This window comes from Marmota flaviventris, chromosome 2 (genome assembly GCF_047511675.1).
Source record: "Marmota flaviventris isolate mMarFla1 chromosome 2, mMarFla1.hap1, whole genome shotgun sequence".
NCBI lineage: Eukaryota > Metazoa > Chordata > Mammalia > Rodentia > Sciuridae > Marmota > Marmota flaviventris.
Window position 1 is genome coordinate 195,042,441 of NC_092499.1, and position 144,179 is coordinate 195,186,619.

Below are 144,179 nucleotides of genomic sequence, written 5' to 3' on the forward strand. Positions count from 1 at the left end.
CTGGAAAATGAACAATATGTGGAAATTAAACAGTGTACCCTTTAATGGATGGGTTAAAGAAGAAATACAAGGGGAAATTTTTAAAATCTTTATGCAAATGAATCAGAACAACAAACCCAAACTTATCAACTGCAGCAAAAGCCATACCAACGGGGAAGCTGGGGGTGGGGGGTGGGGGGGACACCTACATCTAAAATCAGGAAGATTTCAAATCGACAGACTAATTTCACACCTGGGGAAGGAGGAGGAAAAACAAACTGTACCCAAAGTTAGCAGTAGGAAGGAAATAAGGAGGATTCGAGTAGAAATAAACAAAATAAAGGATAAGAACAAGATCAATGAAAATAGGAGTTGATTTTTCTTAAAAAAGACTAACAAAATCAACAAACCATTAGTCTATGAAAAAAGGGAGGAGATTTAAATAACCAAAATCAGAAAGAGGAGACATTACAACTGAGGCCACAGGAATGAAAAAGGATCCTAAGACATTACTGGGAACAATGACATACCAAGAAGTTGGATGACCTAGATAAAACTGAGAAATTACTGGAAACGTACAACTTATTCATTCTGTCTTCCATTTCCTGAGTGTGACACAAATGTAGGGTGCACTGGAGTCAACAAAGGAGTTCATTGAAAATGCACAATCTGGGGGTCTCCCTCTCACACTTTCCACACAACATTTACGGTTCTTTAGAGGAAGGGAACAAATAGAATATGTAAGTGTATATAGTTGTGAAATGTAGACATATGCTTATGTATATCCACCTAGTGTAACGTGGATGTGTTTAAATATAAAGGAGAATTTATTAGGTTGGCTTACGTGATCAGAGGTGGCATCGTCCCACAATGGCAGTCTACCAACTATAGAGCCTGGGAAACCAGTGGCTGCTCAATCCAAGACGTTGGAGCCTCAGAACAAAAGAGACCAACGATGTAGCCCCAGCCACGACGGAAAACCTGGGAGCTCCTGGTGTGAGCCCGCACTGAAGGTGTCTCAAGTCCATGGGCAAAGGCCTTAGCGAGACACACCCACTCAAGGAGCATCCAGTTTGCTCTGGAGCTGGCTAGCTTCCACCGTTTTCTGCTTTGTTCCACAGGGGTCCCCAGACTATGGGACAGTGACACCCGCACTCAGGGCAAGTTACCCCCTCAGTTTGGAGTCCCATGTGGTGCTCGTCTCTGGAGATACCCTCACCAGAAGTGTGCTTTTCGAATTGCCTAGACATCTCTCAGTCCAATCAGGTGGACAATCAAGATTAACCATCACAAATACTCCGTGACCCCAACTCTGCATTTTCACCAAGTGGCACCAACTGAGCTGATGACGGGCAGGCAGTGTGCCGCCACACAGAGGTGGCCTATGTGTTCAAGCACAGTCCCCTGAAGTCCTTCTGTGGGGGTCAAGGGGACCAACACAGAACCTAAGTCCGGCCATTCTACAGGGGAGAAACTTGCCAGGGAAACACAGAACTTGAACACGTCCTAGGGAATGAAGAGTTCACAAAGAGCGGTCAGCAGCTAGAGGTGTTTTATTTGTCCAAAGACTCCATTATTTCACCTCAGTTATTTCAATGGACGAGAGATTTTTAATCTATAAATCACTGGTTCTCAACCAGGGGTGATTTTGCCCCACGGGAGACATTTGACAATGTCCAAAGATATTTTTGGTTGACCCCAGTGTGGGGCCAGGCGTTCCTCCTGGTATCCGTTGGTAGAGACCAGAGATGTAACCAAACATCCCACAATGTGCTGAATAGCCTCCAGGACAAAAAGCTACCCAGCCCCAAGTGTCATGGTGCCCAGATGGAGAAACCAAGAGTTTCCTAAGGCTGCTGTGACCAAGTCCCCTCTCTGGGAAGCTCTAAACAACAGAAGTGAGTCCACGGTCACAGTGCCTGCAGAGCTGTGCTCCCTCTGAAGGCTGGACAGGTTAGTCTGTGCCCTTTTTCTTTGCTCCTGCTGTATTTGACGCCTTTGACTGGCTCACAGTGACATCACCCCGATTTTTGCTTCTCCTTACAACTTTCTCCTTGTGTGTCTGTCTCTTTTCTCCTTCTTGCAAGGACACAAATCATACTGGATTAAGGGTCCACCCTCCCCCAGTATGACCTCAAGGTAACTTACATCTCTATTACATGTTGAAAAGCCCTATTTTCAAATAAGATCACATTCATAGCTATGAAATTTTGGAAATGCAACATATCATTTTTGCAGGTGGGGCAGAGGGTGGTAAGTGCACAATTCAACCCACAGCAGAAACTATACCCTAAACTAAGTTATTTGTGTGTCTTGCATTTCCTAGGTAGTGGACAAGAAGAAGGGGGGGGGGGGGGTGGTGAAGAATAAATACATGGAACTTAGACCAGCCATGACATGTCGTGAGACCTAACTGGGATCTTCTACTCCTCAACTGCTTTCTTTTTTCCCTTTCCACTCCAGACCTGATCAAGCACCCCATAGACTAAATCCATCTTTTTTTAAAAGAAATACTTGAACCAAATATACTAGGACACAAGACTAAAGAATAATGGCACCTTGGAGTGGTGCTAGATTTGTTTTCTGGGGGGAGAAAAGTTGCATATCTTTGAACCAAAACGAAAGTGAACAGCGAAATTGCTGGAAAAATCAAAAGGAGACTCGGTCGTGAGGTTTCAACCAGGGAATTCATCTTTGCAGCCCAGGGAGGGAGACTGGAGTCAGTTGCTGTCCTGCAGGACTTTGTTCCACCTTTGACACCGGCTGGACGTGGCTCATTAACATGGACTTTCTCTGTGGCTGCAGGAGCCTGCACAGCCGTTGATGTCTTATCGTCAGACATAAATGCTGACCCAACAAGATTGTTGTTTCTCACACTCTGAGTGGATTTCTGTTACATTAACAGGAGTTTGGGGACTTGAATACATTTCAAAAACCATATAAGTGATCCCGATACAATAAAAGCTTACTTTAATTCAGGCCATGGGCTTCACCCTGAGTTATTTATTAAGTTAGTGAGTTACTCAAGCCCTTCTCCACACGAGCCATTTTATTTCTCTTTGTGTCCCAAAGCAGAGGGAGGGATATTACTTTCCTCTGGCTGTTGCAACAAATTACCACAAACTTAGTGACTTGAAGCAACACAAATTTATTATCATACAGTCCTGGAGTCAAAAGTCCTAAATCAGTCTCAAAGTGTGAGCAGGGCTGGTTCCCCGTGGAGATGTTAGGACCAGCCCAGAGGAGAATCTAAAGAACAGAAACATTCATCCATCAGGAATATTGAAGCAAATGCACAAATAGGTGTGCATGTCTACCTTGCAGCTGCTGTAAAAAATTATTACAAACCCAGTGGTTTAAGTCTCTGAGCGGTTAATTATCTTCCAATGATGGAGATCATGAGTTCTAAAACCAAGCCTGGGCAGGGCAGCATCTTTCTTTCCTGGGGATCCAGAGGAAATCTGTCTTTGCCTTTGCAACTTCTAGAGACTGCCTGGCTTCCTTGGTTCTCGGTCCCTTTCTCTACCTTTACATGCAGAAAGCAGCCTCTCCGAATCTCTGTCTGCCTTCCCCCTCCCTCCTTGTCCTCGGCTTCAGGCTTGTCATCACTCTGTGACTCTGACTCTCCTGTCTCCCTCTTTTACTTACAAGGACACTCTTGATGACGTTGGGTCCTCCTGGATAATCCAAGATGACCTCCCCATCCCAAGGTCCTTAGCTTAACCACATCTGCTTGGGCCCTTTGCATAGAAGATAACATATTCCTTGGATCCGGGAATTAGGGCCTGGACATCTTTGAGAGGCAGGGCATTTTTCCAACAATCACAAGAGAGAAGATGGGAAAGGGGAAACCAACATGCCTCTAACAAGCGTCAGATGGGAGGTGAGTGTAGATCTCCACGGACACGCTTCCTCCCTGTCGGACCCCACCGCTCACCTTCACAGAGACAGCTCTGGGGGTTCCATTGATATGCCTTCCCCCGGGGGAACTCTTTTTAATTATTTCAACTATTTTCTTAGTTTCTTTTAACTTTATTTTTCAATTTAAAATACAAATAACTTGCCCCCTTTGTCTCTGGGCACACAGTGCTATGAGTTTCCATGCACCCAGAGATGTGGGCCACCACCGTGATCACGATCAGGACACAAAACAGTTCATCATCCCAGGAAGCTCTCACAGGCCACCCTCCCTCACCCTGCATCGGAGCCACCTTCCATCTGTTCTCGGTCGCTGTGGTCTAGTCATTTTGAGAATGTCAATATAAAACCTCTGGAAGTCAGACATGGAAGACACGTGTCATAGGCTAGGTTTCCTACAAGTAGGGCCTGAAGTGGGAGTGACTTGCTGAGGGAGAGCTGCCAATGGGGGCGGGGCTGGGGGGGAGGGGGACCAGATGGCACAGCAGTGAAAGGCTGGGTGATGCTGTGGCCTTGGCCAGACTCTGGCTGCAGCTGATGCCCAGGAGCTGCAGAACGCAAATTGGCCAGTCATTCCTGAACCCAGGGAGTCCTGCACCTGTGTAGCACAGGCTTTGACTGCTGCTAGGTGGCTGGAAAGGACTGTGGCAGGGTCCCTTCCATATGACAGGATGCAGCGGGGGGGAAGAAGCTTTAGTCTGTCTGGGGTTTGGGGAGGCACCAACAGGCACGCAGCAGTGCAGCTCGAACTCCAGCCAGCGTGAGTCCCTGGAAGCTCTCAAACTCACCCTGCTGTGTGCTTCAGTGGATGGGAAGTGAAGGTGTCTATTCTTTGGATTCTCTTTTGCTCTGGTCCTAACACCCGACTAGTTCTTATTACTGAGTTCAATAGAGTCTTTAATGTATGGTCGCTTTTTTATCTGAAGGTAATGATTTTACCTTTTCTTTTTTTCTTTTTAATTATCTTTGACACTGGAAAGCAGAGTAACAAGTGATAAATGAAGCAGCAGACCCAACCGAGATGAATCCTAAGCTGCCAAAAAGGAGTCCATGCTTCCTGCAGAACCTTGAAAATATCTGGAATGACTGTCCCCAGAGAACTCTCAAATAAAGGTAAAGGTGAGGCAAGAAATGGAGGGTTTAAAAATCTGAAGAGTTAGATGCCAGATTCCCTCCCTCCTCTGCCTTTTAGACACCCAACTCTGACCTGCCCAATGACCGCACTTTATTCTTTGGTTTCTAGACAGTGTGTCAGGTTGAGGGTCTCAGCAGAGAGATGGGGAAAGTTACATTCCAAGCCTAAAACCCCTACACTTTCTCCCCTACTGTTATGTTTTGGATGTGAGGTGTCCTCCAAAAGCTCGTGTGTGAGATAATACAAGAAGTTCAGAGGAGAAATGATTGGGTCGTGAGAGTTCTACCCAATCAGTGACAGTGAATCAGTCCCCTGATAAGGATTAATGGGTGGTCACTGAAGGCTGGAGGAGGGGGGGTTCCTGGAGAAGTGGCTTTGGGGCATGGACTTTCTCTCTCTCTTTCTCTCTCTCTCTCTCTCTCTTTCTCCTTCCTGATCATTATGTGAGCTGCTTCCCTCCACTAAACCCTTCCACCATGATAGTCTGCCTCTGCTCAAGCCCCAAGGAATGGAGTCTGTGGATCCAGACCTCTGAAACCATGAGCCCCCAAATAAACTTTTCCTCCTCTGATTGTTCTGGTCAGATCTTTTAGTCACAGCAGTGAAATAGCTGACTGAAACACCTTCTCTGTTCCAAGGGAACCTGCAGGAAAGACAGTACCCTCCACGCAGGTGAGTGGACAAGTGTTCTCTGGGAAGTTTGCCCAGTGTAGGAAAAGGAAATATACCCATGTCTGGGGGTGGTCAGGACACAGCCAGGTAGGTCAGTCTCCACTGAGGCCCAGGTTTGCTCTATGTTCTCAGAGCTGTCCATCAGCCCTTTAATACCTCTTCCTAAAGACTGGGCAGCCAACAGGCACAAGACCATTAAGAAAATCTAAAAGGCAAAGGCCAAAACAACCCAACAGACACAAGGCAGGTCACAGGGTGGGAACTAAAACCCGGCAGGAGGAAGAAACTCCTTCCTCCAAAACATTAACAACCTCAGACAGATAAAATGCTGTCCCCCCTCCCCACAAAACAGGAACAAGACACTGATTTCTAAAACTGCAAATAGTAGAAGAGTTCTGGGGAATTAAACATATGAGAGCTGAAATGTAAAACTGCAACTCTTGAAAGATCCAGTTGAGGAAGCTTTCCATAAATAGCAAGAAAGAAAGAAAAAAAAACATGAAAATTAAAGAGAAATAAACGATCCATTGAAAAAATGAGGAGACCACCGGGGGAGATTCTAAACACCAGGAGATTCAGAAAGAGCACAGATAAGCCAGAGGTGGAGAAAAAATCCAGCAAATTCCTCAAAATCTGAGAACCCGAGGTGGCAGGGCTCCTCTGAGCACCCCACGCAACAAGGGAGTAAGTAGATCCAACAAAAATCATCATTAAACTTCAGATTCCTAAGGGACAAGGAAACGCAGCTAAAAGCTGGCAAAGGACAAAGTGACCAGAAGGACACTGCGCTAACACCAGCAACACAAGGGACTCAGTGGTAGCAGAGCAACATCTAAGGGAAAGTCTCAGTCGGTTCTCATTATTCACTGGATTCGGTATTTGTGAATTTGCCTATCCACTAAAATTTATTGGCAACGCCAAAAATAATACTCTTGACCTTTTTGTGGACAAGTGTGAGCAGCAAACGTTTTGAATTTCCCAAAGCGCATATAACCAGGTCAGGCCGATCCTCCGGCCTCTTGTTCAGGCTCACTCTGGAAGCAAGGGTCCTCTTTGGGGTCTGTTTAGTGCCTTTTTTTTTTTTTTTTTTTTGCATTTCTGTGTTTTTCTATGCTTTGGTGAGCTCACTGTTTAAAAGGACTCCCAAGCTTAACCTGAAGTGGCATCTGGTGTTCCTAAGTGCAAGGATCCTGCCATGTGCTGAGGAAGAAACTGGTCTTGGGGTTAGCCTGGTTCAGGTGTGAGTTAGTGTGGCTAAGCATGAGTCTCATGTTAAAGGATAATCAATACACATTACACACGACGTCTTTAAACAGAAGCACACATAAAGCAAGGTTCTATAATGATTGTTTGTTGAAAATGTTTTGGCCAGGATGCATAGGACCCTAATTCTATATTTTCCTAAGGGAACTCTGGTCCAATATTTGTTAATTCAGTGTTATGGTGACTTTTGGAACTTGAGAATCAACTGTGAGTCTACCCTAGATGTTTTTGGTTATGTTAATAGTCTGTAATATAAGAAGCTTTTTCTTTCAAGGTGCAGTCCTGTGAATTTTAACACAGGCACAGATTGCATAACCACCCCTGCAATCAGCAGAGAGAACATTCATCACTCCCAAAAGCCCCTCCAGCCGTCCCTTTACAGTCAAGCCCCCCCTTCACCTTGAACCCTGGCAACCACTGACCTGTTCTCCGTCACTGTCATTCCGGTCTTTAGAGAATGTCATATAAATGCATAGAGTATGCAACCTTTGGAAACTGGCTCTTTTTATCAACATAATGTCTTTGAGATTCATCCAAGTTTGGACATGTGTCAATAGTCTATGGCTCTCAACAGCCTAGAATTTTAAATGCAGATTATCAACAAAGTATGAGGCTATACATGTGAAATCTTAAAACGTGCTTCACTTGTACTTTATCACAAGAATCAACTACATCAGGAAAGGAATAGCCCAAGAAAGTGAAAACACAGGGACTATAAAACCAGGAATCCGACATAAGGGAGAAACTAAGAAGTCCCAGAATGACATTCCAGAACAATCGCTGCTCAGCTGCCCCAGTCCAGACTGAAGGATCTTCTTTGGTTGATAGAAAATCAGCCGAGATGGCTGTCTCTGAATACATTGAGAGAGGATTTACACAACCAGTGGTGAATAATTCAGATTTGTTCATATATAGAAAAGTAAGCAAGCAAACAAAAGGAAATGTTTTTAACGCTAATGAAAACAAAAAGTTGTGCAGAAAAGCAAAAGTAATCGGAATACACTATGGCTCAGCTGTGGATAGTGTTTACATAATGTAAACACGGAGTATTTGCTCAAACATCATTACCCTGTGATTCGTTTTGTAGTGGGAGAAAGAGGGAAGGAGACCTCTGCTTTTCATAACAAACCTTGTAGATTAATTCTCTGAACTGTGTGCCTTTAATATGTAGGTAAAAATCGAAACTAAATTTGAAATTTTAACAGGATGAACTATTTTTCTTTTCCTAAATCAGAGCTAAGAAAGACATAAAAAGCCATTTCTGATGGTATTCTGCTTAAAGTCATCTCTGAGACGAGAACCATATATTCCCTTCTTGATAAGAAGCCAGTTCGAATTTGGGATCCTCTCCTTAGCAACCAAAAGAATCGTGACAAATACAGTAACTATGGACCCTCCATAACAAAAACTAGTATCAGTCCTCACTCAGGTCCTCCACTGAACAACGCTGATCTCCATTGCTGCATCCACTGCTCTGTTGAACAGTATCGAACTTCACGTGTTGAGTGTCAAAGTGCTCCTCTGGCTGCCTGTGCATCTCAGCAGGGCTCGCTGCTAGGTGCAGGGGCCAAGGGGCAGTAGGGCCGCCGGAGGGTTTATGCTCCAGTTGCCCAGGGAACATGGCCCCATACCAACGTGGCCTGGATTGGGGGTCTGGACAGAATTCCTGATAATTGTCCCAGTTTGCAGACATTTCTGTGCTTTCTCATGGAAGCCCTTTTAGTGGCTTTAAGCTTCAGGGAATTGACCTAACCATGCCTGTGTGTCCTACCAGTGAGAGTTTCATCATTATGGTGAAATATGTGATATTCCATCAGTAAGTCAGATTGGTCTTGCGAGCCATCCACATTATCATAAGAGATTTCAATATTTGTCAATGAAAGACAAGAAGATGCTTGCTCAGAGAGCTCTAATATAAAATGATAGTGTTGAAATTTTCTGAAAAGTTGTCTTCATAATTAGTTTAATATTTTTATAGAGCCTCCTTGTACTGATATGCCTTTCATGAATAGTGCTTATCAAATATGTGACAAGAACATCAGTTTTAAAAAGCCTAAACAGGAAGTACGTGTAGCTACTTTAATCATATAATCTGACACAAGAAATTTGCATCCATGGAAGCCAGTTCAAGTTTCTCATGTAAAAGTCTTTGGCAATTTGTAACTGTATTGTCAATTGCCATATGTGCTGTATGATCATTATCATTTTATTATTTGCCCAATTGTGAAAACTGTTGGGGAGAACCAGCTTAAATCATAAGGACATTTTTTAATACTATTTAATGAAATCCAGGAGTCAGACAGGACCAATTTGGCTCAATGGCTCAGCAAGAACCAGGTTCTCTGCATCCTTGCTCTCTACCCCAAGCTTGCCACAGGAGGTCCCTAAGATGGCAGCAGCAGCCCTGAAACTAGGTCCACTCCTGGAAAAGGCCAGAGCAGAGAGAATGGAAGTAGGAAAGAAAGTAGAACAGGGCTTTCTTCTCACCACGTGCCTCTTTCTTCTCAGGAAGGAATTTTTTTTTTTTTTTCCCTCAGAAGCCTCCAAGAGATTTCCTCTATGTCTCATTAAACAGAACTTGGTCACGTGACTGTCCACTGGTAGAACAATCCCTGACAACAGAAAATGAGATTTTCCTATAAAGACCAAGACTGGGCACAGCCTCAGACAAAAAAATTAATCTTGACCAATGTAACCAGTCGAGGGTCCCCAGTAACCAGGCCTGTCCAGCTACCAGAAGGACAGATGGCATTGGTGCCTGCAAGCATCCCTGAGAAAAGCTCTCGTGTATCCAAAGGTGTCTTCGCTGAGTCAGGCTGACAAGTCAACTGTGAAGATACACTGTGGCAAGCCCTAGAATATGGCCATACCTGGGCATTGGAGCGGGGATCCTAGAGCAACCTAGGAGTGCCTGAAAGAGGTCTTCATCAGGGAGTTCTGGAGCACAAAAGGAAAAAAGTAGACATGGTTCTGGGTCATCAGGTAGGAAACTGAATTTTAGTTGGGAAACAAGGACAGAATACACATGGTACAGAAGCTGAGAGGAGGAGTTCCGTACGGTAGGAGATGTCTGCTATGACTGGATCACATCACCACCTTTGAGACCACTGGGATGGAGACTTTGATTAACATGATGTGGAATATGGGGGAACCATATTCCCCACAGGAAGTCCTGGGGAAGAAAGTTGCCCTGTCCACTAAGGTTAGCTGAGGAAAAGCTTAGATTCACAGATCTCCTTATGATATATCATCTGCGTTAGAGAGCCCTTTCCATGACAGAGACAACCATCAGAACCACCTGTCCATCAAAATGTCCCCCACCCCACTATAGAGTTGTTTCCCAGCCTCACCCCCTTGCATTCAGCAGGATCTCCTGACTGGACTCTGCCAGGGGCTGGAAGTCAATGCAGAAGCCCAGCCTGGGGGAAAGGCAGAGGCACACGCAAAGGGGGTCCAGGCCCTTGAGGGAGACCCACCTGCTGACAGAAACACAGACCTCAGACTACTGAGAATAAGATAAAAGATTCTAGACTTTCAGCCCCCCTATTTGGATACTTTTGATTTTAGTAGCCAGCTTGGCCCTGACTAAAATACTTCCCAGGACATTTTAATGAAAATCAGGATTATCAAAACAATTGCAGTAGGGATACTTTTGGAATGGACTGGGAATTTGGATGAATAAAGAGCCTCTAAGAATAAATCACCAAGATTTGACCAGCCATCCTTCTTTAGGAAATTAGTATGCAGATATACTCTCATGTACAGATTTGATTCAGATATAAATCTAGATATTAATTGCACCTGGATTTGTAGTAATAAAAAACTAGAAACTGAGTGTTCCCTCGTGAGGGTTGCCTAAGTAAACATTGATGTATGTTTTATATATAGCAGAAAGCTAGACCCTTCCTAAATCCAGGAGGCAAATCTAGAGGTCTTGTAAGGAGTATTTTCCTAAATACATTCGTATGCAAGAAAGCAAGGTGTGGACGGCTGATTGCATCCTAGGGAAGTGTTTAAGAAGAAGGGAAGAATATGCATCTGCCATTTTTATATGGGTAAGAATTTTTTTTAGAGAACACCCAGTAAACTGGTTGTAGTGGTTGTTTTCTGAAAGGGAAAGGTTGGGGAGGCACCCACTCTTCACTGAACACCCTTTATATCACTTGGGTGTTTCCATGCTTATTCATTAATTATATAAAAGAAAAAAATCAGGCCTGTGCATGCTGGTTCATATGAAGTTAAATGAGCGAGTATAATATTAAATCACAGGTGTGCCACCTCAGTGAGGAGCCAGGCCAGATTCCAAGTCAACTCTCATTCAAATAATTAGTTGTGTACCCTCCATTTATTGCCCAACAGGTTCAGTCTTGATCATATCCCATTACAGAGGGTTTGGTGTTTATTTTTAGTGTTTCTTTATGGACATTTATTAAAGGATACGGGCAGTTGCTAAACATTGTTAGTGAATCCATTTTGCAAAAGAAATTCCCCCTGGTCCCCTTCCAAGACTTCAGATCAGGATTCAATAAAGTCAGGAGCCCGTAGAGTCACCTGAGGTGTGTCTCCACCCTGCAGGCCTGGACCACAGTATATCTGGGTGTTCCAGCACATCTGGGTGGTGCCCAAGCACGTGGGCTTTAACAAATTCCCTCAGAGCTTGTCTGAAGCGCTCTCTAGGTTAGAGCACCTACAGAGAGGTCAAGAAAGCAAGAACAAAATTACATACTCCATACAGCTTAATCCAACTGTGTCAGTCAGGGTCTGAACAGAGCAAAAGAAGCAACTTTGGGGATTTCAGCAAATGTAACACAGGGAACTTGATACCAGGTGGTAAAAGCTGAGAAGCCAAGTGGGATGATTAGAACATCTGGAAGCCACTGTCTTCCCTCACCCTGGGGTAGGATAGGGAGAACAAAGGGAAGGGTGATGTTCTCAGACATAGATATCAGGAGCCAGTCACTGGCAGAAGTTGAGGCCATTAGGTCCCTTCTATGGGATCTGGAGCTAGGGAAGAGATAGAGCCACTGCCACTAAAATACGGAGGGGACAGTGGGAAATATTTGGCTTCTTACTTCTATCCATTAACCAGAACTAAAAGGAAGCTAGACATCCCAGAAGCCTGGAAAAGAAACAAGGTTAGTCTTCCTCAGTATGTCGAGCTGGAAAAGAAACAAGGTTAGTCTTCCCCAGTATGTCGAGCTGAGCAGAGGGCCAACAAACCTGGGACCTGTCAACCTTGATTATCATTTCCCATAATATGTTTTGAGTAGAGAGGCTGTTGACACCAGTACTTTTGCAAATGTAAAGCCCTGAGTTAGTCATCATTGCTAATCTTTGTCTAGAAAAATAAGGGAAGTTTAAAAATAACAGTTTCATCAAAGTTAAATGGAATCTATAATTTTTCTATATTCTGACATCATATCACATTTTCGTCTGTGTTTTTACTGAAAAGGGAAACACTTTCCTGAACAAAGATTTGCATTTTTAGTATCTTCCAAAGCAACCTCAGTATTCCATCTTCCATTCACCCATCCCTGCCTTCCTACACACCAGGCAAGGTTGTAGATGCTGTACCCAAGCAAGAAAATAAGCAAGATTTCTTGCCGTGAGAACTTTTTTATGAACAATGAATGATTGCTGCGGGAAAGTGCATTTGTTAACATGTTTACCATGGAAAAAAACATTGGTCCCTTGATAGACTATTTTATTAAGGATATCTTTGCTCATAAAACTTATGATAGTTAACTCAGTCAATATGTCCTCATTATTTTTGTTACTATAGACATTGCTAGGGGAAAAAATGCTGTATTCTCTTCATAATTTAAGAAAACATCTGGAAGTCTCCTGCCAGACATTATTTAAGCAAGGAAATAATTTAATAGATTGGCCATCTTAGTTAGATACTGTAAGAAAGGCTCCACAGAGCCTTCAGAGAGTCCCTCTCCACAGAGAGTCCCAGGAAAGAACATCTTCAGATAAGGGAAAGAACTCTTCAAGATGGCGGGCCAGATAAGGGAAAGCGACACTGCCTTTGACTCTGCCCCTTGCCGTGGCCTAGTTTAGGAAGACCTGGGCTTACCCAAGCAATAGCAAGGAGGCCGAACTGCCTGAGCAATGCAGGGCGGGGCAGAGGTAAGTTTCACCCCATAGGCACCGAGTTACATCCAGTTCTTGCCAGCCTCGGGGACTCACCCCCACAGTTCCTGGGGCTAGAATTGCCTCACCCATCCTCACTTGCTGCCTCCTTCCCAGCTCTTTATGCAAACAGGTCCTGCTCTGGGAGGCCGTCCTCACCAGCCCGCAGCTCTGGCAGGTGGGCTTCAGTTATATGATCTTTGGAGATCTTATCACAATCAAGAAATGGCACTGCTGACTGGATAACAATCACGTGTTACTTAAGAACAGGGATGTGTCCTGAAAAGGATTTGATTAGACAATTTTGTCATCTCGTGACTGTCATAGAGTATTCTCACACATACTTAGGTGGTAGAAGTCAACCACGGGATGCAGCCTACCAGGACAGTGAGGCTGCACACACACACACACACACACACACACAGGGCGGACTGTTTTGCAGTAAACTTTATTTAAGAAGTAGAAAGAGTACACTCTAAAATGACAGTAAAAAGAATAATACCCAAACCGTTAACATAACTTTTCTTATTTTTATCAAGTATTAGATACTGTATATAATTGTATGTGTGAGGCTGGAGTGTAGCTCAGTGATAGACTGTTTGCCTGGCATGTGCAAGACTCTGGTTTGATCCCGGCACTGAAAAAAAAAAAAAAAAAACCTGTTTAATTTCCATAATTGTATGTGTAATATTTTGATACAACTGTCAGCCAGTAGGTTTATTTACACAGGACACATGAGGATGAGCAGTTTCGAAGTCCCTGGGCAGTAGGAATTTTTCTGTCAATGACCAAAATGCTACAGGAGTGGACTTCAGTAGACTGCCACCCTGACCTTCAGACAGGCAGTACATCTGTCTGGAGGGCTGATGTACCTCCAGGCCTAGCACAGGGCCTGGCACACTGTGAGCACAAGAATAAGTCATTGCTGGAGGGATAAGCACACTCTTAGAGGAGCAGCAGGGGAAGTTCCAGTGGTGACACAAGACATATCTATTGAAGGCCGACTATGTATCAAGCACTAGGCCAAGTCAGTCATTGGGGGGTACCTCAAACAAAGAGATTTTTTTAAATCCTTAGTTCCATGGGGACTTATTAAAAGTAAGGGGGTGGAGGAAAGATATCTATTTGAATGTCTTTCTGAACACATAGGAAGACAGAGATACTAAGACACACAATACGTGACAAGTGGCAAGTTCTAAGAGGAAAGATAAAGTACACAGGGGCGAGGGGGGTGAGACGGGGAGCACCGGCGCGAGGAGGAGGGGGCTTGCTGTACTAGCAAGGGCCAGACAAGGCAGAGTCCCTAAGGCTGCGGATTGGAATCAAGACCCGCAGGGGTCAGGGCGGTGGCAGGTGGGTGCAGAACGAAGAGAAAGCATCAGCGCTCCGGGCTGGAGGGAATGGGCTGCAGGAGGAGAAAGTAGGAAAAGAGGAGGCCGGGCGGGTGAGGACACATCAGGGAGCGCAGTGTCCTCAGAGTGTGGACACCACCCACATCGGGGACCTCACCTGGGAACTTAGAAATGCTCGTTCTCGGGCCTAACCTCAGACCTACTGAATCAGAAACGCTTTGGAAGGACAAGCCTCCTAGCGACTGTGGAGCGCGATAAAGTTGGAGGGCCCTGGACTAGGATCTTCCGCGTTACGACCCGAGTTACCATTCCTCTCATCATCCACCTGGCCACGGTCCTCTTGATTCTACCAGCCGGGCAGGGGCCCCCACCCAGCGCTCTGAGGATTTGCCCAGCGCCACGTCCCGCCAGGTCCTCCAAGGCCCGCCACCCCGCGCCCCCACCCCATCTGCAGCCTGCAGCGGTCTCCCGCAAGCCACCCGGGCGTCCCAGGACAGTGCCACCGCACCGCAGCCTAGGGGCCAGACGCCCGGGGCGGCAGGTGCAAAGGCGGAGGGTGGCGGCGTCCGGCGAGAACCGCAGGGGTGCGACCTGTCCTCCTGGGGCCGCCTGCCCACACCGGACGCGCTCGGCCACCCAGAACCCGGGGGGTTTCCGCGGCCTGGGATCGGGATGGGCGGCCGCTTCCCCGGGGAGCGCTGATGCAGAGCCAGGTTGGGGCGGCCGGCCCGGCCAGCGCCCTCTAGGCAGCGGAAGTGGAGCTTGCTTTACATCCGTCCTCCCCGCCTCGCAGAGTTGGGAGAAGGAAGGTTGGGGGGTGTGGAAAAAATAAAAGGAAAAGTCCTTGCACCATGTAGAGCAGCGCCCCCCGCCCTGGCACCGCAGCCGGCCGGGGACCTCCCAGTCTGCGGCCATGAACGCGAGCGGCGAGGGCGAGAGCTTCCCCGGCTCCGTGCAAAGTAAGTGCTTTTCCGGGCGCAGTGCGCGCTCCAGGGCCCAGTGCGCGCTCCGGGGCCCGGGCCCAAGCACGTCTGCGACGCAGCCACCAGGCCCGGGGCCCCGAAATCGGGGTGACGGCGGCGAGTCGCGTCTCGGGGAGCCGGCGGGCGCGGTGCAGGGGGCGCCCGAGTGGGCTTGGGGTGGGGGCGCGCCCGAGCTGGAGCCAGACTGGGGGAGCCCTCCAGCGCTGCGAGACCCCCAGGAAGGGAGCGTGGGGGAGGGCGTGCGGCTCAGACAATCGCACCTCTCGGTGCATTCCCGCCCCGCCAGGCGGAGTTTGGGACTCGGGGAAGGAAGAGGGGAACCCGGGTAACCAGGGCAACCCTGATGGGGAAACTTCTGCCTCGGTGGCTCAAATTTGGATTCTGGGAATTGGAGAGTCTCACGAGGTCTTGACGGCGCATTGCAAAGCCTTTTCCACATTAAAGGTGGGGATTTGAATGGGAAACGGGCTGGGGTCGCTGTTTTTGAGTTTGGGGTTCCTTTTTATTATCCTGTTGAGGACGTCAACCTTTTTAAGTCCCCTGTATCGCCCGATGCTTTGTTTCCCAAAGTGTGGTTCGGGGGCTGAACTCAAACCAACCACCTGGGAGCGAGAGTGCGTATTTAAAAGGAGCTTTCTGCGCCCCACCCAGCTGATCTCGGGGTGGGGCCAGTGATCTGTACCAGCTGTCTGGGTGATTCTGAAGCACAGGAAGTTTTGAGAACCCTGGCCTGGCGCAAGGGTTTGCAGACACCTGGCACATAGTAAGTGCTCAACTTGTTAGCCGTTACAGTTTGGGAGACATTGACTCTCAAACTTGGCTGGGTATTTTCTGAATAATTTATGAAAAGAACAGATTTTCCTAAACCCCAGCCCCTCACTCCCAGACCATTATAACTCAGTATCTCCTAAGTGGGGTTCAGTTATGTCCTTGTTTGAAGAGTAATGACCGCACCAGGTCACAGGCTTGGGGAGAAGGGGTGCTGGCCTTTTACCAGCACCATCTCATTTAATCTTCCCAACAACCCTAGTCAGTGGAAAGATCTCCTCTCTCCATTTTGTAGAAAAGCCAAGTCCAAAGTCACTTTGGTAAGTGAGAGTGTCAAGATTCTAATGCGGTCTAGTTCGTTCCTTGTGCGCTTCCACATGCCAGCAACATTGTTTGGTATTCAAACTCCTTTATCTTGGGGATCAGCCCTGCTCCATCATTAAGGAATCCTCAGCAGTGCAGGTCACTGTATTTCCCAGTCCTTGTTCACCTGTTAGTCCCATGCAGGTGATTCAGTAGCTGCAGGGAGACTGTTTCCTTCCTTCCAGCCACTGATTTCAAAGGACTTCAGTGCATAGGGCCCTCTGCAAGATGACTGATGTCACCGTGCTCAGCAGTCTCTCTCCTGAGCAAGTCAGCCAAATTGTGTTTCTGCACAGAGACTTGTTGTCTTAGACATGGAGAAAATTAGACATCATGTAAATATCTTATTTTCAGAAAATTATAGTGCATGGATACCAATCATCTATGCACAAAGGTAGTCTTGTACTCTTTAACTTGGGGAAAGTGAAAATAATGTAAATACCTTATTTTTGCAGAGATTATATACTGCACAGGCACCGTGGAATAATGTGTTGCCATTAAGTAATTATACCTATAAAGAGATTATTATGGTATAGCACCATGTTAATGTAATATCATGTAGGAAGTTCTGTAATACATTAGTTCTATAATATATCATGATCATGTGCAATTTTTAATTGTAAAGAAAATATAATTGTAATGTTCATGGGAGATACAAATGGAAAAAATATACTTCTTTATGTTTCTTCCAAATCTTCTGTTATAAACATGAGTTTTCTCATAATAATGCAAAGAAAATTTTTAAACAAAAATTGAGATTCTCATATTAGGGACATTAATTATATACCTTGTTTAACAAATATTTAGATAGTACTTTCTAATATAGGGCCATATAATACTGTATTAATATTTGCTAAATGCTTTGCAAATATTAACACAGTATTAACTCTTGGTTTTTACTATGGTAAAGAAGCAATGCCCCTGTCATTTAGGAATGAATTTTGGCTACAAGTAACAGAAACTTGAAGTACCCTGGCCTAACAAGAAGTCTGGGATTAGTTGATTCTAGAACCAAATTAGGGGATCAGTGAAGTAAGAGCCAAAATCAATAAGAATCTTAGCATTGTCCTCATATTTACAAGATGGCTGCAGAAGCCCCAACTGCACATCTTCTTTGAAAGCCAAAAGAAGAGGGAACAGTGCCAATTTTTTCTGCACCCTTTTTATCATGAATGCTAACTGTTTCCCAGAAACTCTTCCAGCTGTGTGCTGGAAGGGCTCAACAAATATGTAGGGGACCAAGATTATTTTGGCTAATGGTTCTTATGGTGGTGGTTGTTTGGGAATGTGGGGGGACTGATTTTCATAATAACCATTTAGTTGGGATAGGAGGTGGCTGCTACTTCCTGCAAAGTGACAGGCAGCCCTGCACATCAAAGAACTTCCTTGTAGAAAGGCACCCGGGGCAACAGGTCATCCTGAGCCATCCCTTGGATCTGGGTAACTGTGGCTAGGACAGCTGGGATTCTATCTGCAAGAAAGAAGAAGGGTTTGAGGGTTTTGGCCTGGCAAGTGGCCAGGTCTGCCTTGCTGCCCTTTTTCCTACCAGGAATCAGGTTTGCAATGTAATTTAAAGCTGTTTGGAATTAATCGGTGACTCTCCCTTTGTCCCATGGAGTTCCAGGCAGCACAACCGTGCTGGTTGAACTGACCCCGGACATCCACATCTGCGGCATCTGCAAGCAGCAGTTTAACAACCTAGATGCCTTTGTAGCTCACAAGCAGAGCGGCTGCCAGCTGACCAGCGCTGCGGGAACGGCCCCCGGCACAGTCCAGTTTGTATCGGAGGAAACGGTGCCTGCCACCCAGACTCAGACCACCACCAGAACCATCACTTCAGAGACCCAGACGATCACAGGTACAGCTGGGGGGTCTCTGGGCTAGGGGTGGCCTGGCTACCTCCCAAACACCTTCCTGGAACTTGTTAAAAATACCTTGCTGGGGCCCAACCCCTGGGGTTGTAGATTCATTATTTTTAACAAGCTCCACTGGGAAGCCAGCTGCCCAGCCAGGTTTGGGAGCTGCTAGGTTAAAGCAGTAAGTGTTAGCAGTTAGAAATGTTGTCACATGTTAAGCAAGACAGACAAAAAACAGGTTTCAAAACCAAAACTAAATATACTAAGAAAAAGGTACTTGCAGAAAATATGTCACAGCGAAATAAGTGGTTTTCTTTGACCGTGGGTGTACATGTATGAGCCCTGATCTTGCATTACTTGAGTGAAGGAAGGAAAAACATATTGTTTTTGTTTTTTGCATTTTAATATACAAACAGGCATCAGTGTCTCCCTTTCTTGTGCTACAGACTAAGAAAACAGAAAAGCCCATCCCTGCCCTCCATTGCGTCCACTCTGCCAAAACAAACTACAGATAGGTCAAAAATTTAAATGTACAAAGTGAAGCCGGGCGCAGTGGCACGGGCCTGTAATCCCAGTGGCCCAGGAGGCTGAGGCAGGAAGATCCCAAGTTCAAAGCCAGCCTCAGCAACTTAGCAAGGCCCTAAGCAACTCAGCAAGACCCTATCTCAAAATAAAATATAAAAAGGGCTGGGATATGACTCTGTGGTTACATGTCCCTGGGTTCAATACCTGGTACCAAAATAAACAAACAAACAACCAACATGAAACTACTAAAGTAAATATAATACACACAGAGATACACATACACACCCGTACATGGACCTATAATCCCGTACTTAGATTTATTATCTATCTAATCTGTCTTAAGGAACCAGACAGAAAGAGTTTAAAGCAAGCCATTAATGAGAAACTTACAAACAACTCTAGGTCCTATAGGGAAATGGAGAAGGCATGAGTTAAAGGCATTCAAATACAAATTGGAAAAATATATTAATGGGCTTAACCAAGAAGGCAGGTTGTGTACCACCCCCCCCCATGAAGAAAGAGTCATAAATGTGATTAGAAATGAGGTCACAGCGTTCCCAAAGTAAAAAACAAGTCTAAAGATGAACAAACAACCTGGAAAAAAAAATTTATAGCATGTGTGACTAAGACCCAGCATCCTTTCTAGACAAAGAGCCCCTGAGACCCGGTCACCTCAGAGTCAAAGGACAAATAGATGAGGGAGGGAGGGGCAGCAGTGTGTGCTCTGGGGAGGTAAATTCATAAAACCTGGGCAGTTTTGATATCCTTGGGATTTTCAACCTTAAATCTCTCAGTTTGATGATCTACCTAAACGCATTGACTCGTGAGCCTAGGACAGGTATTGGTCCTGTAAGAGGGTGCCCGGGTACAATAGGTTCCACTGAGAAAGGGTGGAGCTTTGGCGCAGATGTGAGAGTCAGAGTAGAGGTCGCAGTGCAGTGTGACTTAGCCTGGGAAAGGGGAGCCAGGCCTGTGTGCAGATGTAAAAAGATTCTCGAGGTTAGTCCAAAAAAAAAAAAACCTCTGCATTTGTGTCGGGTCGCACTGTACTCAAGGGAAGCTTCTGGAATGGGGATGAGACAGGTGCCATAAATGAGATAGCAAGGCTGTGTGGGAGGCACTGGAATGTCGCGGGGACTGTGGTCATGGGGGAAGGAGATCACACAGGGCTTCTCCCCAAGTGCAGCAGCTCTTTGAATCCAGGTGGTTAAATATCTAGATTTTTCAGAAAAATCGAAAAGTGTGAAATTTCTCAATTTTAAAACTCTGTTGGCCAAACAGATTACATCAACAAGGCTAAGTCAGCCCACAGGCTATTCTAGCTTTCTCTAAATGTTTACCAAAGAGATCACCTGGAGTCAAGGGGGGGAGCATTTGAAAGTAGGGGAACCAGCTTTCACTGATGAGCTGTACGATGTGTGATGTTCAAAGCTTTTGGCAATCAGCAATATTTTGTGAATCCAAAATAATGTTTCTTGGTTTGGGGCTTTTTTTTTTTTTGAAACCAGGGATTGAACCCAGGAGTGCTTAACCACTGAGCAACATCCCACCCTTTTTTATATTTTACTTAGAGATGGTCTCACTGAGTTGCTTAGGGCCTCACTAACTTGGTAAGGCTGGCTTTGAACTTGGAGTCCTCCTGCCTCGGCCTCCCAAGCCTCTGGCATTACAGGCCTGCACTAACACACCAGGCCCAAAATAATGCTTCTACTGAGTTTTTAAGACATCAAAATAATCACCTCACAAACCTTCATTAAAGAAACTTGAGGTCACCCCACTCTCTCCAGAGTTTCTTAATTCTCATTCTCAAGGAAGTGACCAAGAAAATGTGAAAGCTAGAGTATGGTGTGGTGGTGTACACCTGTCATCCCAGCAGCTTAGGAGGCTGAGGCAGGAGGATCATGAGTTCAAAGCCAGCCTCAGCAAAGATGAGGCCCTAAGCAACTCAGTGAGACTCTCTCTCTAAATAAAATACACAATAGGGCTGGGGATGTGGCTCAGTGGTCAGGTGCCCCTGAGTTCAATCTCCAGTATCAAAAAAAAAAAGAAAATGTGAAAGCTAGAAATCACCTTGGGGATGAGCCAGGTGCTTCTTATTTTTACAGCAGAAAAAAAAAAAATCAAGCAACTGTGCGTGTGGGGGAAGAGGCAGGGCCACTGTCCCCCACTGTCTCAGTCCTGGGATGTGAGTGTGTTCCCCTTCCTCTAGTGTTCTTCTTCTTGAAGAGTCAGTGCTTTTCCTATCCTAAAAAGCTCAGTCCCAGTAACACACATGCTGTGAACCCAGTCAGCCACTCGATGGCCCTTACCTGTGGGCCGGTCACTTCCTGTCTCGCTCACTGCCATCTGTCAGAAGAGGGGCAAGACCTGATGGGCCACTGTGAGGCTTCTGTAATGGTTCACATAAGGGCCAGGACCAAGTCAGTGGGTTCAGTGACCACTCTCTCACTGCTGCAGGCATCAGTGAAGGGACAGTGCCACCCACCCTGCGTCTCTTCTCCACCTGGCTCAGCGGCTCTTCCCATTGTGTCTGCTCCGGGGCCAGCTACTCAAGCAGCATGCTGTTGTCTTTTCCCTAGAAGGTTTTCTGGGCTCCACTCCCTCAAGTTTGGGCTTCAGGGTTCTATTATCTAGCAGTTCCCAGCCCCTACCTGTGGACCAGGATCCCCCAGGGAGCTTGTTAGAGGTGCCAATGCCTGGGCGTCACTCCTGAATGAGACACTCAGGCATCTGTATTCTTAACAAGCTCCCCGAGCCAGGTCTCAGCCAGGTTGCAGGGTCACTCACTGCCCAAGGCCACAGTCTGACCCCTGCACAAAGCCATTGCTGGTAACCCTCATCTGCTCCCAGACTGCTCTGTCCTTGATTGAGCCAAACTCCTCCTCCCTTGGCTCCCACTTCTCCCTGTGTAATAGTTGAATATGAAGTAAAATTGATTCTCTGCCTTCTAGCTTCGAAAGCTGTCTGTTGTTTCACATATGATTTAATAACTTTCACCTAGGAGAAATAAAAATATATGTTGATGCCGGGAACAAAAAACTACCAACCCACATGCATTTTCTAAGTTCACTGCTTAAAATCGTGGGGCTCTGTAATCAGATCCCTGAGTGTTGGGGGTTTTGTTTTGGAGGGAGGGGGTTGTTTTTTGTGTCTTTTTTGCAGAGTTGGGGGTGGAACCCAGGGCCTTGCACATGCTAGGCAAGCGCTCTCCCACTGAGCCAGGCTTCCAGCCCAGGTTCCTGAGTTTGGATCTTGACTGCCTAGATCCTTAGGAGCCTTCTAACCAGGGCAAATCCCAAGAGTCCTCAGTGTCTCATTTTAAATGTCCATAATAAATGGAAAGACAACAGGGTTTGTTAGTTTAAGAGTCTGGAGTTCTGAGACAGACTGCCTCAGCACAAATCCTGGCTGTACCACTTGCCAACCATGTCACCTTGGGCAGGGACCTTACAGGACTATGCCTCCATTTCCCCCCCTCTCAGGCTGCAGGGGTCCTATGTGGAAGACACTTCTAGCTGTCAGTGCCTCTTTTACTCACCAATCAGGGGGCTAGGAGATTTAACTGAAAAATGTTAGCACAGACAGAGGAACGGTCTTTCCCTCTTCTTCTGCCTAATTTCTTCTCTTCAGGTCCAAGTTTAAAAATTTCCTCCATATAGAAGCCAGCCCTGGTTTCCCCATCTTCGTACACCTGAGGTTAGGTTTCTCACCTGTTTTCTCGCTGTGCATTCATCACAGGTGTGATTAATTAGTTACTTGATGACAAGTAGTCTTTAATTAGCCAGAGAGGTGAAATAAAAGCTGAAGGGGTCAGGCAATGGCAAGGTGTGCAGCAGCCCAGCAGCTGATCAAGAGGGAAGAGCAGCCGGCACCAGCCAGCAGCCAGTCCCTGCAAGGTCCAGGTGTGGCCAGGAGCTGGCCTGGTTCTCACTGGTCCACCATGTCCTTTTCCTGTTGAACATAAACAGTTTCACAGAACATCAGCATCAGACCAGGACATGTTGTGACTATTTTGGAGCAGGACCAGAACAAGACCACTCTGCCACCGTGGCTGAGTTCAGGAAAAAAAAAAAAAAAAAAACATGGACATTGTCCGAGCCTCCCTTCTTTACCTATTACGAGTTTTAGCTGTGCTCTAGTCATTTCTCCCTCTCAATCCTGTTCATTAAGATGCACATCACAGAGTCACCCTTGCTTCCTGACAGCTTCCAGTGCAGGCTTTCCCCAAACATACATCTAACATGGTGGAGGTTTCCTCGATGCAACCAGGGGTGTGTCCCTTGTGATCTTTAGCCAGAGGATATCAACATAAGGAAGGCCCAGCCACATAATTGATTTTGAAAGCCTTAGGACAAAATCTGAAGGCCCAACTTGGCTGGTGAGCCCCAAATTAGTGGTTCTAGGCTTAAATCTCCCTGCAAGCAGCGACCTAGTCAGTCTTGTTTTCCTGTCCCCAGCAGCAGGCCTGGCATCTTCGGCACTTAATAGAATAGCCCTTGCATAAGGGCAGGAGGGGGCAGAGGGAAGGATCCAAGCCTGTTAATGTGCATGAAGCACAGGACATAGCCTGGGCCCATCAGGAGGGTTCCAGGAGGGAAGCTTCAGCACGGTCTTGTGCCAGGTGCTTCCGCTGAGATCCTAGGGTGCACCTTGCCCCTGGAGAGGCCAAGCCCCTTGGAGAAGGGAGGAGGACTTAGTCATAGGACATACAACCCCAGTAAGTGCTGCCTTAAAGGTGCAAAGAAATAATAGTACATCAGTCCCAAGCAGGAAGTGAGGGGGTGGAGGGGTGTGTGAATAAGATCAAATGGGTAACAGACCTTTGGGAGGAAGGTGATGAGAAGGTAACACTTCTTCATGGTCTGCTGGTGGAGAAACTTGGAGTAAGATCTGGGAGCAGGGGCAAGAGAGAAATAACTCAGGGCATAGGTATGTAGCAAAAGCCATGCTTTCACTCTGGCCTTATTTCTGAAAGTTGCTGAGCATATGAGTAATTTAATAAGACAAACTATGCAGGGATTGCCTGGAGGACCTGGCAATAATAATAATTCTTATGCAGTGCTAGTTTGTGTGCCATGTACTTTTCTAAGTACTTCAAATGAAGTAATTTTTCACAACCATAAATTAGGTACTACTAATGATTACCACCCATTAATGAACCTGAGGCATAGGGCATTATATAACTTATCCAAGAAGGGTGTGGTGGTACATGCCTCTAATCCCAGCAACATAGGAGACTGAAGCAGGAGGATTGAAAGTTTGAGGCCAGCCTGGGCAATTTAGCAAAACTCTCTCATTTTTTTTTTTAAGGGCTGGGTTGTAGCTCAGTGGTGGCATGCCTCCTGGGTTCAGTCCCCAATACTGTAAGTAAATAAGTAAATCACTTGTCCAAAATGACGGGGACAGAAAATGATAGGACTGGGTCTCAGACCCATGGTATCTGGCTGTCTAACCTGTGCTTTCAACCTAGACTCGGGTTAAGGGAAGCCCTCACTGCAGTGTTGCTCAGACTAATTTGTTTACAGCGACCACTGGAGGTTTTGATGAAATGCAGATTCCCGATCCTCAGTGGGTTTAGGGGATTCTTGAGATGCTGAACCAGCTCAGGAGTTCACATGCTTTCTGTTGCTCTTCAACCCACCAAACTAAAAGCAGGATGAACAGTGGAGACGTTTCTCACATCCAGAAGAACAGGAAAGGCCGATCCAAGGTGGGCCCTGGGGCTCATTGGTGGCACGTTCTTTTCATATTCTTGTCCTTCGCAATGGGCTTTATCCTGTCCTTGCCCCTTGTGAACACAAGATGGCTGTTCCTGCTTTAAACTTCCTATCTCCTCCCAGCCACTTCCACTGACAAGAGAGGAGCAGCTTACCTTTATCAGGGAGGAAACTCCTCATACCACCCACCAACATTGGGACATGTGGAAATGCCCAGTCACACTGTAATGGAGGTAGCAAGGGGCAAAGAAGAGGGGCCCAGCAAGGAATTCCAAACCCAGGGCCCCTCGGCAGAGCCTCACTCCCACCGCAGCCCCGTTAAATAGGTTAGAGCAGGAGTTCTGAAAGAGCAGTGTGCCAGAGAATTACCTGGAAAACTTGTGAAAAATACATCGATAGGTATCTCTCCCTACAGACTTCACCCTAGGTCTCTGCATGGGCATCTCTGGTGTGTGATCAGGTTGAGAACCACTGGACCAGGAGAGGAGGGAGTAGGGAGGGATACCCACCGGCGGCCGCAGCCAGCACCTCCAAGTGCCCCACAGATCTGAGGAATAAAGAAATGGAACACAAGGAGGAAAAGGAAGAATGGGGGGTGGAAGGAATCATTATTAGCATTTTTTTGTTTGTTTTTGATTTGTGTTTTTCCTGTTTGGTGAGTTCCTATCCTAGTGCAGGTTAATTTTCTGTACCTGGAACTCTTTGCCCAGCACAGCCCCCTGCCTTGGTACAATGTAAGCCAAAGGGGAAACCACATAGAAGGTTGGGAAATGATGGAGAATTGAGGGCAGAGATGCAGCTGGGTCTCAAAAATGAGATTGAACTAGAAGCTAGATGTGTGTTAGGGCTTCCTAGACCCTCACAGTTTAGAGGCTGGATCTCAGGGCCCGTCCAGAACTACTGAATCTGACTTCGCTGTAGTGAGATCCCCAGATGGTACGTGCGCACATGGCCTCTGGCCGTGCCCTGTGTCAGTTCCAGAGCTTTACGCCTTCAAACCGGGTGCTGGATTCCAGGGCAGCAAGTCTGATTGGCCCAGCTGCCATCAGGTGTCTGCAGCTGAGCCAATCAGCAATGGCCAGGGGGTGTGGTCAGGGGCCCCACCCAGAGGCAGAGGCTCACTCCTGGGATCCAGACAGACCCAGAGGCGCCCAGCTGCACCAGGACTTGGAAATGCTTTGGAAGAGAAAGAAGCACATTTTCTCTTGGAGTTCACCACCTGGTGATCCTCCTGCCGAGTTCACCACCACACCACCCCATCTCATCAGATTTCCTCTCGGAAAGGGAATTCTGCGTTGGCAGTTGGGATGCCAACCCCGAGGTGAATCCTATCCAGGATGCACTTGGGAAGAAACAACAGGAGAGAGGATCAAAAGATTAGAATAGATGACAATGAAGTAAGGCTCCACAAAGAACTTTTGCAAATCAATGAGAAGAAAAGTAGAAATTCTAATAGAAATAAGATCATAGTGTAACAGGCAGAGCAGTTCACCAAAGAAAGTATGTGACTGGCTGAAGATGTTGAAAGGGTCACTAGTTATCAAAGAAATTCAAATTTAGCTAAAATGGCCCCACTTCAGTCCTGTCAAATAATGTCATTGATAACCAAGGAAAAAGAGAACACAAATAACTTCAGTTTTCTGAAAGGATCTTATAATTATGCAATAAACATTCATACTATTTTGACCCAGTTCTTCAACTTAAAGGGATATATCCAAAGAAGCTAGGGTTACCTTAAAAATCCTAGAGAAGTGCTATTTATAAAAATAGATAACTAGATGCCCAGCATTTTGGTACATTCCTGTAATCCCAGGCTGAGGCAGGAGGATCGCAAGTTCAAAGCCAGTCTCAGCAATTTAGTGAGGCCCTAAGCAACTTATCGAGGCCCTGTCTTAAAATAAAAATACTTTTTAAAAGGGCTGGGGATGTGGCCCGGTGGTTAAGTGCCCCCGTACACTAGTTCAATCCCTAGTGCCAAATAAATAGATAAATACCTAGAAGCCTCTTCAGTGTCCAAGAAAGAAAAATCAATCTATACAACAACCAAAATAATGGAATATTATGTTGCCATGAGAAATTGTATGTTGGATAAATGATAACATGGCAAATGCTTTGGTGACAAACTTGTATAATTGTTTAGCAAAAAAAAAAAACAAAAGAAGAATATAAAGTAATTTAAGCCATGATTCCAGTTTTATACTTCTAAAATCTGCATGCAAAGAATATGGTAGCCATTTAGTTGATCCTTAATTCAACAAAGGTTCTTTGAGACCCTGCCTTTCACCAGGTTCTGTGTAAGTCAGGGAGAGGGAGGGGGCAAGGTTGTGTGTCTCATCCTGCCAAATGGAGGGAAGGATGGTCATTAAATAGTTTCTCTGATTTTTTTTTTTTTTTTTTTGAAGGGTTACTGAGGCACTTAAACACTGAGCCACATTCCCAGCCTTTTCTTTGTGTGTATGTGTGTGTGTGGGGGGGGGGGGGTTGTAACCAGGGATTCAACTCAAAGCCTTACTGAACCACATCCCCAGCCCTGTTTTGTATTTTATTTAAAGACAGGATCTCACTGAGTTGCTTAGCACCTCACTTTTGCTGAAGCTGGCTTTGAACTCTCGATCCTCCTGTCTCAGCCTCCCAAACAGCTGGGATTACAGGCATATGCCACTGCACCCAGTTTAGATAATAATTGAATTGCAGTAGAGCTAAGTGGTTTGGAGAGGCCACACAATCCGCAGTGAACACACAGAATGTGTGTCACATGTGATGACAACAATCAGGCAATTTTTACTTACTTCTCTACATTTTCCTGTACTTTCCAGATTTGCTAACAATTAGTGTTCACTTATATTTTGCAAAAACAATAAGACTTATAATTTTTAAAAAGAGAAAAGGATTTTGAATGGAGTTTTCTTTTTTAAATATTTTAGTTGTAGATGGACACAATACATTTATTTATTGACCTTTATGTAGTGCTGAGGATCAAACCTAGGGCCTCATAAATGCTAGGTGAGCCACAACTCCAGCCCCTTTAATGGAGTTTTTTAATTGAAGAAGCAGGTTGACTTGGGAGATGTGAGAGCAATCTTCAGACAGTTGAAGGGTGACGTGTAGAAAAGGAGGTGGGCACATGAGCCCATCCACTGAGGGCACTAGTGAGAAGGAGCTAAGGATTTCGGTTCCCTGTGGAATCCACGGGGCAGGCTTACATTTTAAGCAAATGTATGACCAAATAACTAAAGGCCCAGGACTTCCCTGCTACAAACCAGGACTAAATGTGACAGTCTCTCAGACTCACCTGACCACACAGGAAAGCCAGGGACATCCCAGGAGGCAACAATCAAACCAAAAGCCACTGCAGGTGTGTGAGACTGAGCTGCTGGGCCAGGGGATCTTCTCTCACTAAGCAGGGACTTGATTTTAAGGGCCATGCTAGAGTGGGGGGTGAGTCCTAGTGGCCCTTGCTATTCCGCCTTGGCAGATCTGGGACTGTCCCTGCTGCCTTCACTGCTGCTTGGTGCCCTGAGATTCCCTGAGGCTAATGCCACTCAGTCTATAAAATCTAAATGCAGACCAATGAATGATGATCTGTTATTGCATCAAATTCCAGCAATATCAGCTGATAACTGAGTGTTCCCACTCAGTACTTCTTAACCTCCTTGAGACTTTACTAGAACAGTAAGCTCTCAGCTCTGTGGTCTCCACTAACTTTACAATTTGACTGACCAAAAGCAGAGAAGTGACTTGGTCAAGGCCCCAGAACTGGTGAATGTGGAGAAGTTGGTTCCAGGTCAGTCTTACTTCTGACCACCCACCACCCACACACACACACACTCACACCTCGGAATGGGTGGTGACTCCAGCATCAGATCACATGCAAACACCCAAAGGGACCAAGGGAGGCAGTTGGTCACCAGCAGTCCCTTGGTGTTCAAGGCCACAGGAAGGGTTTCCTGGGGTACTTCGGCAACATGCGCTGTCCCCAGAGGACCCTAGAGAGAAGCCAGGTTTGGAGGCACGACCCTGAGGATGAAGCCAGTTAGGCAAGCTGCCTATCTGTGTGACACTTACTGTCACCCACTGCTTCTGGGTTGCTGTTAAATTCCAGATGCCTTCAACAGAAGACCATTTTATTTATTTTTTATGTGGTGCTAAGAATTGAACCTAGTACCTCACCCATGCTAGGCAAGCACTCTGCCACTGAGCCACAACCCCAGCCCCCAGAAAACTATTACCACAGTAATCATATGCTTCCCTGTTTTGTGTACAAATGGCCCCCAATGAGGCCTTCCTGGACCTCCCTGCCTAACATTGCATGTCCCAGCACCCCTGAGAGCGCCCTGCTTTGCATTTCTCCATGGCATTTAGCACCTGACATGCTGTGTATTTCAGTTAGTTATGGCCTGCACCAGTCCCAACTAGAATGTCACCTCCGTGAAGGCAGGCTTGTGTCCCTTTAGATCACTATTGTTTCTAGTACCTAGGACACTGCGTGGTGCACAGGAGGTACTTCATGAAACTGAGATGAATAAATGAATGACTAGTGACGAGATCCCAGCAGCTGCGGATGCCAACCCTGACCCTCACAGCAGCCCTAGGAGGGCTGGCCCCATCCTCCAGGTGAAGACACTAAGGGAAGGTGAAACTCGGCAGCCCCTGCTCCTGAGCAAAGACTTTCTGGTCTAGTGACTGTCTTCTTAGGGTGACACATGTTACACCTGACTGGCCACACACCCAAAATGATCCCTGCAGGTGGGTGCTGATGCCCTTTGCTCTGTTACCTTCCCACGCATGATGCCTCCTGTGGCCCCGCGACAACAGAAGCGGAAACAGACAAATGAGACCACATGGAAATGTCAAGCTCCGGAGCAGCACGGGGAACAACAGAGTGACACGGCAGCCTGGGGAAAACCTATGCCTGGGAGGGACTTCAGATCCTCGGGAGCCCCTGCTGCCCCTGCTGGGACTTGTCCAGAGAGCGAAGCTGAGGCTGGTGGCAGGGCAGCTCAGAGAGAGAGAGCCACCTGTTTCCAGAAACAGAAAGGGGCAGGCTGGGCAGGTGTAGAGCCAGCACCTGTCCTCCAGGAGGGTTTTGAGGCCCCTGTGAGGTAGCCTGCCAGGAGGGCCTGCCCCACTCTGGGTGCCTCCCGCCTGGGAGCCACCTGTTCAGAAAGTCCAGAGGTCACATCAGCACAACACGCCAGCCTGGTTGCAGCACCAGAGGTCCAGTACCTTTGGAAACACCTCAGTCCAAGTTTGGGACAGTGGGCCACCTAGGTCATGACCACTCGATGGGAGAGTTTGGTGCACTGGGCCCAAGTCCAGATCTGTTCAACTAGAGTAGCTGGTGCTTGTTGTAATTCAGCCGTGGCCACATCCTGTTATCAAATTCTCTCATTAAGCTTTACATCCACCTCCTCAGGGGGAAATGGGGATTATCCCTATTTATAGGTGAGGAAACTGAGGCTCAAAGGGAATTCATAACTGGCCTGAGGTCACACAGCAGCAGGTTGCTGTACAGGACCTGTATCAATTCGAGGCACCTTGGCACCCACCTGAGGCAGTGGCGGCCAGTAGTCATTGGCCAGAAAGTATCCTTCTGTGCATGGGAACAAACTTGATCACAGTTGATCCCATTCTTGTCACCTCAGGCTTTTGCAACTGCTTATCTTCAGTTTATCCACTGCATAAAATCTCTCCATGATGATTCGGTTGTGGTGAGAAGCGCTGTACCCAGCTGTGAACCCAGAAATGCCTGGAGACAGTAACAGGGTTGATTTGATAGTAATGAAGCAAATGCTCCTGGGAAGAATGACTGATGTTCCAGTTCTCCCAAAGCAGCATCCAGGGGAGGCAGACTCCCTTTGTGTGTGTGTGTGAGGCGGGGGGGGGCATATTGGGGGTTGAACCCCAGGGCGCTTAGCCACTGAGCCATGTGCACATCCCTTTTTATTTTTTATTTTGAGACAGGGTCTCACTAAGTTGTTGAGGCTGGCTTTGAACCCGCGATCCTCCTGCCTCAGCCTTCCGAGCTGCTGGGATTACAGGTGTGCACCACTGTACCCAGCAATATTCCCTCTAGACAAGGCCAGGTTAGAGTTTACTCTGAGATACTGGAATAGGATGGTCTGTGCGGTGGCTTTCAACCTCAGGCATGTGACCAGAATCAGCCAGACAGCTGGTTAGAACACTAGGCACCTGTCACCCCCAGAGGGTCTGATTCAATGCCTCTGAGATGCAGGCTGAGAATTTACCTTTGAAGCAAGTTCCCAGATAGCTCCAGTGCTGCTAGCTTGGGACCACACTTTGAGAACCAAGCAGGGCACTTGAAAGCAGGCACGACGGACAACAAATCCCATGCTGTAAGTGAAAACCTCTCAGCCAGAGGCAGGTGCTGGTGCGTGCCTCAGAGAGACTCGGCGTGGACACGGGGATGGCAGCTTGTCAGGCTCTGTGGGCTGACTTTAACCCCCCACGACATATTCCCAGAGAAGAATGGGAACCCTGGGTTTGCTCAGAGAGCAGGTGCTGTCAGAACCCAGGTGTTATTTGACAGGAACCAGCCTGTCAAATGGAGGAGTCAGGAACCGGGGTTTCCTGTCAGATGTCAGAAGACTAAAGAATGCATTTAATATGAAATAAAATTCCTAAGGAATGAGAAAGCATTGGGTCATAATGCATTTTATTGGCAGCATTTTCATTGTTTATAAAATAAGAACATCAGGGCCGGGGCTGGGGCTCAGTGGTAGAGCGCTTGCCTAGCATGAATGAGGCACTGGGTTCCGTCCCCAGCACCACATTAAAAAAGAAAAAAATTAAATAAAATAAGAACATCATCGAAATGAACATCTTAGATTCAAAGAAATACCATGTTTGTGTAAAGAGAAAATGCAATTAGCACCTTCAGCCTGTATCAGGGAAGTTACTGCTTTGGGCAAGGCTGAAATCAATAGTGACGTTGGATCTACATGGAATTAAATAAGTATATTCTGTACATAAAACTGCAAAATTTTGAAGATGGTTCCTGGGTGCCTGGGGTTTGGAAAACCGTATGACAGTAGCTCTTAGAATCACCATTAGGGCTTCTCAGCTTGATAATGTCCACCCACTGAGAAAACCACTATTTACTTATTCCTCTTTGAGGCCATATCTTCATGTGACAGATTATAGTCTAATAAAGAAAAAATATATATATTATGACATTGCCTATTTGTGCTCGCTCTCTTGCTCTCCCTCCTTTTGCCTAAAAACTTCAGCAAGAGTACAGGAATACTGTATGTGGAAAACGTATGCTAAGAAGAATGTTATCAGAATAGTCTTACCCAGAAGTCTTTCCATCAGTACTTCTCTGGTAGTTTGTTAGGATTTTGTGATAAAGCTTACCAGAGTGCCTAGGGCATCTGCTGCATTTAACATGAAACCTTCCTGGTGTAAATTGTAGGAACACTCGAGGGGTCTGGATGTGTTGATTCAGAGCTCTCTCCCAGCGTCTGATTCACTTACTTTCTCCTTCTGGTTACTGAATGGCTGCCACCGATCCAGGCATCCATCAGAAGCCCTGCAACAAATGTCCTCTAGAGTCTCATCGGCTTGAACTGGGTCCTGGAATCACTCTTAAACATCAAGGGAGACTGGGATGTTCGTTCTCTACAAAGGAAAGGGTCAGCAGAGAGAATGGCTGGTGGATATTTATATTATGAAATTAGTAACTACCATGTCTTTTAGTTTCAGCTCCAGAATTTGTGTTTGAACATGGCTATCAAACTTATCTGCCCACGGAAAGCAACGAAAACCAAACGGCCACTGTCATCTCTCTCCCCACCAAGTCATCACGCACCAAAAAGCCTTCGGCCCCACCTGCTCAGAAAAGGCTTAACTGTTGCTATCCAGGTATGGCTCCCATATGTTCTGCATGTGTACAGGATGCGACATTCATTCGGGGTCCAGGGCTCTTGACAGCTGGGTATGGACATGACACATACTGTCTGGCCTGAAAATCAGAGCCTCACAGCATGGACGTCACCACAGGTCCCTTCTCTCTCTGTCACTGGTATTGTGCCCAGGGGCACTAAGGCTTATAGCCACAGGCCTTTCGAAGGGAACTTGTGAGACTATACGATACTATGAATATTTCTTCCTGCACTAATGCTTAAGAAAACATCCAGGAAAAAAAAAAATGTTATTTCTTTACTTTTGCTTAACTTTTTATTTGGGAATAATTTCAGACTTACAGAAAAGTTACAAAAATAGTACAAAAAATGTCCCTGTGTATACCTTTTATCTAGATTCCCCAGGATGCTAACATCTTCCACATTCATTTTGCCATTCTTTCTAGATCTGTATCTATATATTTTTCCCCAAAGTCTCTTGAGAGTAAATTGTGACCTGATGGTCCCTTGCCCTGAATACCTCTGTGTTTTCTAGAAGTAGGGCCTCCTTATATATAACCACAAGACAATCATCAAAAGCAGGAAATAAATATATATATATATACACATACATATACACACACAGAGAGAGAGAGAGAATAATCAAATTTTCTGACCTTACTCAGATTTCACTGTCCCACACATGTCCTCCTTCAAAAGAAAAACACTTCCCCTGCCTGGTCCGGTGTCTAACCCATGACCACACGTTACATTTGGTTCTTATGTGTCTTTAATTTCCTCTAATCAGGAACAGTCAAACTTTTGTCTCTGAGGGGCTTGATATTTTTTGAACAGTACAGGCCTGTCAGTTTGCAAAATGTGCCTGGACTTAGGTTTGTGTGGTGTCTCCTCAGGATTAGACTTAAGGCTCCACGGTTTGGGCAGGGGCCCCGGAAGTGATGCCGTGCCCCTGGTGCGTCACCTAAGGGGCGAATGACATCCCTTTGTGCCTTTACTGTGGCTGCTAACTCATGTGGCTTGCAGTAGGAAGTTTCTGCCAGTGTTCTCCACTCGAAAGTAACTGTGTTTTCCTTTGTCATTAATATTTCCTTGTTTGTTTGTTTTTAGGTTGCCAATTCAAGACTGCCTATGGTATGAAGGATATGGAGCGGCATTTAAAAATTCACACAGGTAAGTAACACGTCTTTGGCCTCTGTGTCCTAAACCCCTTTTTCTAGAGAGGAGAAAAAGGTGAACGTATAGAAAGAGAAAAATGAGCCGGATGAAGTGGTGCACACCTATGATCCCGGCTGCTTAGGAGGCACAGGCAGGAGATCTCAAGTTCAAGGCCCTGGCAACTTAGCGAAATCCTGTTACAAAATTTTAAAAAGTTTTTTAAAGGGGCTGGTGGTGTAGCTCAGTGATAGAGTGACCCTGGGTTCAATACCTAGGACACAAAAAGAAAGAGAGAAAGCAGGCCAGCAAGCAGGGAAGAGTAAAGTGGCTATTTCTGATCATTTTAATGTTCTTTAATACAGTTTGTCCTTCAGGATCTTCAGGGGAGCTTACCAGAATTTGAGAAGGTTCAAGTCCTTTATAAAAATAAGACTTGTTAAAATAGTAGTTTTATAGATGCCACAGGTGTATCTTTTCTTTTTTTCTTTTTGGTACTGGGGATTGAACTCACGGGCACTCGACCACTGAGCCACATCCCCAGCTCTATTTTGTATTTTATTTAGAGACAGGGTCTCACTGAATTGCTTAGCATTTCACTTTTGCTGAGGCTGGCTTTGAACTCGAGATCCTCCTGTCTCCGCCTCTCAAACCGCTGGAATTACAGGCATGTGCCACTGTGCCTGGCCACACGGGCACATCTTACATATACTTTGGATCACTATAGATGACTCTCAACACTCAGTGCAATGTAAGTCCTATATAAATAGTTGTTTGCTGTATTTTTATTTGTACTTGTTTGTTGTTATGGTTTATTTTTCAAATATTTTGGATTGACAGTTGCTTGAATCCACAGATGCATCACCAGTAGAGACAGAAGCCAACTGTGTGTTATTTTTGTGTTTCCCAGATGTTTTGCATGGAAAAGAATGGCTTCTAGGCAATTTTAAACGAAGTGTTAGATGTTCATGTTCAAATGATGGTATTATACAGATTCAAAGAGTGTCAGTGTATCTAGGTGAGGGATGCAGTGAATTTGACTTTATTTCCACTAATTGTCCAAAGTCTGCAGTCGAGCCCAGCCTTTGGAAGATGAAGCAGCCAACAGTTATTTTTTATATTCCTTGGCCGGGACGACTGAGGGCCTTATTGCACTGGGGTCACCATCCTATCCCATCTGCCTCACTGTGTCATGTCATTTAGATTTATTCTAATTATCCAGACCTTAATTTCATGTATTGGCAAGCATTTTCATGTGAGAAGCAATAAATCTTTCCATGTGGCCTTCAGAGGGTGAAGCTTCTGTCATCAAGCACAGCATATTTATCCTTGAAAGAGTTAAGGACCGTGATTCCTGGTGGCGACTGGGAGACCATTGTAAAAACAAACGAGAATGACTTAATTTCTGCAGATCTGCAGAGAACGCCCACATGCAGCCAGCCACAACTGTGTTTGTAGGGTGGTTCCTGATTAACTGAACCCCTCCATCATCATCTTTAGCTCCAAGAATTGACTAGACAGCGACCTTGCTAGTTTCCTCAGAGACAAGGGTGTGCTTAATAACCCCTGGGGACTGGTGGACAGCAACAGTCACAGGGCTCTTGCCCATAAAGCTGACCAGAAGCCACCCAGATGCACCAACAAGTATCTGCCACCTGTTGCACACAGACAGAGCAGTAGCCACAGGAACTGCTGAGCAGCTGATATTGCTGAGCAATTACTATTCCTGGATTTTTAAATTTGACTGCTAAGGTTTTTAATAACAAAAATGATAATCTATAAGAAAATTTTAGGTGTATTTTTAAATCCCAAACGTTTTTTTCTAAGATGATAGTGATCAGCTTTGGCTAACAATGTAGTTCAGCACTTGGCTGTGTGGGACTTGGCAAAGTATATATTTGATACATATAGTAAAAAAATTGAAAAAATCCCAACTCTCAGACTCTTCTAATCTTTTGACTCAACTGAACGAAATGGTTTACTATACCATTCTAAAGAATTGGCATGCCTAGCCGGGCGCAGTGACACATGCCTGTAATCTCAGCAGCTCAGGAGGCTGAGACAGGAAGATCACAAATTCAAAGCCAGTGTCAGCAAAAGCAAGGTGCTAAGCAACTCAGTGAGACCCTGTCTCTCAATAAAATACGAAATAGGGCTGGGGATGTGGCTCAGTGGCCAAGTGCTCCTGGGTTCAGTCCCTGGAACCCCCCCCAAAAAAAAAGATTTGGCATGTTTATGTGAAACTAAAAACATTCATAATTTAAGTAGCACTCTACAACTTGCTTCTTCGTTTGCTACTGGACCTCTTCCTACATCAGAGTGTGAACATCTACTTCATTCTCTTCAGTGGCCACGTAGGGAGTTGATTTCAGTCATTGATGGCACATGTATAAAATACATATTTCTGGGCTGAGGTTGTGGCTCAGAGGTAGAGTGCTCGCCTAGATTGTGTAAGGCAGTGGGTTCAATCCTCAGCACCACATAAAAATAAAATAAAGGTATTGTGTCTGCCTACAACTAAAAAATAAATGTTAAAAAAATAAAATAAATATTTCAGGTTCAAAATCATGTTGTGAATATTTAATGAGGTGAAAAAAAGATGACTAAAATTACTTTAGGTACAAGAAAGTAGGCAATTGGGTATCACTGTAGCATGAGGCTAAATAAACAAGATGGTCCTGGGTTCTAGTTCCAATTGTTAAGAGGATTAAATAAAATAATTCAGAGCTACAATGCTGTTCAAAAGTTTAAGCATTTAAATTAACGTCAGCCAAGAGAATTTTTTTGTGCCAAAAAAAGCACACATGCACCAACCAACAATAATGATTAATCATCATCATCATCATCAAAAAATACACATCAAAAATGAGCAGTTGTTCACGACTGACATGTGTCAGGTTCAGATTAAGCTGCTGTGACAGAGAAACCCAAACACCAGCTCAAGCAGGACAGGGGTTTGTGTGTCTGTCACATAACCACCCACAGATAAGCGGGGTAGGGTGGCCTCTCTGTCCCAGAAGGTCATGCAGGAACGAAGTCCTTTTGTCCTTAGCTGCATTCTCCCACCATCTATAGGGGCCCTGCCCGCATCTGCCTGCACCTGCTGACTCTGCAGGTGTCCCAGTTACAGTCGGTGATAAGGAGGAAAGTGCTTCCTTTCACAAAAGGGACACACAACTTTCCCGACATTGCCTTCACAGAAACTTAGACACAGAGCTGGGAAATCTCCTCTCTGGCTCGCCAGCCATGACCTCTGCTAAACCTTGGGGGTTTCAAATTTTAGGGTTTGTCTAGTGTGAAAAGAGACAAGAGAATAAATACAGGGGACCGTCAGCTGTCCTTGGTTCCACACAGCTGGACTTGAATTTTTATTTTGTTTGCCTCCTGTTATTAATTAATTGGGAATTCTCACTCATCATAGGAAGAAGTTTCCAATAAGCAAATAGAAGAAGAAACTGCCCCTCCCCGCCACGGCAGCTCTTTGGGCACCCTCTAAGTGGCTTTGGGGTTTTCCAGATTTCCTTAGGGGGTTGCGTAATTCCTCTTTTCTAAGGTGGCAGGAAATAAGCTGTTTCTTCTTTAATCTTCTTTCCTGCTGCCCTTGGCGTGTGTGTGAAGGAGACAAACCCCACAAGTGTGAAACGTGTGGCAAGTGCTTCAGCCGGAAGGACAAGCTGAAGACGCACACGCGGTGCCACACGGGCGTGAAGCCCTACAAGTGCAAGACGTGTGACTACGCGGCAGCCGACAGCAGCAGCCTCAACAAGCACCTGCGCATCCACTCGGACGAGCGGCCCTTCAAATGCCAGATCTGCCCCTACGCCAGCCGCAACTCGAGCCAGCTCACCGTCCACCTGCGCTCCCACACCGGTAAGTCCCGCCGCCACCACGCTGCGCCTCGCCTCCCTGGCTGGCAGCGTTGGGCACTACAGAGCCTTTGGTCACAGAGGAGAGGGGAGGTGTCCGATCACTTCCACTGTTGCAATTTTGCTTTTCTTCTGCCTAGAAGGGCCTTTCACAGTTAAGTCAGGGAAATCGTCAAGTTTGCAACTTTACAAATATTTTTCTATAACATGACGTATTTGCAAGTAAAATATAATAATGAGGAGGTATGCTAAATGAAATAGAAATATAAGCAATGGATATCTATAAACTTCTGGTTTATGGCCAGACATTTTGATAATGTTTAAATTTTCCTCTGAATAGTTCAGCACAAGGCAGCTGGATCAGCAAGCACACAGGGGTGGGGTGTAGCTCAGTGCAATGTGAGAGGCCCTGGGTTCCATCCCCAGCACTGCAAACACTCGTGCGCACATACACACACACACACACACACACACACACACACAAAAACACCAGCACAGAAAAGTCAACAGTAGATGACTCAACAAATTATTTTTCTTTCAGGGTGTGTATAAGCTAGCTGTTGATATACAATGATGCTGCATAACACCACCCAATCTCAGTGGCTTCATATAGTAAATACTCATTACTCAGGTACTTCAGGTCAGCAGGGGGCTGCCGTGGATGTTGGCTCAGCTTAAACATGTATATAGAGAAGGCTGTGTCCACAGACCTTGGCTGGGATCTGCTGGCTGCAAGCTACTGGCTGTCCTCTGGCCTTGGCTGGAGTGACCTGACTCTGCTCCATGCATCTCTGATCCTCCTCCTGGGACAGTGGCTGACCTAGGCTTGTCCTCACAGTGATGGTAGAGGGACTAGCAAGCAATCCTTGCTGGGTGAGGCCTTTTCAGGCCTCTGATTACACAAGTCTACTTACGTCACATTGGCTACAGGAAGCAAGCTACATGGTTGGTTCTGGTGTCTGATGAGCTCACCTACAGTGAGAGGTCACCATAAGGTCACATGGCAAAGGTCAGGGATGTGAGGAGGGTGAGGACTTGGGACCCTTGTGCAAACACATTCCACTTCATCCCCATCATCATTCACATCTCTCTCACAGGTAAAATGCATCCATACCCACCCCCAAAGACCCCACAAGTCTCATCCTGTCTTAGGGTCAGACTTGAAGGCCAGGGTTGTGTGGTCTCCAGCAGGTCAGGATATGGCTCCACTTCATCTGGAAAGAGCCAGAATAAAGAGACTCCAGGTCCAGTACCACACACCCAGCATTCAGGGGTCAGACAGCCAGGACAGCCACAGTCATCCTGCTGTTTGGGAGAGGGTAAATGGAGACCCCCCCATCCATTGGTCCAGAGCACTTCTGAAACCCTCTGGGCAGAGGCTCCCAGGTTCCCCCATTCAGGAGACAGGACAAGTTTCAAGATTAGGCCTTGGGTTAGCTGCCTGGTTCTTCCCTCTGCCTACTGAATCATCCTTCCCACTTTGATAAGGGTTGGAAAATATCCTCCGAGGAGCTTCTCAGCCCGCTTCCTGCCCACCAGAATTGGGGGGGTCTTTTTTGCATATTATGCTGGCCTAGGCTGGTGACGGTTTTGCTGGTAGAGCCATCTTAAAAACGTGGTGGATTTCCTGTGTGCTTGTATGCCCGAAGCCACACACCTCTTCTGGAGTCTTGCCTCTTCACGTGCCTCAGAGACTTCCTTCTTTAATGTTCCCAGGTGCCGGAAAGCCTTCCGTCCATCTAAGGGAACCACTTGGAGAATTTAACAGAATCCTACATCCAGACCCTTCGTTTCTCATTTGTCTTTTCTCTAAGATCAGTTCCCCAAACGGGATCTTCATCTTACTTTGAAAATCTGGTTGGAGATGAAAAACCATATTCAGCAAATCTTTAACTTATTCTATATTTCCTCTAAATTCTGCTTTAGACAGTGCTCAGCTCTTTTTCAAGCTTTTCCTCCTCACAGTACCTAATCATAGGCAGCTTCTGAAACACTCTATTCTGTCTAGAATTTCTCTCTCTCAGAAAGCTCAAACTCATGTGCCTTCTGCCTTCTAAGTTATCTCAGGTGGCAGTTTCACCAAATATTTGTCATGAAATGCTTGCCATTTAATGGGAATTGTCATCTTTCCAGCCTCCACCTGCAAATCAGTCCCCAAACCAGTGCTACATGTTTTGGTCCTCTGCTTTGGCAGTACCTCATTTCTAGATACTAAGATCTACATCGTGTTTGTCACAATGACGCAACATAATAATAAAAAAAAAAAAGAAACAAAGAAAAAACCTCCACCAAACCTATGTAGATACAACAATATGCCTTTTCTGTTGACATCTTTGGGATCAGCTGGGGACCACCAGGTAACTACTGGGCTCACAAGTCTGAGAATCTGCTGGCCATCGGCTGGTTGGCCACGACCCTTGGTTGGGGTAATTCATCTCTGTACTACTTGTCTGTTGTCGTCTTGGGATGAGAGGGCTAGGCCAGGACTGACCACCTCGTGGTAAAGACTGAGATACAAGCAAGCAAGCCCCATAAGGCCATGTCAAGCCACTCCTTCTGTCAAGTGTACTTAGGATACCATTGGCCGAATCCAGTGACATGGTTGAGCCCACTACTGTGGGTGATGGCAAGCCACCCTGCCCCCAGTGGGAAAGTTCACAGAATCACATACACAGCAGAGGCCATGGCCACAGGGGTGGGGGCTGGGGGCGGAGACTTAGGGACACTTGTGTAAGCTATTAAGCAAGCTATGACATTAGCATAACTGATGCCCAACTGATTCTTCAGTATTCTCCCTCAGACTAAGCTAGAGAAACTCAAGGATTTGTTTATGAAAGTGATTCCCTGCAACCTATAAAGAGGAATTTACCACTCAGAGCAGTATGTTTCCTAAAAATTTAGGTGTATGCCATTTCTGCATTGTCTCCATGGGATGTTAATTTTTCTATTGTATAAATTGGTGACACTCATAAAATTGTAAATTAATAGGATTCTATTTTTACCTTTGAGTCAATTCAGTATACTAAATCATCAGTCATTTCAGTACCAACTTAAACTCAAGAAAGATTTTTCAGCTTGAACGTATCAGTGCCTTCTTCATTCAGCAACATTCCTTAAGCCCACGGGATGCCAGAGCCCGAGGGGATTCCGGTAGTAGGTAGGAACAGTCAGTGGCTTTGAAGAACAGTTCAGTGGGCCTGTCTGATCAGTACACTTCATTTAAGAAATAAGTTTGTTCTTCTAGAACAAGATACAATAACAGAAGAGTTTAGACCCTTTGCTTTTCAGGTCAGAAAGTGCTATTACACTCTGCAACTTAGCTCTGAGATTTGCTCATCTGGTTTTTCTGGGTTTCGGTTCTTTTGATTGTTCAAGAAATGAAATGACTGTCACAGTAATATGAGCAGGGAGGTATCTAGAAAACCCTTGTAGAACATCCTGAGCAGGCGTTATTGCTCATGATTCTTTATAGGAACCCCTGAATAGAATTTAGGAAGTAGGCCCTTGAACTTGAATGTGAAAAACTTACTACTTCATTTTCAGAACATTTACTGGAAATAACTGTGTCCTTCAGTTATGAAAACAGGCAACCAGTCTGGTAACACAGCACATGAACTTGTTGCCAGCAAAAATCACAGATGCTTTCATCACACTCGTGCATCTAGATGGAAATATCTTTAGCACACTTTTCTATTTAGAAGTTACTGTTGTTACAAGACCCGCCGCTAGATCTTGTTATTTAATACACTGATAAAGCGTACACATTGCCACATCACAGAATTTTTTCTTTTTTCTTTTAACATTTTCAGTAACTATTTCAGTCTAGTTGGCCTCTTTTGTCTTCTTGTTGTTTTTTAGTCTATTTTTTGCATGTAAAACATATTGTTAGAGGGGTTGTAAAGGCTTCACTAACGTGCCAAAAGGGGGTGATGACATAAAAAAAGTTAAGAACAACACTCTAAGGCAGAAAAAAGGAAATTTTTTCAGAAAGGGTAAATACCTTAGGCTTTGAAGGCCTTACGGGCTCTGTCACAGCTGTTTCCCTCTGCCATGAGACTGTGAAAACAACTGTGGGATAACAAATGGCTGTTTCCAATAAAACTTTATTTACAAAAACAGGCTGTGGGCAGCATTTGGCCCACCGGCTGTGGCTGGTCATTTTTGTTCTAAGGTCAGTATGCATGATCTTGCTGGTATTTGGTCATGCAGTATATTGTGAAGACTTAGGCTTCCCAATTTTCAAGAAGCATGTTAAATTGCTCCCTGTCACCTCTAATTGAATTAATCAAGCAGCTCATGGTTATGTTGTAGGTTTTATACCAAAAAAAAAAACTGGAACATAATCCCAATCTTTTGAGTATATGGCCTTAGAAAGCAAACATTCATTAAATAAACAATTACTTATTTGGCTCCAGAATCAGTCTGGGTCGGAATCCAAGCCCTGCCACAGACCACTGGGTGACCATGAACAAATTATGTAGTCTCTCTGGGTCTCAGCCCTTCTGTACAATAGTATTAGGACTGATATTAATAATACTGTCCAAAAGAATAAAATAAAATATAATAAATACTAGCCCTCATGCCATGGGATGTTGCCATTGAAAGGAGACCACCTCGGTGGAGAGCTCAGCACAGTGTCCCCAAAAGCAATGGAAGACTGTTAGCTGCTGCTGTTTCCTTTGGTTAAGCAATATTGAAATGAAGGGTCACCAATTTGCTTGAATTATCAGTGCCTTAGATAATTTGGACTTGGCATTCATTGAGTAAATAAATTTTACAAATCGTGTCCATCCAGATGTTTGCAATTTCACTTTCCCTGCTCATCTTTCAGCAAATATGATTTTTTTTTTTTTTTTTTTTTTTGAAAAATCAAGCAGCTGGATTCTGTAACTTCACAAGTAAAGAACGCAGCTGGCCATGTGGGATAAATAAACTTTGTGCAATAAACTTGTCTCTATTAATAAAAATCTGCATGAAATATAAGCTGGTGTTTCTGTCACTGTAAAAAGAGTCCTCGGATGAATGCAGCGTGGAGCTAACCCATTTGGAAATGTGTTGTTGACTCAATTACAACATGTAACTCAATCAAAATCGACGGATTATACAAAGTTATGCAACTGTGAGCCATTAACTAGCAAAGTGGGTGCATTAACTGTATGAAGATAGTTTGATTGTGTTAAATATAAACGAGTATGTTTGCAGAACTTTTTTGGGACTATTATATAGCTCTTTTCCAACTCCCATTTTTCTTCTGGGCTTCCTAAGGGCGGTAGTGTGCAAAAGCACGTGGTAGTGGTTCAGGTGTTGGGGAAGAAGAGAAGTCCTTCCCTCCTCCCTCCTCCCAGGGCCTGCTGGGAGCTGCAGTTAGAAGGTCGCCTCCCGCTCGCCTTGGTATAAGCAGTTTTCTGGTGTGTGCTGCGGGGGGATCCTCTGTGGTTGTTGCTGCCTGTTCTTATGGAAACTCACCTTGTGTTGACAGGGGACGCCCCCTTCCAGTGCTGGCTCTGTAGCGCCAAGTTCAAAATCAGCTCGGACTTGAAAAGGCACATGCGCGTGCACTCGGGGGAGAAGCCTTTCAAGTGCGAGTTCTGCAATGTCCGCTGCACCATGAAGGGGAACCTCAAGTCGCACATCCGCATCAAACACAGCGGGAATAACTTCAAGTGTCCACATTGCGACTTCCTGGGTGACAGCAAAGCCACCCTCCGGAAGCACAGCCGCGTGCACCAATCGGAGCACCCGGAGAAGTGCTCAGAGTGCAGCTACTCGTGCTCCAGCAAGGCGGCCCTGCGCGTCCACGAGCGCATCCACTGCACCGAGCGCCCCTTCAAGTGCAGCTACTGCAGCTTCGACACCAAGCAGCCCAGCAACTTGAGCAAGCACATGAAGAAGTTCCACGGGGACATGGTCAAGACCGAGGCCTTGGAGAGGAAGGAAACCGGCAGGCAGAGCAGCCGGCAGGTGGCCAAGCTGGACGCCAAGAAGACTTTTCACTGTGACATATGCGACGCCTCATTCATGCGGGAGGATTCGCTCCGGAGCCACAAGAGGCAGCACAGTGAGTACAATGAGAATAAGAACTCCGACGTGACCGTGCTCCAGTTTCAGATCGACCCCAGCAAGCAGCCCGCCACGCCCCTCACGGTCGGCCACCTGCAGGTGCCCCTCCAGCCCAGCCAGGTGCCCCAGTTCAGCGAGGGAAGGGTCAAAATCATCGTGGGGCATCAGGTGCCCCAGACAAACACCATCGTCCAGGCCGCTGCGGCCGCAGTCAACATCGTCCCACCTGCCCTGGTGGCCCAGAGCCCAGAGGAGCTCCCGGGGAACAGCCGGCTGCAGATCCTGCGCCAGGTCAGTCTGATCGCCCCTCCTCAGACCTCGGGATGTCCGAGCGAGGCAGGCGCCATGAGCCAGCCGACTGTCCTGCTGACCACCCATGACCAGACCGACGGGGCCACGCTGCACCAGACTCTCATCCCCACAGCCGCCGCCGGGCCCCAGGAAGCGTCCGGCAACCAGACGTTCATCGCCAGCTCGGGTATCACGTGCACTGACTTTGAAGGCCTTAATGCTTTGATTCAGGAGGGGACAGCTGAAGTGACAGTGGTGAGCGATGGGGGGCAGAGCATCGCGGTGGCCACCACGGCTCCACCTATATTCTCCTCCTCTTCACAGCAAGAACTGCCCAAGCAGACGTACTCCATCATCCAAGGGGCGGCGCACCCCGCTCTGCTGTGTCCCGCCGATTCCATACCAGATTAGTACTGAGAAAAGGGGGACAAGAAACGAGGAGTAGTGTTCTGTAAAAGGTTTGCTCTTGATGTTTTTAAGGATTGCCGTGACCCCCCCCCGTAATAAATCGTATTTTGTACTTCTTACTGTAATTTTTTTTAACACTGTAACTACTTTGAGACCACCTCTGAATCACCGCGTTCTATGGTAGAATCTTAAATGTTACCAAGATGATTCCAATTAGGAGTTGGGATTAAATGGGTTAAGTAGTGAATACATTTGTTTGTTTCCAATTTGATTTTTCAACTGTAATAAAGGTTCTTTTCCATCTCATTCAATTTGTGTAGTAGATGGTACTTCCTAGCCTCTCTTAAGCCCCATTCTGAAATACCTCCCAGAATTTGGGGTATTACTGTATTACATAGATACAGATCTATTGGCTTGGAGAACCATTTTCTACATAATGTGACATGAATACTTGAAAAAAAATGTTTAATGATAATGAACAAACAGTTCCCTAATAAATTGATACCTGGTTAAAAGATCCCAAATGTTAATGCTTCTTGAGATATGGTTTGGGTCTGAGGGAATGTAAATCATTGTATAATTAAACGGAACAGAAAGTAGCAGAGGCTTTTAGTTCCCTCATGAATATTGCACAAACACTTTACCACCTTCACACTTATATGGAAAAAGTGCAGTACCTAAAGTGAACCCCCCCCCTTTTTTTTAAAAAAACTTCAGACTGAAGATCCTGACATTTCTATTTAAACACAAATATGATGCAAGTTTCTACTAAAATTTGAGAGGACTTTTCTAGGACTTTTTTGGTTGTTGATATCTGTGCAGCTCCAGGATCCAGATGAATGGTTTTGGAAAAGCACCTAGCACAGGTTATATTGAGAGGGAAATTCAAATTGTATTCTGTTTTGAATTGAAATGCTATTTGATCGGTAGGTGGCGCCAGAGAGAAACTGGAATTACTCCTATTTATACCTATAAATATCCTCCAGGGGTTTAATATCTCTGATTTTCCATGTAGACAAGGATTGATAAAGAGGGGTGGTCACTATTCTGAAAGAAGCATGGTTAGATTGTTATGAGCATACTTAGATGCATTTTTGCCTAAGTTGTCACTTTTACTTTTTCATAATATATGAACTTATATATATGCAGCTCGGTGGCAGGGTCCATGCATGAGGCCCTGGGTTCTATCCCTAGGAATAGGAAAAAAAAAATTTTTGTTATGTAGATCATCTCACCTTCATATGAAGATGTTATTTGTGCTTTGGGTAAAAACAAGCTAGGGAAATAAAAAACGATGATGTTAGAAATCTTGAGGGTTTGCCTGTTAGACATGCAGATCCAGTACCAAAAGAAAGAGCCAAAGAGTTAGAGCTGGATTTTGTCTCCCTTCTTTCTTGGATTCTTAGTATTTGGATATAATTCTGAAGCCTTATTGCATAGCTTTGCCAGACTTTCTCTATTTTCATGTCAGTATTGGTAGTAGTGAATTATTAACTGGTTTTGGTTTGAAACAGGAATTCCTGCAGTGCACAATGCTAGAAATTTTTAGTAATTTTATCATTTTGGAATTACAGTGCCTCCCGATCTACAGTTTTTCTTTCTTGCTTTCAGTTACCTATAGTCAAACTGTAGTGCGAAAATATTAAATGGAAAATTCCAGAAATAAGTTCATAAGTTTTAAATGCCTTTAATATAGTATGTTGTTGTAATTGTTCTTTTTGTTGGTTATTGTTAATCTCTTCCTGTGCCTAATTTATAAATTAAACTTTGTTGTAGGTTTATGTGTATAGAAAAGAACATAGTGTATATAGGGTTTGCAACCATCGGCAATTCAGGCATTCAAGAAATGTCTTGGAATATGGACCCAGAGAGTGGGGGACACTACTGTATTACTTGAAGCTCTTTAGAAAATTACTCAGCCACCTTTTAACTATGAAACCTCCATTACAAAACTGTTTTCTACATTGTTCTTCTATCCCCAAGAGTGTCCCTTTTTTCATCTTTTAAAAGAGTTTTTTCCTGATTGTAAATATGATGTGTATTCAAGATAGGACACATCACAAATGGAATAGTATGGGGAAAATGAAGCTACTGATAACCTTCCAGGCCACGTGTAAACATCGTCACCAGCTTGGTGGACATCTTCCAGTCTTGTTTCTCTATGCTTCCACATGTATGTTTCCTAATCCAGTGATGAAGCCAGGCTTGAGTTTACTCTTTTCTTCTTGCATTCTGTATTTCTTTCCATATTCTCATATCTTCACCTGGCAGCCACCACATGTACAAACAGACACACAGGCATACCTATACATACGCAGCATACTCTGATATTATAAATGACAACAGCAAAATTTGTTCCCTGCAATAAACTGTGCACAAAATTGTACAAAAACCAAGCTAACAACCCCAAACCTAACCCTCCCAGCCCAAGGTTGACGTTCTCTGTGTTCATGTGTGCATGCATGGACTCAGATGAAAGTAACATAGAAAAGGGTTTTCCTATTTCTAGAGTAATTGGATCATGCAATGCATACTTCTCTGCAGCTAGCCTTGATTATTCCATTTATTGACAGTCCTGTGGGTCAACACAGCTAACCCTAGTTCATTTGGTTTTTGGCTTCTTTCAGCCAAGGGTAGTAGTGTGAATGTCCGGTGCTCTCGCCAGCATCCCCTATGCATGGATATTTCGGTTATTTAGGGATTTTCCATCACAAACTGCCACAGTCGACATCCTACATAATTCTTCAGATTCAGTGCCTTTTTTTTTTTTTCTTTCTCCGAAGACTAGAAAGTGTGTTTAAAACTGTTTCAATGAGTTTCTGTGGCTTATATTTGCATAGATCCCAATTGACTTTCAAAATGGTAGTCTCCTACAGAGTGGCCCAGCCACCTGCAGTCCTGCCAGTTAACAGTCTCTTGAAGTGACCTGGTGAGTGAACCAGTTATCTGCTCTTTGTGCTTCCCAGCTGGTGTCTGCATCTGCACTTCCTGTGACATCTCCAGGCCTGCTGACCACCTGGCCTTGGAACTTACACTTGCCCTCCCTCATTTGTCTCAGCTTATTGGGGAATTGGGGATCTAAACTCCACATCTGTGGCATGGTGCTCAGTTTTCTCTCCTCTGTCACTTGTCCTTTGACTTTGCTTGTGGCACTGTGGCCAAATAAAAGTGGCTGCTTTGATGTAGTCTGCATTCCATTCTTCATTTGTGGCTCTTATATTTCTTTAAAACCCCCTCCCCCTGAGATGAAGAGGTTCTTTTTCTTTAATATTTTTTTTATTTGCATCTTTGGTTTTAGTCAGCACCCTATGGCAGCCAAAATTCATATTTATATTTTTTGGTATATGGGTTTGGCTATCCACTGTGCCACAACCACAAGTTAAATAAAATAAGATTTTCCTTAGAACTGAAATCCTGATTTTGCCTTTGGTGTAGATCGAGTTCCCAAATATACTTGAATCTCTATTCTGTCCCATCGATCTTTACATCTTCTCTGGCTTGCCAACATCAAATATTTGATTGTTAGTGTTAAGGAATACCTTAATCCTATAGACTTACAAAGTCTTCCTGTTGCTGTCTAGTCCCAAAATATTCTTAGCGATTCTTAGATATTCTTCCAAATGAAGCCATTTTATCCAATAACTACCCCCGACACACAAACACACCAAAAAACAAAACAAAAAATCTTTGGGGGACTTGGATTATGTGTAAAAGGAATGACTTATGAGGCTGCAGTTATATCTCAGTGATAGAGCGCTTGTCTTGCACAGGTGAGGCACTGGGATCAATCCTCAGACCACATATACATACATAAATAAAAAAGTAAACAAATAAACAATAAATAGAAGTATTGTGTCCATCTACAACTCTTCTACCCAAAAAACTTTGATTCCTGTTGTAAACATTATGTAATAAAATGATATCTAATTTTCTTCATTCACAGTCTATTACCATATAAGACTTTAGTTTCTCTATGATTATTGTAATTATGAATGGAAATATTTTCTATTTCAAAATAGTTGTTGTAAGCATAAAGAAAAGCTATTTTTATATATTTGTCAAACACCATTAGGAAAAGTTCACATTCATCAACATGAAGTAATGGAAACCCCTAATCTCTGATAAATATGATTTATGATGATTATAAAATAGTCATCTCATTTCAAATTGTGTTTTCTCTTTCTGCCCCATGTATTTACTGTTTATTTTGTTTCCTTGTCCCATTGCCTTGGGACTGTTGATATAGTTGATATCCCTGTTGTGTTCTTAATTTTAACATGATTGGCATTAACATTTCCCAATTTGATGGGCGGGGGTGGTGGCTCAGGGGTAGAGCACTTGCCTAGCATGTGCAAGGCACTGGGTTTGGTTCTCAGCACCACATATAAAGAAATGAAATAAAGGTCCATTGACAACTAAAAAAAAAAAATTTCCTGGGCTGGGGATGTGGCTCAAGCGGTAGCACGCTCACCTGGCATGCTTGGGGCCCGGGTTCGATCCTCAGCACCACATACAAACAAAGATGTTGTGTCCGCCGAAATCTTAAATCTTAAAAAATTCTCTCTCTCTCCCTCTCTCTCTCTCTCTTTAAAAAAAAATTTCCCAATTTGATATAATGTATATTCCTACGAGTAATGGTTTTTTATAGTTCTCAAGTCATTTTCTTCAAGTAAACATTTCACGTAAGAGTTTTTATCAGGGTAGGTTGCTGAATTTTATCAATATCTTTTCAATTTTTTACCATATGGGTTTGCACTTGAGTGTGTTGATAGAGTGAATTAGTATACTACACATCCTGTATTATTGAGTCATCTTCCATTCCTGGGGCAAACCCTCTTGGCCATGTTGGATTATTCTTCTGATACCTTGCTGGATTCCATTTCCTAACATTTTTTAAATTTTTACAACCATATGCATAAGTGTCATTGATCTCAGTTTTCTTTTGGTCCTATCTCTGTCTGGCTTTTGCTTGTTTTTGTTTTAGGTCGTGCTACTCTGAAGATAAATTGGAGTCTTTTCCTTCTTGTTCAATGACTTGCAATAGTTTGACTATCTCAGAAATTCTCTGCTCTGTTCTCTGGGCTGATTCTCTTTTTCATGTTCATTTTTGACAAAGTTTCCCATTTTTTTCTGTGATTACTGGTCTGTTCATGTTGTTTACCTCATCTGAATCAATTTCATAATTGATATTTTGCAAAAGGAAAAAAATCATTGATTTGTTCTAAGTTTTCATGTCTGTTATCTTATACTTCCATTTAATATTCTCTTAAAAACACATATATGTATATATGTATATATACCTCATATAGTGTATATAGTATGTATATTATATATATATAAGTATTAAGTATTATTTATATATATTATATGTATAATATATATACTCATATATAGTATTTTCATCTCAATTTGCAAAGGATTTATTATGCATTTGTATTAAAATGAAAGTAGAGTTTTTACTTTTGTTCTTTCTCTGCCCCTCCTCCATTTAATTTCAGATTTCAACTTCAACAGAGATTGTCCCCAAATCTTTAATAATGTTTTCATCTGCTTTTATTTCAGTTTATTTTGTTATTCTCACTTCCTATCTTAAATTCACTTATTCCTCCTTGAATAACAAAAACATTTAAAGCTGTACCTTTTTCCATTATGATCCACTTATGTTAAAAAAGTAATTTTTTTAAAGTTAAAATCACGGCTTATACAAATAGAGAAAGAACATCTGTCGAAGATTTTATTTCAGTCATTAATTCAAAGGGAGTCAGTAAGATATCACATCAGGTTCAAAGAAGAATTCGACAAATGCACTTAGACAATCAGGAATGCTGGAATAAATATACTAATGGGGCAGACTGGATCAGTATCTCCAGGTGACAATCAGCGGACTCCACCAGACTAAATCTGTTTAATGTTTACTTGTTTACAAATTACATGCATTATTATATATTTCAATAACTGACAAAGTTGTAAAAAACTCAAAACCACAGGGCTGGAGATGAGTCTCAGTAAGTAGAGTGCTTGCCTAGTACCCTGAGGCCCTAGGTTCACTCTCCAACACCACAGAACAACAAAAATAAAATAAAAGGCACCAACCCCTACAGAATAGATCACCAGGGTTGGGGACTGGCGATGCCCTCTGTCATCTTCATTGTCTACTTCAAACTCTTTCAGAATTTTCCCTTACATCTGTATGCCTATAAATTTTATAAGGAATGTCCTTTCTTTTCCTGAATTTCAAGATATTTTTTTTATTTCAGTTGTAAGGTTGATTGGGAGTTGCAGAATCCAAGGGATGGGTAAAGACATGTTTCCTATTTTTTAAATAGTTACAATCTATTTTGATTTTTTGTTGTTGTTGTTTCTGATGTTATTAAGTTTGGTCTCATAATGTGACCTTTAAAATACATGCTTTTTGTAATTTTTCAATTTCTGTGTGCCATTTATGGGACAAATTTCTGTAAGTATTTGGCGGTTATCAGAGAAGAATGTATATGTAGTCTCTGTAAAGTTCACATTTTTATGAATCAAATCATCTTTGTTATTCAAATCTTCAAACCCTCTCTGGTAAACTGAGAGAAGGATTCCAAAACCTTACTGGAATCGCCTTGTGTGGGCATGCTGGGATGGAGCGCAGGGCCGCCCTGGGGCCAGGCCAGCGCAGCCCTGGACTTAGCTTTTGACCAAGCTTCTCTTGCATTACGGGGGATTTCATTCCATTGTGTTTTTTCGTTCGTTCATGGTACCTGTGGGACCACGGCTGTTGCATGTTCTTTGTCATCTTCATCTTAGATAATGATCCTTCCATTTAATAGCTTCAGCCTTAACTCATGCTTTATCTCATGGTGATATTCTAAGTCTTAGCTTATACCTTATTACCTTTGACTGATTTATCTTCACCCATCCCACTGATTAAAAACCATCACCTTCTCCTTGCCTATGACAGGGAAATTCAGATATTTTATCTTTATCATCCTATTAGTCACTTCCATCTTATGTAATTTCACTATTTATAAACTTTGTGGTTTTCTCCTTTTCTCTAAGTTTCCCTGTTCCTACAGATGGTGTTTGGTCACATCTCTCTTCTGCTAATGGCTATTTTCCAATCTTCAACAATCATTTGTAAACTTATATTTTTTCCATTGCTGTATAAAAAGCAAAGTTAACCGTGACTCTTTCTTCCATCCTGAAGTCCTCTTCCCAGTGAGAGGAGGCTTTGGGGCCTCATTTTTTCCTAGAATGCCCTGTCCCCAAATCTTTAGTGTTGCCGAGATAGCTTTCAAGTTTGTTTCCAGGCTTTGCTTAAGTCCTGCCTTCTAGAGTGTCTCTTATATTAAAATACTGTCTGCACTTAGATTCAACCAAAATCTGCAACACACGGGGCTCAACACAGTTCTTGGACTCTTCTTCCCCATTCCACGCCTTTGGTTTCATTTTGCTTGGTTTGAGTAATTCCTGAGAAATTATATGCTTCAGAAAGGACACAGGGGGTTCTTCTTTTGACCCGTTTGAACATAGGATCTTCTCTGCAGTCACCCTTAAACTCTGTTCTGGTCGGGATGGGGAGTTCATCCTGCTCTGATCCAAGTCAAGACAAAATGCTGTGTTGCCAGGAGAGAAGTGGGCAGTGCCCCACCTTAGCAAATCAGGTTGAAAGAGCCAGCCCGGGAAGTTTCTAGAATCTTGAGAGTGGCTTGACATCAAGACACAGTGTTGATCTTATCAGCCATGAAATTGTAATTATATAAATTGAAGATGATCATATTTTTCAAATTTCTCATGCCCACGGGGCTCCAAGCTTTAAACATTTCATCTACATAAAATTATCCTTAGAAAAAAATTGATCAAAACAATATAAAATTATGATACATTATGGTAATTATTAAATATAAACAAAATATTTACTGAGACTATGAGTCTTAATGAGGCAGTCAGCCTTGGTTTGGCATCAGCTTATGTATCTTTACTAAATATTAATTTTTAAAAAAAACTGGATTTTTTTAAAAGTTGCCACCATGAGATATAATTCATTTTCATTTATATTCCAAATATTCTTTTTTATTGATGTAAACTTTCATTCAAACAAATAAGCATATAAAAAAATTGTATTGTGATAGCAATGCCTCTCGATTATTTTAACTCCTTTTAAATTATATATCCCCCCCCAAAAGAAACAATCACATGTTGGTCAATCATAATTAACTGGGTCAATATTATCAAAAGCAAAGAACTGAATGCTGACTGGGGTTTCTTTTCCAATCCTGGAGTCACTAGATTTTGTAACATCGACATCTTGATGTTCCAGAGTTTTCTCAGCTCTGTGCATTGATTACATCTGGATTTTTCTCAACTACCCACTTTTCACAGCTGGGTGTGTTCTTACCTTCTCGACTTTAAGAAAAAGTACCCATGGGAGTTAAGATTTGAGAAGTGATTTCCTTTCTCGGGCCTGTGTACCTCTTGAAATATCTTGGTATATTCCCAAGCTCTAGAACCCGGTTGGAACACCTTTGTCCTAGATTCAGCAAAAGCCAGGTGACAAGGATGTCCAGTATTATGGACTATGCAACTCTCAACTCTGCCATGGTAGTATGAAAATATCTGTAAATAACTGGAAAGAAGCCGGTATGGCTGATTTCCAATCAAACTTTGTTTATAGACATTGACGTTTGAATTTCATATAATCATCATGTTGCAAAATATTATTTATTGTTTGACCTTATTCTCAACCATTTAAAAATGTGAACACATTCTTGGCATCAAGACCATACAAAAACAGGTGGTGGCCACAGCTTGCCAACCCCTCACTGGGCACCGCCTCTACCTGAGATTAGAGTTAACATGAAAAGTTAAATGAGTCTCAAGAAAGTGAGGCACACAGGAGTCTTTTAGATTTAAATTACATATTATGGCATATTTTTTACTGAATGGAGAATTCTGCTTAAGTAATTTGACCACCTTTTAAGGCTTTTTATAATTGCTATTGTTATTTTCAGCACCAGGTTTAACAAACATATGAATCTACTTCCTGAAATAGTAAAATCACCCTGCATTCTGTTGTGGGATTAGCCTATAAACTCCTAAAAAGCCACAGGGCTATTTGTGATCCTTGATGCCACCCTTCCTGAAAGTGTCACAGAGAAGCACCTTTAGACTAAAAAGTTGTAAATGCCTAACCGGTCCTGGCTTGTGTCATGATGACACTTGGTTAAATAAAATCACAGGCTCCTCACCACCAAACTGAAGCCTCTTAACCTCCCTTTATAAGTGAGAGACTTCACCATAAAACTGAGCCTCAAATCTGAATTCAACTTTTGAGTGGTTCCTACAGAAGATTTGGCTTCCAGAAAGGGAAAAGGCAGTTTCTCTACTAGGTAAGGAAGTTAGCAAGGAGGCAGCCTGGACAAAATCTGACTCTATCCAGCAATCACAGTGCCTGAAGTTCATACAAATTAGGGGACCCTCTCTAAGAAAAAGAAGGTGCCGGGCTGGGGGTGCAGCTCAGCTCAGCTCAGCGGCTTAGCATGTGTGAGTCCCTGGGGTTCAGCCTCAGCACTGCAAAGAGAAAAAAGAAAAACTGCAAAATCATGAATACAAAATGGCAAATAAAGATTCTTTCAAAGGGCTGAAAGAGGTAAGGAATTTTAATTTCAGCATCTTCACAGTAAATCTGCCTCAGCATTTAGTTCTCAGCAGGAAGGAAGAGGGATTTCCTGCAGTCAGGAAAATTTCTGTCTGAAGAAGAGAGAAACCCCTGTTTTTTCATTTAAGGTTAGCTGGACCCCAGACCGTGGGGAGGTGGCCACCTGAGGAGTCCTTCAGACAGCCAAGTCTCACTTCTCTTATGGAGAGAATGTTGTCCCAGAAAAATAGACTGTCCCTACCCTTGGTAGGACAGCAACACAGTTTTTATGACAAAGACCAAGCCCTCAGGTATCGCCTTAAAAATTGTCATTGGAAGTTAAAAGAAAATGACTTCACCCCTCCATTCCCCATCATTTTAGAACGTACTTTTTTCTCTAACTGCATTTTTGTCAATAGAATTGAATCTTTTCTACTTGTAAGTCAAACAAGTCCATTAAATGGTCGATTGTGCCCGGGGTCTGCTCTGTGTTGGCTGCTAAGTTAGGTCGTCTGTGGTTCTCGATTCACGTTTTCCAAAGTCCAACCAGTCTTCTTTACAATTCCCCTGTCTCTGGTCCGTTTTTCACAGTAAAGCCCAACTTCAGTTCACCCTGGTGACTACACTTGGGTTGATCCTATAGCTGGAGTTGCTTTGTGGCTGGGCAGGTGTTTTACATAATGAAAATCTAAACTTGAATTTGAAGTGGAGCTAAGTCTCCTTAGAATCGAGTGCCAGTGATTTCATTAACTCCTTTCAGGGGATTTTGTTCTTTACAATCGCTCTGAAACTCGGAATCGTCACGTAAAATGAAGTTGTTTTAGAGCCCAGTTTCTCAAATACACTCCTGAGGAGGAGGGGTGGGGGAGCAGTCTTTGGGTGTGATCTTAGGAGGGGTGCTAAAAGCTTATTTTCTTTTACTTTGCAGCTTTCATTTTAACCAGAATGCTTTTTAAAAATTAGCACGAAAGCACACCTGTCATCCCAGCAGCTCAGGAGGCTGAGGCAGAAGGATTGTGAGTTCAAAGCCAGCCTCAACAACTTTTCAAGGCCATGAGCAACTCAGTGATACCCTGATTCTAAATAAAATACAAAGTAGGGATGGGGGCGTGGCTCAGTAGCTAAATACCCCTGGGTTCAATCTCCAGGACCCCAAAAAAAAAAATTAGCACAAGTGTCCTGATTCATCGAAATAACTGACTTACAACAAGACCACCAAATACTCTTGGAGGGATTGCAATAAATAATTGGCTTGAAAATCAAGCAGAAGCATCCTTACAAAGAAAGTTTAGAAATAGAATGTTGCCACTCATGGAAAAATAAGCAGTCTTGTGTTTGAAATGTGTCTGGCCTCTCAGAGACAAACCAATGAAGCACATAATTTAGATTAGCCCAGACAGTCAGCAGCGCAGCTGAGGTTGAGAAGCCCTGAGTCAGCTCCGTGTCTAGCAGGGAGACCAATATTAAATAAAAGAAATAAGCCTCCATCCAATTCTCAAATGCACCTGTAGCTCCTTTCTGTATTGTCTCTATTGATCTAGAACTTTCTTTCCTCTCCTCCATGGCAGCCCCTAATCCAGCTGATTCTAAGAGCAAGACAGCGCCCCCTGCTGGAGCAGTGATTAAGCCCATGCTTCCCTAGGACCCTGGATTGATTGGCAGTGTCCACATTGTACCAAAGTCTTACTGTGCACCGATTGCTTATCACACAGGCTCCCAGGAGCCAAGCATGCTCCATGAGGGCAGGAACCATGCTTCTAGCCTACCATTACCCCCTGATTTGTGGCATAGAACCTGGCAGGTAGTAGGTGCATAATATTTATTAAATAACAGTGATTGTGATTTTTCAGTGATAAAAGCTAAGATTTATTGTGTCATGTTTGTGCTAAACTCATCAAATCATACTGTAGTCCCCGAGGGAGATACTGTTAAGACATTGTGCAGGAAAAAGAGGTGGAGCCCAACAGCCTGGTGTAAGAATCACCTGGAAAACTGGTTTTGAATAGCTACCTTCAGCCCCAGGGCAGCTCAGTAAGTTCTAATAAAGCAGATGGGGGGGGGCGGGGGCGTTGCTGGGAACGTGCGTTTAAAATCCAGCCTCTGTGGAGATTGTGGTGATCCAGGCATCCTGGGAAATACTAGGATAAAGAAGCACAGTCTTAGAGACTAAGTAAGAGACGTGCGGATGTTGCAGAGCTATTAGCCCAAGAGGTCCAAACCTGGAGCCCGCCCACCCCTCAGCAAGTTCCCACTGGCTACCACCTTCTTCCAGCTTCCTCAGTCAGGGAACCTTTTGTTCACAGGAATCTGCTTTCCCTCTACTTCCCCGTTCATGGGTCTCTTTCTTGCCAATTTGGCAGGAGGGAATAAGAAGCAGACCTGGGAGGCCTTTGGTGTGTGGTCACTGCACCTGTCCCCCAGTCATGAGCATCTGATTCACAGCTGTGATTTGGGAATTTGAAGTGTCTTTGCTGGGAGCCTCTTACACCACCGATGTTTCAGCATTGTGTCAACAACATCCTTCTGTGCTCCATCCAGTGAGCTGTCTAAGCCTCTGGCATCTGGCTTTACATGAGTTTTCTCAGAGTTTCCAGAATTCAAAGGTTGTCCTGGACCACCCTTGCTATAGGGATCCTAGCTGCTTAGTGTCCTGAGGGAATGTGTGTCGTTCGCTCTTTGTATTCTGCTTTTCTTTGTGTTGGCATCAGAAGAATTCTCCTTGGAGTAAAAAACAAGGCTTGCAACTGAAATTCCCCTTGAAGTCATTAGCCAGAATTGAATCTTCTGGGAAGATTTCAACTGAGGAATACGGAACGCAGGCGGTGATCGCTTCCTCCCCAGCAGTCCTGCTGCTCTTGCTGCAGGTCCAGGGTTTCTGAGGTCCATTCAGGGGCTTTTCACCCCTGAGCTCCCTGCTCTCAGGCGTGTCCTGCAAGCTGCATGAACACAGCCTGAAAGAAGGCAGACACGTGCTTGAGCCAACCCTGACTCTCAGGTGCCCTCGCTGACCTGTCTGTCCTCCCAGTGAGATGGGGAAACAGAGCCACAGAAACAGAGGTCGTGTGGCTTGCCCAGAATTGCTCTGCTGGTCACTGGTCTCACTGCACTTGAGCCCAGGTCCATTCCTAGTGCAGATGCCTCGTGGCCCCCTGCACACCTCCTGCCCTAGGGTCTGGCTCGAGCAACAGCCAGAGGCAAGAGGGTGTGTTCATGTTGTTTGGTTTCATTTTCCAGTTTTCTTACTGCTTTAAATGCCGTCCTGGTGTGGTGGAAGCAAAGAGGGGTCCCCACAAGATCCCAAACCTGAGGACATTGATATTGGGAGTTGTCAGGGCCACATTATGATTGTCCAGTGCCCTGAGTCCTTTTGCCTGTGTAGGTCCCTTCCTAAACACACACATGCATGCACATATACACACATGTGCATACACACATGCACAGACACATACACACATGAGTGTGCACATACACACAAGTGTGCATGCACACGTACATGAGCATGCATGCACATGTGTGCATACATGAATCACAAATATGCACTGCATACAAGCATGCACACACGCACATGCATATGCATACTAAAATGCATGTGTGCGCACATACACATGAATGCCTGTGCATGCAAATGCACACACACCTGCACATGCACATATACACAGGCAAACTCATGCATACACACATGTGCATAGATGCAAGCATACAAACATACATGTTCAGACACAAACAGGCACATTCATGCACATGCATAAAGATACACATGCATATACATGCCTTAATATACTCACACATGCACACACAAATACACATGCATGCATATGCACGTACACGTCTGCATAAACTTTCACATATACCTACACACATGCATACATGCACAAATTTACATGCAAGCATACATACGGGTATATTTGCATACACATACATGTCTCACATGCATGCACATGTACACACATTCATGTACACACACATAAGTGTGTGTGCATACACAGGTGCACAAGTGTTCCCAAACGTGCAAGTATACATGTGCATATAAACCCACATATGCATGCACACTCATTCATGGACATATGCTATGTGTGCACACATGTGCAAGCATGCATTCAACACTCTCATACACACACATACATGAACATATGCAGACATGCAAGCACACACATACACTCACACATGCCCCATACATGTGTATGCACATACACACACATCTCTATATATTGAGAGATTTTAAATTATATTTCACACTACATGGCTATAGAGATGTATAAATCCAGGCTGCATTACATTAAATTATTTTCCTCTGATTTTAGAAGAATTTAAAGCATTTGTAGGCCCTGAGGCCCATGGGCACTGTGCAGAATGGAGAAGTCAGCCCGGGAGGGTGGAGATCATCACCAAGACATGAAAAATGTAGGAGAATTTTACAGTCTACAGAGAGAAGAAATGGGTTGAGCGGAAGGATAATTACTTATCTTTGTTTTGGCCAGTTTTTCCTATAACAGCTTTACAGAGATAAATTCACAGGCCATAAAATTCACTCTTAAAGTGTACAATTCACTGGTTTTCACTGTCTTCAGATTTATACAACCATTAACAGCATCTAGTTGCAGAACATTTCCATCACTCCAAAAGGACACCCTGCACCCCTCAGCAGCCACTCCTCAGCCCGCACCCCGACTCCCAGGAACCACCCATCCTATGCTCTGGGTGTGCCCCTTCTGGGCATCCACATAAACAGACTCAGCTACAGCTGGGCCTTTGTGAGGCTTGCTTCACTCACCACGGTGTTTTCGAGGTTTGTCCTCGTTGTGGCTGTATCAGCACTTCATTCTGTTTACAGCCAAATAATATTCCATCATATGATCAACATTTTACCAGTGGAAGGGAAATATGGGCTGTTTCTTTTGTTTGCCTGTTTTTTTTTAAATGTTGATCTATTCAAGTTTGTGAATTTATATCATAGTACCTTCTACCTACTGAGCCTTTGCTGTGTATGTCACATTAAATCAGAGGCCACTGCTCTTAAAGAGCCATACTGAACAAACCTGCCATTTGCATCTGCACTTTAGAGAATACAACAGAAAGGTTGGGCAGCTGGCTCTGGGCCACACAGCCATTTTACTTGGGATTTAGGGTTTCACTTGTCTTGAGTCATCTAGTGACTAAGATCTTGTTCTGGAGCTAGAATCATGCATTATGAATCTAGTAAAGGGCACAGTGCATTCACCCAGAGTTGAGTAAAGCATGGTGTAATTAAGGCCAGCCTAGTGGTCACTCTGAAAAGAGCAGGATGTCAGCAGTGAGTGACATGCTTCCCTCTCAGCTGAGGGGGAAAGGCAGGCAGTAGGGAGCAAGGGACTGTTCCCACCCCTGACTGCACGAACATTAATGAACACTTGCTGTATACTCGGAACATACAGCATTTTATGCCTCTCACAACCAACTCTCAAAACATGGAAGGTGACCAGAGGAAAGCCGGTCTATGCTCAAATCAGTCACCTGTGCATTCCCCACAAGGGTACACGTATTTGTATTGCTGTAACATCTCGACAGGTTGGTTAGTCAAGATTTTGTGAACATAAAAATTATAAGCAAAACAGTCCCTTGCAATATTCTATGATCCAACTATCTTTTTCTTCTATTTTTTTTTAAATTTTGTTAACTATAATTTTTAAAAGAAACTATTTAGAAAGCAGTTCAGGGTTTAATGTTGAATTGGAAGTTCTTGAGCAATAATGATAATCATTTATTCTGGACCACGTTTTTCCAGTATTATCTTGTCATCAGGGTTACTTCACTGAATTTTGAAGGAGGTCAATTTTAGTTATTAGGAAAAAGAAGTCTATGAGCAAGAGCTACTCAGGTTTCTTCGATTCACAGGTGGGTTCATTCTGGACCACACCTATGGGACTCTTCCCAGGGCCCAAGAGGACCACAGGCTTGTTGATTGAGAGGCACGAGCTCACCACGGCTTACTGTCTATTTTCTCTTCCAAAGGCCTGAGTCTTGGGAGCTGAGACTGACCTGTCCACTCTAATCCTGGGCAGCTCGGTAAATGCTTCCTGAACTCATTTGTTCCTTCAATAAACGTTCCCTGAGCACTTACTATGTCCCAGATGCTGCTGTGAAAACTGATGAAGATCTTGCCCTGGTGATGGCTGCCTTCTAGTGAGAGAAGCAGAGGAGAAATACTAGACAGAGTTCATGAGTACTTGCCAGGGGCTCAGAAACCCCAGGAGCCAGGAGAGGATTGGAGACAAGTCGGGTGCTGGGGCCGGGTGCAGTTTGACATAGGATGGTCAGCAAAGGCCTCCCAAGAAGTTACCACTGAAGTAAAGACTAGAAAGAGGGACGGTGGGAGCACCATCAAGAGGAAGAGCAGTCCATGTGGAGGAAACAGCCAATGGGAAACTCAGACAGGAACAGGGTGGGGCGTGAGGGGCTGAGGCAGTGGGGAGACCGCGAAGGGACGCGGGCAGGTAGGAAGTGGGGCCAGGGAGAGACTCGCTGCCTGGGTTTTTACAGCATGTTGGGCATTTTATGATAATGATGATCTAAACAGAACAAGTGCGTGTATTTAGCAAAAGCTTATAGGCAAAGTGGCCTGCGATTATGGTGACACGGGGCAGGCAGGACCCTGGCCCTCTGGGAGCTCAGGGTCTAGCAAGACAGACCAGCAGCCTGCTCTGGCTCATGGGAGCATGAAGTCCTTTGACCCAGACTCGAAAGGCCCAAGGGCAGTGGCCGGGGCTGGACCACACGGGAGCTAGTCACAACGAGGAAGAGAAGTTCCACCCTTGAAAGCCGGGGCAGAGAAGTGGGACGAGTGTCCCAAAGTGAACTGGGCCTCGTGGGAGAGGTCATTGGTCATCGGAGTGCTTTGCTAGAAGGGAAATGGCCAATAGAAAAGGATGGCCTCCTTTGGGAAGAGGTGGTGCAAGCCTGTAGTCTCAGCAGCTTTGGAGGCTGAGACAGGAGGATCACAAGTTCAAAGCCAGCCTCAGCAAGAGCAAGGCACTAAGCAGCGCAGTGAAACCGTGTCTCTAAATAAGATATAAAATAGGGCTGGGGAGGTGGCTCAGCGGTCGAGTGCCCCTGAGTTCAATTCCCAGTCCTACCACCCCAAAGTAAAGACTGGCACTCCTTATGCTGTGTAAGTTCCTGGGAAAACCGTTCATTTCGGAATAAGAAGAAAAATATATATATTTATACCATATATATAAGACTCCCCATCACCCAAACTGGGACTTTATATATATATATATATATATTGGGGATTGAACCCAGAGGCATTTAACCACTGAGCTACATCCTCAGCCCTTTTTATTTCTTATTTTGAGACAGAGTCTCACTAAGTTACTTAGGATCTCACTAAATTGCTGAGGCAGGCCCCGACTTGAAGTGGGACACTTTTGAGCGTGAAGTGGCACTTTGGATAAGGATCCTGTGAGGACAGGTGTGATCAGCCCTTGTTACTGAGGAAGGTCAAGATCAGATGTAAAACAGTGCTGAATGCTACCCCCCTGTGGTGGCGTGCAGCAACACACCCAAGGCAGAGCTCAGAACTGCCCTCCGCTGGTCAGTTTTCCAGGAAAAAATAACAAGTCATATGCCCTCAGGCAGATAAAAGTCTGAATGCTCCACCCAGTACTTTAGGTATGAATTTATGATGACTATAAATGTACGGCTCCGTCTTAATCGTTCTGATGTTATTGCTGTTTTTACTGTTGGTAGCTGGAGTAGATTGGTTTACTGTTTGGGATCCTTACTCTCTCCCTATACTCTCCCTATCTGCCCTTTTGAGCAACCAAAGCTTGCCCACAGGCCAGTAGGCCAGATGCCAGACCAGACGTTTTAGTTCCGGATTTCTTGGGTGTTCCCTCTGCTGTGATTGAGATGGACATCCCACATTTGTCTCACGAAGACCTTGTCCACTGGCATCTTGGTATGGGGTGGGCCTCCCTGCCCCACTGGTTTGGCGAACTGTGGGATTTGCTTGGGCCAGTGGAGAGCCAGTGGGCTGCTGGGAAGAGGGCTGAAGTGGCTGTGAACTTCCCACATCTTGCCCTTGTGCTCTGCCCAGGAAGACCATGCCCTGTGCAGCCTGTAGCCCAAGGAGAAATGAGCCGCACATAGATAGAGTTCCATCCCACCCCCAGCCTACAGCCAAGCCCAGGAGAGCCAGGGAAATAAACATTTGTGTGGAAAGCCACTGATATTTTGAGGTTTCCTGGTGACACAGTAAACAGAGACTAATAAATAACTGTTGGTGAATGTCCTCCACTAGGACAGTATGCACAGTGCTCAGCCCTGGGTCGAGTGGAACCACATTCTCCCTGTGCCACCTCTTGCAAATCACTTTCAGCACAAGGATGGTGAAAAAGGCAAGAAAAGTCCTTATGAAAATTCTTTCCATCTTGGCTTCTCGACTTGCTTCTTTTCCTCCCCCACCCCTCTTTTTTTTTATTCTCCCTGAACAATTCTCTTTTCTCTGCCCATAGCAGGGCTCCCCACCCAACCTGCCAGCACCTACCAGCCTCCCTAACTTTCAGAAGAGGTGGGTTTTCCCCTGTGGAGACCCAGCCCCAACCAACAGAAGGGCCTGTAGGGGCCAGGGACTAGAAAGGCCCTGGCTTTGGGAGACACTGTAGCTGCCTAAAGAGGAATCGTCTAATTTGGGGCTAAATCTAAGCTACCCTGCACCTCCAGGGGAGCCCGGCTTCAGATTAATTTGAAAGATCAGTGTTTTGAATCCTCTGTGAGAACCTAAAGTTTTCTGTTTTAAAATGTCTTGCAATTTAACAAGCTGCAGTCATCTTTTTTTTCTTCTTCTTCTTCTTTTGGTACCAGGAATTAAACCCAGGGCTGCTTAACCACTGAGCCACATCCCCAGCCCCTTTTTATTTATTTTTTTTAATTTGAGACAGGGTCTCCTTATGTTGCTTGGGGTTTCACTAAGTTGCCCAGGCTGGGCTCAAACCTGTGACCCTCCTTTCTCAGCCTTTCCAAGCCGTTGGAACTACAGGCCTGCACCACCAGGCTGGGTCCCTGCAGTCACTTGATAGAACATCTTTCCACCTAATCCAGGTAAATGGCATAGGCACGCCCACATTACCCTTAGGCAGGTGAGTGCTATCACTCCTAGTTCTTTTCAGCCAGGCTGGAGGTTGAAACAGGTCCATGGAGAACTGGGGCAATTGGCAAGGAGTGCGTTGGTTAAGTACAAGGGCTGTTGGGTCAGAAAGAACTGGATTCAAATCCCAGCTCCACGTCTTCCCAGACATCGGACCCAGATGAATGATCTAACCTCTGAATCTCAGCTTCTCCTTCAATACATGAGTATAATAACAAGTGCCAAGAAACCCCTTTAGTTTATTATTTATTTATTTATTTTGAGACAGGGTTTAAGTTGCTAAGACTGGCCTCAAACTTGCAATCCTCCTGCCTCAGCCTCCTGAGTGGATGGGATTACGAGCGTGCACCACCAGGCCCAGCTTCTTTTCAGAAATTCCTATGTTCACTCCTGCCTACGTGTATATATTTTTGTTGTTTTACTTTTTCTTGATTCTTTTTCACGGTCTCTTCCTCTGAATATTGTTCTGTAGCTTGCCTTTCTTTCTCTGTTTATTTAATAATATATCTTTTATTCAGGATTCATGCCCTAAACGTTTATAAAGTTCCTACTGTGTGCCGGGCACTTCTATGTACCAGGTACACCTAGAGGGTGGACTCAGTCCGTGACTCGGATTCCAAAGTCATTTCACATCAACTCATGTAAAACCAGTTCATTCTTCCAGGGACGCTTAGACCGGGCTCACATGCGTGCAAGGCCCTAATAACTAGAAAAATACCTGAAGGTATCTGCCGTGCGGAGCAACCAAAGCTTGCCCACAGGCCAGCAGGCCAGATGCCAGATGTTTTAGTTCCGGATTTCTTGGGTGTTCCCTCTGCCGTGATTGAGATGGATGTCCCACATTTGTCTGTCTGTCTGTCTGGGGTTTGCTGTTCTGCTTTGCTCACCGCTCTCCACCTCCTTCCTCTTTGCATTATCTTGTGGCTTCCGCTTACCGAGGGTTTTGAAGTCGGTCTAGACGCACTAAGGCAACAGGGTGAGGGGACACGAGCAGGACACCAACAGCAGGTGCTGCACGGCACAGCCTTCCAGTGTCCTCCCAGTCACATCAGCAGATATGAGTACCTCCTTCCCTTCCCTCTGTGAAAAGGAGTAGCATGCTCTGTGCAAAACTCTATTCCTTGCTTTTTTATTATTTAATATATTCAGAAGACCCTAACATATTTACACAAAAGAGCACCCTCCAGCTCAGCTGTAGAGCATTCCCCCTGTGGCTCTGCCGTGGCTCACCTCGAGTGACCTGCAGACACACGGGGCTGTTGGCGGGTTTCTGCCATCACAGAGCTCTGTGATGAATAATCACGTGTTACCCTGGGTGTGTGTGAGGGGAGGTAGAGGGTAGATGTCCAGAGTCCCCCTGAGTTTGAGCAAAGCACACGGCCACCGCATCAGATCCCCATTCCCAGACTCCCATGCAGCTTGTGTGACCATGTGACTAGACTCTGCCCAGTGGGACCCCACCATGGCAGTGTCCACCCTTTCCATCCACATAGGCCTGACCACCTCCCCCAGTTATCACCCTTCGTTGCCTCTCAGGATAAGACAGGATAATACCTGCCCAAAGCCCACCTGAGCTCTGCCCCCGGACACTCCAGGAAGGGAGCAGGTGTCTTAATTGCTGTAAATCCCTGCCTCGACTAGTCCGAGTTCAAGGCCCCAGAGCAGTGTCTGGGGAAGGCTGCTTCCTCCCAATGGCACCTCCTAGCTTCACACTTGTCTGATGGGGGGAGGCAGTGTGGAGGGAATGGCCTCTCTCATGAGGGCTCTCCTCCTTCAGGAAGTCTCCACCCTCAGGCCCTAATCACCTCCAGCAGCCCCAACTCTTAACACCATCACCATGGGGCGGTGGGGGGGGGTTCAACATGAATTTGGGGGGCACACAGGCATCAGACCATAGAGGTAAGAAAGGAGCCGGCAATTGTTTGATTCTCTCCCTCTGCCACCCAGAGCCTTGGGCATTCGCCTCCCCCCACCTCCTTCCCCCAGCCTCCTGCACCCCGGCTTGCCCACTGGGGCGTCTCAGCAGTGCCCTCTCTTCACCTCCTGGGCTTTGTACAGGCGCCCCCTTCACCCCCTTCTCTACCCGCCTCCTCTGCGTGACCCTCAGCACCCTCAATCATCGCTGTTTACCAGCTGTCCTCTTGATGGTCCTGTGACTTCCTTGAAGACTTCCTGTTGCACTCCTGGAGATGAGCATGTCCTCTGCCCCCAGTGGGGACCAGTTAGTCTTTATGAAACAAAGGCAAGCCCAGGGAGGGTCCTAGTAGATAGGGAGAATGTGTGGCACTAACAACCCCCAAGATGACAGTTGCTTTGTGTGATGTCACTTTGCCACAAAGGGTGGGAAACATTTTTGGCCCGGGGCAGGTGAAGGAACTGCCCACCCCAGGCCTTCCACACGCTAGAAGCTGAGAGCCCTGTTCTTGGAGAACGCAGTCTGCAGCTCAGGAACACCAAGCCCGCAGCAGCCAGCAGCTGAATAAGAGGCTGTTTTCTCTTTTAAAAGAAAGTGGACAATGTATAGTATGTCCCCAGTTCTTTCCATTTCCAAAACTGTGCCTTAGTGACTTGTAAACCAGTTTCTAAAGTGGCTTTATCAATTCACATTCCCATCAGCATATATTGCTTTTTAAATTCTCAGGAAAGCTGGCTGTGAACACAGGCCCTAATGCAGCCATTCCGCACCTACACCTTCCTGTGCATAAGAATCACCTGGAGTTCTTGTTAAAATGCAGATTCTGTTTCCAGAGTGTCTCCAAGTTAAACTTGTACACATAGCACCTGGGGACCTCGTTAAAAAACAGAGCCTGATTCTAATGCTTCTCAAACTTTAATGTGCAGAAAAATCAGCTGGGGGATTTGTTAAATGCAGATTCTGGGTAGAGAGAAACACACACATGAATCAGGAGACCTGGGTAAAACTGTTCCTGGCTACACTGCTCCTAATTACCAAACTAAAGAGCGCCCTTGGCAGGGAAGGTGTACCTGTGGTGCAGCCGAGCCTCTGATTGCCTGAGAGTGAGAATAAACAGGCTCCCGGGCCAGCGGCCACGTGCTGAATCTCAAAGACTTAAAGATGCAAAACTAAAAAAAAAGAGGGGGGGTGGGCAAAACTAGGCAGCACACTATTAGGTGACAGCATTTTTTAAATAATGATCATGCAAAATCACACAAGTGGAAATGGGGGGCAGAAGGAAGGAGAAGCCTCCACATGTGCAGAGTTTCTTTGGCCTAAAGAAGGTTCCATAGCTTTAGCCGGTGCTGGCCACAGGGTGTTCATTTTATCCCTTAAATTACACAATTACATTTTGCACATTCTTGTTTGTAGGCTGAATTTTGTGACTTAAAATTTAAAAGCTTGCTGAAAGGTATGGCGCCCACTACCAGTCACTTCAGCCTCACTGCAGACACTTCTGTCCTTCTCCCCAGGGACAGTTCCTGTTACCAGATCCCTGGTCTCCTGGGCATTCACAAGTGCATGTCTATGCATCCAGTCTGTGAAGGAGAGGAAGATATATATATATATATAGAAATGCTATCATATATGTGTTTGTCTACACGAAACAGTGTAATTTGTATACTTCTGGCCTTTGGATGTTTTACTTCATGTATCTTGAAGGATTTTCCATAGCAGTGCACAGAGAAATACTTTATTATTTTAGTTAGTTACATAGAATGTATTCCATTGTATAAAGTTACCATAATTTCATTATTGATTTTAATTATTTATTTTAATTGTAAGTAGTATGTGAATACATTCTCTTAAAAAATATCACTAAGGATAGATGTAGCCAATATACATTCTTCCTATATTTTTCCTCTGGACTTACATATATTTCACCATGGAAAACATTATGGGCTTTTTAAACTTTATTTTGGTGCTGGGGATTGAACCCAGGAATTTTTTTTTTAAGTTATACGCGAACGTAATATCTTTATTTTATTTTTATGTGGTGCTGAGGATCGAACCCACACTAGGCGAGCACTCTACCTCTGAGCCACAACCCCAGCCCCTGAATCCAGAACTTTGTGCCTGCCAAGCATGCCCTTTACCCTTGAGCTACACTGCCAGTTGCTAGCATAAATGTATTTGAATATGTGTTTAATTCTAGGTATCTATGTAGATCTTGCCTTTTTCCTTAATGCATTATACCTTGGAGCTTTAGCCATCATATGTTCATAAATTTGGCTGATTATTTTTGTCCATTGCCTGGCATTTCATGGCAGAGCTAAACCCCAGTCTGATCTGGCCATTCCCCTATTATTGGACATGTAGGTTATTTCTCAGTTCTATTGCAGTGGTGTTGCAACAAGCATCCTTGGCCATTCCCCCTGTGTGCATGTGCAAATGTTTCCTTGCAAGAGAAGAGAGGGAAAGCAGAATTTATAGATCACTGGCAGGGTGCATTTAAAAATCTATTGCCAAACTGCCCTCCAAAGTGGCTGTAAACATTGATGTTCCCACTTGCAATACATTAGAAGACCAATCCCCCTGACATAGATGTTATCAGCACTCTTGATTTTTATTGATATGATAGGTGAGAAGAAAAAGGGAATTCATGATTGCCTTAATTTTTATTCTCTTATAATTAGTGAGGCTGAACAACTCATATGATTATTTTCCTGAATCTGTATTTAACAAGTTCCCTGGCTTCTGCACATTAAAGTTTGAAAAGCATTAAAATCAGGCTTTGCCTTTTAATGAGGTCCCCAGGTGATCTTAATACACTTTTAACTTTGAGATACTCTGGAACCAGAATCTGCATTTTAGCAAGAACTCCAGATGATTCTTATGTACTGAAAGTTTGAAAAATATGTAGTTTGAAAAGTCTGTAATCTGAAAAGTGCCGTGTACATGGGGAATAGCTGGGAAATGCTCAGCATGTGTGTTTAATCTTTCAGACAGGTGGAAACAGTATTTCAATTTAACTTAACATTCACTAATCTTAAGTGAGCTTGAGTTTGTTGTCATTTGTTTGTTGTGGGTACCAGAGATCGAACCCAGGGGCACTCAACCACTGAGCCACATCCCAGCCCTTTTTATATTTTATTTAGAGACAGGGTGTCACTGAGTTGCTTAGCACCTTGCTTTTGCTGAGGCTGGCTTTGAACTCCTGATCCTCCTACCTCAGCCTCTGGAGCCCCTGGGATTACAGGCATGTGCCACCATTCCCAGCTTTAATTTTTTGTTTTTTAATGTACCATATTTCTGTTCTCTGGGAACTCTCTGAATCTCCTTGCTTTGCTTCAAAGACGATAGTGTGGTTTTCCTGTAGCATCTTTGCTGTTACCATCCCCTGGCCCAGGACTGCTGTCTCCCTGGTTCTTCCCATGGCTGGCTATCACATTCAGGTTGTAGCTCAAAAGCCACTGATAGCCAAATTCACGTCCCTCTCTACCACCCTCTCACTCTCAATCACATCCCTCCCTACTGTTCTGATCCCAGCACTGACCACTATCTGAAGTGACCTTGTACATTCATTGGTGTGTTACTCCTGACTGCCATGCTGGGCCCTGTCTTGGATGCCACCTTGTCCCCAGCACCTAGGACCATGCTAGGCAACAGTGTGGGCTCAAAATGGGTTGTCAGATGGACAAATAAATTCCTGATGGAGTATGATGAAGCAATAAGACCTGCTCCTGTCTATCTTTAGAGCCCTTCGGGAAGTCATTTATACCTGGATAAATATTGGTTTGATCACGCTGTAGTCAATGGAGAGCAGTGGTAGTAACAATAGAAGACCAGAGAGGTGGCTCAGGAGACAGGACCCAGGCCGGATGCTCACACCTGGGAGGCCTCAGTATCATGTGCTTTTATCTACGTCTGTCTCTTTAAGAAAGAAGAAAGCTTCACTCACTTAATGTGTGGACTTTAGCTGGTAGGAAACCAGGAGAACTCTGTGACTCAGAAGAGTTGAGGGCTGTCACCACACGCTTGTTTGTCTCGAATTTATTTCCATGTAAAATGGAATATCTGTGCCTACTTAAGGGGAACAACCAATTATAGATGAGTGTTAGGTGTTATTATGGATGACTATAACCCTTACCCTATTATTATAAAGAATTATTAACAGAGTAGCGCCTAACAGACAGTATTCTGTGCACCCTACATGTATAAACCCATTCATCATAATCCCCTAGTGTAGTGACATTGCCATTTCACCAGTGAAAAAAATGGGACACAGAGCAGCTTTTCTAGAGGATCACAGAGCAGGGAAGTAACAGGATTCTTTTTTGTGTGCTGGGGATCAAACCCAAGACCAAGACCTTGAGCTTGCTCTTCCACTGAGCATACATACCCCCACCCGCAAAGAGCCAGGTTCAAAGTCAGGCAGGTTCCTGTCTGTACTTAGTTCCTACATTGTGCCGAGACACACCCTCAGCCCTATTTTGTATTTTATTTAGGGACAGGGTCTCTTAGCACCTCACCATTGTTGAGGCTGGCTTTGAACTCACAATCCTCCTGCCTCAGCCTCCCTGAGCTGTTGGGGTTACAGGCATATGCCACCACGCCCAGCCTGCCTCTGGGATCTTCCTGATGCTTTGGAAAGAGATGCCCAGTGACCAGGGAACTCTTGTGTAATTCAGAGGTGCATCATTTATTTATCTCTTGGCAAAATACCTAAGAGTTATGAAAGTTACAGATTTTCTCCATTATCCTTTTACAAAGCGATAAAAGTGGAGAATTTATTAACTTTCTCTGTGAAGAAAGCAGGCTACCCGGCATTCATTTATAAAATCAGGATAAAGGCAACCAATCAAGAATGAGGAAGGAGCTTGCTTTCCACAGAATCGTCCTGTGGAGAAAGAATTTTGAAGGGCAGGTGGGACGATTCCCTTGCTGTGTGACATTGTTGCTGAAACAAGGAAAGTTGTCACCTATAAAAGCTGCTTAAACTTGGCAACAGCATTTCCTAGTCTTTCAACTGTCTCCTCAAAAATAAAAGAAAGTTTACGTGGGTTTGAAGGCCACTTGATAAAAATATAGTGACTAACACACCCTCTTCAGTTCAATTTGCCTTCTCAGGACAGATGAAAATTTATCAGCCAGATTCCAAACTGGCATAATTGCCAAATATGATTGAAAAGGGGAGAGTCATGACTACTTAAGCATAATATATTTGGCTTTCACTTGGATCTGTATTTCCTGTAACTCACATATTTTTTTCACAGTTTTCCAATTATGATACTTAAAATCAAGCCGTTAAAACTAAACATGTTAATAAACTTAATTTAAGACCGGAACTTTGAAGGGATGTTTTGCAAAATATCAAAACAATCCTTACAAAAGTAAAACCAATCAGTTCTTGCCATTATATTGGTGGGAAATATTCATACTTTTCACTAGTTTTTTGATGAAATAATACATTCAGCTGGGCATGGTGGAGCATGCCTATAATCCCAGCATCTTGGGAGGCTGAGGCAGGAGGATTGTGAGTTCACATCCAGCCTCAGCAACTTCACGAGGCACTTTGTAACTCAGCAAGACCCTGTCTCTAAATAAAATGTAAAAAGAGGCTGGGGATGTAGCTCAGTGGTTAAGTACCCTTGGGTTCAACCCTCAGTGCCAATAAAGAAAAAAGAATACATTCAGGGAAAATATAAACTGAGGTGGTAGTAAGATACCTTTTTTTTTTTTATCAATATAGTTGGCAAAAATGAAGACTTTACAATGAGTTTTCCTTTATGGGGAAGAGTGTGGCTGCATGTTCTCTCTTAGCCCTTGCTGGGGACACATAATTTGGTGCAATCAACTTGGTGTTATCTCTTATACTACTCCAAAGTACACATTCACTGAAGAGAAAGCTTGACAGTTTCACAAAGCTCATGGGTCATAGGAGTGTGCACAGTGGCCAAGACCTGGCATGGACCCAAGTGTCCAGCAACAGGACAGTCAATCAACCAATTTTTTTCACACAATGAAATATTACATATAAGTCAAAATGGGGGAACAATAACAGCAATTTGGATGCTCTTAGCAATAATATAAGGTGTGGGAAAAAGTAATTCCTGGAATATTATGTACCCTTTTATGAAGTCCTTTAAAATTAAAATTATACACATTTTTATTTTTTAAATACTCCCAGAGCCAGGAAACTCCAGTAAACATTCTTTATAACTTTGTTTTATTTTTGCATGTGGTGCTGACGATCAAACCCAGTAACTCACGGGTGCTAGGCAAGCACTCTACCACTGAGCCCAGCCCCAGTCCCCAAATGGTGTATGTTTTTAGAAATACATATTGGTGTAATGAAACTTGCTTAAGAGAAAAGGCAAAGGAGTGAAGTTGGTAAGTTCCTTTTGTTGGTTATCAAATGGGGAAAGGAGTGGAGGGAACATAGAGATGTAGCTTGAGGTTAGAGTACTAGATTTTAGGTGGGAAGAATTTCTCTCCTACTTATTGTATCACAATAAGCCAAAAGGCACCCAAGCAACCCCACAGATGCAAATCAGCAACAGCACAGTAATGATTATGTGTCATGGACCAGGGGTTGATTGTGTGCACAGGAGGTGAAGTAATGCCCACCTGGAGTAAATGCACTGGTGTGTACACACACCTGGCAATATAAAGGAGGGTCCCTATCTCCTCCCCTCCTCTGCCCTGGGTGCCCCCCCCCCTAGAGGCAGTCACTGTTCCCAGTTTATCCGGACTCCCCAGGCATTTTCAGGAGCCACCATGAACAGCAGTACATGTATGTCTCCAAATGCCTACAGACATGGGTAGCTACGCACACAGCCCAAAGAAACTAAAAGTTGCTTTTGTAAGTCTTGGGGATTTAACCTTGAATGACTTCACCCAGCTTTACACAAACATTCCTAAGTTGATTCACAACTTGAAAATCAAGGGGAACTTTGAGGAAAACAACTCAGCTTTTGAGAAATGTAAAAATGCACTTCTCACAGGCCCTGCCACGGGGGTTGCCAACATACCCTCTGTAACAGAAGGCCTATCACAAACGCTGTTGAAGCCCACAGGACTCTCCACACCATAAAACTCACCTGCAGTGATTGTAAAATACAGATTAGGGGGCCCTAACCCACGAATTCGGAGCTGAACCTGGCTGGGTCTTTAACAACAGGGTCCCCCCACGTGATTCTCAGGTTCAGGCAAGCTTGGGGCGCAGCCCGGCCTTAAGTAACTCCCCAATTTAAAGAAAGTAAACACCTGTGGGATGTAGGTGGCTTTCTCGCTCCTTGTTGGATGTCGTTCATGCGGTGCAAGGAGGGTTCCCCCTCGGGTCTCATCAAGGTCCCAGCTAGTCTGAGCATGAACGCCAATTAGCCTAAACCCCTGAGGACCGCGCCTCAGTCACCTGCGAGGCGGGGCCGGCGCCCTCGGCCTCAGAGGCTCCTCCTGTGTGGTCCTCGACCCGGGGCGCCACAGTCCTAGGACGGGAGCTTGGCCCGGGAGCAGGGAGCAGCGTGCGGGGAGGGAGGGATAACAACACAGATTCCTGCCCTCAGCCGCCGAACCCAGAACTCGCGGAATCTGCATTTTAACCGACTTTTCCAGGAACAGTTCACCCCGCATTTGGAGACACTCTGGTCCCCTCTAAATGTTATATTCGACTCCGCAGCCAAGGTTGAGAACCAAGAGTGGAGGTCGTTCTTCTCAACCTTGGCGGCGCATCGGAACAACCCAGGGAGCTTTTTAAAAAATATACCAACGCCCAGGTCCCAGCCCAGACCAATTAAGAGCGAGTGTAAAAGCGCGGCCTGAGCTGCAGCGGCGGCCGCGACATCACCTGGGAGCTCGTTAGAAATACAGAAGCTCGGGCCCCACCCTAGACCCACACAGTCAGAATCTGCATTTTAACGAGATCCCCAGTGACTCGTGCGCACATTAAAGTTGGAGGAGAGCTGTGCTTCTGAAATTTTAATGGGCAAAGGAATCACCTGGGATCTCGTTAAAATGCAGACATGGTTTCTCCAACTTTAATGTGCATGCGAATCACCTGGGGATCTTGTTAAAATGCAGATTCTGCTTCAGCGGGTCTGGGGTGGAGCCCGAGAGTCTGCATTTCTAACGAGCTCTCGGGTGGTGCGGGCTGCCCCGGCGTGGACCACTAGTGCGCAGGACCCCTGAGGTCTTGGCTCCAGGCCAATCAGCCTTCAGGACTCGGGATAAATCTCCCGGCTCCGCTGATGAGCTGAGTCGCCGGGACGTGCGCCTTCCGGCTGAGCGGGGGGCAATTTCCGAACTCGGGAAATTCGCTGGGTGAAGTAGGCCACTCGTACGGACCCTCCGGGTGCCTCGCCCTCGCGCCATGTCGCGTCGCAAGCAGGCCAAGCCCCAGCATCTCAACTCCGAGGAGTTCGCCGAGGTGGCCCCGCAGGTGGCGGAGGAGCTGGGTGAGTAGGGACGCCCTGCTTGGGAGTTGGGGACAGTTGCTCCGCCGTCCTTGGAACCGAGTGGGCACGAGCTCTGGGCAGGGGGCGTGGAATGGAGAAGTAAGCTTCCAAGTGGTGTCCTGGGCCTCGGACCTGGGCGCGCCCGCCCGGGCCTTTGTGAATGACTTGTCCCCCTTGTAAACTACACCCTCGGAAGGTGACTGTGCCCCTCCCTCTGCCGATTCCCCCGGCCACTCCCGCACGCGCTGACAAACACTGGTTCGCCTCCCAAACACGCTGGAAGGACACCTCGGAGGCTGTCTTTGGGGTGTACGGGCTCCGGAGTCACCCACTTCCTTGACACTGCCCTGGGCAGCACGCTCTGAAGGTGGACATTCTGGGACCTGCGTTTGTCCCGGGGATGGGGTGGTATTCCTATCGGGAGCCAGACCTGGGGCTCGAGACTGCAGAAAAACAAAGCAATGAACGAGGAGGACAAAATTCGGTGTTCCTTAGCTTGTGGTCCAGTGGGGACGAGAGTGGGCGCGTGAGATTAACCGGTCTAACGTAGGACGCGTTAAGAGATCAGTGCTGGAAAAATCATGCCAAAGCCAAGAAGGGGACTTGTGAGGTGTGGTGGCGGCAATGGGGGGCATTTCAAATGCATTGTCCAAGGAAGGTCTCACGGAGGGGGCACCTTCGCGGAACCGAAGGCTGGGAGCAAGCGGTGGAGACAGCGGGGCGGGGTGACCTGGGCGAGGGAAACGCCGGCGCAAAGGCCGAGCATCTGCGAGGCTGGAGCCTGGAGGTCCGTGGAGGTCCGAGACCTGGTGTCGGCGCCTCCTAGGTTGTGACTGAGGCGGGAGTCACTGGGGGCGGGGATTCAGGACAGTGATAGGGTCATCCCAGCTGCCACGTGGACTCCTCGCGGAGACGGCTGCGACACAGACTGGCTACCCTAACTCCGCGGGGTAGCGTGTCTCCCTACCCCCAACCCCGGAGATCACAGGATCCTCTTCCTGAGAAGAGCCTGCTGGAGGGAAGCTTTTCTAAGTCGCAGAATTCCTTGTCACCCTCAGGCACACCCCGCCCCCATCGGAATCTCTGCGGGAGGGTGGGGATCTGCACTTCTAAGGCGCTTCTCCTTCTGAGTATCTGGCGCTCAAGCCAAGACCAAGTGGGTTCCTACTTTTCTCTCTGCCTTCCCCTTTTTCCTAAGTAAGGGGATGGGGAGAGGAGTTTGTCCTGGACTTTCGCGTCTTCTCCCCTGTATTTTCCCTGCCCAGAAAGCGGCGGGGGCTGGGTATCTGATCCTCTCTCTTCGGGAGAGCTCACACCTCCATCAGTGCTGGCGCCCCATTATCTTCAGCACCACCCTGCATGACCATGGGCCAGATGGGCTTTGACTACACCTTCAGGAGGAAGTGGTGGAGGGAGGTACTTCAATGAAAGTCTTCTAAAGTAATAGTCTGCATTTGGGGAAAAAATTAAAAATGAGACTTACCTTACTCAAAGTACATGAGGACCCATGTGCCTGAGACCTAGGTAGGCTGGAACTGTAGGGTCCCCCTGGAGTGGGAGGCAGGGTTCCTGCTGATCCTCTGCATAAAGGGAGAGTTGGAAGGTTCTGGGGATATTGACTCTTTGAGGGAAGTGATCATGGAAGAGAATTGCTGAATAACCGGGCCTGGAGCTCAAAGTTGGTGCACTGAGCTACTTTTTATTTCTGTGAACAGTCCTGGTTCTCGGGGAGTAGGGAATGTGTGGTGTGTTCTGGTCAACTCTAGGCGCCCTCCAGCAGGAGCAGGGCTTGTTAGTGTGCCTGGGCCCAGCCAGGGCTGGAGGAAAGGGGTCATGGAACTACTGCGCTGTATCTGCACAGCTTGGGTCTCTGACACTGAACAAGGGTGAAGCTATTCTTGAGTTGCAAGGCCACTTGCAAACTAAGGAGCTTTTGGAGGGGAATGTAGTGGGAAAGGCCAAATTGTTAGACCTCCCATCATCACCAGTGAAGATGGAATAATGGTCAGCAACAACCAGACAGGGAAAACCAGCAACTTCTCCACTTTTCTGGGAGTGGAACCCGGGGACCTGGTTCAGGTCAGGCAAGTACTCTGCCAAGGAGCGACGTTGCCAGCGCCACCAGTGACTTCTCAAAGGGCAACAGTGCTCACTGTGCTAACCTGGTGTCTGTCAAGCCTGAACACCCCCAGTTTCAAGCTCAAGGGGTCTCTCCCCCAGCTGTGCCTTCCTTAGGAGAGTGGGCTTCTACCTGCTTTGGACTCCTAGATGCGCCAAGGTGGAGGCTCCTCTCACCTCCCCATCAGAGGCTCTCCTGGATGTGGTTAGTGTTGGATGCAGTTCCATGGGCTCTACAGACCCGTCTTTTCTTTTTTTTTCTTTTGCCTTTTTTCAAGTTTTCATTTTCATGTTCCTCCCCCTGACAGTCCAGGAGCTCTTAAGTGTACCTCAGTGAATGAAACGGATATTTATACTGTGCGGACTTTGGCGCCATGTACATAATACTGACCACGAATCTTCATCCATGACTATGAGACAGGCACCATAATCTCCATTACAGATGTGGAACCCAGGAACAGGGAGGTTCAGTAACTCACCCAGGGCCACACAACAAGTAAATGGTGGAACTGAAGTTCGTAACTGCCGAGCTGGCTTTCCAAACAGTTCCCTAAACCCCTGTTTAACAGCACCTCATTTAGATTTCAGTTTTCAGTCTAACTTGACCACTGTGGAATAAGAAACCCTGGAGATTTTAATGGTTTTCTTTAAAATGTGAATTGTTAATTAGTACAAGATTTTGTTTGTGCCCTCCCTTGAAGGGCATAGGTGGGGCACTGTGGGTTTCAGTCGACTGGAATCTTCCATCCCTGTAACCCTGAAGGTCTCTGGGCTTCTTCCCTTTTCATGGAGCAGAATTTCTCAGTGTGATTCCCAGACTACCAGTATCAGCATCAACTGGGGACTTGTTAGAAATAAAAAAAAAAAAAATTACCAGTTCTACCCTAGACCTACTGAGTCAGGAGCTCTAGAGATGGGGCCCAAGCCATCTGTGACTTAACAAGCTCTCTAGGTGATTCTGATGCACACTCATGTTTGGGAACCACTGGATGAGAGTTATTCCACACATGGGCTGTGTGTGTGTGTGGGGGGGGGTGGCACGCGCGCACATGTGTGCAGATTGCAGAAATTTACTAAAATGGAAAAGATGTTTCATCCCGTAAGCATCCATACAGCTGCCTTTCAAAGGGTCCCAGCTGCATGCTCACTACAGTCACCACAGTCCTGGAAATCTCTGGGATAACAGCTGGTCAGCCATAGAATCCTTAATCCTTTGCTAAAAACTTGCTCTGTGCGGGGCATGCTGGCATTTTATACCTTTATTTAAGAAGTCTCCAAAGTCTAAACCAAGGAAGCCACCATGCATAAAATTGTGTCATCAGTAGCTAGAACAGAACATAGGAAACTGCATTATAATGCTAAATGTCATTAAAGTCTTGGTTGACACAGGGTTCCTCAGTGCTTCTCGGACCTCGCATGCATGAGTCTCCTAGGGATGCTGCAAGGGTCCAGGCTGATGGTGTGGGTCTGAGATGGGGCCTGAGGTTCTGCCTTTTTTTTTTTTTTTAAGATACACATGACATAGAGTGTGAGGTTTTGCATTCTTTACTAGCTCCCAGGTGGTGCTGATGCTTGGTCCACCGCCCTTTGGGAAGCACAGGTTTAAAGTACTCTGACAGAACCTCACAAGGAGTACCTTAAAAATTCAGATTCCTGGGATCTACCCCGACTCTCTCCAGCTCCACCTCCTAGTCTCTGTGTCTGAGATGAGCTCTCCGATTGAGGTGATTCTGACACAGGGGAAGTCAGATCCCACTGGGATCACTAACATGAGACTAGTTGGCACTGTTGACATTTAGGCCACTTCTTTTGGGTAGGGGGTGTCCTACACATTGTTGTATGTCCAGCCGCATCCCTGCCTTCACCCCCTGTCAAACATGCATGTACACAGATTGTGACAATCAACCATGTCCCCAGGCATTGCCAAATGGTCCTCATTTGAGAGCTGATGGGCTCTATCACTTGTTCAGACCCTTGTTACGGGGCTTCAGGTACCCAACTGCTTGGATGTGACAGTCATAGCTCTACTCGCTTTGGCATCAGAAGCCAGGTATCTGCGAGCATTTTCTCAACATGTTATCCTGAGAGCTGACAGTTTTTCATCTCCTTTAACTGTACAACTCTCGGGCATGCAAATTGTCACTTGCTACAGATGAGTGAACTGAGGCTCAGAAAGGTTAAGTAACTTGCCAGTAGTCACGCAGCTAGCACGTAGCTGAACAAACTATCTTCCTAGGACTGAAGTCCACACCAGTGTGCTTTTGGTTGCTAATGGTAAAGCTCTCATTAAAGATAGAATCCACCTTTTATTATAATCTGCAGCTTTAGACCCTCATTTCAAGTCCTTGCGTCTGTGGTTTTACCTCTTCAATCTTCACATTGTTTGTTGGTGTAACTGGTTTTTGCTGGAGAGCAAATGATACTCAAAGCAAGGTCTGGGCCTGTTGAACTGAAACAAAACCTGTCATCCCAGCTACTGGGTGGGGGTGCTCAGGCAGGAGGATCCCAAGTGCCAGGCCAGCTCAGCAGCAGAGCCAGGCCCTTTCTCAGAATATAAAAGGGCTGGGAATGTGGCTCAGAGGTAGGGCGCCCTGAGTTTAATCCCCAGGGCTGGGGGAATAGTATCAAATCAAGTGGAAGCATTTAAAACCTGCACTTGACATTGCCAAGGCCTCTAGCTTCCAGACATATCTAATCATAACAATGTTTGGACCTTTATATCATTTTCCTTGTAATTCATATTATGTTTGACAAAAGTATCAGCCTGTGATAAATTGGAAATTGTTTTTAAAGACTCGGACTTCACGTCATATGCAGTGTGCTTAAGTGGCTTTGAGTTGGAATTGTGCCACAGGTGTTAATCCCTCTGTCACCTGTGTTTCTAGGAAATTGGTGGTTACAAGAAGAATAATTTTGCAAGACAAACTGTAATGTCCATGGCTTCCATTTTTTAAAATGTTTTTGGAAGCCAGGTACAGGGGTGCGCACCTATAATCCCAATGACTCAGGAGGCTGAGGCAGAAGGATTACAAATTCAAGGCCAGCCTTAGCAATTTAGTGAGGCCCTAAGCAACTTAGTGACACCCTGTCTCCAATTTTTAAAAAGGGCTGGAGATGTGGCTCAGTGGTGAAGCACCCATGGGTTCAGTCTCTAATTTTAAAAAAAAAAAAAAATGGGAGAAAACCAGGTAAAGGAAAGTGTGATAAGCTAAACCTACGTCTCAGACTCGCCTTGGTAGTTGTGGTCAAGAAATTCAGTGACGCTTCATATCTCAATTTCAGCTTCAGAACTAGACAGTCACATTCCAAAGCCTGCTGAAGGCAGTGACACCCAAAAGGCTCCTGCCATCGCACCCCCATCAGAGTCAAGGGAACAAACGGCCACCACCCTTGGAGAGAGGACATTCAACTGCTGCTATCCAGGTATAGTACACCTGGCACCGGGAGCCCCTTCCCTGTGCCAGGCATGGGCATGGTCACAACCTGTGAAAATCCATATCCACACATAGTCTTGGTGTGTGTGGGGGGGGGTGCTCCAGAAGTCATGGAGCATCCAGAGCTCCTTGTCACGCCCAACAGAACATCAGATTCATAGTAGCTTCTATTCTGAAATCCCAGGTGCCCCTTAACTTGGGAGGGGTCACTTCTAGATGAATTCATTGAACTATCCTAAGTCGAAAATACACCTAAATTACCAACTGTCGTCTCAGAACATTACCTTAGCCTACAGCTGGGCACAGTCGGCTAACAGAAGCCTATTTTATAGTCGAGAGCTGTCTTGGGTGGGTAACTTATTGAATACCAGATGGAAAGTGAAAACCGATGATGGAGAGAGTACACTCTCACTCCGCCATGAAGTTGAAAATCACGAGTCAAACCCTGGTAGATGGTTGGGACTGTGTGCATTTTAAGAACTGTGCTGTCTTCCCTTCCAGGGTGCCACTTCAAAACTGTTCACGGCATGAAAGACTTGGACCGCCATCTAAGAATCCACACAGGTGGGTGCCCATGCACATGTTCAGCAGTTTAGTAAGGAAGGCAGGCCTTGGATGTGAGGGAGGGGAGGGTACCAGGACCCAGCAAATGGTAGCTTCTTAGAAATAATCACTGTGTGGACCTGCAACCCCATCAAGGACTTTTGCAAACTGCTGAATTCTAATCTATTGGTCTATTTTGCACTTTGAATCTTATCCATGCTTTATTTTGTCATTTGGAAAAGGCTGGTTTATCGGTTTACATAATTTTTCCAAACATGGACCCATTTCATTATGCCATGGGGGGAAATTCACTTGTTAATGTCTTCTCAGAAGATCTAAGTGCAGGTTGAATATCCTTTATCCAAAATGCTTGGGACAGAAATATTTCAGATTTTGGAGTTTTTTGTTTTGTTTTGTTTTTCTAATTTTCAGTTATTTGCAGAGACTTTACCAGTTGAGCATTCCTAATTGGAAAAATTCAAAATTCTCTTGAGATGTGAAACTTTTGGAGCCTTGTGGTAAATTAGGCATGTTCCATAGGTTGAAAAAAGCTGTGAAACCAAGAATCAGACCAGACTTCCAGAATCCTACAGCTAGAGAGCCCAAGAGTCCTCATGGTACTCTGGGTCATTTTCCTTGATAACAGGCTCACTTAGTTCAAGGTGGGGGAGGGTACCGGGGATTGAACTCGGGGGCACTCAACCACTGAGTCACATCCCCAGCCTCTTTTTTTTGTAATTTATTTAGAGATGGGGCCTCTCTGAGTTGCTTAGCACCTTGCCATTGCTGCTGAGGCTGGTGTTGGACTCGCGATCCTCCTGCCTCAGCCTCCGGAGCCCCTGGAATTAGACGAGCACCACCACGCCTGGCCCCACTTAGTTCATTTTTAAGAATGTCTGCCAAACACTGAGTATGAAAAACACTGAATAAAAATCACGGCTTGTCAGTTGTTCGTTCATCAAAATGGTGTGACATGGGGAAAGCACTAGCTCAGCTTCAGTGTGACTGTCACACAAGCATGTTCCCTAGACAACAGGGGAACTTCAGGTTGCTGCAGCACCTCGTGCTTGCTTCCCACTTCATCACGCAGAACTTACTGGGGGCGACTGAGTCTGTTTTTACTGCTTCCTCGCTGCGCTCTGAGTGGACCTGACTCTCTTCCTGGGGGCACGTGGCCGTGGCCTGCAGAGCTGGTGCTACCGCCTGATCCAGGTGAAGACGCCAGCAGGTCTGCCCCACCCTGCTCTGTGTCAGCACGTATGTCAACAGTGACAAAGATAAGCCGTGTTTAGTAGAATGGAAATACACTGGCCCACAGACTCGTGAGGAAGTCTCCGACCCCTGCACCACTGACTCTCCTGCAGAGCAGGCAGCTAGTTTGGCTGGCAGGTGTAAAGAGGGTGTAGGGCGCGTATGGGCAGCTAGACCGTGTGCCCGGTGCCCAGGGCGCAGCCCTGCAGGAGACCTGTCCCCCAGGAGGGCGGAGGAATATACTGGCTGTGGTCACGTCGGGGAGGTCCTGGAAAGCCGGGCCTTGAGCCTACGTGGGTTCACCTTTTCATTGACCTTCATTCTGAGGTTACGTTAGTATTTTAATACCTTAAATGCCAGTTCATTCCAGAGGAAGAAAAATGAAATAATTTTGAAATACATAATAGAAATGGGATGCCCTGTAGAGAGGGAGAAAAGCAGAATAAAAATATGCTCTGGGGCCGAGATTGTGGCCCAGGGGTGGAGCGCTTGCCGCGCATGCGTGAGGCACCAGGTTCCATCCCGGCACCACATAAAAATAATAAAGGTATTGTGTCCATCCACAACTAAAAAATATTTTTTAAAATGTTTATTCCTACTGTGTCCCAAGCAAAAGCTTGAGAATAAAAGCATCATGTTAACAGGAATTATTTCTGAATGGAGAATTTTAAAACGTCTTATTCTCTCACACAGTGAGTGTATCAGCAAATACGCCTCTGTGTGTGTATATTTACGCACATGGCTTTCATTTTCCAGTTTTTTAATCACTCCATTGAAAAGTGAATAAAGCCTTGTTTGAACGTACAGTGCCAGAATGAATTCCCTTTGCCACCTCTGCTTCCGTACCAGCACCCCCTGCCTTCCCTGCAACAGAATCCATCTGGAAGGGAGAAGACACAAAAGCTGCTACATTCTTAGACAACAGCCCCACGTGTACTTTCTAAGAAACTGAAATGCCCCAGAGCTGAAATTCAAGTGGTGTGATAAATTGGGGGGGGGGGGGGGGTTGTGTGGAGTGCTGGGATGTAGCTCAGTGGGGGAGCACTTGCCTCACAAGCGCAAGGGCCTGGGTTCAATTCCCAGCACCACAAAAAAAGAAGGCTGGAAACGGGTGGGGGAGGAGCACCTGAGCAAGGGGAGTGTCAGATCGTTGGAAGGATAGATATGACCCAGTCAGCAGTCAATCAGGATGATGTCACCTCTCCATTCCAAGTGGAGTATGTGCAACCTTAAGCCAGTAACTAGGAGGACAAGGCTGTCTTTCATGCAAATAAGCTGGAGGAGAAAATCAATTAAAACTTATAACAGGACAGAATGTCCAGACTACGTGGTTGTCATGTGCCAAAGGCCATAGCAATGAAGTTCAAGTTTGATGAGGATACTATATTTTATTCATCAGGCTGGCCGAAGTTAGTGAATTACAGAACACCATATACCTCAGTTCATTTAACCATTACTCCACCCTCCTTCCCTAGCTGCCAGTTCAGATGAGACTATGGTCGTATTAGGGTGAAGACTGGGGTTGGGAGAGAGCCAGCAAGAAAGACATAAACATTGTCATGCAAAGATATTTTAAAATGGTCTGTGTGTAGCTGGGCACAGTGATGCACGCCTATAATCCCAGTGTCTCGGGAAGCTGAGGCAGGAGGATCACGAGTTCAAGGCCAGCCTCAGCAACCATGAGATGCTAAGCAACTCAGTGAGACCCTGTCTCCAAATATAATACAAAATAGGGCTGGGATGTGGCTCAGTGGTCGAGTGCCCCTGGGTCCAATCCCCGGTAACGGTAACAACAACAAAAAAGGAATGGTGTGTGGGTAGGCTGCAGCTCCTTGCTGTCGGCCCCTCTACTCTAATGTTCCTGGTGGTTCTTGGGGACGTCCTGGGTGGACCACCGTGTGCACATAAGGGTTTTCTCCTGCCATCATTACCAGTGACTCTGAGTGCCTCTCTGCTAGTCAGCCTACTTATAAGTCTTATTTTGCCTCCCCTGGTTATTTCCATCATTTCAGAACTCCTGTTTGCTTTAACAACTGCAAGCTCTGAGTAGGGCATGTCTTGGATCTCATGTTTATTGGATCAGCCAAGGGTAGTTGCAGGGGTGGAACTCTGTGCTGGCTGGAGAGGTCCTGGACATGGGGTTCTCTGCTAACCAGGGCGCCTCCAGCTGCCAAGGCCTTGCACTCTTTCTCAGGCCTCAGTACCCTCACTTACTGCCAGCCTGGGTGACAGTCACGGTATACTGGAGGGCATCAGCAAAGGAAGAAGTCCACCTGAGCATTCTCAACTAGTAGCCAGAAAGCTGCCAGAGCCCCCCCCCCCCCCCAATACCTGCTGCCCTGGTCCTGGCTACTTCTGTAACCACTCCCTTTTTCCGAAGAGAGTCTGGCCTATGATTTGCTTCCATCTGAGTTTTGTCTCCTTTCCCTGAGGGTTCCTCAGTTTCTCAGCCATCAATGAATGGCATGCTTCTTTTTCCCAATGTGCTGATTTAGCCTTCAGTCAGGATCTCCCTGTCTCCAGGCCTTGGGAAAGGAGGTGGAGGCCATTTGCCTCAATCTGTGTCGTCCTCCTGGTTAGTAGACACTTAAAACCTTGAATCCTTATGTGTTTGAAGGAGACAAACCACACAAGTGTGAGTTCTGTGACAAGTGCTTCAGCCGGAAAGACAACCTGACCATGCACATGCGGTGTCACACCAGCGTGAAACCGCACAAGTGTCACCTGTGTGACTATGCTGCTGTGGACAGCAGCAGCCTCAAGAAGCACCTGCGGATCCATTCAGATGAGCGACCCTACAAATGCCAGCTCTGCCCCTATGCCAGCCGCAACTCCAGCCAGCTCACCGTCCACCTGCGCTCCCACACAGGTAAGTCTGGCCCAGAGACCTCAGGACCTGGCTTTTCTCTAATTTCTTAACCTCCTTTTACTTAAAACACCAGCAATTTTAAATGACATGGTGGTAGAAGCAAAGGAATTTGGAGTTTGTGGTTATGTGACTTGTCAAGGTTTTCTTTGCCACAACAACAGCTTTCAGTAAAACAGTCTGACGGCTGAGTTTTATAACTTACCTGCGGAAATACAGGTTGGGATGGGCACTCAATACGACAGCCAAGCAACAAAGGATGTATCTCAAATAAACATCGGCTCTGGAAACTGGGCGTTTCAGTATTTGACTTTGTGTGGTTTAACCGGGGGATGTGGCAAAGTCAGTTGAATGTAATTGCAAACAAATCACAGGCTTCTTGAAACTTTTCCTTCCCTGCTGTGGACCCCACTAAAATTCTAGAAAAATAGGACCAACCCATTGTGGCACAGAAAATTGGGGGGATGAAACATTCTTAATGAGGCTCATGATGAGCATTTCTAAAGAGTTTATGGACGGCATCAAGCAGATAGGAAAATGCAAACATTTAAAATTGACTAAAGAGAGCTGTATCCAAGTTGCAGGCAGTCATGAAGGTGAGAGGCAGTCTTTCCAGCCAATGTCTGAATGCCCTTCGAGCTCTGGACATGGAGTTAGCCAAGTGGACAAGGAGATAGCCAAGGCCCCAAAGCTCAGGGGAGAAGCCAACACCCATACAAAAACCAGTCAATCTGTTCAGAAGCAGGCATCAAGTTCTCATCCTTAAACCAGTCTTTCTAAATATGGTCAGCCAAGGATTGTGAGCCATTTGAAAGAAATATATGACATGAAATGTGCCAACTATAACCAATAACGAATCCCAAAAGTAAGAGGCTCCTTAGGCAATAGACAAAAAAAAAAAAAGTTTGCTTTCTGTTTGCTGTCAACAACTAGCAAAAATGTTCCATCTAGAACATTAGAGCTCTATGAAAAGATAGAACAAAGACATGAATTAAACCCAGAGCTATTAGCGATAAGGTTAACGAAATTTCCCAGTGATGAGTGGAGGAAATTGGGCTAGAGAACTGAGAATAAAAACTGTAATGTGGGGTTCTGATGAGGTCTAGGAAGAAAAGAAATAGAAGTGAGAAAATCAAATGAGCAACTAAAAGAATCCCACAATTATAAGGGGCCAGGAGAATGAGAGGGCTCACAAGATGCCAACCAGGCGGAAGGGAGTTGGAATGGAAGAGCCATACCTAGAAAGACTTCTCAGCAGGATTGCCTCCTAGAGATGGTGAAACTCGCCCTCAAAGTTGAGAAATGATTTTGACCTTAGAATTCTGTACCCAGCTCAACTGTCTTGTGTATGAGTGTGAAATAGAAGTAAATGTAAGGATTCAAGACTGTTCTCCCAGCCACCAAAGTGGAAGTTACTAGAAGATACTCTTGTAGCAAAAAAAGGGAGGAAACACAGTGTCATGAAATATATTGTGTGTGACCGAGTATAGCTACCTGGGATTGCAGCAAGGAGAGGTATCAGGATGATACGTGAACAGAACATTGAGGGGTAGGGAAAATTCACAAAAGCATTTTTTTTTCATCACATGAAAAGTATATAATTAAGAGACTGGATGACTTTTGATATTATGTGAGGGGTTTTTTTTGTTTTTTGTTTTTTTCTTACCCCAAAACCACCCCAATCAAGAACCAAGCTAAGTAGTGACTAAAAATGAGCATGTAAAGGAAAGAACAGCTTAACCTTGATGATCATTGACACTAGCCACTGGTCTGGGTGTGACGATGACCCTATAAGAAGATAGTTGTTATTCTGGTGCCATCTTTGACTCTGACAAATTTCACATACTCTGTCCTCATTTAAATTATTTGTAGTTTGGTTCCAGAGTTGAAATCTGAATATGACTAACGTATGGAAATTCACAGGACAGAATGGAAACGTTTTTGAACTTAAATGTACAAATAAAGCTGCTTCTACGAAGTGAGGAGTTAATGGGGAGGGGAGAGGGATCCTCACCGAACCTCACTCGGATGGACTAAACCCTGTTACCTTTAGGAGGTAGCTTGAGAGGGCAGGAGCCATCGCCTACAGCTTGCAGGAGGTGGCTGGCTGGCTGGGATGGTTGACATTCTTATCCTTGCTCAGAGGGACTAGAGAAGAGGCTATGGCTTTTCGTCATGTGTCCCTGCCCCTACTACTGCAGTAATCTGTGAATTTATACATAAAACTAAATCTGTAATTAAAAAAACTTTTAAAGCTTTCAACTAGTAATACAAACCAAATAACTGATTGTAATATAAACACTATGGTCAGCTTGTTCCTAAATCTTACCTTTATTTGGAAAATGCATGTGACCTACACCTCACCTCTTCTTCCATTTTCAATTCCAAGATGTCAGTTAAAGAGTTTCGATAAAACTCAACTGTCATCCAGAGTAGACTTGGAGGCCATGAGGTCCACAATCAAATCCCTGCTACTTGACCCCCAAGCCTCAGTTGTCCCACGTGTAAGATGGGTGTAATGGTCCTCAGGCTCTTTGTGAGGGCTTGGTCAGTTGGTACCCAGGGTGAGCATGTTCTCAGAAGTTGCCAATAGTTGGAGTTCAGAAGACCGGGTCTTCTGGCGGCGGCCAGGTGTGCCGATGCATGTTTGGGGGAGTTCTATTTGCTGCCTGCTCTAATGGAAACGCACCTTCCGTTGCTAGGGGACACCCCCTTCCAGTGCTGGCTCTGTAGCGCCAAGTTCAAAATCAGCTCGGACTTGAAAAGGCACATGATCGTGCACTCGGGGGAGAAGCCTTTCAAGTGTGAGTTCTGCGACGTGCGCTGCACCATGAAGGCGAACCTCAAGTCGCACATCCGCATCAAGCACACCTTCAAGTGTCTGCACTGCGCCTTCCAGGGCCGGGACCGGGCCGACCTCCTGGAGCACAGCCGGCTGCACCAGGCCGACCACCCCGAGAAGTGCCCCGAGTGCAGCTATTCCTGCTCCAGCGCCGCGGCCCTGCGCGTGCACAGCAGGGTCCACTGCAAAGACCGTCCCTTCAAATGTGACTTCTGCAGCTTCGACACCAAGCGGCCCAGCAGCCTGGCCAAGCACATCGACAAGCTGCACAGGGATGAGACCAAGACCGAGAACAGGGCCCCGCAAGGCAGGGAAGGGCTCAGGGAGAGCGGTGCCCACCAGATGGCCAAGATCGTGACCCAGAGGGCCTTCCGCTGCGAGACCTGCGGTGCCTCCTTCGTCAGGGACGACTCCCTGAGATGCCATAAAAAGCAGCACAGCGACCAGAGTGAAAACAAGAACTCGGACTTGGTCACCTTCCCGCCTGAAAGCAGCGCCTCGGGACAGCTCGGCCCCCTGGTCTCTGTGGGACAGCTGGAGGCCCCCCTGGAGCCCAGCCATGACCTCTAGTGCAGCCAGGGTGGGCTGTCGGGGTTCCAGGCAGGGCCGGGCTGTCCATCCATTGGGGAGCTGGCTGTCCCAGCCTCCCGGGGCCTCCAGCAGCCGAGGTTGAAGCAACTTTAACATGGGAACATGCGTTGCCCGAGCCACACCACGGAGACTGTCCTTGACACTGCCTGAGCAGTTTGCCTGGGCTGTTCAAAGGTGGGGACCACGGAGTCCGCTCCGTCCAGCAGACAGACTTGTCCATGATGGACTCCGACTTTAAAACTGACCCATCCCTGATGGACTTGTTCAGCTAGTTAGAGGACATAGAAAACTAAAACCGAACTAATCTGTAGAATGGGGAGGGTTAAGTGGAGGATAGGATATGTGGAGGGTATGGGGGGGACTGGGAAAGTTATATTTCTTAACCTGGGTAGTGATCGTAAGAGCATCTGCCTTATACATTTGTGTGGTTTCTTTTATCTGTTTTACAATAAAAAGGCAGGCTCATCTGTAGAGTGACAGAAGAGAAACACAAATTTTCTTTACACTCCTCCATACTCTGGTTATGGTAGAGGAAAGGCTTCCGGAGCCCCATCCATTCAGTGACTTAATTAAAAATCCCATGCACTTGGGATTTAGCCTTGCAGTGATGCAAAATGCAGTTTGACCTGGAGGTGGCGCCAAAGATCAAGCTAATGGTAGCACAGCCTGTGCGGTGGGCGGTAGAATTTGAACAACAGAAGAGTTGTGTCAGAAAGAAAAGTGGCAGGGTGGTAAGCCCTGGACCTGGTTCTGGGATGTGAGATGTTTGGAACAGCCTAAGCTGAGGTTTTTCGCAGCACAAAATGCACTTGGTGTTTGCTAAATGATACAGGTGAAAATCTAACCCTTATAAGCAGATCTTGTCCTGGGGTTGACACTCAGTAGGCTAGAGGATCCCTGTGGATATATCATTTATCCAGAGCTCATTGTTTGTCTACTTCAGTGTCTTTCCTTTCAATACAAACTTTGTTTAATACAAAGTCTTGGGTGCCCTCATTCAGCCAAACAGGTATGTTTTTTTTGTTTGGGGGGATTTGTTGTTGTTGTTGTTAGTTTTTAATATTTTTAATTGTAGATGGACACAATGCTTTATTTTTTTTATTTATTTTTTTTTTTTAATGTGGTGCTGGGGATCGAACCCAGGGCCTCACACATGCTAGGTAAGTGCTCTACCACTGAGCTACAACCTCAGCCCCAAACAGGTATGTTTTTGAAGTGGACTCATCTACTGTTGATAAACTAGAAAAAAAGGATGTGATGGCAAATTTTCATAATTTCACTCATAAGATAGCAAAAGGTACATGGGTTATTTTATGACAGCAATTTGAATAACCCTGACTCTATTTAAGTTCTACAGCAGGTAGTGTCTGAAAAGATTAAAATGATAGCAACTCCCCATGATAGAATTCATCATTGCTTTGCTCTGGAACTATTGTTTGGGGTTGGAAGAATGTTGGGCAGCTGAATGCTGGTGCTGTTGTGCAGATTGGACAACTATTACTTCCCTGCATTCGTCATGTGTCTTATCTGCATTTCTGGAAATAGAAGGTGGTTGACCTCTTGAGTGGGAACTCGGATCAAAATCACAAACGCCTCTTGTACTTCGAAGTTATACCTCTTCAGATAAACAGGAAAGATGACTGTCCTTTTATCGACAGCTTTTTGTTAACAGCTTTGTGGACTTCAAGGGCATTTGATCCAACCTGGTATCACTTAGCAAATTTGGAATCTCAGAGCCACAGGTGAGCAGAAGTTTAGGGCTGGGTATTCAATATTTCGGGCTTCATGGAACTATAAAGTCTTTTTTTTTTTTTTTTTTTTTTTTGCATTTTGTAGCCAAGGGTTTTAGCACAAAAATAACCAAAAACCATGAGAAAAGAGCAAATGTATTTGTTTTCCAATAAAACTTCACAATAGGCGGGGGGGGGGGGGGGGGGGGTGGACCAAGGTCCTGATAGGCTAGACCTTCCTGGCAACTTCTGGAGCACACTAAAACAGGCGGAGCTTTCTGGCAGAGCCACAGATAAGGATTTGCATAAAGCTGAGAATGTAGCTGAAGAGAATAAGGCTGAGTTAGAGAAGACTGTTTAAAACTGTAATAAATTTTAGAAAATTTTGAGACAGGTGAGGATTCAGAGACAAGTGAGCTAAGAGGGACACATAGGACAGGAACCTTCCAGGAGCAGGGATGGTTTTACCCCTGCTTTATTGGCAAGGAAATTAGAAGGTGGCAGTTGGTAAGGTTAAATAAAAGTCACCCAGAGTGAACTGGCTATGCACTGGCTGGATGAGACCATCGCTAATCTTGGAGTGGAACTGAGAAGGCGCTTCAGTAGTGCGGGCTACAGATGCGACGGAGATGCCATTTCCACACCAGCCCTAGTTTGTAGAGTCACTCTGGAAGAGGAAGTCGATGAGTTTGTTTGCCTTTGACTTCACTTGGACCAGGCGTTGCAAACTTTTTCAGGAAAGGATCAGGTAGTAAATGTTCGGGGCTTTGTCGGCACCATTCCCTTCGAACACTGCCCAGTCTGCTCCCTTCTGCTGCAGTGGCATGATCACCCCACTCTGCCGCCATTGTAACCAAAGCCTCTGCAGAGCATGGGCACAGAATGGGCTGTGCAGCAGTAAACTTGTGTCTGCGTTAACAGAGCATGGTTTGGATGGAGGCCATAGTTTGCTGAGCCTCAAGTACAAGCAACATGGCAGCGGGGTACATGTTAAGAACTGCATATTTCTGTGGCCACTTTAAAGAAGGCTTTGCTTAGTGCCACAGACAGGTGAGTGTCGGGTGAGGTACTAGGAAGGACTGGATCCTTCTTGACTTTTTTTGGCTCAGCTGTGAAATCCCCAGTGAAGAGTCTTGCTTCTTTGCTGGCGGTTTCTTGCTGCCTTCTAGATACTATGGAACAGGAATTTTTATCTGTCCTTGAATTCATTTCTTTAGAAAAAAGCACCAACCTCAATCCCTGTTGCCACTGGGATCAGCTGGAGTCCTAAGTGAACCAGATTGAGTCCAGGGCTCTTTGCCACTGAGCTAAATCCTCAGCCCTTTTTATTTGGAAACACTGAGTTCCAAGCTGGCCTGGAACCTGTGATCCTCTCCTCGCTCCCCCTCCACGTCACTGGGACCACAGGTGTGTGCCGTCTTGCCCAGCTTGGGCCAGATCTTTACCTGGACTTCATTGTGGCAGGCTGCCCCAGGGCTGGAACTGGGATGAGACGTGAGAGACACTCCCCTCGGGTCCAGATTCAAGGGGACAGGAGAGACTCGGTCACCAAGACTCAGTATTTTAATGCAATATATATTTTTTAAATCAGAAAACAATAAATAGCCCCACCTGTCACCACTTTGTTCTCCTTAACAGGTCATCGCAGGTTGTCCTGTGAGGCGGGACTCTGCGTGGAGGAGAGGGAGGCTACCTTTATTTAAAATTCACAGGTTGGTTTGTGGACCGCTTTGCATTTTGGTTTTTGAAGCAATGACCTTTCAGTGTTCCCTTGGTCACTGAGATCTGGCGCCTCCTTCACTGCTGGTCTGAGGCCATCTTGCCCACTGCAGTCCCTACCCTGTCCCTTGTCCAGGTGTGGCACCTGAAAGGATGACCTTGACCACAGTCCAGTGCTGTTAGGGAGGCAGCATGGCGGCGAGGTGACATGACAGTTCTAAAGAAGCCGCCTCCTAAAAACACTTGACAAGTAGTGCATGTATTCCGCGTGCACAGGGAGAATAGACGAGGGCATCTGTGATGCTCACCGTGAATGACCACCGCCATCGGCACCGAGCTGCCCTCCAGCCCAGAGCTTTTCAGCTCCTAACAAAGTGTGCACCCTTTGAGCCCCGCCTCCTGGCTTCCCCCGCGGCTGGTAGCCTCCTGGAAGCTGCCCTCCATGATGGCTGGAGGGGCTGGAGGAGGAGGCCGAGTTCGCGGCTGGCAGCACTCTCCGGCTGACGTCCAGCCGCGGATCTTACCTCTGATTCTCCCTTGGCCATCTGTAAAATGGGCTGTCGGGCTTCTGGCCTAAAACAAAAACGGAAGTTGGTCCCCTGTGTGCCCTCGCCCCACCCCTCTTTCTTTTGTGGGGGGTGGGGAGGGAAGAATAGCTGAGAACTAGTACCGCAGCTTGGGATGGTTAGGGGATCGTGGTTTGTCTACCTCTCCCCGCACCCTGCCTCCTCATCATGGGGTCCAGGGTGGCAGCCTGAGGTCCCCCCTGGAGCGGGGTGAGCTCCCTCCTGTTGACACTACTGGCACCCATCAGCATCTGCCCCCGCCCCACCTGACTGCAGAGCAGTGGCAAAGGCAGGCAGCGCCCTCTGGAGTGAGTGGCTATGCCGGGGAGGACCCGGAAGGGGATACTGGAGCCACCAGTGCTGTCTGTCGCCTGGGCGGTAATGCAGGCTCAGGTTGGCGGCAGCTTTTCTACATGGAAACCTGGTGCACAAGTCCTGAGCGCACCCCCTACACACACACATGCACAAGCTGTCTGTAGACCAGCATTTGGGTCTTCTCAGAGATTTTTTGAGGGCACCTCTGCCCCTTGGGCATGGTCGCCCATGGCAGCCCCCAAGGCCAGTGAGTGCCAGCTGTGCCCATCTGCTGCAATCCCCTGGGAAGCTCTTTGGTTGTGGAATCTCCGAGAGGGGGCTGGGCATCTGTGTTAGTCAGTGTTCCTCACTGTGACAGAACACCTGAGATAATTAAAAAGAGGAAAGGTTTATTTAGGCCCACAGTTTTCAAGGTTTCTGCCATGGTTGCTTGGCCCTATTGCTAGGGCGGGAACACATTGCAGAACACCTCAGGGTGCAATGATGCCAAGGTGATGACCTAATCTAACCCATGGACCTTTGGAGGACATTCCAGATCCAAATTAGAGCAGCATCTGCAGAGCTATGATTCTATGTGCAGCCTGCAGGACAAGCTGTTCCCAGGGAGGACCCGGGCTGTCCTCCTGGGTGTGTGACAATGTTGCCACCGTTGGCCCCAAGTTCTGTTGCATGCTCCACTATTGCCACTATTGACTCTGGTCAAACTTCGTGATGAAAGGCTTTTGTATCCCTTTGCAAAGAAAAACTGATTTCAGAGATGTGGACTTGCTGGTGACTGACTTGCTGCTAGTCCAGGGAGCCAGGCCCATGTGTGCTGGGCTCCAGGGCCCCAGGTCTGAGCCTCCACCAGCTTTCTAAGACTAGGGTGTATATCAGTCAGCTTTTCCTCACTGTGACAAAATGCATGAGAAAATCAACTTGAAAGGTTTATTTTGGCTCATAGTTTCAGAGGATTTAGTCCATGGTTGGCTGGCTCCTTTGCTATTGGCCTGTGGTGGGGCAGAACACCATGGCCGGATGGGTACAGCAGAACAGCTCCCCTCCTGGCAGCCAGGAAGCAAACCAGCTGTCCTTCATCAGCACAGTGGAGAAAAACACACAGTACCCTGCCAGGCCACTCACACCCTCCTGCTTATTGGCCCTCGATGGGTTATTAGCCACTGCGGGGTGATGCTGCAAACCACCCCCTCCAAAGCCCCGGCTCCTCACAAGGGCTAATTTTTCTCACTTACGGATGGTGAGGGTGGCTCAGGTACAGGCCTTTGGTTGATGGGACTTGGCTTCATGTTTTAGATCTAGTTCAGGTCTCTCCCTTGGGTCGCTATACTTTCTCTTGGGTCAGCAAGTCCCAGGACTTTCTCCTACATATCAAGGGAGTGCAAGAGGGTGGACGAAATACAAAACCGAAGCCTCTGGTCACCTCACGTGCATCAGCCCTGTGTTGGCTGTAGCCAGCCCACGGTCACAGGGATGGGGTAACAATGTGCCTATGGTGGGAAGGCCCTGCAGAGTTATATAGCACAGGGTACAGTACCAACCAACTGCAGGGGGGTGACAACTCGGGACCTGTAGTCTAACCCAGGGGTCAGCAAGCTGCCCGGCTGCCCGCCATGAATAGCTTTGTTGGAATTTCAGTCTACAGTCGAGATCACTATAGATTCCCATGCAGTTAGGAAATAATAGAGAGGGATCCCTTCTGTCCTTCACCCAGTTTCCCCCCATGGATAACACACCAGTTTAGGGGGAGGTGGAGTAGACAGATAACCAACTTTCTCTCTCTCTCTCTCTCTCTCTCTCTCTCTCGCTCTCTCGCTCTCTCTCTCTCTTTTCTGCCATGCCTGGTATAGAGGCTCAAACCCAGGGCTTCACTCTGCCACTGAGCGGCATCCCCAGAGCTTGCTTTTTTTTGGTTTTGGTTTTGGTTTGGTTGGTTGGTTGGTTTTTGTACCAGGGATTGAACTTAGGGACGCTCAATCACTGAGCCACATCCCAGCCATATTTTGTTGCTTAGTGCTTTGCATTTAATAAGGCTGTCTTTGAACTTGAGATCCTCCTGTCTCAGCCTCCCAAGCCGCTGGGATTACAGGCATGTGCCACTGCACCTGGCTTTTTGGTAATTTTTTGAGGGGATAGGTACTGGGGATGTAGCTTTACCACACAGCTACATCCTCAGTCCTTTTATTTTTGTTTTAAGACAGGATCTTGCTAAGTTGCTGTCTGGCCTTGAACTTGAGATCCTCCTGCCTCAACCTCCCGAGTCTCTGGGATTACAGGTGCATACTACCATGCCTGGCCAAAAAATGTCCTTAACCATTGGACATTTGGATTTCTTCAAATTTTTTATAATTAAAAATAATGCTGTGTTTATCATCCTCACATATAAAGCTCTTTTTCTGCGTATTGGATTATTTTCTTCTGATGGTTCCCAGAAATTGAATTACTGGGTCAAAGGTTCTGAACATTTTTAAGGCCCTTGCTAAATGCTGCCAAATTGCTTTCCACAGAGCTTGTACCACCAGGGCTGAGAGCCCATTTACTGTGCCCTTTTCCAAATCAAGTATATTGTATTAAGCACTGAACTAATTCAGATAAGCTGAGTAGCATTAGTTGTTCTTTCTGACATTAGTTTTTAAAAATGCATTTGAGATCATATTTACATTGAGTGATATATTAAATATTAATATTTATACAATAATATGATGAATATATGATTAGTATAGTTAATATATAATATAGTAAGATATCACTTATTAAATTTAATTAATTTATTAATCTACTTATCACTAATATTAGATAATATATAATATGTACTAAATAAAAATATCTGGCTACCCCTTAATCTGACAGTGTAGTAGACTTCATAAACATAAAATCATTTGAGATTTCACCACTTTAACTATTGTCTGATCTAGCAAAAAGGGAAGCAATTAAAAATCTGGACTTTTTGCCCCAAGAATGTTGGGCATTTATCCCATCAGCCTTGATTTGCTTGAACACTGTGAAATACAACTTGTCTCCAAATCCCAGGACTCAGCAAACCCTGGATCCTTTAATGGGACAATGATGCTCAGGAGAACCCAAAGCTGCCAGCACAATTGGTTTTTGGTGATGACTATGCTTGAAATTGGCCAGCAGGGAACCATTTCCAATTGATTACCTTTCATTGCTAATAGCCTCCAAGATGCTCGACTCCTGTATTTAAATGTAAATCTTGATAGTGAAACAAAGCTGTGATCCAGGAAGGGTGACAAGGGGTGGGGCCACAATAAAATAAGTGGACAGCTTTGTAGGACTTCCAGTAACTCTGAGGGCCCCCAAAGTATTGGAAGTGTGCGGCGAAGCACGGAGCCCCTGACGTCAGAAAATTGAAGGGGCACCTTGAGGGTGGGTAGGGAGATGGCGGAATCCACCCAAGCAATCCCTAAAAGCTGGACGCATACAAAGCAAGGAAAGAGGCATCTATTCAGAGCTGCTAATTGTGCTCTCATTTCCAGAGTCTCAGTGCATTATTTGGGAAAAGATTCAGGATTCCTGCAAAGTAGCTTAGTTTAAGAACAGCTGAAAATGTATGATATGAATAATCCAATCATGTGCAAAAGAGGGCAGAGGATTACATATGAACTTGTCCAGTTTGCTTTTCAGATCCGGAATCTTAGAACACAACATGATTGTTTCTGCATTCATAGGTTGGGATTCTGTGTAGTCTATTGGAAAAACCAGCAACACGAGAAGAAAACCACTGGTATTATGACCTTACCCAAGATGCCGGTGCTGATGCCGTAGCTAGCGTGAACCTCTAATACTGTTAAAAAGAAACAAAGTCAATGCCTTCTACTCAGAAACATTTATTTAGTGCCTACTGTGTACCTGGCATTGTGTGGAACAACCCAGAGACACAGGAAATATAACAGAAGATGACAGTTTCTTTTAACAAATCCTGTTAATTGAGGCTGTGGCAGGAGGATCGCGAGTTCAAAGCCAGCCTCAGCAAAAGCAGGGTGCTAAGCAACTCAGACTCTCTAAATAAAATACAAAATAGGGCTGGGGATGTGACTCAGTGGCTGAGTGCCTTTTGGTTCAATCCCTGGTACACACCCACCCCCCCAAAAAAAAAATTCTATTTATTATTATAGAAATAATGCATGGTGGGGCTGGAGCTGTAGCTCGGTGGAAAAGCGCTTGCCTTGCATATGTGAGGCACTGGGTTCCACTCTTTATTTGTAGCAACACATAAAGATAAATAAAGATACTATGTGTTTATCTACAACTAAATATGTAAAAAAAGAAATAATACATGATAATTTTAAATGATTCAAAACTTAAAGTATTTTAAAATGAGGAATATGGAGACAGTTCAACAGAAAAGGATCAGGAAATTGGTTATTGATTGGAAAAAAGTAAAATTAGATTACGTTTTAGTTCCTTATAGTTACAAAAATAGATCCTTATTGACTAAATAACCTAACCTAAAAAGCAAAACTATAGAAGTCGTGGAACAAAATGTAGAAGCATAGGTGTATGACTTCATTCATTTTATCAGTCAGTGGTGCTAGGGAGAGAGCCAGGGCCTCACTCGTGCTAAGCAGGTGGTGACTCCCTGAGCTATGTCCCCGGCCCCATGACTTTTTACTTAGAAAGCACATAACCTATCAAGTAAAGAGAGTCATCACCTCCACATTATAAACACTGGCCCTAGGGCTGGGGACATAGCTCAGTTGGTAGAGTGCCTGCCTTGCATGCACAAGGCCCTGGGTTCAATCCCCAGCACCACAAAAAAACAAAAACACTGGCCATAGGAATGATAAGACACTATTAGAAAAGTAAACAGACAAGCAGAGCAGGAGGCTTCCACTCAGAAACATTTATTTAGTGCCTACTGTGTACCTGGCATTGTGTGGAACAACAGGGGGCATATCTGCCACCTGTAGGAGGCCAATGATTGACATCCAGGAAACACAGAGATCTCCTTCAAGTCAATAAGAAGACACCACTCACTTGGTGTGGTGGCACATGCAGGCTGAGTCAGGAAGATTGCAAGTTCAAGGCCAGCCTCAACAACTTAGTGAGACCCTGAACAACTTAGCATGACCCCATCTCAAAATAATAAAATAAAAATGGCTGGGGATGTGGCTCAGTGGCAGAGCACCCCTGGGTTCAATCCCTGGTACCAAAGAAGAAAGCAGCACCCTGTGGGGGAAACGTGGGGACAGACAGTGACAGAAGAAGGCACACATGGGTCAGCACCACACAAGGCCAGACCTGACCCGACTCAGGTGGTGAACTTGAAAATGACAGGTGAGGCTGCTGCTTTCTAACCATGATATTGGCAGTCCTTTTGCAGGAGGTGATGGCAGGAATTGGCAGAGTGTCTAAAATACAAGCCTGGGGTTTGAGGGTCGTCCCCATGGTACACGAGCTTGTCTCTTTCCTGTGTCCAGCCAACACACTGGCGTGGACAGCATTGTGAAGTTTCCCTGAGTTGTCCTGCCCTCGGCTGTCTGAGGAGGGAATGGGAGACAGAACAGGGGTCCTGCAGCTTGGCTGGAAGGGTAGACACGCATCTCAGACCAGCTCTGCTGCTTCCTGGCTGAGATGCCGGGGCAGGTTGCCCCCAAAGCATCCACCACCACCCATCACTGTAAGATCTTGTGCTTCAATGCCTCCAGACCTTAGCCTCCTCCTCTAAATGGGAAGAGTAAGTAAAAGAAGGTATCCTTGATAGCAAGTCCAAATCCTAACTCATAGAAGGTGCTCAATTAATGGTGGCTATTAGAAGGATCATTGCCTTGATTCTCCATGACAATAGGCCCTGGACAACCACAGAATGAATACATGCTGGCTAATTCCAGTATCTGGCCTCAAATGTTCAAAAAAGATTCTAATTTCAGATAATAATGAAACCAAGTTACACACTAGTAAAGTTGGTGGCCTCCCCACCCTATACATTTCTTTAAGAATTTTAGGAATGAGGAAGCTGACACTCCCATGCCTCAGGCAGGTCATAAATTTTACATGTTCTTTTCCCTGTAAAAATAAATTTAGGAATGAGATGATGGCCAGGAGTGTCCTCCTGATCTGACATATGCACCTCAATGAGTGAAGGGACAGACAGATACACACAGATTATATGATTCATCGGAAGCATTAGGGCATTTTTATATGCATCTATTTCTCCTTATCCTGCTTGATGACACTGCAGCCAAGCATACTATAACTTTTTCCCTATCGCCCCAAACACCTATTGACCAACAATTTCAATTGATCATGTATCCAAATTATGTTTCCAAACCAGATCTTTTTTTTTCCTTTGAGCATTTAACTTTCTACTTTGAAATAATTTTAGATTTAGAAAACAGTTGTGACAATAATACCAAGTTCCCAGGAGAACCTCTCCCCAGTTCCTCTACGGTTAGCATCTCACACGACCACGATCCAGCCATCAAAATGAGGAGAGTCGCCTGCTGCAGTCCTGTTAGCTCATCCAGAGGCTCATTCAGATTTTGTCCGTCCTCCCATAAAAGTTCCTTTTCTGCCCCAAGATCTAATTCAGAATCCCGGACACTCCGTCTTCCTTTGCCTTCCATGAACTTGAAAGGATTAGAGAAGACTGACCAATTATTTTAGAATCATCCCCACCCTGGGGTTCTCTGGGGGTTTTCTCACAAGGAGAATGAGAGGACGCCCCTTCTTTAGGGTGTGCCGTGGCTTTCGGCCCGGAATCAACACATCTCATTACTGGTGATGTTAACTCTGGTCCCTGGGCAGTGGCTCTCTAGGGCTCCTCCACTGGACAGTGGCTGTCTTTACCATTGACCTTGATAGGTGTCCTTGAAACGTATCCTGAGCATGTGCCTGTCCATTTCTCATGTTCTTTTCTTGCCCAGGAATCGTCCATCAGTGACCTCCCCTGCAGGGTGATTCCTGTGATCGCCACGGGGTCACTTTCAAGTTCCATCCCTCGTTTGGTACTTTTTAACTGGAATTCTTCCACAAGGAAGTACCGTCCTTTCTCGCATTTATTGATTCACCTATAACTTGGGTGGCACGTTATTCTCGTTACTTATTTGGTTGCTCAGATTATTCCAGCTCTGCCCCCGTCACTCCTGGGTCTTTCCCACACACACACACACCCCCCTCATTTGTAAAGCCCTTCCTTACTTCCTGGCGTCACAGGGTGCTCCACGCTCATCTTACATATTTCCTGCCTGAGTCCTGAAATCAGCCATTTCCTGAAGGGACCCTGTTCCTTTTATCAGAGAATAGTGTTTAGAGTCAGGATCTGGGCTCGGCTGTGCCCAGTGCTGCAGGTGACTGTGGGCTCAATGTAGCACTTTCCCCTCTCTCCACCCCCACGGCCACCCCCTGCAGACCATCTTCATGTTCCACTTGGATAATTGCTTCTCTTTTGTCCCCACCCTTCCAGTCTTGCCTTCTTCCAATTCATCCCTCAGCAGAAAAATTATCTATAAAACATGCTCTTGACAGTATCATTCCCTTGCATAGAACTTTCGATGCCTGCCATGTTCTAGCACAGGGTCGGCAAGGATTTTTTTCAAGGGCCAGATAGGGAATGCAGGCTCTGCAGGCCACTTGGCTCTTCTTTAACACAAAAAAGCTCTTTTCTGCTGTAGCCAGAACCTTAATCATCGAGGCCAGGCCACATAGATCCTATCCATCATGACCACCCGCTGTGGCAGGCCCAGCACTGTCCAGGGGGGCTCTGGGAGGGTCTCTGGGGGTGTCCCATGATGTTTCTGCTCTCAAGGAGTAGATGGCGGGCCAGGGGAGCATGCAGGCAATGTGTTTTCTGGGCTGGATCCTGTAGAAGGAAGAAGGACCTCTGTGGGAAAACTGGTGAAAACCGCAGGAAACTCCTGGTTGGGTTGATGGCATTGGACCAATGTTCACGTCTTAGTTTTAGCAAGGTAACTGTGGTTGTGGGAGATGCCTACGTCAGGAGAAGCTGGGCAAAGCACACACGAGTGTTCTCTGCACTGTCTTTGCAATATTGATCTAAAATCTAAAAGTAATCCAAAATGAAAAGCTTTAAAATTCACAAGATGGCGTTGGCTTAAATGGTGTAGATACATATCGTAGGCCCCAGGAGGAGTGTGTCCATCCCTAAAATCAACAGACCTGGAATGATCCCACAACACGCGCCTCGAGGGACTGCTGTGAGTTCCCATGAGATAGCAGTCAATGTCCGGATGCTCAGGGGAAAGTCTCAATCCTGCCAGTTCTTCCCGTCTTGTTTTTTTTTTTTTTCCCCCAGAAAAATGAATAATTAGCTGGGTTCAAAATTTGGAAAATAAACAGGGAGAGGTGAGCTTTGCGCTAAGTCATTGGAGTGGCCAGGGTTCCAGTGAGAGCAGCAGGGGCCTGGAGGGTGCAGCCTGAAAGGAGCCCAGGGGTCACTGTGGTCAGTGTTCAGTTCTATCAAAGTCATTTCTTCAGCTACTGAAAGGAGCCATTTTTATGTTAACGCTGGTCTTAAAAACTTGCATTTTTTTTTTCTAACAAAACTCAAAGATGAGCAAACACTGTGAGGGCTTTTCACGGTGGCCCTTATTATAAAGGCAACAGACTGGAAACCACTTCCGTGCCACCAAGTAAGGAGGCGTATGGCTACATCCAGTCCCCGGACTTCTCTGAAGACATTTGGAAACACTAAACATGCAGACATAGATATGGTCACCTGTGAAGACGCCTAGGAAAACGACAACCTCAGAAAAGATTATACAAGGATGTACATAGTGTGCTACCACTTGCACATCAGAAAGAATGTAGAGGCCAGGTGCGGTGGCACAGGCCTGTTAATCCCTGTGGCTTGGGAGGCTGAGGCAGGAGGATCAAGAGTTCAGCCAGCCTCAGCAATGGTGAGGTGCTAAGCAACTCAGTGAGACCCTGTCTCTAAATAAAATACAAAATAGGGCTGGGGATGTGGCTCAGTGGTTTAGTGCACCTGAGTTCAATGCCCGGTATCCACCTCCCCCCTCCCCAAAATAAAGAGTATAGTGGACTGGGATATGGCTCAGTAGGTGCATGCTTGACTGGCATTGCCCTGGGTTCAGTTCCCCGGTACCAAGTGTGCGTGTGTGTGTGTTTGTGTGTGTGTGTGTGTGTATATATATATATATATATATATATATATATATATATATATATATATATATATATATTTATTCTTATATTTACTCAGTATCTCTAGGAAGAGACACAGAACCTGCTAACCAAGGCTTCTACTTGCTGAGCACCAGAAGAAGACATTCATCCCATCCATCTAGTTAAAATTGTATTTGCCATAAATTTTTACACTTCTTTTTTTTTAGGAATTTTTAACAAGAATTCATGGTATATTTGCTGTGTGTGTGTGTGTGTGTGTGTGAAGCTGGGTCTCAAGCCAACCTCCTGCTGCAGCCTCACCAGTAGCTGGAACTACAGATACATGCCCCTGTACCTGGTTTACTCTTTAAGCATGTTCTTAAACTTTTCATTATGGAAAATGTCAAACACACACAATGGAGTGAGAATTATAATAACCCTCCCTGCACCCAGGAGCCAGCTTCCACCATTGCCAAATTCTGTCCTCCTGATTGTGGAGGACATTCACATTGTTTCCATCAATTGAAAATAGTGGTAATGAGGGGTGGGAGTACAGCTCAGGGTGGAGCTCAGGGTGGAGCCTAGCATGGAGGAGGCCCTGGGTCTGTCCATAGCACCTAATCACCATAGCAATGACAATAAAAATAATTGTAAGAGGAATTGAACTCTGATCAGAGGAATTTGATGTTTTGATTTATATGTAAATTTCCTTGCCATAAAGTGAATAGTAAACAGCTTTGGAGCTCCCCCCCAAATTATTATGTTAATATAAAATTCTATGCAGGAAGTGGAATTGAAGTACCAGTTTAAGAAGAAATATTTACATTATAAAAATTCAGTTATTAAAAAATAGCTTTTTTATGTTTAAATGGATGATGATGGAGACCTAGGATACATGATATTTAGATTTGAATGCATTTTAACATAATGATATGTCAGGCATGGTGGCTCATAACTATAATCCCAGCAACTTGAGAAGCTCAGTTCTGATCATTGTCTTTTTCCCACTATCTCTCTGACCAACTTGGATTATCCAGAATGCAAGGTTGGTTTAATACCTAGAAGTCAGACAACTTAATTCTCCCATTCACACCCAGGGTCACAGACATTTTACTGCCCTGGACCATTGTATACACACAGGAAAAATGACACCTCCTTTCTTTACTCCCCAGAAACCTGTTTAAAACAACCTGTTTTCTCTTGTTGAATTTGTACTTTCTTCAATGCATTGGTAGAGGAAAATAAGACATATGTACCTAAACACCTTCCTTTTAAAAAATGGCAAACACTCTCCCCTGCCTCATAGAATGCTTGATCTCAACAGAATCTTCTCTAAGTGTGGTTTGTTGCTTTGTGTGCAATTAGAATCCTTGCAGATTCCTGCCCCTCCCCCCCCACCACCGCATGAAAGAGGCTGAGGGGATGGGCAAGGAAGGAAGAAAAAAGAGGGAGAGAGAGAAAGTCAAGGGCAAATATGCCCCTTGGAGCCTGGTCCTTGGGGATGATACTAAACATTCACCATAGTGACTAATACTGCTCAGGCCCCGGGGAGAACTCCTCTGCTCTCTCATCCTACGACTGCCAAACAAAAGTCACTTCTTCTCATCTTGAAGTTGTCATTGTGCTGCTGCCAACTTCAAACAGCACTGCTGCATTGGGGAGAGGGATGCGAGCAGGAAAACATCTTGAAAGAGGAAGACACAGCTGAATTCCTGGTCCATGTCCTCTTTCCTAGAGAATAGGCACATGAGAAATGTATGGCCGGGTATCCCTAGCAACATCTGAGCATCTCCTGTCTTGCTCCTCATTGTCTGAATTCATTATTCCAAAGGTGCTTAAAGAACACAGTATTGTACAGTTGCATATGGCAGTTGAAATTTGGAACAATTCATATTATGTTTAAATGTGCTTATATAGCTGGGTGTGACAGTGCATGCCTGTAATCCCAGCAACTTAAAAGCTCAAGCTAAAGGATTTCAAGTTCAAAGCCAGCCTCAGAGACTTAGCAAGACCCTGTCTCAAAATAAAAAATAAAGGGCTGGGGATGTAGCTCAGTGGTAAAGCACCCTGGATGCAATCCCCTTTTCCAAAAACAAAAATAAATATGTATATAATGGGTATGTAAAAACTTTTTAAAATTAATTATATTTTGGTTTTCTTTAAATAATTTCAGTGTAAAATCTTAATATTAATTTGTTACCATTTACCTTTCCATCCTAAATAATTTTCAAAGTTCAAAAATATATATATTAGAATACTTATGGGATATTTTTAACATTTAATTTTTTTTTTTTTTTTTTTTTTTGGTACCAGGAATTGAACCCAGGGGTGCTTAACCACTGAGCCACATCCTCAGCTCTTTTTGTATTTTACTTAGTAGACAGAGTCTCACTGAGTTGCTTAGTGCCTCGCTTTTTGCTGAGGCTGGCTTTAAACTTGCAATCCTCCTTTCTCAGCCTCCTGAGCTACTGGGATTATAGGCGTGTGCCACCGTGCCTAGCAACATTTAACTTTTAATGAATGTATATTTAAGTTTTTTATGCTTTGAGTATAATTGCATTTGATTTTTCTTTTTTCATTTTTTAAATGGCAGTTGTAAATAGGCAAGCTCAGCCAGTGGCAACCTGAGAGATATATTAGATCCGTGAGAATGGCTGTTGCAGGCCCATCAGCAGAATGCCCAGGCCTGTGCAGTACTGCACTCCCCCATCTCTGATGGTTTTTCTGACTTTCAATCATACATGAACCATAGCTTTACACATACATTTGGCTTTTGTTATTATCAGTGTATACCTGTCAAGTAGTTGGGTTGGATGTTTGGTTTGATTGGAGATTTTGCACATGCTAGCCTGCAGAACACAGCCCAGAACCCACAACCATGCTAGCAGATCTGCCAGTCTGTTCTGCTCTGCCCGGTGGGTATACCCGAGTTCCAATCCTTGCATTACCCTAAAAATTTTGAGGACCCCAAAAGTCCAGCTCACTGTGGCTGTCACCCTCTGCGGTGCTCGGTGGAGTTGTCACAGTTTTGCTGCTACCTGGAGTTGGGTTCAGATGGTCCTAAGTTCAGAATCTCGACATTCTGAACTAGAGAAGCTCCTGTGCTTTCAGTGAATACTGTGGATACATGATAATTCATGAACACATAAAGCAACAAAGGTGTTTTATTAGGCAACATTTTTTATCCCAGAACATAGAATCATTCTGGTCAGATCCTATTTTTCTTTAGTAATTGCAGTCACAGGTCACAAGTGCTTCCCGCCACTGTTTCCATTCACTGGTTCTCAGGCCTCTGACCTGTTTGTTGATCCTATTTCCACACCAGGAAAGGGACGTGTCTTCCAATTACTTGTAGAAGATGTAACAAGAAGAGCCAGGCACAGTGGCGTAATTGCAGCAACTCGGGAGGCTGAGGCAGGAGGATCACGAGTTCAAAGCCAGCCTCAACAACATTAAGGTGCTGAACAACTCAGTCCCTGTCTCTAAATAAAACACAAAATAGGGCTGGGGAGATGGCCCCATGACAGAGTGCCCCTGAGTTCAATCCCCGGTACCAAAAAAATAAATAAAAGATGTAACCGGAAGGCAGAGTGCAGAGAGGCCATTGATATTCCCACAGAAAATCTCAATCCCCTTTGCAACTGGAGGCGAAAGAGAGGAAAAGGGGCAGGAGGAAGAAGGTGAAGGAGAACTAGAACAGGAAAGGAGGAAGGAAAAGGAGATGAGCAGAAGTAGGTGGAAGAGAGGAGGAGTAAGAGGAGTGTTGGGGAGGGGGTGCAGGGGGAGGGGGAGCAGGGGGACTTCCCTCAGGGCTCCAACCAGCTTCTGCCCACCCTCCTTCCTCCTGCCAGGCTTTTCCCAGTTACATGACAGTCTTTCACAGAGGAAGGAGAGACCAAGGTTGCTGTCACCACTTCCTAAGAGTGAGCCTTGGTGCACTGGAAACTTTTGGCTCCTTCTCCTGAAGCACAGCTGGCCAGAGGACACCACATTTAGGAAATCTTCTAGTACGCTCTCTGCACTGTTAACATGGCTTAAGTTTCCCCAGTGCTTAATGTATATGTATATTCAATGACATTTAAAATTCACTAGCATTTGACCACGTGGAACTGGGAGCCCAAAGATCTGAGTACCTCTTGTTTTGCTTTTGCAAATCCATAAGAAGGGCCGGGGGCCCTTTTTTCCAGAAAAAGTTTACTTATTAAAACTCAGGCGCGTATCCTGACATGCCAGGACAATGAAGCTCTTGTGCGCCTGTAAATTAACTTCCCCTTCCATCATGGATATGTGCTGATGTCTATAAACCCAAAGAAGGAGCGAGAGGGTCTCGTGTAAGCAAACAAACCAGACTATGAAGTCCTTCAGGAGCCCTGGGTACAGGATTCCTCTTCAGCACCCCTTAGAGACAGGCCCTTGACAATTTAAATCTTCTTTGTTTGGGTCTTGGAATGCCATTGATACCTTCTTTGTGTTTATAATTGTTTTAATTAGCCACCCAGCAGGGGCACATCTCCCAGCTCTGATTATGGGATGGAAGGTAGAACTCTGTTAAAATAAGGCACAGACCTATGCCTATGGATGGCTTGCTTAATTTCCCCCCCACCGCCCCCCCCCCACTTCTCCATTTCTCCCTTTCTCCCTCTCTCCCTCCTTTTAATTTCTTTTCATTTTCATCTTCTTTTGTCCTCCCCACTTTTTTGGGGGTAGGGGTGACTAAATGTTTTGATGCCCCCAATAGTTTTGCTTTTTAAGAATCAACATATGGAAAAAACTCAGCCATGTGAACCACATCTCATGGAGAAAAAAACAGTGCAGATACGCCTGTCCGCTGTGCCTGCTAACATGGTATAAACCTTGAACATGATCATATCCCCTACAAGTCCTCAGACCCTGATGTCAGTTGGAGGGAGGGGAAAGTTTGCAAAAAGGAAAAAAAAAAATGCTGGTCCCTGTGGTTCCCTGTGTTTTGTTCTTATGGACCACAGCCTTCTTTTGTGGATGGAAATCTGGAGAATCAATTATGATGCAGATCTCATGGCCAGGGACATTTGGACTTTTGAAAATTCTTGCATTGTTAAAATTGACTACCACCCTCCAACCCTGAGTGCATGTGCACAGCGCACGTGCACGCGCGAGCGCGCGCGCACACACACACACACACTTCGAACTCTGTGCCATTGCTGGTGTGACCACAAAAATATTGCCTGACCCAGAGCATTTCCTAAGAATATATAGAAACACAGGCTTGTTTGCGGCTTGGAACAATGGCCTGGGTCTCCTTCTGTTTGTGAATCTATAAAACTACTGTCTGGAAGTCAGAACAAGCAGGTCTGTGTGCACACAGCAGTCCTGCACTATCATGCAAATAGTCTCATTTTATTTATTTATTTGTTTATTTATTTATTGTGTGTGTGTGTGTACTAAAGTACCAAATAACCTGTCTGCATTTTAAAAGAAATGATAGTTTAGAAAAGGTCTTGTTTGTTTTTCCCAATTTAGTGCATTTAAAGGTTATTAGATGTTGTTGAGCCACTTTTATTCTGGAAATTTTCAATAGTCAGTTTCGAATCTATTTCCTACCAAACAGTCTGACAAAGGAGGAAAGGGAATTATTTTGAGTTTGTATACGAATATATAGCGTCAGGGACCTTTCAAACCAAATATAGTTATAATTAAATTTTTCTCTGTCTGGATTATTTTGGGCTCAGTAGCCATCAGAGACCCAGACATTCACTTGCTTTATAAACCATCCACATATCAAGGACAGTGAATAAAGCCCCATAGCAATTTGTTGGGTGTGTTATTAAGCTTTGAAATTCAAGGACAAGATTTGGAAGAAAAGGACCTGCTATGACCAATGGCCCAGGAATGGGAGGTTCCTGCAGGGGCCTAGTGGCTTTGGGGGCACTAAATGACTAGAGGCTAAAATAGTGAGGCCTGTCTTGCTAGCAGTCTTCATGTGTGATGTAAATATGTCCCTGAAGATAGTTTGGTGTCTGCAGAACATTGCATGCTAAATGTCTCTTTTTTTAGTGCTGGGGATTGAACCCAGGGGTGCTGTGCTTAGCCACTGAGCCACATCCCCAGCCCTTTTTCACATATTATTTTGAGACAGGGTCTCCCTAAATTGCTAAGGCCCTTGCCCAGGCTACCCCCAAACTTGCAATCCTCCTATCTCAGCCTCCAGAGCCACTGAGATAACAGGCATGAGCCACCGCACCCAGTCAACAATGTTAATTGTATACTTTAAATGGTTAATTATATGCTATGTGAGTTTCACCCCATTAAAAAAAAATAAGACAATCTTTTAAAAAGATCACATAGTAATTAAGATTTGGAAAGAACTTGATGATGTACATATTTTTAAAAATGAGCGGGCCCTCCTCAGAGGATGGAGGGATCCATATTCAGAACATGCATCTCATTTTGTAGCTGAGGAGCAGGAACCTGACTAGAGACCTTTGCCCTCCAGGGAGGTGCTGCACACTCTTGGGGACTTTGCGCTCTGTCCAGTGGCACTTGCTCCATCAATATGGCAGCTAACCAACCACAGTCAGGTTCCCGTGTGTGGGTTTACAGAAACTGTGAATATTTTTTGTTGGTTAAAAAGTTTTTTTTGTTGTTGTTGTTGTTGTTTTTGCTTGTTTTTTTAGATTGTAGTTCTTTTATTTTATTTTTTTTAAAGAGAGAGTGGGAGAGAGAGAGAATTTTTTTAATATTTATTTTTTAGTTCTCGGCAGACACAACATCTTTGTTTGTATATGGTGCTGAGGATCGAACCCAGGCCGCACGCATACCAGGCGAGCGCGCTACAGCTTGAGCCACATCCCCAGCCCAGTTAAAAAGTTTGATGGTGGGAAACGCTATGCTCAGGAGCCGGGCAGAACCACCCAGTGCTTGCCCTGAACTCCCTGGCCCCACCTCTACCTGGAGGACCAAGCACTGCCCCAACCTCCCAGGGCAGGTCAGGATTTCCAGAGCCAGCCTGATATTGGGCTGCCTACTGTCTCTCATTTAGCCATACCTTAGTAACAGATCATCTCTGTTTCTGTGGTGTGACACCAACCCAGGCTCAAAGACAGAGAGGTCTTGGACGTCAAACCCAGGGCCTCGGACTTGACAGGCAAGTGCTCACCCAGTACAAGCACACTCAACCTGAGATCTACCCTCTTAAGAAATCGGGAGTTGGACACTAGGGTTGAACCAGAACCCACGGGTGCTTTACCACTTTACTGCAGAGGTATATCCAACACACACACACTTTTTTTGTACTAGCAATTGAGCCCAGGAGCACTTTAACACTGCGTTATATCCCCAGTCCTTTTAACTTTTTAAATTTTGAGACAAAGCCTCGCTAAATTGCTGAGGTTAACCTCAAACTTGTGATCCTCCTATCTCCACCACTACTACTACTACTACTCCTCCTCCTCCTCCTCCTCCTCCTCCTCCTCCTCCTCCTCCTCCTCCTCCTCCTCCTCCTCCTCCTCTTCTTCTTCTGGTTTAGGCTGATTTTTTTTTAATTTTTTAATTTGTTCATTAGTTATACATGACAGTAGACGGCATTTTGACATATTGTACACAAATGGAGCACATTCCTGTGGCTGTGCATGTTGCAGAATCACTCCAGTAATGTGATTATACATGTATATAGGATCACAATGTGTCTCATTCTACCATCTCCCCAACCCATAGCCCACCCCGCTCCTCCCTCCCCTCTGCACAATCCAAGTTCCTTCATTCTTCCCTACCGGCCCCGCACTATGGATCAGCATGCACTGATCAGAGAAAACTTTTGGCCTTTGGTTTTTGGGGGATTGGCTTATTTCATTTAGCATGGTATTCTCTACTTCCACCCATCTACCTGCAAGTGCTATAATTTCATTATTCTTTAAGGCTGAATAAATATTTAATTGTGTATGTATACCACATTCTCTTTATCCATTCATCTGTTGAAGGGCATCTAGGTTGGTTCCATAGTCTAGCTATTGTGAATTGAGCTGCTATAAACATTAATGTGGCTGCGTCACTGTAATATGCTGAATTTTTTTTTTTTTTAAGTCCTTTGGGTATAAACCAAGGAGTAGGATAGTTGGGTCAAATGGTGGTTCCATTCCAAGTTTTCTAAGAAATTTCCATACTGCTTTCCATGGTGGTTGCACCAATTTGCAGTCCCACCAGCAATGTATGAGTGTACGTTTTCCCCCACATCCTCGTCAACACATATTATTGCTTGCCATTCTGGCTGGAGTAGTTTTGATCTGCATTTCTTTAATTACTAGAGATGATGAACATTTTTTCATATGCTAGTTGATGGATTGTATTTCTTCTTCTGTGAAGTGTCTGTTCAGTTCCTTAGCCCATTTATTGATTGGGTTATTGGGGGGAGGTATTAAGTTTTTTGAGTTCTTTATATATCTGGAGATTATTGGCCTGAGGTGTGTGGGGTAAAGATTTTTTCCTATTCTGTGGGCTCTCTCTTCACATTACTGATTGTTTTCTTTGCTGAGAAGAAGCTTTTCAATTTGAATCCATCCCATTTATTGATTCTTGATTTTACTTTTTGTGCTTCAGGACTCTTGTTAAGGAAGTCAGGTCCTAAGCTAACATGATGAAGATTTGGGCCTACTTTTTCTTCTGTTAGGCGCAGGGTCTCTGTCCTAGCATCTAAGACTTTAATCCACTTTGAGTTGAGTTTTGTGTATGCTGAGAGATAGAGGTTTAATTTCATTTTTCTACATATGGATTTCCAGTTTTCCCAGCACTGCTTGTTGAAGAGGCTATCTTTTCTCCAATGAATATTTTTGGTGCCTTTGGCTGGTATGAGATAACCATATTTATGAGTGTTTGTCTCTGTGTCTTGTATTTTATACCATTGGTCTATTTTGGTATCAGTACCATGCCATTTTTGCTACTATTGCTCTGTGGTATAGTTTAAGGTCTGGTATTGTGGTGTCTCCTGCTTCCCTTTTCTTTCTAAGGATTGCTTTGGCTATTCTGGGCCTCTTATTTTTTCAAATGAATGCATGATTGCTTTTTCTAGTTCTATGAAGAATGTCATTGGGATTTTAATAGGAATTGCATTAAATATGTATATTTGGTAGTATGGCCATTTTGACTATATTAATTCTGTCTATCTAAGAGCATGGGAGATCTTCCCATCTTCAAAAATCTTCAATTTCTTTCTTTAGTGTTCTGTAGTTTTCATTGTTGAAGTCTTTCACCTCTTTTGTTAGATTGATTCCCAAGTATTTTTTTTTAAGCTATTGTAAATAGGGTGGTTTACCTAATTTCTCTTGCAGTAGATTCATCACTTATGTATAGAAATGTGTTTGATTTGGGGGTATTGATTTTATACCCTGCTACTTTGCTAAATTCATTTATTAGTTCTAGAAGTTTTCTGATGGAATTTTTTGGATCTTCTAAATATAGAATCATGCTGTAGGCAAATAGTGATAGTTTCAGTTCTTCTTTACCTATTTGTATCCCTTTAATTTTTTTCATCTGTCTGATTGCTGTGGCTAGAGTTTCAAGGATTATGATGAATAGAAGTGGTGAAAGAGGGCATCCCTGTCTTGATCCAGTTTTTACAGGGATTGCTTTCAATTTCTCTCCATTTAGAATGATGTTGGCCTGGGGTTTAGCATAGACAGCTTTTACAATGCTATTGTTTTTCATATGTTGAACCCACCTTGCATCCTTGGGATAAACCCCACTTGATCGTGGTGCCCTATCTTTTTAATATGTTTTTGTATGTGATTTGCCAGAATCTTATTGAAAATTCTTGCATCTATGTTCGTCGGGGGTATTGGTCTGAAGTTTTCTTTCCTTGATGTGTCTTTGTCTGGTTTTGATATCAGGGTGATACTAGCTTCACAGAATGAGTTTGGATGGGTTCCCTTTTCCTATTTCATGGAATAATTTGAGGAGTATTGGTGTTAATTCTTTGAAGGTCTTATAGAACTTGGCTGAGAATCCATCTAGTCCTGGGCTTTTCTTGGTTGGTAGGCTTTTGATGGCATCTTCTATTTCATTGCTTGAAATTGATTTGTTTAAATTATATATGTCCTCCTAGTTCAGTTTGGGTAGATCATATGTCTCTAGAAATTTGTGGATGTCTTCAAGATTTTCTGTTTTATTGGAGTATACATTTTCAAAATAGTTTCTAATTATCCTCTGTATTTTAATAGTATCCCTTGTGATATTTCCTTTTTCATCATGAATTTTAGTAATTTGAGTTTTCTCTCTCCTTCTCTTTGTTAGGGTGGCTAAGGGTTTATCAATTTATTTTTTCAAAGAACCAACTTTTTGTTTTGGCAATTTTTTCAATTGTTTCAATTTCAGCTCTGATTTTAATTATTTTTCTGTTCTCTACTATTTTGAGTATTGATTTGTTCTTCTTTCTCTAGGGCTTTGAGATGTAATGTTAGGCCATTTATTTGTTGACTTGTTATTCTTTTAATGAATGAGCTCAATGCAATGAAGTTTCCCCTTAGCACTGCCTTCATATGGCCCAGAGATTTTGATATGTTGTATCAGTGTTCTCATTTAACTCTAAAATTTCTTTGATCTTCTCCCTGATGTCTTCTGCTATCCATTGTTCATTCAATAGCCTATTATTTAGTTTCCAGGTGTTGGAGTAGCTTCTGTTTTTTATTTTATCATTGATTTTTAATTTCATTCCATTCTGATCTGATACAATGCAATGTAGTATCTCTATTTTTTTTTTTTTTTTTTTGTATTTGCTGAGAGTTACTTTGTGGCATAATATATGGTCTATTTTAGAGAAGGATCCATGGGCTGCTGAGAAAATACTCTATATGTGTCCATTACATCTAAATCATTGCTTGAATTATTTAGTTCTGTAGTTTGTTTAGTTTTTGTTTGGAGATTGTTTGGAGAGGGAATCCATCCAAACTCATTCTGTGAGACCAGTATCACCCTGATACCAAAACCAAACAAAGACACATCAAGGAAAGAAAACTTCAGACCAATATCCCTGATGAACAGTGGTGAGAGAGGTGTGTTAAAGTCACCCAGTATTATTGTGTTGTGGTCTATTTGATTCTTGAAATTGAGAAGGGTTTGTTTGATGTGCATAAATGCTCCATTGTTGGGGGCAAAAATATTTATGATTGTTATGTCTTGTTGATGTGTGATTCTGTTAAGCAGAATGAAACGTCCTTCTTTATTCCTTCTGACTACCTTGGGCTTGACGTCCACTTTATCCGATGTGAGGATAGAAACCCCTGCTTGTTAGTGCAAAATCCATGTGAGTGATGTTTTTTTCCCAACTTTTCACCCTCAGTCTATGGATGTCTTTTCCGAGGAGATAATTCTGTTGGAGACAGCATATTTTGGGGTCTTTTTTTTTTAAATCCAATCTGTCAGTCTATGTCTTTTGATGGATGATTTTAGACCATTAACATTCAGCGTTATTATTGAGATATGATTTGTATTCCCAGACATTTTAGTTTATTTTTGGTTTTTAACTTGACTTAGTTTCTCCTTTGATTGACCTTGCCTTTAGTGTAGCTTCTCCCTTTGCTGGATTTCATTTTTTGTTTGTTTGTTTATTTGTTTTTCATTTCCTCCTCATGGAATACTTTGCTGAGAATGTTCTGTAGTGCAACCTTTCTAGTTTTGAATTCTTTTAACTTTTGTTTATCCTGGAAGGTTTTTATTTCATCTTCCAATCTGACACTTAATTTTGCTGGATATAAAATTCTTGGGTGGCATTCATTTTTTTTTTTTTTAGAGCTTGATTTGTTATTCTAGCACCTCCCATCATGGAGGGTCTGGGTTTAGAAATCAGCTGAAATCTGAATTGGTTTCCCCCATATGTAGTTTGATTTTTTTTTTAATCTCTCATCCTTTAAAATTCTATCCTTATTCTGTATATTTGTCATTCTCATTATAATGTGCCTTGGTGTGGGTCTGCTGTAATTTTGCACATTTGGAGTCCTGTAAGCCTCTTGTAGTTGATTTTCCATTTCATCCTTTAGATTGGGGAAATTTTCTGATATTGTGTCATTGAAAATATTTTGCTGGGGCTGGGGATGTGACTCAAGCGGTAGCACACTCGCCTGGTATGCGTGCGGCCCAGGTTCGATCCTCAGCACCACATACAAAGATGTTGTGTCCACCAAAAACTAAAAAATAAATATTAAAATTCTCTCTGTCTCTCTCTTTAAAAAAAAAAACAAGAAAATATTGTGTATTCCTTTGGTTTGTATTTCCATGTTCGTCTATTTCATTAAGTCTTAAATTTGATCTTTTCATGTTATCCCATATTTCTTGGAAGCTCTGTTCATGGTTTCTTGCCATCTTCTCTGTGCGGTCAACTTTATTTTCAAGAGTATATATTTTGTCTTCATTTCCTGAGGTTCTGTCTTCTGAGTGGTCTAGTCTGTTGGTGATACTTTCCATTGAAATTTTAGTTTGGTTTATTGTTTCATTCATTTTGAGGATTTCTGCTTGATTCCTTTTTACAATCTCTGCCTCTTTATTGATCTTTTACTTCCTGTATTTTCTCTCCAATATCATCCTTTATTTTATAAAGATCAGCCTATGTACCTTCTAAACTCCTTCTCTGACATTTCTTCTACTGTGTAGTTTATGGATTCTGTTGTTGGAACATCTCGGTTTGTTTGAGGTACTTTGTTCCCTCGTTTTTTCATGGTGTGTGTGTGTCTGTCTTTCTATCTAGCGGTATGGATCTGGGGCAGTATAGTTTCTACCGTGTAGTCTTATAGTGTCCCCAAAGGCTTCCAGTACCTCACCTGTAAGGGGGAGACCAATATTAACAGCACCCAATGCAAACAATATACCTCTTTAAACCAAATACCTCCTAATAAGACATCTACAGTTTTGTTGCTATAAACAGAAATAATGTGTCCAATTATTGTCTATAATATAAACAGTAAGTTTGCTAAACTGGCTTACCATTTCAAATGATGGACATGAGGGAACAGAACTAGTGTAAGATGTGATGTTTATGAGGAAGAAGGAGAGAAGATAGAAGTAAAAATTTATAGTAAGGGTCTGGACACGGTGGCATGCACCTTCCTCAGCTCGGAAGGCTGAGGCAGGAAGATCACCAGTTCAAAGCCAGCCTCAGCAAAAGTGAGAGGCTAAGCAACTCAGTGTGACCCTGTATCTAAATAAAAAATACAAAATAGGTCTGGGAATGTCAAGTGCCCCTGAGTTCAATCCCCAGTACCCCCAAAAAAGAAAATTATAGTAAGAGTGAGTGAGGAATTAATAGAGGTTGTCAGCCTCCTGAGTCTCTGGGATTACAGGTGTGAGCTGCCATGCTCAGCACCATCTCTTTCTTTCTTTCTTTCTTCTTTCTTTCTTTAAATTTTGAGACATGGTCTCGATAAGTCTTTGAGGCTGTCTTGAACTCAGAACCCTCCTGTTTCAGCCTCCCAAGTCACTGGAATTATAAGCATGCACCAGTATGTCCCCCTTAGGAAATTTTTAAAGGTACAACAGAGTACTTTTGACTCTAGATACGATGTTATACGGCAGATCTCTAGAACTTATTCATCTTGCTTAACTAAAACTTTATTGATTATTAATTCCCTGCCCAACCTCTTCCAGTCCTTGGCAATCACCATTGCGTACTTGGATTCTAGGACTTTGGCTGCTTGGCTAGGTCACGGAGGGAGAACCCTGTAGCATTTGTCTTTCTGTAACTAGTTTATTTTATTTTAATGTCCTCAAGCTTCAGCTTCATCATCACAGATTACGATATTTTCTTCTTTCTACGGCTGTATAATATTCCATCGTATGCACAGACCATATTTTCTTTTTCTTTTAATATTTATTTTTTAGTCATAGTTGGACCCAATATCTTTATTTTACTTATTTACTTTTCTGTGGTGCTGAGGATCGAACCCAGGGCCTCGCCCATGCTAGGGAAGCGCTCTACCTCTGAGCCACAACCCCAGCCCCAAGACCATATTTTCTTTATCCGCTCATCTGTTCATTAAAGCAGAACATCCCTTTAAGCATTGTGGGGAGTTCAAAATTTCAGCAATTTTAAGATTTGAGACAGGAATATTTTTTGTCATTTATTTGACAGATTCTTATTCCCCTCACAGATGTTCTTGAGCATCTACATCCATAGGTGGGTTCATGTGTGAATATACACACACCCCGGACCCCCCCACCCCTGCACTTATGAAGCAATCTGCTCATATAAGCATCACCCTTGCCACTGGCTGGTGGGGACTCTCCCTCCTCCCTCTCTCTGTAGCATGTCTTGCTACCTTGATTGATTTCTTCTGCAGTTCTTCTCTAGATCTTGAAGCAGGCCAGGCAACAAGGGGGCCCTCCAGAGACATGTGTCGGGTTGTTTAAATAATAAACTTGTGATCAGAAAAGTAATGAAGGAAATTTTTATTCACTTGCAGACACAAAGGACACTTCCTTCAGGGGCTGCAGCACACCAGGCAGATTTCCAACGCAGCACCCAGCGCTTGACTTATTTATTTATTTTCTTTTAAACTCTCTTCTCTCTTAAGCTCAAACCAAAATACCGAGAGGCCCGTGTTCTTCAGAGCGTGTTCGAGGCCACTGAGTTCTGGAAGGAACAGGCTGTGCGGCTCTGGTGTGGGCTCAGTTATATCAGTAGAGGGACATCCTGGCTTCAGGTTGCCCGGCCAGCTTCAGATGATTTGGGCCATGCTCAAGAGGTCCCCCTTAGTGACATCACTCGCATCTGTGACAACTTAAGCCTCCTGTTTCTTTGAAAATGGAATTTGAGAATATGAAGGGTTCTGACTCTCTAAATTAATTATCCAGTAACCTGAGGAGGCCAGAGCAGCCTCACGACGCTCCATTTACCTGGGAGTCCCCCCACCCCCACCCCCAGCCCCAGCCCAGCGATCCCCAGCCACGCCCACCCATGCGGGGAAGGGGCCTCCACTTTTTAAACACAGAGACCAACAAAGTGTGTTTTTAAAAATATGATGTGACCTGGCAAGCCTCTAGTATTAGAGAAAGGGACTTTAAAAGAAAAAGCTATACAGAAGAAATCTAATCATATGCAGCAATTAATCAGATCAACATTCCCCCCCACCCCGGGGGCAGTACTGGGGATTGAACCCAGGGGAGTTTGACCACTGAGCCCCATCCCCAACCCTTTTCTATATTTTATTTAGAGACAGGGTCTCATTGAGTTGCTTAGGCCCTTTGCTAAGTCGCTGAGGCTGGGTTTGAACTCACGATCCTCCTGCCTCAGCCTCCCAAGCCACTGATATTACAGGCATGCACCATCACCCCCAGCGGATCAACATTTTAAAAGAGGAGATGGTGAGCAGACTTTTCTTATTCAGCTGTAATATAGAAAATATGTATTTACAGTATGAATATATGTGATGTTCCACATATTATATTTATAATATAAATATATGCTCTGTTCCATTTTCATGTGGAACAACCCGGAAAGTATATTAGGTGAAAAAAGCAAAGATGGAATAGTATATAAAGCATGTATGTAGGCAGCAGATATATATAAATATTTACTTGCATTTACCTAGAATTTTTTTTTGTGGGGGGGATAATCAGGGATTGAACTCAGGGACACTTGACCCCTGAGCCACATCCCCAGCCCTATTTTGTATTTTATTTAGAGACAGGATCTCACTGAGTTGCTTAGTGCCTCGCTTTTGCTGAGACTGGCTTTGAACTCTCGATCCTCCTGCCTCAGCCTCCTGAGCCGCTGGGATTACAGACATGCACTACTGAGCCCAGCTAGAATGTTTTATTTTATTTACTTATTTTGTGTGTGTGTGGTGTGGGATCAGACGTAGGGCCTCGTACATGCTAAACACATGTCCTCTGTACCACTGAGCTAGCATTAGTCCCCCCATACTGTTTGATTTTAATTTACCCCGTGCAGGTATGGCGTGTTCAAACAGAAAAAAAAAGATATAAAAGCATTATGAGTCAGAGTCGTAACTGGAACCCTTTGCATTCAGGGCTCTTAGTCGTTTTAGGGGGGTGAGGGGGTATAGATTCCACTGAGAATCTGGTGCAAGCCACAGCCATTGGCATGTGCAAACTATATCTGCATTCAATTTCAGGGGGCTTCACAAACCCCCTTGAGTGCCATCCAAGGCTTTTACAGAGTGCTACTCTAGCAGAGAGATGACCACCACGCATGGCGTACTCCTTCTGCTTATGTTCTGATTTAAACCCACACTTTTCCTACCACAAGAACTAAACATCTTACTTTTTTTTTTCAATGTTTTTTTAAAAGCATTTCTTAAGTGGCAGGATGTGTGTTGTCATTGTGGGGACAAATGGTATGTTCCTTGTTCCCCAAATGATCTCAACTGTTTCTGAGGTTATTGGCAAGTCCTCCTGGGACCTGCATAATTCCCCAAATGAAACGATGTGTCACAGGTGAGGTCCCTTCCTAAAAAGGAATTAATGCTTTTTATTGATGTAAAACTTTGTTGCATCAAATTACAAGAGACAAGTACCTTCAACCCATCATCCATCAAAGCTCTAGGTCAGGGTTTCTGAATCTCAGCACTGTGGACATTTTGAGCCACGTAAGTCTCTGTGGTGGGCTCTTCCATGCACTGCGGATGGTTAGCAGCCTCTTTGGTCTCCATCCCTTAGATACCAGTTGAAGCCACTGTTGTGAAAACCAAAAACACCTCCAGACACTGCCTTATAGGGACAACATCTCTCCCACTTAAGAACCACTAAGGAGTAGGGTACCAAGGCACACATCCATACTCCCAGCTACTCTGGAGGCTGAGGCAGGAGGATTACAAGTTCAAGGCCAGCCTCAGCAACATAGTGAGAACCTATCTCAAAATAAAAAATAAAAAGGGCTAAGGATGTAAGTCAGTGGTAGAGCACAGCTGAGTTCAATCCCCAGTACAAGAAAAAAAAAGAGGGAAGGGAAGGTTTTGATCCTCCTGCTGGGTCCTTCTCATGGATAACTGTGGACACTTAGGAATTCACAAACCTGGAGGAATCCTTGCAGACCACTATCCTCCTGAACCATCCCCGCGTGCCTACACCATCTCCGGAAGTTTAAACACATCTTTGTTACAACTGACTGGCTAAAGCCATCTGGTTTTTATGACCCCCAGCCTGACTTCTGAGCCCAGCCCCAGAATGCAGTACTTTGAGCCGCCGAGTGTAACTAAAATCCCAACCATCTATGCGACAATGCCGTTGCCAGAAGACATTCACTGTCTCTTACAGCTTGAAAGTATCCCCCTAACAGGGCTTAATGGAGTGTACCCACCAAGTGGCAGGCATGGTCATTGTCCCCTCTGGAAATAGGACCCTGTGGGGTGGATCACTCACTGGTGCTCTCCTGTGGTTCCTGGAGGGGAAGGATGTAATCTTCCTGCTGGAACTTAAGATTTCTAAGAGGGAAGACATTTTACAATTTCAACAGCCAGGCAGAATTCTTTTATTCTTTCTTTTCTTTTTTATAGTTAAAGACTTTTTCTGTGTGTTTTCTTAGAATAACCATGGATCATTATATTATTTTATTTATTTATTTATTTTTTTTTTTAGAGAGAGAGAGAGAGAATTTTTAATATTTATTTTTTAGTTTTCGGCGGACACAACATCTTTGTTAGTATGTGGTGCTGAGGATCGAACCTGGGCCGCACGCATGCCAGGCGTGCGCGCTACCGCCTGAGCTACATCCCCAGCCCCCATTATATTAATTTTAAATAACAATTTCCCCCACTCTTGGTTACTAAATAAACAAATACACAGAAAACACAAGGAAAAAAATCTTTAAAAATATGAAATAGGTCCAAAGGAAGAAAACAGATCATTGTGAAAGTCAACATGGAGGAAAACCCACAGAAACACTGGTCTGTTCATCTCTGGCACACCGTGGTGACCAGGGAAACTGAGCACAGCAACTCAGAGTGGAGCCTGGGACATGGGGCCAAATCCAAGTCCATCAAAGACACAGATTCCTTAAGCGAATTCCATTATGAAAGTCTAATGTTCTAACATGACTCGAACTCTGAGCAAAATTCTAAGCAAATAATTCTTTTTTTTTTTTTATGCTTTATTTTGGTACTGGTGATTGAACTCAGAGGTGCATAACCAGTGAGCCACATCCCCAGCCCTTTTCATTCATTGTTTGAGACTAGCCATCACTAAATTGCTTAGGGTCTCCCTAAGTTGCTAAGGCTGGCCTTGAACTTGCGATCCTCCTGCCTCGGCCTCCCAAGTTGCTGGAATCACAGGTGTGTGCCACCTCACCCAGCTTCTAAATTAATCATTCTTAATTTTGTTAGGCCAGGATGCCTTTAAGAATTCTATGATAATTTGGCATTTGGAATTTTCATTTGTTGACTTTTTCTGCTGCTTGTGCTTGTGATCTCTTTATTTAACAGAGGTGATCCATTCACATGACTCATTATTCAAGAGGCACAAAGGCCTATGCAATAGAAATGTTTTCCTTCCTTGTATCCCAACCTGCAGTTCCCACCCAGAGGCAGCCATCACTATGAGTTTCTGGACCTTCCTGTAGATTTGTATACATTCATAAGCAAACATTTTTACAGTGTCTTCATTTGTTGTTATAAATGAGGCATTTTAAACACCCTGATAGAGATTTGCTTTTTTACCTCCATGTGCAGTTCGGAGGTTGATCTGTATCCGAAGAAAGGGAACTGCCTGCCACACTTATTTTAATAGCCTAAAAGCTTCAGAATAGGACGCGGCACAGGGTTCTAACCACTGGCCTGCAGACTGCTATTCACAGCGCTGCAATGATTCTTTAAATGCAGAAAAGTATATTGTAGCAACAACCTGAAAACCACCCAAACCACTTGAGCTCAGAGAGATTCCTTTGCAATGCATCCCAGATTAAGAAAGTTGTTCTGGAATTTTAAGAAATTTTAAACTAAACTACATCCATATATAGATATATATACTGTGTATATTTCACACACACACACATAAATATTCATAGTATTTAAGTCAATGTTACTTGTACCTAAAATGCACCCCTGAGTTCAATCACCAGTCCCTGCGAGCTGTGCTTTCTTACTCTGGTTCGTGGATGAAAACGCCGAATCTCCGAGAGATTGAGATATGCAGGGTCAGGTCTCAGATCTGGACCCTCGTCCTCCATCGGTCCATCTCTTCCCCTCCTGCCTCAAGGAACACACAGTTGGTCTCTCTGCTGGGCTTACGGCTTCCCAGGGCTTCAGATGTGTTGAGTCTTCTGAGTTTTTAAACAGCTGAATATTTCCCCTGTTTCCCATTTTTCACTGGTTTATACCAACATGCACGAGCATCCTGTGGTTAAAACTTAGTGCGTGTCCTTCATTATTCCTTTACAGAAAAATATCTGTGGTGATTTCTTATTTATTTGGGGGGCATCAGCTTCTCTCCATAGCCTGGCTTTTTCTCTGTGGTGGACAACGATTTCTTCTTTGTTTTTCTCACACCAAGGGTGTCACACAAGTTGTACAAACAGCACTTAAGCAATCATTATTGAAAGAATAAATATATAAATGAATGAAAAATAGACTCCATTCTCCTGATACCAGCTGATATAAAGTATACTGTTACATCAGGATCTTATAAATGGTACATGTTAAGTACCTGGGATAGCAATTGCTCTTACCCCAAGTCACCTTTCTCTTCTTCCATATAAACAGAAATCCGGATGTTAGTAGGATACACTGTTCTCTGGGATAAAGACTACATTTCCCAGCATCCCCTGCAGCTATTAACATCATGTGACTACTTTCTGGCCAATGAGATGTAAATGAAAGTTTCACTTGCACCTTCCCAGTAACAGCCTTAGAGAAGGAGTAGATGTCTCTCCTGGCCACCTTTTTGCTATTAGGCAGGCATTGAGAGGCTTTTGGAGTTCATGCTTCCATATTGCAGTGGGAATTACCACTGGAGAATAGTGGAACAGACAGACAGAATGAGCCTCCGTTCTCACGATCATGGAATCCCATTGGTACTGACCTACCTATGTGTCCACAAAGACACAAACTTGTTTGTGTAAACCACTATTAACTTTGCATTTTCTCTCCTGCAGAGCCAGACTTAATCCTAACTCATTCAAGGCTCAAAAAATACTCGTTGACTGATGGATAAATAACTTATATGAACATTTTCTCAACAGTAACTTGCGCAATGTGAGAATAGTCAAAACCTACTTTCCCAACCCTGTACTTTCCAAAACCTACCACCACTAGGTATTTTCTACCAGGTGCTGTCTCATGTACACTGCATTTGTTTTCAAAGGTCATATGGTGTGAATCCCTCCACGCCCCCAGTGCAGCTGTGCTGGTGATGGGACTCAGTCAGGGCCTCCTGGCTTCTAGGCAAGTGCCTTACCCCTGAACTACATCCCCAGCCCTTTATAATTTAATTTTGAGGTAGGGTCAAGCTAAGTTGCCTCCTAACTCGGCCTCCTGAGTAGCTGGGATTACAGGCACAAGCCACTGTGCCTGGTGTCCTTACATACTTTTTAAATGAGATCAGTAAACGATATTAACAAATATGATTTTTAAAATCTTTGATAATGGAATGTGTCTGTGTTTTAAAAATCTGTAAAAGTCAGTTCAACAATATTTTCCAGATGACCAAGAGAGGTTGTTTCAAACTCGAGGGCCAGGCAGAGCTACAGAGTCTTACTTTCATTTTTCTTTCTTTTTGCTGTGCTGGAGGTCAGCCCCGAGCCCCGTGCATGCTGGGCACAGACCGCACCCCTAAGCCACACACCAGCCCCCGAGTGGTAGATTTTAGTGCAACAGACATCACCAACAGTTCAGAGACTATTAAAATGAACCTTTTAAGAAACCCACTCACTGTGAGCTGGCGGCGTGTATCTCGGTGGTAAAGCACTTGCCTGGCATGTGTGAGGCCCTGGACTTGATGCCCAATACTGCCAAAAAAAAAAAGAGTGGTCAGAAACTGCAGTTTGCCAAGTCATGGTGACATATCAAGATAGAATCACTAAAGCTATCTGGAAAGACCATTAAAATATTCCTCTCCACAAGTTGGAGGCCAATCTGGGCAACTTAATGAGACCCCATCTCAAAATCTAAAAAGGAGACACAGCTCAGTAGTACAGCACTCGTCCCCAGTACAGCAAACACAATCAAAATACAGAGACCCTGGGCTGGGAGTGTAGCTCAGTGGTAGCACACTTGCCTAGCACGTGTGAGGCACTAGGTACGATTTTCAGCACTGCATATAAATGAGTAAAATAAAGGTCCATCAACAACTAAAAGATTTTATATATGTAGAAATAAAAGATTAAAAAATAAAGAGAGAGACCCAAACAACTTTGCAGTCCCTCCTAAAGGAACACAAGGCCCTGTGAATGCTCAGCTGTCCCAGCCTTAGTGAATCCCCTCCTACTGGACACAGGTGTCCTGGTAGACTCACCTCCTCTGGGATGGTCTCAGGCATCTGCCTGTACCACCCCTATTCCTCCTGGCCTGGCAGCTGGAAAAATTACAAACCAACCAAAAGAGGTCCCATGGAAAAAGTGCTACACAACTATCCCAGGTGCCTCATCTTTTGCCAGGTGAAACAGTCCCCTCCCTACAGCATGGCGACCATCACCTGCCAAAGCCACAGGGAAGGATGTTCATAAATGAGGCTTAATCCTCCCTAATTTCAAGTGACAAGATGCCTTTCTGGCACCTTTTAGAAATTCAAGGAGGACGGGAAGCTACTCAGAGACCCTCCACTTACTCACTGTACTGTGTCACCAAGGACCCCCTCAAGTGATTTCCTCTAAAGAAAATGGCACTGAATCACCTCAAGTTCCCTTCTCTCTGGGGTCCCCTCTGAGAAATAAAGGTATAAACTGTTCAGTTCTATTGCCATTCTCCCCGGAAATGGCAGAGCTTCCTACTGGATGACCAAACAGGCAAGAAGAGGAGCAGAGGGTCCCCCCTGGAGGCCCCGGGGGAGGCGGAGGGTCCCCCTTTTACCTCCCGGGAGTGGGGGAACACCTCCTCACACCCTCGCCAAAGCCAGGGGCTCCTGAATGAAGACAGAGCTGAGAGGCCTCGGGAGCAGAGCCTGGCCTCCCTCCTCCCAGGCTCGAGGTTGGAAATATCAACAACATTCCTGCCCACTGTAACCAAACGCGACGCGGAGAGCCGTGGAATGCGCCATCATTTGTCAGGCGTCCTTTCAGCCGAGTCCACTCGGCAAACTCTGGCGGGGCCCCTTGACCCTGGGGACGGCGCCCTTTGACCTTATTTGGGCCTCTCTCGGGCAGGCTTGGCTCTGACCAGATGGCTAAACTATCAGAGGGTTTTACGAGGGAGCCCTGCTTTCCCGACTCGCAGGCCCTGTCTTGAGCCACCGGAGGCCCGCCCTGGAGGACACCCGAGAAGGCCGCCCTCCCCCGGCACCGCGTGTGAGCACGGGCCACGGTGTTTGCAAAGAAAACAGCTGATGCCCAGATGAGGACGATTTCAGCTAAATATTTAAAATAGCCATCAAGAAAGGGATGATGGATTGGTTCTTTTGGTTCCGGCCTGATCTTTTATCAAGCTGCCAGCAAACGCGGCTCCTTCACACCGTCTCCTTCCCCCGCAGCCCCCTTCCTGGGCCTCCACCTTTCAGGGAGGCTGGCTGCCAAATTAAAAAATATCAGATGTAATTGCATTTGGAATTAAAAAGGATGTCATTTCTTTTTTTTTTTTTTTTTTTTTTTTTGGTAAAGGGATTGAATTTGGGGCTCTCAACCACTGAGCCGCATCCCCAGGCCTATTTTGTATTTTATTTAGAGACAGAGTCTCACTGAGATGCTTAGCACCTGGCTGTTACTGAGGCTGGCTTTGAATTGGAGATCCTCCTGTCTCAGCCTCCCAAGCTGCTGGGATTATAGGTGTGCGCCTGGCAAAAATGATGTCATTTAGGGCTGCGGTGTGGCTCAGTGGTAGAGCATTGCCTAGCATGTGTGAGGCCCTGGGTTCGATCCCCAGCACCAAGTAAATAAATAAAGTTAAAGATCCATTTTTTAAAAAAAAAAATGATGTCATTTCTCTATGTTAGATTTCAAGTTCAATGATCCGAGCCCCTGTGTGCATCAGGGTTTGCACTTGCAGTTTGTGCTGTGTAATCCCTGGAAATTTGCACACGAAATGATCGGCATTGCCAGTGAAGGGGTGCACACCTGTAACCCCAGCTATTTGGGAGTCTGAGGCAGCAGGATCTTGAGTTCAAGGCCAACCTGAGCCACTTAGCAAGAACTTGTCTCAGAAAATAAAAGGGGCTGGGGATGTTGCTCACTGGAAGGGCATCGGCCTAGCCTGTGTGAGGCCCTGGCTTCAATCCCCAGTACAAAAAAACAAAATGAAATATATAATAGGGGCTGGGGTTGGGGCTCAGTAGGAGAGCACTTGCCTAGCATGTGCGGGGCCCTGGGTTCCATCCTCAGCACCGCATAAAAAATCAATAAAATAAAGGTATTATTGTGTCCAACCCCAGCTAAAAAATAAACATATTAAAAAAGAAAAAGAAACATACGATAAAATAAACACTTGAAAAGGAATTGGAATAGAACTCAGTGGTAGAGCACTTGCATGGGGCCTGGGTTCAAATCTCTCTACTGCCCCCCACCCCCCAAAAAAAGAGAGACGATTGACATGAGTTGACTCAACAGGTATTTAGGAGTGTAGCCAGAGGCTGACTACAGCCCGAACAGGCTTCAGTAGAGGAGAAGGAAGGCTCCCCATGAGGAGGTGCCCATGACAGAGAAAGACACAGCAACCCCAAGTGGCAGGTGGCAGTAAGTGCTGGTGAGAACAGGACGGAGCAAGTGACGAGACCACTGCACAATGGGCATGATGGAGGGCCACACTGGGGAGGTGATAGGAAAGCCAAGAGGTGCACCAGCTCAGGAAGACACAGCCAGCCCCGTCCGGTAGGATAGCCGCAGGCCCCATTCATCCAGCTCGATTTTCCAGTCGCCACATTAAAAATAGACCAAAAAAGTGGGTAGAAATAATGTTCATATATCTTATACTTATTTTCATAGTATATTTAATTTGCAATACAATTTTTATTTTTAATTGTTAATTTATCTTTATGACCTTTGTTATTTTAAATTTATTTAATAACATATTTGTTATATTTAACTTCATTTGTAATATTTTATTTTCTAGTAGCCATAGAAGTAAAAAAAAATGGGTGGAAGTAATTTTAATACTTTTTTTTTATTATTTTGAGTTTTTTGTTGTTGTTGTTGTTGTTTGTGGTGCTGGAGATTGAACCCAGGGCCTTGTGCATGCAAGGCAAGCACTCTACCAAATGAGCTATATCCCCAATCCATTTTTATTATTATTTTAAAATATTTTTTTAATTGGGCCTGGAATTGTGGCTCAGCAGTAGAGCGCTCACCTAGCACAGGTGGGGCCCAGGTTTGATCCTCAGCACCACATAAAAATAAAGGCATTGTGTTTTAAAAAATATTTATTTATTTATTTATTTATTTATTTATTTATACTCGGTGCTGAGGATCAAACCCAGTGCCTCTACACATACCAGGCAAGCTCTCTACCACTGAACCACAAACCAGCCCCAATATTTTTTACTTTAATAATTTATTTTATTTGCATCATAATTTTTATTTACTCTAGAAGTTTTTTTATTCATTTTATTTGATATTGACTTTTCTGTTTTTGTTTTGTTTTTTGGTACTGGGGATTAAACCCAAGGGTACTTAACAACTGAGACACATCTCCAGACATTTTTTATTTTTTATTTCCAGACAGGGTCTCACCAAGTACCTTAGGGTCTTGCTAAGTTGCTGAGGCCGGCCTTGAACTTGAGATCCTCCTGTCTCAGCCTCCTGAGTCACTGGGATTATAGGCATACGCCACCATGCCTAGGGACTATATATTTTTTTTAATTTTCCTTTTCATGAATGTGGTTTATTTTGCTTAAAATAAAACTTTTCAACTACTATGCCTTTTCAGGGGCTATATTTCTTTTTAAAATTTATTTAAGGGGCTGGGGATGTGGCTCAAGCGGTAGCGCACTTGCCTGGCATGCGTGCGGCCCGGGTTCGATCCTCAGCACCACATACAAACGAAGATATTCTGTCCGCCGATAACTAAGAAATAAATATTAAAAAATTCTCTCTCAAAAAAATTAAATAAAATTTATTTATCAATATCTTTTATTATATTAAGCCTACATGTTAAATGTTAAATTCCCTAATAGCTAGACTTAAAAAGGTAAAAAGATACAGGTAAAGCTAAGTTTAATGATACCTTCTACTTTTATTTAACTTAAACCAATTTCTTTTCTTTCTTTCTTTTTTTCTCTCTTTTTATTTATTTCTTTATTTTATTTTATTTTTTTGATACTGTGTGGGAGGCCATCCTCACATGTGATTTGAGTCACCTCCCTGGCTGGGTGAGAGGCACTTAGACTCAGCTGTGTCAGAGCTTTCTCCAGGTCTGAAGGCTTGTCCGTACCACTGCCCCGAAGACCCAATCGTGGCCCCTGACCTTGGGACACTGCCTGCCTTAATCTTCATTGGATGGGATTTCCCCCAGAATTTTTTGTTCTCCAATAAAAGTCCCCTCCCTGGCGTGTTCTGTCTCTCTCGCTGGCCTCTTCAGTAAACCTCGCTAGCTACCGCATGAGGTGGCTGGAGGCAGGAGCTGGTTTTAAAGGTAATTAGAGTCTTGTCTCTTTAATTTAAAACTCCCTAGGGGTTTCTCACCATTTGAACCTTCTTTCATGAAGCCAGTGCGGAGTCCTGGGCTAAAATACTGGGAATTGAACCTTGAACCCAGTGGTGATCTACCCCTGAGCTGCATCCTCATCCCCAGACCCTTTTTTTCTTGGTGCCAGGGCCTTGTGCATGCCAGGCAAGCCCCTTACCAACTGAGTTATATATCCCCAGCCCCACATCCCAAGCCCTTTTTATTTTTCCTTTTGAAACTGGGTCTCACTAAGGTGACCAACAGGTGGATAGCATATACAGCGGGGATACACTGCATAAAAGGACTGATGCCTCTCCAGGTGCATGCAGCAGGATGAGAACAGGTTTCTTCACATTCAGGAGGGGTGTATAATCTAAAACTTACAAATTGTTGATTTCTGGAATTCTCCATTTAACATTAGTTGATCCTGGTAATTAAAACTGCAGGAAGCAAAACCACTGATAAGGGGATTGCAATAAATTAAAATTAAGTACAGTTGAGAATCCAGTAGCCCTCGCCACATGTCAAGGTGAGACGGTCATCTGCAGCACATGTCACCCTCTTGGACACCGCGGGTCTGGGGAAGAGCGCCTGAGGCACAAGGAACATCAAGAGCATGCTCTGGAAGCTGGGAAGAGCCTGGCATACTCCAGGAGCAGCCTGGACTGGGAGCTCCAGGGTGCCAAGGCAGGGAAGGGTCAGGATAGGCTTCGGTCACCTTGGACTCCTTGGGCCTCATAGGCTGGGTCAAGTGCTTACATTTACTATAAATAAATATGCTTAGGCCCCTGAAAGGGAAAGGGGATTATTTCAAGAGCAGCGTAACATCTTCATACCCTAGAACCTACGAGCACACCCTCGAGAATGTTCTGAGGTCCTAGGAGGCCAGATCAACCTGAAGCGCAAGCGCAGGAACAGACGTAAAAGCCTCTTGGATGTGATCCATACCTGCTGTTTTTCCTGTGTCCTTATCTCTTTGTCAACTGTCATATCAACATGAGTGACAATGTGGAGGGTGGCTAAGATCTTAGACTTTGTGGTCAGGTAAGCAGGATGCTGCTGACTTAGCCTTTTGAAAATTCATTAAACAATTTTTTACAGAAAAAAAAAATGTTTTTCTGAGCCAAGCAGAGAGGTACACACCTGTAATCCTAGCAACTAGGGAGGCCAAGGCAGGAGGATCACAAGTTGGAGGATAGCCTCAGCAACTTAGTGAGATTTTTGTCTCAAAAATATCTTAAAAAGGATGGAGATTTGGCTCCGTGGTAAAGTTCCCCTGGATTCAATCCCCAGTACCAAAAAATAAATAAAATAAAATAAAAGTCAGTCTAAGCTATCAATGTAGACCACCGTACATCTTTAGACAGACGCTTTGACCTGCAATTTGAGGCTTCTCATTAGTTATCCATGCTCACCCTTGGGCCTTCCTTATCCGAGTTTTATCAATGGCAAATGTTGCCAGCTTCGTCGAGTTATGACGATAAACTGAGGAATATGAGAACCAGGAGGCTACTTTACCACAGCTGTAATTTATCCAGGGTTTGTCCTGGCCTTTGATTCGGGGGCCGTCTGGCATTCCCCCTGATTGCATTAGGAGCAGCCGTAGGGGACAGATGGAATGGCAAGGTCCTGGAATCAGTTAGAGTGGTGGCTGCACCCGTGTGAAGGGGCAGGGAGGAGGGAGCATCAGATCATCCTCCAAGACCCGAGCAGCAGCTCTCTGCTGGTGACCTGGGGAGAGGACAGGGCATGCGTCAGGACACGGAACCTGTGCAGCCACACGGGGCTCTGAATTCAAAAGAGTCCCATGCTGGTTTAAATTCTTAATAATATTTTAACGGGAGGCCCTACATTTGCATTTTTCACTGGTCTCTACAAATTCTATAGCTGGTCCTGGATCTTAAAGAAGCTCACCCCCAGGTACAACTGTGACCATTACAATGGGTGACAAATCTATTGTACACCCAGGAAACAAGTCTGATCACAGATGACATAAATGACCCAAGCAGCCTACACAACTATCTCGTTTAATCCTCCCATCAACCCATTTTAGAGATGATACCACTGAGCCTTGAAAATAGTGATAGTTTGTTTATCAAGCACTTACTATATGCCAATCATCTTGACAAGCACCTTTTTTTTTTCTTTTGCAACATCCCACTGACCTTTCACCGTAATCCTGTGAGAATGTTATTACTGACTGGCCTCATTTTAATTCTTCTTATAAATCCAGGCTATTAGGTATTAGGTAAGAAAAGGAATAGAATGGTCCAAACCAAACAGGAGCAAGAGGGTCAAGAAAGTCATTTTTAAAGTCAGAAAAGATTTGACAGAGAAAAACTCTGTCAAACCAAGCCAACTCTTGTTCTTTGAAAAGACTCTAATCAAAGCAAGTCTAATTAGACTCACGAAAGCAAATAAAAAGGAACACAGAAATACAAATATTAGGGATAAAAAGATGGTTTAACTGCAGATCCAGGACAGATGGACAATTGAACTTTAATACCATAACAAAATTTCATGCCAAAGAAGATAAACGTTGAAAAGTTAGCAACTCCCTACAGAATTATCATTTATCAAAACCGAACCAAGAAAATCCAGAAACCTCAAATGTGCACACATTGTTGAGGACGTTGACTTAATAGCTAAACTGTGTGTGTGTGTGTGTACATATGTACTTACATGTGCACACATGCTCACACACCAGGCCAGACCAGGTTTACAGTCTCGCAGACATTCAGAAAACAGGAAATGAGTGACCATTTACCACTGACTATTTCTGATCACTAGCACTTATTGAGCACTTGCTGTGTACCAAGCACTATGCTAAAAGCTGTGTATGCATGATTTCATTTAAGTGAGCTACTATTACCCTCATTTCATTGAGGAAACTGAGGTCCAAAAATCGCCCAGGGTAACGCAAATGTCAATGGCAAGGTTGAGATTTGAACCAGGTCAGTTCCACAACTAGCAATTCTTACCTCTTTGTGCAACTGAGGCCCAGAACTGGGTGAGAGAGGCCTCGTGTCTGGGCCTAAGGAAGGAATAGAACAAGACTTTGAAGTCTCTTGCTTGACTCAGCATCATTTTAGTGGCTGGGTATTCAGCAGTCACCTAACTCAGCTCCACCGGACTCACAGTAGAGTTTCAGATTACATGTCTGTTATTATCCTCCTGAGAGAAAATTGCCATTGTCACACGAGGAGCATTGTCCTCTGGGATCTGAAGGTAACTGGGACTGGAGATGACCTGGCAGCTATGTCAGCCCATGATTAAGAACAAGAATAGCTGCAGAAGAATAGGAATTGTGTGGTGTCTGTTTCTGTTTACCTGTGGAATCCCATTATGACAAAGGCCACTTCCAATCTTTAAAAAGTAATCAAAACGTTGCCAGGCAAGCTGGGATCCCAGTGACTAGGGAGGCTGAAGCAGGAGGATCACAAGTGCTGAGGCCAACCTCAACAACTTAAGGAGACCCTGTCTCAAAATAAAAAAATAAAATAGAATTGAAAAAGTCTGAGGATGTAGCTCGGTGGTAAAGCACCCCTGGTTCCAATCATCAGTACCAAAAAGAAAGAGACTCTTGAAACTGAAGCTCTGTAAGCCAAACAAATCCATGTGAGCCTCTAGTTAAGCCGTAATTTCTGATTTGCGTTTTGGGGATAATCAGAAACAGGGCTGACAAGGGTGGAAAGCCCGGCATTGTTGACTCGGTGTCCTCGGTAGGTCAGGCCTCTGCACGGACGGACGTCTATGAAGTTATGGGTGATGATTTTGTCCATCCTGTGGATGAGGGAACTAAGACTCACAGAACTGAAGTGATTTGCTCAAGGTCACAGAGGGGACAAATGTGGGATTGAGATTCAGACTAGTTTTGATATCTGGACCTCGTGCTGTCTCTTTGTGGCAGCCAGGAGAATCATTCCAAACTGGGACTTTAGTGCTCTCACCCTGATACCCACCACGGCTCACTAGTATTAGTTTAAATCACTCTGCTGGGGCAGCCAGTGATTTGGAAAAATAACATTTCCCAAAATACACATCTTAAAAAAGCAACTTGGTATATTATTTATTTTGCAAATAGACATCTTATGGCCTTGATGCATGAAGATCTGAAGGTATGTTTGAGGATTTTCCTAATCTCAGTAAATATTTGGCACTGCCAGTGATGAATGGGGGCTGAGATGGTGTAGAGCCAAAGGGGCACTTCTTTTTTGGGGAGTGGGGGTGGGTACCAGGGATTGAACTCGGGGGCACTCGACCACTGAGCCACATTCCCAGCCCTGTTTTATATTTTATTTAGAGACAGGTCTCACTGAGTTGCTTAGCACCTCGCCGTTGCTGAGGCTGGCTTTGAACTCGCAACCAGGCTCCTGCCTCAGCCTCCCAAGCCACTGGGATTATAGGCATATGCCACCATGCCCAGCTCAGACATCACATTCTTGCAGAGTTTTAAACTGTACAAGAAATTCATTTCTAACATTAAGGTTTATAGCAGCTCAATTCACAATAGCTAAGCCATGGAACCAACCCAGGTGCCTTTCAACCAATAAAATGGGCAAAGAAAATGTCATATATATATACACAATGGAATATTACTCAGCCATAAAGAAGAATGAAATTATGGCATTTGCTGGTAAATGGATAGAACTGAAGACTATAATACTAAGCGAAATAGGCCAAAGGATGAATGTTCTCTCTGATGTGCTGATGCTAACATACAATAAGGGGGCTGGGAGGGAAGAATAGAAGTACTTTGGATTAGACAAAGGGAATGAGGGAAGGGATGGGGAGGGGAAAGATAATGGAATGGATCGGACATAACTTTCCTAGTTCACATGTGAATACACGACCAGGGTCACTCCACCTCGTGTTCAACCACAGGAATGGGAAGGTCTGCTCCATGTATGTATGATATGTCAAATACACTCTACTGTTGAGTGTCACTAAAAAGAACAAATATTTTAAAAATGGATGGAGAAGCCAATTCAGGCTCAGTCATCACTATGTCCCTCCCTCTACAAACCCCTCCACGCTGCCAACGGAATCTTCTAACTTCTAACTATTTCAGTCTCGGACAGAGCCTGGGTGCCTGTACTTGAGGGCAAAGGGCCTTCACTTCACAACCTGGTGGCTGCAGCCATCGATGTCCTCTGTGCACATTAAAAAATGCAAAGAAGACAAGCTTTGCCATCCCCAGGGACGTTCCTAAGTGTGTGCTGAAGCGCATATTATTAGAAGACGATCTGCTGGATACAGCCCTCCTGTGGGTGGTGCCCCCCGGGCTGCCAGGTTCCACCTGCAGGTCTTCTACTTTAACTTAGTGGAATCTTTAAAGATTTAAAGCCAGAGAGCTGACCTTTAGTCTGGTCAAAGGATCCGCCCACTGTTTCCTGCTTCTGGCACTAGAATAAAAAATTCAGTTCAGCTCAGGCTGGGCGTGGAGGCGCACGCCTGTCATCCCAGCGATTTGGGAGACTGACAGGAGGCTCACACGTTCAAGGCTGGCCTAGGAATTTAGCAAGACCCTGTCCTAAAAATAAAAGGGACTGAGGGTGCAGCTTGGTGGTAGAGGGATGCCAGCTAGGTTCCATCCCCAGGACCCCAAAAAGAAATTCAAAAGTACAGCCCAGAAAGACCCAGAAGCCTCTGTGTCTGAATCCTGAAGGGTCATTCCCTTCTCAGTTCAGTGTCACTTGAGAGCAGCTATCCCTAGGGGCTGATGCTGTTGGCTAGCCCACCGCCACCTGCACTTGGCACTGACACAGCCCCGTGGGCTGAAATGGGTGCAGAACATGATTTGAAAACAGAGCCGGCAGTGCCAAGGTGGCAGAAGGAAGCCAGAGATGGGCAAAGGAGTCCTCGTCCAGCTGCACCCTGGGTGGCTGAGAATCTGGCCACAGGGCTGGCCTGGGGGCTTCATGGGTGCTGGGTGGCTACCCACACCTGGGTGGCATGGATGGGCAGGTTTCCCTGGGGCCCTGGGTGTGGATCCTGGGCTCCCCACTCGGCTTCCAGAGAGAATCTTCCCCAGTCACGGTTGGATCATCTCACACGGGAGAGAAATCAACAGATGGTCGAAGCCATGACTTTCCTGTACTTCACCTTAAACTGGGTTCTGTGACATGCCCGAGCTTGCATATTCTTTAAATTTCTGAAATCAGCCTCGCAGGTGACTTAGCTGCTTCTGCACCTTCACCAGAACCTACTTATCTAATTCCCTCAGAATCAGGATTCTTCAGTCAACAAGCAGCTACGGTGCTACTCACTCACATCTAACGGCCAAAGCATGTTATTCTTTTCCTGGCCCAGTGGTGGCCCACTGTTCCCAATAGGTCCTATGTGTGTGTGTGTGTGTGTGTGTGTGTGTGTGTGTGTAGTATGGGCGTGTGAGGTTTTGGGCTAAAGACACAAAGGGTGGGCCAGCAATCTAAATCTAAATTAACTTTTTGGACTGAGCAAACATTCAGGGCTTATTACTTCATTTTCTTTCTGAGTTGTGTGTGTGTGTGTTTTTAACTAACGGATTAAAAGTATCAATCACAGCACGTCAGAAAGGCGGAGTGAGGTTCTCCTTAATATTTTTCACCTTGCCCCACACGCCTTCGGAAAACAGTGCAGAACACAGCTCTGCGCTTATCAGCCAGCCGGGCACCTGGATCCCCAGAGTGAATCACTTCAAGGAAGGGAGACCCGTGAGTGAGGACGTCCTGTAATTCTCTCTAAGCATCCACACCCGCGCCCACCCACGAACGTCGCGGCTTAGACCGGGGCGTCATCAGCTTCTGCTGTCACTCTCCGTCATTTGCCATCCATCCCACTTGCAGCTAAAATGTCTTCCCTTTACAAAAGAATTCAGCAAAGGCTTTGCACTCAGGGCATTCAAGGGAGTTACCGTAATGAAAAGCAGTCTCTACACCTGAAAAGAAAAATGTAGCCAGCTTAAGAGAAATTCAACACAATTACAAGTTCAGCCCATCCAAAGGATAATAAGTATGGGAAATTTACTTATTTATGTAACTTTTTTTTTTTTGAGCAGAGTGATATCTATTAGGCAGAAAACAAAAACAAAAAACCCTGATAAAAGTCACAAAAGGTAGACTGTGAAAAGTCCTCTCTCCGTCCCCAGGTTCCTGGGTCCCCTCAGAAAGGACCAGTGGGAGCAGCCTTGACTCGGTGGGTTGAATCAGAGGAGATCCTGGATCCTATCTGAACGCTGCCAAAGGCTCTGGTTATGTGTAGTCTAGGTTTTTTCTCCTGTATGTTTCTTGATTTCTAACATTTAAGATGGTCATTTCAGCAGGACCTTTATTAGTTACCTACAGTGGTGACCTTGGGCCAAGGAAAGGGGACATCTAGATGCTGAAAATGTCATGCATTACTAGTGCATCCAGCTGCCTGCAGGGTTTGAACTCACATCACTGCCCGCCTGAGAGTCGGAGGCCCGCCTGAGAGTCGGCTGGCATCCAGCAGGAGATCACGCCAGGCCATTCTGCTTGACACCCTGGAGTCTAGGCTCTGGTGCCAAATTCCTCACCACTGGGGCATTTCACAGGAACGCCAGACAGCAGCGTGCCCCACCATGGTTTTCGCTCCTTGAATTGCCTCCCTCCCAGCCTCTACAGCTGGCCTCCACAACGTCCCTGAAGGTCCAAGCTGGTTCCTGCACCAGGGGCACTTCCCCCACCGTTTTTTGCATGATCTCACTGTTCACGTTTCAGCTCAGAATCCACCACCTCAATTTCCTCATCTACAGAAAGGCACGATGATTACCGGCCAGGTTTTTCCAAAGATGAAAGTTGGGGCTAGGAGTGTAGCTCCGTGGTTGGGCGCCAGGCCCCAGCTCAATACCCAAGACCTCAAAAGAGAAACAAGACACAGGAGTTCCCACTAGGCCTGCCTGGCACTAAGGCTCTCTGAAAGGACCTAGAATCTTCATTTGTATTAATTGGTCCATATTCGCCCCTACCCTGTCAGCTTCCACGAGGGGAAGGTTTGATCTTGTGGCCCCACAGATTTAGCGTTTCTTTAGCAACCCTCGCCAAAGGCTGTTTTGAAAAGAAATGAGATAATGCATGTAAAGTGTTGGGAATGGTGTCTGAAATAGATGAAGCATTTATTACCTATTAGTGACCATTATTATTTTTACTATTTTAATGTGAACTCAGGTTTCTGATGCTTTTGTTTATTTCAGGAGGGCCAAAAAGCATCTTTGTTTGACTATTTTTATATCCCAATTCCTGTTCATGGCTAGGAAGCAGAATATAGGAATTTAGATAGCAGCCATCACTGAAAAGCAACAAAATTATATAAAATCGGGGGTGGGGGGAATTAGCTTGAGGAAATTTCAGAGAGTGCATCAGCAAAAATCATATACTAAATGATTCTGCTTCACCCTGGAGAGTCCTAGCCTGTTCAGAACTCCAAGACACCAGTGTGGCTCTCTCTTCAACTGGATTAGAAAAGGTGGGGAGGGTGCCCGCAGAAGAGTACAAAGTGTTTACTCTCAGGAGAGAACAGAAGAGAGGGGGGTGGGGCTCTCTGCTTTAGGAAAATTGACTTTCATTCAACTTTTGAGAGTTGATTTTAGAAATCTGAGATTTCAAGCTGGAAGTGAAAGAGAGCTATCACTTTTAACTTTGTCCTGTGACATGTTGCTGTTCAGTACCATACTGAAATTACATCTGAAAAAGAAAGGAAAGTAATTCTTTTGGAGAATCTCAACCAGAAAAATTTGCGTAGTGGTGGCTAAGTTTTATGTAGCAAGCATCAATAAATTGGATTTTTTTTTTTTTTAGAGAGAGAGAGAGAGGAGAGAGAGAGAGAGAATTTTAATATTTATTTTTTAGTTATCGGCGGATACAACACCTTTGTTTTGTATGTGGTGCTGAGGATTGAACCCCGGCCGCAGGCTTGCCAGGCGAGCGTGCTATCGCTTGAGCCACATCCCCCGCCCAATAAATTGGTATATTAACACTTCCTGGTAATAGCTTTTAAAACCCATTATCTTTAGCAAGCAGCAATTATTAAGAACCCAGATGCAACTCCTGGAAAATTTTCAAAATTAAACCTCCAGTATATTTATTAATTGGCCTGTGTACAAATAAAAGGCTGTAATTTATATACAGCAATAGCTACCTCCAGCTAACTTTTTTTTTTTTTCAGTGCCAGGGATTAAACCCAGAGCCTTGCACGTGCTAGGCAAGTGAGTGCTCCATTGCTGAGCTATATTCCCAGCCCCTCACTACCTCTTCAGGAGATGGGAACTGAGGTTAGGGATGGTAGTCAAGAAAGACATTTTATTTCTGACGTATAAATGTTTCTACAAGGACAAACTGGGTTGGTTTATGAATAATTAAATTTTGCTTTGAAGCTGGCTGTGGTGGCTCAGGCCTTTAATCCCAACACTTGGGAGGCTGAGGCAAGAGGATTGCAAGGTGGAGGCCAGCTTTGGCAATTTAGCAAGTCCCTGACTCAAAAAAAAACAAAAAAAGCCTGAGGATGTAGCTCGGTGGCCACAATATCAGTTCCAAAAATATCTCCAGTATCAAAAAAAAAAAAAAAAAAAAACCATAAAATAAAAGGAAATGTGTTTTATAATTGTAGGGCAATCGTGTTAAAGTATAAGAAATAAAAGCATCAATATCCACTGAAAAACATTTATTCAACCTGAGCTGGAGTTGTAGCTCAGTGGCAGAGCACCACAAAAAAAAAAAAAAAAAGAAAAGAAAAGAAAAAAAAATTGAACCAAGCACCTTGGTTTAATATTACCGCATTTATATTTATTGTACAACACAACAGCATAACCTCGATGTCTTTTTCCTTATGTGAGTAGTGATAGCTGAGCACTGAAATCTGGGTTTGTGATCAGTTGAGCCTCCACATGCTTGGGAAGCTCCTCCTGACCCGTCCCCCCGCCCCCTCTCAAAATAAATAAACCTGAGGACGTGCACCGTCCACCCCTGGAGCAGAGAGAGGAGGCATCTTCCCAGTCAAAATGAAGAAGCAAAGCTGCTTAGCCCCTGGGACGGCCAGGGCACCCCTGATTCCCGAAAGTTCCAGTGTGACACTTGATTTCCTAACAAACAGATAAACAATGATTTCTGCGCAAAAAGAGAAAATCCCTGCCTCCCCACCAAAGAGGGGTGTCAGTGGCGGTGCGTGGATTGTAAAGCTCTGAGCCGTGACCAACGGAGTCATGGTGCGTCCGAAGGGATAAGGGCAGATGAAGTGTATCAAAGGGGTCCTTGACACATGGATGCTACGCAGGCCTGTCTCCCCCGAGCATCTCTGCGCTGACTGACAGGGGATTAGGCCGCGGGAGGGCCCTGAACAATGGCCGGAGCGGGCTGGAGGCCCAACACCTGGCTGCAGTGGCCGGTCCCGGAGGCTGCGCTGCCGCAGCTGGGAGGGGGCAGGCTCTCCCCACCGCCCCCCCCAAGCGCCCCTTCCGCAAGGCCATGCAGGGCCCCTGGCTGGCCGCCCCTTCTCCTGGATAAACATGTTTGGAAAATGGGTTGGGACTGTGATTGTTTGTGTTCTGTGCTTGGGGCCCGGCAAGCCCAAGATGCTAGAAATTCAACAGTCGCCTGCTGTGCGTTCTTACAGACAAGGGTCTCAGATGACCAGCAAATGTGGTGGGTGGACCCTGTTTGGATCCTGATTCCATTGCACCCAGGGTAAAGCAGAGGTTTTTGACGTGCTGGAGCTTTGGGAAGATGGGCTGGGGGTCAGGGAAGACGGGGGCATCCTTACTTTGTGAAAGTGATAATGCCCTTGCATATGGCCTTTATTTTTTTCTAAATAAACTGGATTTTTTTAATAAGAAATATTAAAGTGCATAGGATAAAATGTCATGAAATCTATGATATGTTTTAAAATACTTAAGGAAAAAAAGATGGAAGGAAAAGTAGAGCAAAATCTTACTAATTACTGAAGCTGGATAATGACCCAGGAGGGTCCCAGAGGGATCATGGCACTCACTACTCACTATAATTTGGACTGTGCTGAATTGTTTATTTATTTGTTTGCCTGTTTATCCAGCACTGGGGGCTGAACCCAAGGTCCTGGCATGCTAAATAAGTGCTCTACCACTGAAGTACATCCCCAGCCCTAAGTTTAAATATTCTTAGCAAAAGAATTGTTACAGGCCTAGCATGTGCACACCCCTGGGTTGCATCCCTACCCTTAAAAATGAAAACATAAAAAGAAATCATGATAATAATGGTAATAATAAGATTTTCTCAAAGTGTTCCAAAGCGTGTCAGTGGTGTCTGAGAGCTTACAGGATTGGCTCCAATATGTGTGTGATCTCCTTGAATCTTCTGGTGGCATCTGTTTCAGTGGCCCTCCTGGCTTTACAGATGAGACGTGGATTTCTTTTAGACATTGAACTCTACAGATGTCACCTCATTTAGACCTTATCAACTCAGGTAAACGTCAGTACCATTTCACAAATGAGACACAAAACGGGAGTAATTTGCCCAAGTCTCATGGGTGGAAAGTGGCAGAGCAAAGTATTGCATTAAAATATTATTTATCCTAATTATATGTTAATTAAAAATAATAACAAATATAATTTACCACGATTATTGAGTTTTAGACACCCCCTTATATTTAGCCCCAGCCCTGCTCAGTTGGTGGGTAATGAGATGTTTTAAAGGTCTTAAACAGTAAGTAAACAGCATATCTGTCCCCAGCAAACCAAGCCTCCTCCCTCTTTATGCTCCTACCTGTTAGCACACGGGAAGGCCTCCTCTGAGTGCAGAGAAACGCAGCACCTCTGATAACTGGGTTTTCCCTTGTCCAGAAATTTTAACAAATGATGATCATAGTCAGAAGATGACAACGTTGGACAAAGTCCAAAGATAGATCATTGGACATAGCCATCTCAGCTCATGAGGGAAGAAACGAGTTGAAGAAATGGCATTTGAACAAGAACTCTAGGAACCAACATTTATAAATAGGTCTTAGAAATAGGAAACCAAAGGCTGGGGTTGTGGCTCAGCGGTAGAGCGCTCACCTAGCGTGTGTGAGGCCCTGGGTTCATCCTCAGCACCACATATAAATAAATAAAAATAAACACTGTGCCTAACTACAACTAAATATATTAGAAAAAGAAAGAAATAGGAAACAGAGGTGAGCAAATTAGCAAGGCCTTGTCTCAAAATTAAAAATTAAATGGGCTGGGGATGTGGCTCAGGGGTTAAGCACTCCTGGTTCAATCCCCAGAGAGCACTGGAAATTTTGCTTAGTGATTGTCAGTTATTGTAGCTGAACATAAAAAAATGCTGATTTAAATGGTGGGTATGAGAGCTGGGGCTGTAGCTCAGCGGTAGAGCGCTTGCCTAGCACGTACAAGGTGCTGGGTTCGATCCTCAGCCCCACATAAAAATAAATAAATAAAATAAAGGCATTGTGTCCAACTAGAACTAAAATATATATTTTTTTTTAAAAAAATTGAGGGGCTGGTCCCCTGTCCTTTTAATTTTTTTATTTTGGGGCAGGATCTAAGTTGCCCAGACTGGGCTCAAACTCACGATCCTCCTGCCTAGTAGACCTTCTGAGTGGCGGGGACTGCAGGTGTACTCACCCGCATGTGGCTTGATCTGACATCTTAAAGGGAGGACTGGCACTGGGGAAAAAAAGCATGCTGTTAATAATAAGTTTAATGGTTTGCTTTTCAAGAAATGCCAGGAAAGAAAACACTGCGTCTGTTTGGGAATCAGCATGAAATTCTTAGCAACTCTGGGTCAAAAGAGACTGTGTCTAACAACAAGAATAATATGTAATATAATATATATAATGTAATATTATATAATATGTCATATATTTTTCATGATCACGTGTACTCATACCCTAACCTAAACATATATATATGCATATATATGTATATATAATATTATAATATGGTATATATTACAGTTTAAAGGTTAGGTTTAGGTTTTATATACATTTGGGACACTGAACCAAACACTTCTTAGGCATGAGCTAATTTAATCATATGAAATAGTCCCCCCACTTCACAAATGCAAATAATGCCCAAAAGTCTCCTACTAGATAGAGGCAGAGCAGAAATTTAAACCCAAACATGGCAAAACCCCTGAGAACCATTTACATCAGGGACAAAAAACTAATCAGTTGCTTGATTTTTATGTAAAGGGGCCCCAAGCCCATGATGGCTTGGTGGGAGCCTTCTGTTGGCTTCTGAGGCAGCAGAACCCCAGATTTTTCCAGAATGGCACAGAACTTAAATTAATTTTCACATGCAGGCATTACTGGGAGAGAAACAGCTGACACTTAAAAAAAAAAAAAAAAAAAAAAGAACCAGACCTTTCTCAGCTCATTGTGAGTCTTTGAATCCCTTCCCAGAAAGTCAATAAAACATTATACTACTGACCCTAAACCAAACTATCAAGAGAATTTTTAAAAAAGGAAATCAGTTGCCAAACACATGATTCTGACTTGTGGCCCATGGAACACGTCCCAGCAAGTGGCACCAACAGAGACCTTCCTTGGATGAGTCTCAACACTGAAGGAGGGACAGTCATTGAATGTCCCTCCACAGCCACCAAGGAAAAGAAAAACAAGTGAAATCAATGACAGGTTTCCCATAAATTGCAGAAACATAAATCACATAATCTCTGGTAAGATCAGCACACTGTACCCAACCTCCTCATACCCAAATGCACAGTTTTCCTCCTCAGATATTAGGTCTGTGTCTTAGAATTGAGGGCATGCTGCAAGTTAATTAGTATAAGTTTTTTTCTTTCTGAATATTACAGAAAATAATTACGTGACTTAGTCTACAGTGTCCTGGAGTCAATGCAATAATGTGTCAGGAAATTAGTCACATCTTCCGGGCTCTCCTTAATAATCCCAGTTTATATCTGCAGATTCTGTTTTAGGAGATTTAACGTGAGTACATGTGTTGCCTTATGATTGTGCTAAACAAAGACTATCAGGCCAAGCTGCGGGAACAACTCAAAAGTAAAATTGAATGCGTGGCCGGCAGCCTCCAATTGCTTATTTGAGAAGCAAAGCTTAATTGTTTGGTTAATGCAGTGCCTGCTCCCCCAGCCGTCCGTAAGTTTAAATCTACTGGATATGATTTGCTTACACTATAGAAATGGCTCAATTTTTCATATTGGCTTGCAAAAGTTTGGTCTGTGTTCAGCACCGGAGCAGAACATAATGGCATGTGTGAACTGTGTGTATCAGTGGAAAGCCCCTTGAACTCCGCCTTATGGGAACAAAGGGTCTCCAAGATGCATCCGAGTCGCAGATGTCGAGTTATCTGAAGGGTCAGAATGCCAATTAGATATTGAACATGGCAGGAGGAGGGAGGAGTTTCCAAAACAAACCAAGGATGAATAGGAGCAGTCCCCGAGTTGCGGCTTAGGTCCTGCTGTTCTTTTGTACAATGATTTGTGGCAAATTTGTTTTGTCACTGAGGCATAATTCCCCTGGGTCTTAAAGTGATTTTGTAATCACCAAAAGAATTTTTGTATTTAAATATGATTTTCCTAATGGAAACTGGATATAAAAATCTTAAGTATAAATTTGAACAGGTCACAATACCCACGAGGAGATGTAATAAGAACAGCAATCCTATACAGAAAAATAGAAAACAGAAGGAGTCAAGAGGGAGAAAATAATTAAATTTAAATGAATTTTTGGATAGAAATCCGAACGAATTCAGGAGATCGGTTTTCACATTTTTTAAAAGAAGCTTGTCAATGGGTTCAGACGTTTACAGATGTTATCAATTTTGGGGGGGGGTTATAAGATAAGGGTATATTTTCAAAATCTCAGAAGTCGACAAAGGAGAAAAAAATGTGGGAAACCTGACATCCCCAATTCTTCTGTGGTTGATTACGTATTTGTCTGGGTGTTGCCTTCCGGGGCCACTCCCTCCCGGAGGAACAAAGCCAAGCCCCAAGAGGAGCACAAGTGGCATTCGGTTTAAGTAATTTCACTGAGCTCCTGCAACACTCCTGGTTATTTTTCTCCCTTGAAACCACCCACATTAATGAAGTCACATCGCTGAGCGGGCCCCACCCGGCTCCCTGGCTCCTGACTCCCAGGGAGTACCAGGCCCTGGAACACCAGAGCCACACCAGCAAAAGGAAACGGGCCTGCAAGGACTTAAATCAGTCAGTGCTGTGACCAAATTATTTAGTTCTATCTTGACCTTTGCAGGTCAGATTTGACTATTTACGCTATCTGCTGGGGCATGGCTCTTTCTCACTGCTTTGCCTGTTAACAATTCTGACCCAACGCCCTCCCAGCCTGCAGCCCCCTCATATTAAACAATCGCTAATTACCCCCTGGAACATATGCTCCCGTTTTAAAATGTCATTTGAATAAAAGCCCCAAACTGAAGCCCTCCGTTTGCTTCATGCATGAAAGCAAAGCATAAGTGTTTGGACATCTTTGAGAAGCCAAACCCTGTCGGATTTGAGGGATAAGTGGAAAATAACCTATCTTGCTGTAATTATTCACTTGGAAATTGCTTAGATTAGACTGTTCCTAAAAATAAGTATTAAAGACCCCAAAGAGTCCTTTGAATCACATTGTTAAATACTTAAAGTTCCTGCAGAGAATATCCTTTTGTCCTTGTTAAAGTTCTTAAATGTAAAAATATTCCATGACATCCCCCCTCATTCATCCACCCTATGAATACAAGCATCAATTATGTGCCAGACACTGAGTTAGATACTAAGATACACGAGTGAGCAAGACAGCCAGAATTCTCTGAAAAAATCTGATTTTTTGTTATCGGCATTGAAAATGCTACATTTGTTGAGGAACAATTAAGATAAACAGATGTTTACATTTCCAGTGTTTTTCAGGAAGAGAGAGGAAGATGAAGCTACACGTCGGGGCATATGATTAACTTTCCACAGTTTCTCTCAGATTGTATGTAAGACATAAAGATAAAATTTTATTGCTCACCAAACAAAAGATATATAATTTGTTTTCTGTCAAAATAGTGAGAGAGGAGAAACTAAAATAGTTCAGCTAGAAAAAAAATAATAGTAATTTAGCTGCAATAATAATTCAGATAACATAACAACAACGCAGCTAAAGCTGATCATCCAGCCGACCCATGTGATCGACATTTCACGTGGGAATTTCCAGCAGATTGGTTGCAGGCCTCGGACCCCAGTGTGGGTCGTGGGCCTCAGAGCTGTACTGTCCCCACGCCATCTGAGAAACCCCTGCTCTCACGAGGAGGTTGCGGCCAACAGGAGGACCAGAACAGGAGGTCATTCCCCGTGACTTCCGGACTTCCTGCCCTTTATGTCCCTGCACATAAACCTCTAATTCATTTCAGAATGCAAAGGTCGCCACAAAAAAATTGAGGCTAAATATACCCTTTTGTCCGGCAGAAGGATCACAGAGATCTTTCTCATTCTTTTGACCATAACGTGGCCTGGCCAGGTGTTTCCCATATCTGCCTGGCCATGTGGAGGGTGTTTACAGACCTCGAGACTAGCATTCAACACTCTTTTAAAATAAACCTTTTGTTTGGAATAATTGTAGATTTATAGAGAAGTTGTGAAGTTGATTCAGGGATTGGCTGTTACCTCAATCCCCCTAATGGCAACTTCTTACCTAGCCACGGTATGTTTGTCCAAACCCTGAGGTGAACACTGGCATGATCCTATTAATGGAGTTCGATTCTCTAGGTTCACCTCATGTCCCCACTGAGATCCTTATCCAGGATCCAGTTCAGGATACCATATTCATTAGGTACTTATCGACTCTCGAATCGGGGAAAATGTATTTAGGGAGGGTTGCAGTGACACAGAGCTCATCCAGCACGTGCAAGGCCTTGGGTTTCACCCCCAGCACCACAAAAAAAAAAAAAAAAAAAAAGGATTTGAAAATTACCAAATAGTTTTAAGCAACATTTTAGGAATAAAAAGTCTGAATTTATTTTAACCAGAGGTAGATGGGAAAAGAATTCACATTTCATGTCCAAATTAAATTTAAGCAGAATATATATTTTCTCAGCTGAAAAATTCTCTTTACCCAAGTAAGGAAATAACAATGTTTTCGAATTCAAAAAAGAAAAATAAAAAGAGACACCATTGGAGATCAAAATGCCCATATCCCATCTCACCCTTCACATCTGCAGCAGCTAACACTGACGACCCTGTGGTCACGCTGTTAGCCTCCTGTGCCTCAGTTTCCTTTCCATGGGATGGATAATCATTGTCCTTGGAGAAATAGGACAGTAGAGTGGATAAGGGTGTAGACTCTGTTAATTGGACTTTCTGATTCAATCTGAGCCAGCCCACTTTTTGGCTATCAGATCTTTGATAGATTATTGGACCTAACATCTCACGCTTTGGTTTCTCATGTGTAAAATGATGATAATAATAATAGTGTCCGCTTCAGAGAATTATCACAGGGACTAAATGAGATAAAATGTACAGAACACTCAGAACAGCATTTAGCATCCAGACACAAATATTTATTATTATTATTTGGGGATTTTTCTAAGAATTAGAAAAGGGTGATGCACACCTGTAATCCCAGTGACTTTGGAAACTGAGGCAGGAGGATAGCAAGTTCTAGGACAGCCTTGGGAACTTGGTAAGGCCCTGAGCAACTTAGCCAGACCCTGTCTCAAGATAAAAATAAAAAGGGCTGGAGATATTGCTCTGTGGTACAAAAAATTAACAAAAATAATTAAGAATTAATGATGTTAATATATGTAAAGGACTTAAAACATAATGCCAAATTAATGTCCACTCTAATTATCCAGTGCTGATAAAGGTAAGAGGGGGAAGGGCATTCTACTTTCAAAACTCAAGTCTGTGACAACTCTATCAAAAGTTACGATTTGACCCACAATTCTGCTGAGAATCTAGTCCACAGAAATACCTACACAAGTGTGTGCATAGGATGCTCATTACAGCAGGATTCTGCCAAGTACATGCAACCATCCCCTGCC

At 44.6% G+C, this 144,179-nt stretch overlaps 1 protein-coding gene across 2 annotated transcripts; it reads left to right on the forward strand.

The window, feature by feature from the left end:
• Positions 1–15,232: 15,232 nt before the first annotated feature.
• On the forward strand, positions 15,233–88,047 carry Zfp64 (ZFP64 zinc finger protein). 2 transcript variants are annotated; one of them, XM_027946438.2, is made up of 9 exons: positions 15,233–15,413; positions 18,187–18,426; positions 32,386–32,550; positions 33,657–33,719; positions 37,320–37,571; positions 78,823–78,963; positions 79,476–79,538; positions 83,386–83,637; positions 86,337–88,047. In XM_027946438.2, exons 1-9 carry the CDS (start codon positions 15,368–15,370, stop codon positions 87,044–87,046), a joined length of 1,932 nt encoding a protein of 643 aa, XP_027802239.2. In that variant the 5' UTR covers positions 15,233–15,367; the 3' UTR covers positions 87,047–88,047. The 2 variants fall into 2 exon arrangements, with proteins under 2 accessions (XP_027802239.2, XP_027802237.1); XM_027946436.2 differs by lacking the exons at positions 78,823–78,963; positions 79,476–79,538; positions 83,386–83,637; positions 86,337–88,047 and adding an exon at positions 43,047–44,844.
• The last annotated feature ends 56,132 nt before the right edge of the window (positions 88,048–144,179 follow it).

Coding starts and splice junctions, on each gene's coding strand:
- Zfp64 (XM_027946436.2), top strand. CDS start 15,368: ATGAACGCGAGCGGCGAGGGCGAGAGCTTCCCCGGCTCCGTGCAAA. Junction 32,551..33,656: donor GCTTAACTGTTGCTATCCAG/GTATGGCTCCCA, acceptor GTTTGTTTTTAG/GTTGCCAATTCAAGACTGCC. Junction 37,572..43,046: donor CCACCTGCGCTCCCACACCG/GTAAGTCCCGCC, acceptor TTGTGTTGACAG/GGGACGCCCCCTTCCAGTGC.